The 144,179-nt window shown below is 45.6% G+C and overlaps 3 protein-coding genes across 5 annotated transcripts in view; 2 read left to right on the forward strand and 1 right to left on the reverse strand.

Moving 5' to 3' along the window:
- Positions 1-2,777, forward strand: part of LOC136582813 (Y+L amino acid transporter 2-like) — a 58,100-nt gene extending 55,323 nt beyond the window's left edge. Inside the window, 1 exon segment of the mRNA XM_066584068.1 lies at positions 1-2,777. This exon segment is cut by the window's left edge and continues 127 nt beyond it. The gene's annotated coding sequence lies outside the window, so the exon portion shown is untranslated.
- A 13,033-nt stretch (positions 2,778-15,810) lies between these two features.
- PRMT7 (protein arginine methyltransferase 7) lies at positions 15,811-101,101 on the forward strand. Of its 3 annotated transcripts, none has more exons than XM_066584072.1 (18): positions 15,811-15,828; positions 38,702-38,837; positions 40,345-40,381; positions 40,512-40,661; positions 44,521-44,629; positions 45,500-45,612; positions 46,774-47,003; positions 47,715-47,895; positions 50,113-50,240; positions 51,046-51,175; positions 52,195-52,278; positions 56,676-56,723; positions 69,618-69,707; positions 70,628-70,789; positions 75,769-75,843; positions 91,077-91,237; positions 94,476-94,572; positions 100,749-101,101. In XM_066584072.1, exons 2-18 carry the CDS (start codon positions 38,746-38,748, stop codon positions 100,911-100,913), a joined length of 2,052 nt encoding a protein of 683 aa, XP_066440169.1. In that variant the 5' UTR covers positions 15,811-15,828; positions 38,702-38,745; the 3' UTR covers positions 100,914-101,101. The 3 variants fall into 3 exon arrangements, with proteins under 3 accessions (XP_066440169.1, XP_066440171.1, XP_066440170.1); XM_066584074.1 differs by lacking the exon at positions 15,811-15,828 and adding an exon at positions 22,535-22,691 and having other exon boundaries at positions 38,716-38,837; XM_066584073.1 differs by lacking the exon at positions 15,811-15,828 and adding an exon at positions 35,938-35,969.
- Positions 22,093-35,904, reverse strand: SLC7A6OS (solute carrier family 7 member 6 opposite strand). The gene is made up of 5 exons (XM_066584075.1): positions 35,672-35,904; positions 32,256-32,603; positions 30,275-30,475; positions 29,040-29,166; positions 22,093-22,677 (listed from the first exon to the last, which is right to left on the reverse strand). The coding sequence occupies exons 1-5, from the start codon at positions 35,828-35,830 to the stop codon at positions 22,565-22,567; spliced, it is 948 nt and encodes a 315-aa protein (XP_066440172.1). The 5' UTR covers positions 35,831-35,904; the 3' UTR covers positions 22,093-22,564.
- Positions 101,102-144,179: the final 43,078 nt, after the last annotated feature.

A 144,179-nucleotide genomic window follows, 5' to 3' on the forward strand; every position in this document is an offset into this window, starting at 1 on the left:
GCTGAGTAGATCAGGAAGACGGTTTTCAATGGAAGCAGGAAACCTGTGCAATTCTGAGAGGCATGGTGGAGCGGTGGAAATGCGCATAACGCCTCCTTCACGTGGATGTATTTTGGTCAGTATTTGTACGCCAAAACTAGGAGTAGATCCAAAACGTGGAACTAGACGTTTTCCTCTGCTTTTGTCTTAGAAATACTGATGCAAAATATGGCCAAAATAGGCAAATGTGAATGAGGCCCAAGGTCGGGATCACGTGGATTGTGAGCGCATTTGGAATACAGGCGTCTCGCAGGTGACATTGCAACCGTATGAAATCAGGATTTCCTCAGTGTTTGATCTGTGATTCCCTCCTTATTTCCGGTCATTGCTTTTATTTTCTACTCTACAAACACTGGTCCGTATTTGCCCAATAAAAATATCAATGAATGCAAACCTGGGGCCAAAAATGGGTAAAAGTGGCGTATGGTGCGTTTTTAAAAAATACGGCCATGTAAATAGATGCATAGATTTGTATTGGCTTCATATTGAGGTCTGCAAAACACGTACACTAACTTCACATGGGCATGTGTGCTATCGGACTGTGAATCAGGGCCCGATATCGCGCTCGCCAACATGCGCTATCCCCGCAGAGCCGAGGTGTTTTCTATATCAAAACTTCCTTGCATCACTTTGGGAAGTAGCTATCCTCCGGCACGGTGGAGAATCGCAATGTGTCTCCCATTGTTTTCAATGGGGAGACCTTGTATCGCACTTGTGTGCCCCCAGCACGTGGTGCAATGCTGTCGGCCCCATTAAACACAATGGGTGATGCGTGGGCACGCCCAAAGACGGGACATGCTGCGATGCGGGGAAAAAAATTGCCCGTGTATATGACCCTATTCGAAAGAATTGGGTTCATATTCGTGTGACATTTGTGTATGTCGCAACGCACAAATCTTGCGTGATTTTCTCGGCCGTGTGACAAAGGCCCTACCCAAATACAAAGTAAGAATACACCCACCTGAAAGTGGCCTAAGGCAGAATGTTGTAGAAGTATTTGTAAGCCAGCATTGGGGGTGGAAGCTGCACATGAAAGGGGTGCAGAGCTTTCGGGTTCACTTTTCCTCTGTAGACTTTACTCCTGACTTTCTTACAAACACTGATGTGTGACGATGCCAGTAGGCGAGCGCATGTTGCAGACCTTCATACTGAGCTAACGTAACATTCATCTATTCATATGGTTGCATGCGTTACTTTTGCCTCCAAATGGCTATCGGTATTCTTTTCCGTTGGGCAAATAAAAATCAGTATTAACCCAGTAAAAGTAAAACCGATGACCGCAAATCTAGATGAAACAATGAGGAAATCCTGATGACCGAGGGTGCGATGTTACCTGTAACACCTCCTTATTCCAGACCTGCTACAATGCGCCCCTGTGAGACCGGCCTTATTGATGATCTGATAACATGGTGCCAGTACAAATGGTTATGGGTTAGATGCACTCCATTTTGTGTTAATTTTGTATATATATATTTTTTTTAGTCGGTTACCAAAAGCAGAATTCCAGATCAGGTGGAACGCTAACCTCTGGAGCTCCTCTTCAGGTTCTCTTCATACAGCTTTATAAAGGATGAAACCATTAATATATATTTTTTTAATAAGCTTCTATTATGAAGCTACTAAATAGAATGGAGAATGAAGCTAATGCTGACCTTGCATGTTTTGAGTTTGTGAATGAGGTATGGATGCTGACCAAATCCTAGGTTCTTGCTTCTGTTGCATAAAAGTCATGTTTAGCATTGGGCTTCCCAGGCTTTTTAATGGGGGTTATTATTTTAATGGGAGTAGCTTGAGTATTTTTGGCATGTCCAATGGATAGGCCATGAATTCCTAATATGAGAGGGTTCCTCTTCTGCAACTTAGATGTATCTAAAGAGATATTGCCCGTGGGCAGAACAGGCGGACCCGTGACCACCAGCCACACTGACTACTATTGGAATAAATAGTGAGGTGATGGTCATTGCAGAAATAGGTAAACACTACTTGGCTTTATGAGGGAATACCCTAAAGAGACGGGAGTCTTCTGGCGGGTGGGGCGTTACTAGTACAGGTTCTGTTGCTGTGTTAGTGTCTAAAACCCTTCTGAGGTGGTATGCCAGTGAACGTTGTTGGAGAGGCAATAATGTCATAACTTTTTTCATCAAAATTTGCTTAACGCTCATGGCTGTATGGGCAGGCATGCTTGAAGAACCAGTCACCTGGTTGCCGTAAAGAAGGGGGAGGAGCCTCAAAATGTAGCTGCCACTAGTGTGAGGGACTTGTTCCCACGCTTAGTGGCTTCACACAGGTGTATTTGCACGTGCAATGCGCAGAGAATGGAATCATTGATTCAATGGGTTAATTCTAATGTACTTTATTTGCGCGCAAACAAATGCAGCGTGCTCTACTTTTGTGCACATTTATGCACCATAGGTCCCCATAGAAGTCTATGGAGGGTGCCCAATGCACAACAGGATGTGCAATCCTGCGAGAAAAAGAACACATTTGGAACTCATTAGTCTATATAGACATTAAAATTGGGGCGTGTTTGTCTGTCGCGCGCAAATAAAAAGACCTCCTAGCGCAAATTAATTGCGCTGATTCACGCACAAGAATGCATACGCCCGTGTGAAGCTGCTCTTACTCCCTGCCTTCCATGAATAATCCGGGTTTATTGACTTTAACACAAGGGTGTAAATGCCTGTATGGAATATGAAGTATGTTCTCAATATTTATATAAAATGCTGTATTTGAAGAGATGTTGGGTGTCGAGTGACTGCTGTACATGCTGGTATCTGGGAACGGGATGCCGCTGTGCCCACAGTTTGCCACCTCTTGTCCACTGCTTTAGGTGATCATACGCCTTCAACAACTGTCAGAGGAGCGATTGATCATCTGACAACGCTTTTTCCCGGCTTTCCTATACAGCTAGCCCAGATATTTGTTTCTTTACAGGGTAAGGGCCCTTTTACATGGGCTGATGTATCATTGTGATTCCTGCATCTAACGATTATCATCAGCGTAAATGCTGCACCGACTAACGAGAATTCATTCGCCTCTCGTTAAGCTTCTGCATTTATAAAACTGCACGGGCTCATCTGTCGTTCAAACAGGCAGTCCTTCACTTCTGAACAGCGGCCTGTTTATTGGAGGTGGATGGGCTTGGACTATCTCTGCTTCGCCTCCATTCACTGAGCAATGCTCGTTCCTTTGTAAAAGCAGAGGACAGGACAACCTGGTGGACATCAGCGCCTGATAGGCTGTCCTGTGTAAAAGGGCCCTGAATCGACAGCGAGGCACCGCCGGCACCTGCTAATCTTTTGGGGAAGAAAAGGATTGGGTGTTGAAATTCCACATCCTCAATCGTTTTTTCCCACCTAATCATCTGCTGAGGAAAGTTAAAGGGGTTCTGTCATTAGAAAAAAAAAATTCTATACTTTCCTATTCCTCCCCCGTCAGTCTTCTTACCCCATCTTCACCTCACCTATCTTCTCCTGGCTGCTCCAGTCCCCCGGGTCATCTCACCTTCAGCCGGCCGGATCCTCTTCCTCCTGTGATGTTGCACACATTGCCGGCATTCGCCTTCCTGCAGGTCAGTGCATGCTACATCACTAGTGACACAGTGATCATGGCCTAGCAGGGAATGCCAAATCCTATGCAGGGCTACTGCCACGACTGCCAATGCATGCTGTCTTGCCGCAAGTATTCATATACTATTGTTCCCAGACAGCATGCATTCGCAGCCCCGGCATAGGATTCGGCATTCACTGCTTGGCCGTGAACACTGCGTCACTAGTGATGTAGCATGCACTGACCTGCAGGAAGGAGAATGCCAGCAATGTAGGTAACGTCACAGGAAGAGGGGGATCCGGCTGACTGGAGGTGAGGTGACCTGGGGGACTGGAAGAGCCAGGAGAAGATCTGGTAAGAAGACTGCCGGGGAAGGAATAGGTAAGCATAGCATTTTTCTCTAATGACAAAGCCCTTTTAAGCTGTCCCTTTAGACATTAGAAAGTCGTCCGGTTCTGTCATCGTCAGCGGATTCGATTGATTAAACTCTGTATGGGGGCCTTAAGATGTTGAATGGCAATCATAGGATCCCTATTGTCCTAGTTCGTAAGGTTCTTGGTGGCAAACCCCCACCAATGAGGCATCTGTGGCCTTTACTTTAAGTATGTGTGAAATGCTAGTGCCTTGGATGCCATAACTTTATCTCCCATCACGTCTAGTTCTTTCACCCACTCACAGGCTAATGATATAATTTCACAGCCTCGTCTTGCTCATTATCCACTACTTCCTTCTTGAGTAGTTGGATTTCAAGGGCCAAAAAAGTAACACTCTAGAAAAGTTTAGAAGATTTTACTTCTAGAGCTGCAGTGCAGTTTGGAAAAAACGGAGTCACTTGCTGCAACCATATTTTGCGCTGCTTGTCATGGAGTGCCTTATAGGATGGGATCCACAAAGACTGCAGTTTGATATACAGGGGTAAAAGTACAATTAGTAACATAAAACATGTACTACCGGTTTAGGAGAACCTCCCTGGATGAAAGGTAATAGAACTCTCCGTTTGGTGCTGAGCAGCTTTATCCCCTCCCGGGCATGTGTGTTAGAGCTGGCGATGGCTGATTGACCTGCAGTGTAGTCTGTGGCCTGTCCTCAGCTCTCGGTCAGTAAGGCTACGTGCACACAGGAAGCTCTGCCTGATATCGCACATGCCAATGTGGGTTTTATACGCGGATGTGAATCGGTTTTAATTCAAAAACTCCTTGCATCACTTCTGTCAAATTGCGTGAGTTTAATGCGCATCAGAGGATTGTAAGTGTTTCCTATTGATTTCAATGGGAAGCCTCACATCGCACGACATGCATTGTCATTAAAGGTCCATTGAATACCATGGGCGAGGTGTTCCGAGGGAATGCCAAAAGGTAGGACATGTGGCCATTTTTTATTTTTACCTTACAGCATCGCTGTAAGAATGGAGTTCATATTTGTGCGGGTTTTGGGCATCTTGCAGCGAACAATACTTGCATGAGATTTTCGCTCGTGTAGCCTAATCCTGGAAAAACCTGGCAGCAGTCGTAGCAACGTCTCTCTAGCATGTGCCTAGAGTTTGAGTCCTTTTCTTATGGAAGGTTGTCGTTCAGTGAATGGAGGTGGAGCGGGCCGGAGATCTCTTCTGCCCGCTCGCCTGCCCCCATTCACAGTAAACAGCCAGATGAACAGCTGCCTCTTTACACAACCCAATCGCCATTTGATTTCTATGCCGGCTCAAACTGAACGGCGAACAAATTATTTGCAGCGCTTACACTGAACGATTATAACGTTGGAATTTGCATGATGCAGCCAGAGTCTGAATGATAATGGTTTCATGTAAAAGGGCCTTAGAGCCCTGATCCCAACAATGAAACCTATGATTTATCTAAAATACACTAAAAGCGCTTGTTCAGAAAAAGCTACTTCTGTCTGCATCAGAGGCTCCGCCCAGTATTGGATTTGGATGGCTAGGGCCCACCAGTAAATGATGATATGGGGACACATTAACTACTTACATGCCTAAGATGCTGGACTCTTGCCTATTAGTATGTACTTCAATAGGTGTAGAGCGCTGTGCGACATTCATGTTGGGGGCGCACTCTTGGCTTAGGGCAATGGGATTCACCCGTTCCCCTGTGGACCAGTCTGAGCCTGGCTCCGCATGCTGCGCTATTTTGTCAGGGAAAATTCTGGGAACATGCTAGAAGCAGAAAAGACCCTGTTATAATCGGTGTAGTCCGTCCATTGTCATTGTGTACTTGCTGCATGCCACACGCGTGTCTCCCGCGGGCAGCACACAGCCAATTACGGCTTTCTGCGCCCGGCCTCAGACTATTTTCAATGTGATGGGTTCCCTTTTAATGTATTATTTAGAAAATAAAAGTTGTTACAAACTGTAAGAAAAAGAGATAAAGCAACCCGCCTGCTGCTGCCCGTAGGGACCTGATCCTTATCTGGTTCATGCTGTTAGAGGTTTTTACCAGTCCAGGGAACAATGGCTATGGAGCGCTGCTGCCTCGTGGTGGCTGGTAATTCTTGCTTTGCTTGCAGAGCCACTTTTGGAAGCTAGAATTCCGCTATTGTGGCTCAGCAGGTTTGCAGAGTTCTTACAGGTTCCTGCAGCTAACCTCCTTGAGAAGGGAAGACAACTGCATGTAGGCACTGCATATAGAATAGGGATGCATAGGCTGCACTGCGCCATTCGTGCGAGTCAAAGGCATTCTGTTAGCGCAGGTTCATGTTGCTGAACCCGGGACAGGTATGCACATTGCCCGGTGAATGTTTTATTCCGACACGCTGCAACGTTTCACAATAAACACACCTTTTGAAGTTCAACTTGGCTCCGAGTCACAGAGGTGAGGCGGGTCACATGGCCGCCTTCCTGCCCACTACATGTTGACTGGCGCTGTCTTCCATTTTGTGTGTAGGGAGAGAGCTGCCAGTCTGCATGATGCCGGCCAGGAGAAGGCTGCGCTGCCTGCCTATGTAATTTGGGGCTGAGTTCGGAGTCAAACTTCAAAGTGTGCTTATTCTGAAAGTCTGCAGCATCCTTTGAGGCAGTAGACATCCCTGTCCGGGGTTCATGCTGCTTATGGTTATGATAGGTGTAACTGTTCTCCAAGCACTGCTCCACTCTAATGTCCATGTCAGAGAGGAGTGGTTTAACAAGAATTAGGACATCATGCGGGAGCAGAGACAAGTAAAACTGTGTTCACAGCTGCGCTGGGGGCTCCATTCGAAACCTTCAGCGTGGATCGGGCACAAAGTGCAAGATGCAGAAGCCCTCCATACATGACTTAAGTGGTTAAGGAAGATGGAACAATACCTCCACAACGCCACCTATTGGATGGCAGCGTTCCTACAAATCAATGTCAGACCCTTTTCTACAAGTCTTAATAACAATGATTGGAAATTGACCAAAAGCCAGAAAACCATACACATGCCTTATAAGTCTTACTCCCCTCTATGCCAGACAGAATAACAGGAGTCAAAATAGACCCCATTATAGTTGTCTATCAGTTCGGCACCATTCGGTTCCATCATAGAATGAAAGGGTTTGGCCAGGGCAATCCATTTTTCTTCTCTTATAATGGAGCAGGAAGACAGAGTCCCCAACGCAGATGTGAACATGGCCTAGGTCCTTGCGCTGCTGGTACTCTTATGGGCGGGGGAAATATAGCCCAGTAAGAGTTGCAATCGAAGAAACTTAAAAGTAGAAGTGTAAAGGACCGCACCGGGTCAACTCCCCGCTGTGCATAACACTACAGAGCACCACCTCCAGGACATCCAACATACAGACAGAAGTCACAACATCACCAGGCAGACATCTAGGGATTCCATCAAACTGCTTTATCTAACAAGATCCAGTATAAGTACTGCTTCATTGTACTGGACCCTGATGACCTAGGTGTCCGTCTGCAGATGCCGTCACTTCTGTCTGTAACCCAGGAAAAACTGTCCAGTGTTATGCCCGGTGCCGGCACGGACTGATACTCTCCTCTCTGTTCTTATTATTACTGGGTCTCTATGAGGACCAGGCATAACCGAGCGCATCATGAGGGGCAGCCCACATGTGGCAAATGCCAGCAAGCAGCTCCTGCTACTCCACCTCGGATAGTAGTTGTTGGGATCAAAAGTGTGATTAATAAATGCTGGGGTATAAAGCTCTGTGAAGATGTCCAACACCACCTTTATGCATAGAGACCAACTGCTGATGCGTTTGGAGCTGCCCCGAGCATACTAGGTGTTGTGCATACACTACAATCGGTGAGTCCTGGGGGCGCAGGCTGCAGGCATACACAGTATTAACGCTCTTTAGATACCCTTTTATAATCACCCTTTCTTCTGCGGCAGCAGGTCTCATTCATAGCAGGAATGCTAAATATTCTACCTCTTTCAGATGCACTGAATCCTCTGCATGGCCATTAGGTGATTGCATACACTAATATATTCCCACATAGGGGAGATTAATGCAAGAAGCTGTTTATGTCTAAAGCATTCTGACTAGTCTAATTATAAAGAAACCCAAAGCCACGATAATACCTTTTAAAATACCATCAATGTTGGCTCTGGGACTGCTGTCCGTCCTGTAAGGTTGTGTGACATCGGGTGCTTGTGGAATTTCATGATGGTGATGTTTAACAAGTGCTATTTACTCCCAGCATAGACAGATCTGCTGCAGATTCCAGCCATATTATCAATTTTCTGCAAAGCTGCAGTATGTCCTATCTGAGGCAGAAATTAATTTGTCGTAACGCGTGTGATCTGTGATTTTTTTTTTCTTCTTTTTTTCTTTCTTTACATTGCTCAATGTGTGAACTCTGGCCACTTTCACACGGCAGTATGTTACTTCAGTATCTACGGGCCAAAATCAAGCCTACAGTAGTGTATAAGGCCGGTTTCACAGGGGCGATAAAATCGTGTGAGATTTGTGCATCTTGCCATGCACAAATCTCGCTCAAATATGAACCCCATTCATTTGAATGGGGTCATGCACGAGCGATGTTTTCCTGCATAGCACCACAGCATGCTCTATATTCCTGCGATATCGCCATTTGTTTTCAAGGGGGTTGGAGGCAGCAGCGCTGACCCCATTGAAAGCAATGGGAGAGCTCCGCAATCCTCTGCAACAGCAGCAATAGGGGATTCCTTCATAGCCGCGGGGAATCCCTTAAGAGGCGGCAGGGTGAAGGGATTCCCTGCCGTTGCTGTCAGGGGATCAGGGCGTACTCCCATTGCTTTCAATGGGGCCGGTGATGCTGGCACTCCATTGAAAGCAGTGGGATGAAGGAAACCCCTGGAGTGATGCGTGGCTGTTTTCACATGAAAACGCCTCACATCCACGGGGCTTTCATGTGGTAGAAAGTGTGATATCGGGCCGTGATTTATAGCCCAATATCGCCCTTGCCCATGTGAAACTAGCCTTCTACAAAGATGTTACAAATACTGACAAATACTGCGGTGTGAGGGAGGCCTAGGGGTGCGTTCACATGTGCAGGTTCTGTTCAGGTTTTTTTTATGTAGTTTTTGAAACAAAACCAGAAGTGATCCAAAAAAGATAAAGAGAAGTTGTGTCCGTGCTTTATTCTTTCTCTCCTTTTATGTCCCTCGCTTGGTTTTGGCTTTAAAAAAAAAAAAAAAAAATCAGCAAACCTGACCAAAACCTGCAGGAGTGACAGTGGCCTAATAGTGGAAGGAGGAATCCTGTAGACTTGAAATGACCAAGTGGATCTGAGTGATTGTTGTGCACCATGCAGACTGAAGGAATCTTCGTTTTTCAGCGCCATTTGTACAAGCCCGAGGGAGCAGGTCTCTTCCGTGTAATCCTATTCTTGTTCCTCAGACTTTCTACAGAAATGTTTTGGTGCTCGTGTCTTTTCCAACGTACAATTAAACACCCCGTGACTAATGACTGATGGTCTGTCCTCATTTTACAATAACCTGCATGCTGTATTTTTGTTCTCTTGCCCGTATAATAAGCAGCGATTTGTGTAACTTTGGGCTACATTAAATTAACTTGCGCACCACACATGATTGTGGAGACCAAGTAAAAGTCCACAGCAGGTGATCCCAGGCTGCTGCTGATCCACCAGAATGTAAGCAAGCGATTTAACCCCTTAGTGACCACCCATACGTGTTTACACATCCTGGGTGTCTTGGCTTTAATCCCTGGGGCCGTGAAAACACGCTCGCCCTGTAGAGAAAAGCTACAGTGTTTGTGTGTGCGTGACAACTGCTACCAGCTACCGGAGGTAGCCGGGAGCTGTCACAGGGGCTGCTGTGTGCATTCCCCAATCACGCGATCGCATAAAGGTAAAGAGTTAAAGTTTTATCATTGAGGAGAGCTGAAACTACTCACCTCCATTATGTCTTACAGCGTTCTGGTTCTGCAAGGACCTGACGCCATCTTCTGCACATGCATGCCAGACGTAGAATGTCGGGCGCATGTGCAGAAGGCTGGCGGGCCTGGGAAATTTAAAATCTGCTTGCTCAAGGCTGCCAAACATAGCCGAGAGCAGGGAGATACCATTAAGGGGTTGCATTATGTGGTCACTGGTCATGTGATAGTCGTTATCCAACGGATAACGGCGATCATGTAAAAGTGTAAAAAAATAAGTTTCACCTCCCGTCAAGGATCCGATCCATAAGAGGAGGTGAAATTACTTACCTAAGGCCTCTGGTGATGTTCCCCCATGGGATCTTTATCCGGGGACCTTGTCTCAGCTTCAGCACATGTGCCCATCGGCAAAATGGCGGACGCAAACTAAGAAGCTGGGGAGGGCCCGAGAAATTTAAAATCTCCTGGCTACCAATGGTGGCAGTGACCGGTAGCCTTGATGAGCGGTACCCGGGCACGTGATAAAAAGGTAGCGATCTACCTTAGGCCAATCTCACACTACTGGATAGAAATTGCAGATTCTGCATGCGTTTGATTTTGCGTGTATTTTGCAAAAAACTGTGTGATCAGAATGCTGCGTACATGCCTAGATAAATGGGATAAGGAGTCTATATTTCAAAACAGGGTCACTTGTGGGGGGGGGGCGTTCTATCGTTTTGGCAGTTTGGCTCTACAAGTGAGCAATGGGGCCTGGAATTCATTCAGTTGTGACCTCAAATCCAATGGGTGTTCCCTCCATTATAGACCTAGCCATGTGTCCTATAAGTAGATTGGGGCCACAATGGGTATATTTCTGAACACGGGACAAACGGGTATCCATTGTGGGGTGTAAGTCTTCATTCTCATGTTTGCTGTACCAAAAAAAACTGTTTAAAATTACACAATTGCCAAAAAAATGAAAATCGGAATTATTTCCCCCTGCTTTACTTAGATGCATTCAAAAGCGGTTGGGTCAAAATACACAGTACACCCCTAGATGAATTCATTAAGGGGTCTAGTTTTCAAAATGGGATCATTTGTTGGGGTTTTCTGTCGTTTTGGCTGCTCAAGGGCTCTACAAGTGGGCAATGGGGCCTAAAACGCCTTCATGCTAAATTTCTGTTCTGAAAGCCACCGGCTGCTGCTTTTTGTTTTGGGCCCCGTTGTGCATATGAACATAATATTAAAGCCACAATGTGTATGTTTCTGAACACGGGACAAACGGGTATCCATTTCGGGGTGCAAATCCTCATTTTCATGTGTACTATAGAAAAAAATCCTGTCTTTAAAATGACATTTGCGAAAAAATAATTGTTTTTTGTTTCTCCTCTAAATTGCATTAACTCCTAAAAAAACTGTGGGGTAAAAATACCATGACGCCCCTCAGTGAATACATTCAGGGCTCCTACCCACTTGCGTGTTTTTAACGCTGCATTTTTTAACGCAAATGTCAATGGGACTTTCTAATGTTAAAATGCATTGCACAAAAATCGCAAAGCACAAACTTGTGATGCGTTTTTGACATTATAAATTCCTATTGACATTCGTGTTAAAAAAAAACCCAGCTTTAAATGGAAGTGGGTAGGAGCCTTGAGGGGTATGTATATATTTTTTAATCGGTTAATTTGTGGGGATGTCTATCATTCTGATACCTACGAGCCTTTGCAATCTTAGCTTCGTGCAGGAAAACAAAATGTTCCTCAAAATGTTAATAATTAATACATAGTAACTTAGTATGTTAGGCTGAATGAAGACAATGTCCATCTAGTTCAGCCTGTTTCAATCCCTCCTGTGGGTCCAGAGGAAGGCAAATAAAAGAAAATTCCTTCCTGACTCCATAATGGCAGCCAGAGTAATCCCTGGTTCAACATTTGAGATCAACAACCCCGCAGGTCACCAAATGTCTATATCCTGTAATATCATAGCATTCTAGAAAGACAGCTAGTCCCCTTTTAAACTCCTCTATGTATTTTGCCATCACCACGTCCTCAGGCAGAGAGTTCCACAGTCTCACTGCTCTTACAGTAAAGAACCTCCTTCTATGTTGGTGTAGAAACCTGCTTTCTACTAGACGTAGAGGATGCCCTCTTATTACCGACGCAGTTTTGGGTATAAACAGATCATGGGAGAGATCTCTGTATTTTCCCCTCATGTATTTATACATAGTTATTGGGTCGCCCCTTAGCCGTCTTTTTTTCCAGGGTAAATAATCCCAATTTTGATAGCTGCTCTGTATATTCCAATCCTCCCATTCCGTTTATTAACTTAGCTGCCCTTCTTTGAACCCCCACAAGCGCTGCAACATCTTTCCTGAGCACCGCAGACCAGAACTGTACATAATATTCTCCCAATATATAAGACACTTGTCAGGCCCCACATGGAATAATGTTCCCGTCCTTCGCCCCGATACCTCTTTTAACGCACAACAAGACTTTATTTGCCTTTGCAGCAGCTGATGGGCATTGGTTACTCCAGTTTAGTCTATAATCCACTAGTACCCCCAGATCTTTTTCCATATCACTTTTCCCTAGCTGTACCCCATTTAGTGTATATTGGTGACATCCGTTTCTCCTGCCCATGTGCAGAACCTTACATTTATCAACATTGAACTTCATTTGCCATTTTTCTGCCCAAGCCCCAGGCTTATCCAGGTCCATTTGTAGCCGTACATTGTCCTCTGTTGCATTGATAATATTGTATAATTTTGTGTCATCTGTAAATATTGATATTTTACTGTGCAGCCCCTCTATCAGGTCGTTGATAAATATATTGAACAGAGTGGTGCCTAATACTGAACCCTGTGGCACCCCGCTAGTAACGGTGGCCCAATCAGAGTATGAACCATTTATTACCACCCTATGCTTTCTATCTCTGAGCCAATTCTTTACCCAATTACACACGTTTTCACCCAGTCCGAGCTGTCTCATTTTATATATCAGCCTATTATGCGGCACGGTGTCAAATGCTTTAGAGAAATCAAGATATATGAGATCAATAGACTCTCCCAGGTCCAGCCAAGAGATTACTTCATCGTAGAAGCTGATCTGATTGCCCTGACATGATCGACAGCCTCATGAACCCGTGCTGATGTGGGGTTATACTGTTGTTTTCTTTGAGGTATACTAGGATGGCGTCTCTAATTATTAAATAAATAAATCTTGGTATTTGTATAGCGCCAACTTATTCCGCAGCTGGGTTCTCATTTTACCGACCTCGGAAGGATGGCTGAGTCAACCTTGAGCCGGCTACCTGAATCATGCGGGGATCGAACTTGCAGCCTTCAGGTCGTAGGCGAGAGCTTACACTCTGCGCCACATGAGGCTCAGTAAAGTGAGACTTATCGGTCTGTAGTTACCAGGCTCTCTTCTGGATCCCTTTTTGTATATTGGAACCACATTGACAATGCGCCAATCTAGTGGTACAATAGATAGTTGGTTTCGATAGTGTCCATAAATATAAGAAATAGCGGTTTAGCTATCACGTCACTTAGTTTCCTTAGAACCCTTGGGTGTACTCCAATGTTAAAGTTGTACGTCTGCTAAATGGTTGGAAAAACTTTATTTTTTGTTTTGTTTTTTTCTAATGTGCTTCCAGAATATTGAATAAATCCTCCACAGTGCCACCTATTGAAAGGCAGCATTCCTTCGAGTCAAAGTGGGACTTTTTATACAAGTCTTGCTACAATGACTGGGAATCAAAAGCAAAGCCAGACTCCATGTACATACAGCTGTTTCCGGGTTATTGCCCATCATCAGTGTACAGTAGGAGTCTGGCTTTTGCTAGTGAGAGGCCTGGGACAGGGGTCAGAAACGCTCTTTTCTCCTTAGGGAGAGCAACTATATACTATAAACTAAGTGAGGAGACTCAAATGGCCACGCACGCTCCTCTGGGTAATATTCAATAGGTGGCACTGTGGAGGATTTATTCCATCTCCCTTATTTGCATATTACCCAGAGGAGCGTGCGTGGCCATTTGAGTCTCCTCACTTAGTTTATAGTATATAGTTGCTCTCCCTAAGGAGAAAAGAGCGTTTCTGACCCCTGTCCCAGGCCTCTCACTAGCAAAAGCCAGACTCCTACTGTACACTGATGATGGGCAATAACCCGGAAACAGCTGTATGTACATGGAGTCTGGCTTTGCTTTTGATTCCCAGTCATTGTAGCAAGACTTGTATAAAAAGTCCCACTTTGACTCGAAGGAATGCTGCCTTTCAATAGGTGGCACTGTGGAGGATTTATTCCATCTCCCTTATTTGCATATTACCCAGAGGAGCGTGCGTGGCCATTTGAGTCTCCTCACTTAGTTTATAGTATATAGTTGCTCTCCCTAAGGAGAAAAGAGCGTTTCTGACTCCAGAATATAGTAAACTGATGGAAATATATATATATATATATAATCAAAAATTTCTAGTCTGTTTGCACATATTTGACACATTGCAGTTAAATGTGTGAAAAAAGAAAAAAAAAATTAAAAATTTTGGAGCTTTTAATAAATATACACATTCCATCAGTCTATTAATATCATACATCCATAGTAAAGTGCGACTTTTCGGCAGAGAAGACCACCTTTTTAAAGCGTCTTTCTTTTCCAAAACATCGCACCTTACTTATGGATATACAGGAGGTGGACAAAATTATGGAAACACCATGCATTGAATTTACCCATTAGCCATGAGCCCTCTTGACCCCCCTTTTGCTTGGTGGAGAGCTTTCCTGCCAAATTTGTGTTTACTTCACCTCTTGCCCTGCTCTGGGTGTTTTTGGGAGCCAGCTGGTAACCGCAGCTGAGTGGCTCAAACCCCTGACCAATGGAACTTTCTTGCTATTTTTGCCCACCCCCTGTATGTTTATGAGTAAATGGCAACATTAAAAATCAAGGGCTTTCCATGATTATTTTTGGACCTTTCACACAGGAGAAAATTGTCCACAGCCCAGATGCAGATTTTGTCAATTCGGATACTATTGTGTCTTTAACTGCGCAACTTCTTGTGGAATTTGTTGCGTTTTTTCCGCAGACTTTAATAGCAGAATTACATTTGTTAGAAATCCATAACAATTCCACAAGACGTCCTTCACTCCATAGCAGAAAGCTTTTCCACTGTGGTTTTAAAGTAAATACGTACGGATTTTAACAGGTGCAGAATGCAGGCCCCATAGGGATAACATGGTGACACGGAGGGGTCCCTGTTACTGCCAGCACTTTATTGCTGAAGATCTGCAGGGAAGGGGATGTACTTTTGTAAAATTTGAAGAGAGAAGAATGGTAACGCCAAGGAACAATGCTGTGCTTGGGATTGTGATCTGGGACTTTCCAGCATGGCGAGTGCGCAATCAGACAGGGAGTCGTGTTGTAAAAGACAACATGGGTGTGACAGATCGTGGGAGGAGGAGGAGGACAGGACTGGAAGACAATCAGCACCAAATAGCCCTTTAAAGATCAGTCATAGCTCCAGAGGAACAAGGGCAAAGCTCAAGCCAGCAGAGAAACTCAAATAGTTAACCTCTGATTTAGGGAATTAAGAAGTACAAACATGGAGGTACTGAGGAAAGGGCTGTCACTTGTTCTCAGCTTTGATGCAACTACAATGCTTCAGATTTGGGTCAGGACACCTGTGATCAGGCCAGGACCCTCACCTGTGTTATAGAAGCATCAGTGCAGCCATCATCCACTGGTGTGTTACCAACCTAAGGCCTTGTTCACATGAGTGTATGTGTTTTCACGATACCTGAATCGCATAAATGAAGACTAGCTTAATTAGCGGTTTCTCCTCCATTCACATAGGCTTGTCGTGGGGAAATTACGCAGCAGCGCGGAAATTCTTCAGTTAGCAGAAATCCTCGGAATGACTTCCAATAGCTTAAATAACGACAGCTATCTTCTTTTCCGAGCGTTGGACGCAGGTAAACTCACTCCCCTCCTTTTTTTTAATCAGCTCCCATAGGAGCTTCCAGCGTTTTTCGGCAAACAATAGGTCAAGACCGATCTTTTCACGCAGCGAGAAAAGTCAGCGACCGAAAACGGTCATTTTCTCGCTTTGATGGCATGATTTTTTTTAAAAATGCAACTGAAAATCGCTCATGTGAATGAATGCATTGGAATTCAATGCTTCACACGGTCGCGATTTTCTCCTGATGTATTTATATGGCTAAATAGCTGAGTAAAAACACTTGTGTGAATGAGACCTAAAGCTGTTATTTGGAGCAGCTCTTAATATCCTCTGCAGGATAAACCATCAATAGTAGATGAGTGAGGGTCCACCTCCAAATCCTACCAGTCATCTGGTTTCCAGGCCAGAGTCCTCATCCACTGAGCTGATGTTTGCAGGTAGCAGACAGCTCTGTTTCCACTGCAGTGGCCAGGTTTGGCATTGCAGGTTAAGTTGCCATGGAAGTGCCTGTAATGGCGCTTTCCAGAGGCGTAACTTGAAGCTCCCGGGCCCCGATGCAAAACTTGTAACAGGGCCCCCAACTATAATGCTTTACTCATAGTACTGGGTTCCCTATATGGAAAAGAGAGGCCTTATGGGCCCCCTAAGGCTCCTGGGCCCGGGTGCAACCGCATCCCCTGCATCATCTATAGTTACGCCCCTGGCCCTTTCCCACAAATAATATCTTTATGTGAGTTTTATGCGATGCGTACAAAACTCACATGAATTCGAAATGCATTTTTTAAAAATGGATTAATTCACGTGAGCGTTTTTTTTCCTCTCCGCATCACTTTGCGGAAAGAAAATCGCAGCCTGTTGTATCTTTGGATGTTTCCTCAAAATGGGGGCTTTGAAAGACATCGCATGGCACTCACACACTGTGCACTGCTATGATTCCCATTGAAGGCAATGGGAAAAACTTGAGATCTTTTTTTGTACATGAAGATTAAAAATGCCATTGCTTCTGTGAAATTGCAATCAAAACCACTTGGATCACTGCGCAAATCACATGAGGGCGAGCGTTATATCAGGCAGAGTTTCTCGACCTTAGGGTGACTACCCACTACAGTTCTTTTTCACTGCAAAATTCGCAGCGTTTCTTTTTCTCCAGGGGTCTATGGGACTTGTTAATGTTAAAATCGCATCGCACAAAACCACAATTTTGCGGTAAATTGCGACTTTGCCGCAGCAAATTCGCAACTGCTAGTGGGTAGTCACCCTAATATCGCTCTCACTCTCTCGTGTGAATGTGGCCTGATGCCAACCCTGGTCACTGCAGGGGAAACACCGCCATCTGCTTCCTGCAGAAATCCATTCAATGCATAAAAAGAGCAGCCCAGCAAGGGTCCTGGGTGCGGGAACCCCAGCAATCTCCTGTTGATGACTTCTCTTATGGACAACCCCTAATAGTATAGCTTACTGGGAATGTCTTCTCAAAAAGTGAAAGTGCACTCAACAACTTTAAACATACTGAGTTTCCAAACTCCCCTACTTGGCAACCAGCCCTCAGGGTATGGCAAGTGGTATATTGGGTAGTGAAGAGGTGATAATTGGACCATGCCTACTGCATCATAATAAAATCCTGGAGCAGTGATCCCTACCTATCCATAAGGTTGTGCATGTGTAGAGCCACATGGTGCTAAGAAACAATTGCCAGCCGATGCTGCGTCCCAACACTTCAGTGGTAGCAGTAAAAGGATCGCTGGCAGCAAACTTACCCGTGCAAAACAACTGAAGGATCTGCCTAAGGATCGGAGAGCAGGCAGTGATCATACTTTGATTAAAGCAGTCAGTAACCACATCAGTGAAAATTTCAATTTTTAGCCCTGGTGTAGCTGGTGTACATGTGGGCAAGACTTCTTCCAGTAGTGCCCTCCCCTTCTGTCCAATGACGGATGGAAAGCTTGTGCTTTGCAGTCTTTCTTGGTACTTTTATGTGGTCAATATTGAAATAACTCACAGAGAAAGAAGCCTAACATGCATCACCCGATATGGCAGGTCACATCACCCTATACCCTAGTAGCATGCAGACAGCCAGATTGTAATATGAGGGAGCTAAATGTTCAGTGCAGACTCAAGTGCAGCCACTCAACTCAACCCAAGATTAAGGGAGGGATGACTGCAAACAGTCTACACATATGAACTGATACCAACCATAGATAAGTGTGCCACACCATACAGGTATTCAACCCCTACTGGCAAAGCAGTAGATTGCCCTGTATATCCACAGAGCGCCACACTGGCATGACATCCTGGGCTCCCCCAACATCTATAGCAAACAGCATGCAAAAACACAGATAAATATGGGTGTTAGTTTGCATTTTGGCCAAAACACGTAAGCTGACGGGTCGCAGGAAGGCCATAGCGCAAGTTTTGACGTATGCACGATCTCACGAATAGCTAATTAAAAAATAATGTACAAAGACATAACTTATAGAAAAGTCGCTTGCACAATACACTGTATTTATGTAGTGCAGTACACTATGCCTGCAGTACACTAACTGGACTCACATTAGATCTTGCCTCCACATGATCTAATACAATTCACTATATTGCAGACAAGACAACCTTTTATGATCATGTTGCAGGGAGTCAATGAGTGACAAAGGGAGCCTTGTACCTCTGTTAACTACTTAGATGTCGTGGTATAAGTGACCTGCAGCATTCAAAGAGTTAAACAGCCAAGGTCAGTGCTAGCTCCAATCTTGGGTGTTCTAGAGCAGAAGCAGAGGTTCTTTCCTGCACTGGACTCCAGTGACAGGCTAAACCCAATGCATCGTAAAAGGACTCCCTGGACGGTTTAGACCGTTAGCAACTGCCGTTAATAGTTGTGTAAACAACCTCTAATGTGTAAAGCCAGTTTCTTACAATTGTGTGTATATACAAGTGTGAAGGGCTGTCTTATAAAGAGTAAATGGAATTAAATAAAACCGCCCTAAACTGGTACAATGTGGAATATATAGAAGCATCTATTTTGAAAAGTCTCCATCGACTTCAATGGGCAGTTTCAATTTGGGAAATGAATGAAAGAAGCACGTGCTGAACAGATGTGGCGCTGTTTCTGGAGGAAAGCAAAAGGAGTTACCCTCTGTTGCTGGACAAAAAAAGAAGGCAGCATTTCTTCTCTGACTATTTGCTGCACAATGTGTATTGGTAGAGATCCCTAGTCTAAGATGCTACACCTGCTTTGATTAACCAGTGCTGCCCACATGAGCCATACTGGCCAGTCAGAGCAATAGTGTCTTACACACTGCATTAATATCGTTCGCTACAGAGGCTATAAAAATTGAGATTATTCACCCTAGAAAAAAAAAAAGACGCTTAAGGGCGACCAAATAACCATGTATAAGTACATGAGGGGACAATACAAGGATCTCTCCCATGATCTGCTTATACCCAGGACTGTGAAGGTAACAAGAGGACATCCTCTACGTCTAGAGGAACGAAGGTTTTATCACCAACATAGAAGAGGGTTATTTACTGTAAGAGCAGTGAGATTGTGGAACTCTGCCTGAAGGCTCTTTCCCACGGCCAGCCGTTATGCGCTGTGATCTGATGCATTGGATTCCAATACGTCAGATTACATGGGCAAATTTCTGAAATGTAAAAACGCCCGGCCAAGCCAATATAGGGCTGGGCCCAAAAGATAGTCCTGAAACTATCTTTTAGGTCAGAATACGTTGGCCGCTGCATGGGCTCCTATGCAAGCCCGTGGCAGTGGCTGTAGGTGAGAGGGAGTTTAGCAGCACGGCTGCTAAACTCCCTCCCTCCCTCTGTTCTCCCCACCCGCGTGCAGGCTCATCTCTCGTTCCTCCCTGCTCATTATGTGCAATAGGAGGGGGAACAGCTAAGCGCCAGTCTGCCTCCTCCCATTTATGGCTATGGACAAGGGGTGGGATGTGGGCGGAGATAAGCACCCACCCTCTCCCCACCCACCCCTTGTCTATAGCCATCAATGTGAGGAGGCGGGGCGGACGGGTGCTTAGCTCCGCTCCATTGTACAGAACAAGCGGGGAGGAACAAGAGGTGAGCCTGCAATGGAGAGGGAGGGGAAATGGGTGATGGCCTGGCAAGCTCGGCACATTTGCGCTGGGCTCTATAGGCCATCTGAACAGCCGCAGAAGCGTTTGATTTGTGCACCTGTTCACCAGATTTTCCTCTCCCAACGTAGCGTATATCGGCCGGCCATGAAAACTGCGGCCGATATGCACTCGTGGGAATAAAGCCAGAGGCCGTGGTGATAGCAAAATCACTAGAGGAGTTTTAGAGGGCCCTAGACATCTTTTTGGAACGCTACAACATTGCAGGATATAGACATTAAATAACCAGCGGGGTTGTTGATCCAGGTCTTGGAGCCAGGGAGAACCTTCCAAACATTGAGCCAGGGATTATCCTGACTGCCCCATTGGTTTTTTTTTTGGCCTTCCTCTGGATAAACGAGGGGGGGGGGGGGCGGAGTGGAAACAGGCTGAACATAGTATGTCAGGCTGAAAGAAGACTATGTTACTATGCTTGTCTATGAGGTGGTCAGAGAAGCGTGGTGGCCATCTACATTTGTCCAGGAGCGTAGAGTTGCTTCAACAGTGTAAAACAATGTGTATTCTTATTTCCGCTAAGGGATCATGTCAGTATAAGTAATAGTTATTTAAAGGGAACTTGTCGCCAGGTTTATGCTGCTCAAACCACGCGAAGAATGAACACGGGACAGATATGCACGTTGCTCCCGTATAACTGGAGTTCTGCATTGCTGCGGCGGATCAGAATTATTGCACTTTGAAGTTTACTTGTTTGCCTCAGGAATGGAGCTCTTGAGTCAGGGGCGGCGATGTCCTCTCTTCTCCTGCAGTAGGAAGACTGACAGCTCTCGTCTCCTGCAGAAAATGGCCATATACTTACTAAGCATGGCAGAGAGCTGCATCCCCCTCAGAATGTAGGTAGCAGACTACCAAATGAGGGAGCCAATTACACCGGTGAGGGACACCGATGAAACAGCCTCTTAATATAGAGGGGGTAGCTGATTGTATTCACTCTATGTGGGAGTATACACCAAAGTGGCAGACCATTCTGATGCATGTAGTCCACCATACGGACCAGCAACCTATTAATGACGCCATAATAGTTTGGCGGGTTGTCCTGCACCTCAATAGGTGAGCCACATTGGTACTGCCACCCTGGGCTCCCCATGGAGTTTTAAAGCCACACTGCATGTGAATAATAGATAATAAATGCAAGGCATTAGTTGGATTTTGGCTAAGATACATCAGCCCACTAACCGCATCAAGGTTCCTTGCATGTAGTGAGTCCCTATTCTACTATAAATTCATCACAGAAGGGGAAATTAAAAAACAAGAGAATCACAGAAAACGGCCATTTACTTACTGAATAAGGAGGGCAGATAGCTGCATCCTCTCATCATGCAGGTAGCAGACTACCAAATGAGGGAGCTAATTGCACCTGTGAGGGACACCGATGAGACAGCCACTTACACAGCCTCTTGATATAGGGGGGGGGGGGGGGGTAGCTGCTTGGTGTATAATCCCACACAGAGTGGATACAAAGTGGCAGACCTTCTGATACATGTAGTCTACCATGCAGACCAGCAACCTATTAAGGACGCCATAATAGTTTGCCGGGTTGCCCTGCACCTCAATAGGTGAGCCACATTGGTACTGCCACCCTAGGCTCCACCTGGAGTTTTAAAGCCACACTGCATGTGAATAATAGATAATAAATACAAGGCATTAATTGGACTTTTGCCAAGATACATCAGCTCACTAACCACGTCAAGGTTTCTTGCTTGTAGTGAGTCCCTATACTACTATAAATACGTCAAAGAAGGGGAAATAAAAACAAAAACAATCACAGAAAATGGCCATATACTCACTGACTAAGGAGGGCAGAGAACTGCATCCCCTCAACATGCAGGTAGCAGACTACCAAATGAGGGAGCCAATTACACCTGTGAGGGACAATGATGAGACAGCCTCTCCTTCAGCAGGAAGACTGACAGCTCGGGGTCTGCTAGTAAACAGGGAGCGAGCTGCAGGCTGACAGATTCTGCTGAGGCCCAGCTCTTGGACTTGCAAGTTTGGCACCCAAGTCAAACTTCCAAAGTGCATTAATTCTGAAACGCTGTAGTGTTCAGAAGACTTCCCAGACCAGAGAGGCACCGTACCTCCTTGGTTCTTGCAGCATGAAGCCAGTAACAGGTTCACTCTAATGACAAGTAAGATTGCGATTACAGTTTAAGTTTATTAACATCAGCATTGCTTACAGACACTTTTTACATGTGAGACGGAAGATGCACTGAAATAAACACAAACAGGAACAAAAACTAAATCTAGGAAGATCTGTATTAAGATTCTTCACATTGTACCCTCTGGAGCCCATGATGCCAATGTGTGATGTCTTCTGGGGAGAAAACTGGACAACGTATGGCTTCCATTTTTAAGTTTAACATAATAAAACAGCCAGGTTTTGCCCATTAGTGGGGGGGGGGGGGGGGGGGGGGGAGGAGTGAAGGAATTGAACCCAATGCCAGTGTGAACACTCTTAATACTGAAGGAGGCTGATGCACTTCAGAAAGAAAGAAAAGTCTTCTTACAAAAAGTTTTTAAAGTTTTTTAAAAAGTCCAATCTAGTAATCTTGCCCTTAAAACAGAACAGTGGTCTTATAATGCAGAGAGATTCCCTCCAATGTATCACATAAGTCAGTCAGAATCTTCCTCCTCTTCATCATATTCTCTTTGTGCTTTTTTCCAGTAAGCATCCCATGCGTCTCCTCTGCCGCGCTCCGGACCGTCATCGCTGTCTTCGTAATAACCTAAGGACATAACAGTGGGTGTTGCATTACATAACAGCTGCATACAGTTGGCACTTCCCTATCAGAATGTTCCCCATAACTTTTATTCTAGTGGGCTAAGCTGCTACCAACGTGCCAGTCACAGGCAGGAAACCAGCGTTCCACATGTACCCTGGTTTTAGGTGAATTCGCCCAACCACTCAGCAGCGATTGGGTCAAATTATATGCTTCCTTAAAACCCTGACTGCCAAATCTGGTTTATAGACTCCAAGGAGTTGTACAAAATTCAAAAACTCTGGGGGCTTTCTTCCAAAAACAGCACCACGCCTGTCCACAGGTTGTGGCTTTTACTGCATCGGCCCAATTCACTTCTATAGAACTGTACTACAATATCCAACACCAACCATGGAAAGGTAGGTCACAGTTTTTTGGAAGGAAGCAGCCTGGTTTTTCCAATCCCGTACAACCCTTCGAATGTTTGGGAGGGGTTACTCCTGGGATTTTGGGGTGACCATTTTGCAGATGCAATTATTTTGGCAATTTCAGCTCTGACCAATAAGATTAGAGCGGAAGGATAAAGCAGCAATGGCCAAACCTTATGGATTTCAAAGAATGGAGAATAGTGCAGATTAGAAATGACATTTAAAGGGGTTTCCCAGGAGTAAATTATTGCTGGCCTATCCTCAGGATATATTAGAACAAGTAGTCAGCACTTCCAACTAATTTAAATGTGAAGGTTATGGAAAAGGTCCATTTACACAGGATGAGCGGTGGGCCAAACGATGCCTGGCGTGTGTCCTAGTGGTGCTCGCTCCTGTGCTGTTACGCAGAATGCACATCGCTGGTATCACTCACTGTGCTGCCAGCTGGTGGCGGAGCGGCCTGGGAATGTTCTTCCCCCACCCGCCTCCAGTCAGGCAGAAGGGACTGACTCCTGTAAACACAGATTTACTGCATGCAGAAACAGAACAACTCTCGTTCCGTGTAAATGCATGCAGTCACTGGACGATCATACTGATTCCCACGGTAATTGGAACGATTGTGAATGATCATCCCATGGAGAAGGGCCGTAAGCCACGGCAGTGACAAATACCTGCCTCCGCACTCATACACATTTCCTACCTGAATAAACCTGCACAGGCGTTTACACCAACTACATGAGGGGGACGTTTAGGCATAATAAAAACGCTGTGGATTGTTCCACAGCGATAAACCCGCGCCAAAATTCACAATTTCTGCACCAATAGAAAAGGTGAAGTGTGCTGTGGATCCACGGCAAAATCCACACCATTGGTGCAGTTTTTAAAGTGGAGACCATGCAGATTTTCTGCTGTGGAAAATGTGCTGCACTTCTGCTACATGTAAACCGACCTTAAAAGGCACGGTTAAAAGGCATGGAACCCATCCACCACTTCCAGATGAACCCTAATCAGATGTTTTTTTTACACTCCATAAACCCCTCTTTGGGCCAGTAGTTGGGTTCCTAACTGTAAAAGACACCTCTCTTTGGGCCTAAAAGGCTCCAAATGAACCCGGGGGAAAGCAGGATAAGTGGCTATAAAAGCTCACTGAAGCACATGGGACAGATGGGTGATGGGAGAGGGAGAGATGGATGGATGTGTGCAAGGGGGGGGGGGGGTGTGCAGTGATGTGTGTGTGTTCGTGGTGTCTGGAGACCCGGCTGTCAGAAGTCCCGGGGGAAGGGGGGGGGGGGGGGGTGGAGAGGGAGAGACGGATGGATGGATGTGTGCAAGGGGGGGGGGGGGGGTGCAGTGATGTGTGTGTGTGCAGGGACCCGGCTGACAGAAGTCGGGGGGGGGGGGGGGGGGGGGGGTCGCTGTGGGAGGGGCACTATGAGGGCGTGTGTGTGGGGAAATGTTTTGTTTTACTTTACTTTAGCAGGGTGGGGGGGGGGGGGGGCAGTAGGTAGCCTTGCAGTGGGGGGCTGCAGGAGAGTTCTCTCTCGGCTCTCCCCCGCCCCTCTCCATTCACTATACACTCATGCCAGGATTTTATCCTGAACCATGAGTGTATAAGTGTCCCCTGGCTACAACCCCTCTGAGTATAGTATGCAGCAGGGGGCGGGGCCTGGGCGGAGAGAGACTGTAGAGCAGTTCAATAGAGGTGGGCGGAGCTAGGACGTGAGCTGAGGGAGGCCATGAAATCCTGCTTTTTCATGCCTCTTAGGCCGCCTGCAGACGAGCGGGTCGGATCCGGCAGCGAGAATTCTCGCCGCGCGATCCGACCCGAGCGCCTGCAGGGACGAGCGCGTACTCACCCGCGCCTGGCGGCCCCGGCTCTTTCTTCTGCCGGATGCCGCGCAGCCGGCGCATCCGCAGACCGGAGCCGGCGGCCGGGTGAGTGCGTGCCCCGCAGAAAATTAGGACATGCCGCGGTTTGTTTGCCGCGCGAGATTTCGCGCGGCCAAACCGCGGCCGTCTGCATAGGAGTGCGTATTTTAATGCACTCCTATGCAGACTTTCAGCTGCGGAAATCCCACGGGAAATCCCGCGGCGGGATTTCCGCTCGTGTGCAGGCGGCCTTACTGCCATCGGGAGCGCGCACACAGAAGAGGGAGAGCGCAGAGCATTGTGGGAAGACAGCACAGAGGCGCCATCTTTTAAAGCTGCAGTGAACATCAGATTCTAAGGTAATAAACTGACATTGCAGCTGATCTGCCGGCCGGTTTGAGCCCCTGTATGCTGTGTGTTACTATCCTTACTGAAAGGGAAGCAGCAGCATTATAAAAATTTTTACCCTGTGTGGCCGGACAACCCCTTTAAGAATATTTTTTCATTTTCTGAAGTTAGTATAAACAGTTTTGTAACTTTATTCAGATATGAAATATGCTGAGGCACGCGTTTGTTGTTATCCTCAGGATAGATCATCAATAGTAGATGGTGGAGGTCTGCCGCTTAGGGTCCCTGCTAAACAGGCCTATGAAATCACATTCAAGTTAATGGGATAAAGCTGCAGTACCAGGCATAGCCGCTATAAAACGTACAAAGCTGTGGCGGGTATGAACTGAAGTGACAGCGGCACTCATGTAAATCAGGGCTACACAGCAATCTTTGTTGTGGGACCCTGTTGTAGCCAAAAGTAATCACGTAGCCCTAGTCTTAGGCCTCATGTCCACGGCACGGAAGCCAGAACTGCCCGTGGCCAGTGAGCCCTGCTTACCTGCACTCCCCAGCAGTGGCGTCCATGCGCATCCCTCCACTTCCGGGTTCACTGTACTGTGCATAAGCTCACCATCGCACATGCGCAGTACCATTTTTTTTTTTTTTAAATCTCTTGCTTTCCCATGGATGCACAGCAAGTTTGCAGTGTCATCTGCGGGTGTGCCACGAATCAGACGGCTTCCATTGACTTCAATGGAAGCCGTGAGTGCGGGATCCGCATAAAAATGGACCAAAAGGTCCGAAAGTAAAAATTGGCATGTTTTAATCCATTTGCGAATGCCCATGCATCTCTATGGGTGGCTTGATTTGCGGATGCCCTGCGAATCAAATTTGCTTGTGGACATTGGGCTTAAATCATAACACAGAGGTGCCATCCCTGTCATTTCCGTAATCAGGTCCCTTCTGCTGGTGCTAGCGCACCCAACTTCCAAGGTCCTATCTGACTTAAGGGTGTAGTAGAAACATTTGCAGGAGAGGCTGGAGTCTTCTCTTTAAATACAAGATGTAGTTAGCACAGCAGAAATCTATTACTTAGCCTTCTTCCACGGCCAAATGCACACAAGTAACTTTTTATCTAGTTGTACTGAATATATATTGATTAATGCCAGAGGAATGTGCTTGAAAGGAGACATTTGTACTACGTACTTCACCATGTTGGCCTGAAGCAGAATTTCCAAGAACGGATTTGAGTACATAGCATTATATAATAACTCCAGAGGGCATCCTAGCTGCCACAGTAACCCACTGGCACTCCGTCGGGTACTGGGGGACTGATGCGGGGAGAGGGAGCTCCCTTATCCAATCACCTGGCAGGTCAGTAGAGACCACCACATGTAGGGCCACTTAAGTGCTCGCTAGTGGTCCCAACGCTGCTATACTATCACGCAAGAGTGATAGTCACTCACTGAATGGAGGCGGAGCGGGCCAGAGATCTCTTCTAGCCACCCACCTCCATGCAGAGTAAACAGGCAGCTGTCCATAGATGAGCCACTACCTGTTTACATGATTATCGGCAGGTTTTTCTGCCTGCATAACACACAGTACTAAAACTTTTTTTGTTTTGCATAAAATAAAGATGAATGAACGCATTATCATTCAGTTGTTCGCTGCGGTTACACTGATCGATCATCTTCAGTCCTATCCATTCCAACAATTGCCTGAACGATTAATCATTCCAAGTTCAAGAAGCTTAAAGGGTGAAACAGAAAAACAAAAGGAAGGGGGACAGGACAAAGTAAAAAAGGCACTACATAAGTTACTGTGTGTCATCTGTTGTGCTAGCACACAGCCAATCAGCAACACTCTGGTGGATCACATGATATGGCATGTGAATCAACAGAAAGTTTATGTACTTGGTGTTCTGTTTACCAGGAATGCAGTTTAATGAAAAACGTAGTAATGTGCCCTCAGGTAGCACAGACCATTATTACGTGTCAGGACATATCGCCATCTACTGGAGAAGGGTGGTAGCAACTAGTTAGCATTTATAGCATGTAAAAAGGCTCTATTAGCAGGCTGTAACCCCTTCACATCCACCATCTGTGTAAATCCGTCCTCACGTCTCATTGTATAGCGTTCTGCACTTCGGTTCTACCCTAATGAAGTGACATGAAGTTGTAATCAGCTCTCAGCAATGACAAGTGATGGACATAGCGATCACAGAGAGACGAGTTACCAGCTAATGACAGGAGATCCCATAAATAAATACGGGGACCATTGTTCCCAGGTATTCGAGTAATAAGTTAATCAGAGTACACATATTTGGCGTCACGTACAGGAGTGTAAAAAGGGGTTAATCTGTGCAAGCAAATAGAGAGGCTATGGATGTGGGCACATGATTATATCATATGACTACTCACACCTCGTATGGACAAGGTTTGCTCGTCTAATTTGTTTTAGTTATCCCTCTGGTGGCATACAAACAATACATATTGGCAAGTTACACATGGGCTTTAGGCCTAGAGGTACATGCACATGGACGGGATATTCTCAGATGCAACTTACATCCCATCAGTATGCTGTTCGATGTACGATGTCATGCACATGTGCTATTTTCACCCAAGTATCGGACATGCTACAATTTCTTTTTTACTTGGACTTTGGATTAAAAAAAAAAACAAAAAAAAACAAAGCCCATGTGCATACACCTCAATAAATGGGTGCTATTTCTGTCCAATTTTATGTTCCGAAAAATCAGACAAATACTGGGTGTGTATGTACCCTAGTATGTAGCTTCAAGGGTTCTATAGTAATATATATATATATATAGTACACAGGCAGAGCACATCCAGTGATACAACATCCTCCCGCACAATGAATGGTCACTTTACTAGAGAACCCTATAGAGTAGCCTGTCGGACCTCCTTTGGCCTTCAGAACTGCAGCGATTTCTTGTGGCAGATTCTACTTACAGTAGATGCTGAAATCATTTTGCAGGAATATCGGCCCCTGCGGACAGGAAGTTTTTTGTAAGTGGGAGAATAAATGGAGGGGCTGATATGTTCTAAACAGCCGACAGAAAAAGCTCATGTATTTATTCTGCTTGCACCAAATTCTGACCTCCCATCAGCACGGTGAAACAGAAATCTGCATTCAGCTGACCAGACGATGGTTTTCCACTGCTCAGTGATCCAATTCTTGCACACTGAAGTCTCGCCTTTCTGGTACACAATGGAACTGGTCGCCTGCAGTTATAGCCCATCCGTGCTAAACGATGAGTCGCACAGTCAGACATTGTATTCAGCTGCAAGTTGCTTGACTCTGCAAATCAGCACAATTCTTGGCATCCTCCTCTGACCCCTTTCGTTAATGAGTCATGTCCACAGGATGCCCTTTCACCAGATGCTTCCCTTGATCACACCGTTCTTGGTATATTCTCCACACGGTTGTACCAGAAAACCCCACAAGGTTGGCAATACTGGCCCCAGCTAGTCAAGGACCAATGACCAGGTTTCTTTTGAAGTTGCTCAGATTGTTCGATTTTGCCATTCTAATGTAGATTCACACTGAAACTGATCCACGGAAAGCTCGTTCACCTGATTTTATGCTGCACTCACGTGGGCTAATATTCATACAGGGAAGCTCCAATCATGAGAGGGCCGGGGTCTCGGATAAAGTGGCCATTCAGTGCACAAACATTACCGCATCGCAGTGTGACTAGTCCAAAGGACTCTAGAAAACACTAGGACAGATTGAAATTACCCATATATCTCTCCTCCTGATCACTGCCGCCCTCCTCCTCCTCATCAGGATAGTCATTCCTCCAGTTGTTTTCTTCATTCTCATCATCCTCATCTTCGTACACCTCTTCTGGCTCATCCGCAGCCACCTGTATGAGGAAAGAAATCAGTTCACAAAACTAGCGATTGATATAAAAGAAAGTTATAATGTGGAATCCCTTTATTGAACCCCTTTACCCCAAAAGCATATACAGTTACATCCCCCGGGGGAAGGATTTGTGTGGAGCGGGAAGGGGAGCCGATCTTGCTCCATACACGGCCGGTGCCGGGTTTGTCCGAGACAGCCAACACCCACCCAAAACAGCTGCACCCAGGTCTCCCACTGGTCGCAGCTGTTAACCTTTCAAATGCCGCTGACAAGTGTGACAGACTGCCTGTCAGTATGGGGAATCAATACTATGGTATTGCATTATACTGTATGAGTGATCAAACAATCGCAAGTTCCCTTAGTTGATTATAGTAAAAGAAGAAAAAACACCACCTTTCCTCATATTAAAAAAAAAAGAAAAAAATTTGGTATGGCCGAGTCCACAAAAGTCCAGCCTATTAAAAGAATGCATTATTTGTCCCAATGGGTGAACGTCATAAGAACATTTGTCTAAGAAAAAGACGTAATAAAAAGTGATCAAAAAGGGTTATGTATTCCAAAGTGCTTCCAATAGAAACCACAGGTCAGCCCGCACTCACACAGCACCATTGGTGGGAAAATAAGAAGGTTATGGCGGTCAGAAGATTAATATTAAAGATTTTAAAAAAGATTTTTTTTTTAAATAGTACAGCAAAAAAAATAAAATGACAATGTTTACTGGCTGCAGCAGCTGGTGTGTAGGATGTGACTGGCTGCTGCAGCTGATGGCAGATCCCAACGCTTGTACCCCCGCGGTCTGTGACTGGCGGCAGCAGCCTGTTGACGCAGACCCGGTGCTGAAGAAGGAGCTGTGGCACAGGAGATGTGGGAGGCCACACTTCATTATTTTCTATCATGGGTACCCATTTTTCTAGATTATGTCGGACAACCCCTTTAAAGTCGAGTTGACATGGGTGAGCACAGAGCAGCTCTCGGAACTGGAGGACCTAGAAATAGGGCAGCAATATTTATGTCCTGGGTGACACACAATATGGCTGGCATTACAGTCCCCATAGGCATTCTAGGCAGGATCATCGGGAGCCCTAATAGTGCCCTATTGGTTGTCCTACCAGCTCCGGCTCGCAGTAGTACGGCTGAACGGAGAGAATGTCCTGGATCCAGTGCTGCGCAGACGATTCTGCATAATAAATGTCATATACGAACTCCTCCGGGTTCTCTCTGTGCTCGGAGCCTTGTCCTTCCTGGGACACGGTCAGTCGTTCCCGAATCATGGTCACAGAGTTACACATGATGGTTTCTGGGTCACAGGCCTTCCGAAAAAAAGAAAAAGGAACATTTCAAACCCTTTATGCTACAAAGTTAAACAGAAAATAATCTTGTGTGCAGGGATAATCAGCAATATGCCAAGTGTAGAAGATCCCCGAATGTACATTCATCCCTTGTCCAGCTTTTCTATCTTAATGTTCAGTGAGCGGGGGCCGTCGAGGTGTTGGTGGTGCTCCCCCCCTCTTCATTCAATGGGAGCTCTGGCTGCATTACCAAACCGGGTCACTGCAATGTTGTCAGCAGCATCTGCTTCCAGGACAACCATAGTGACAGCAGCATCGGGAAGGGATCGGCAGGGATCCCGAGTGCTAAAAAATGTCACAGACAACCCCTGTAAGAGGTTCTCAAAACGCCGCGGCTCAGCTAATCAGAGCCAGCGCTCACTGAACGAATCACAGTCAGCACTTCCTGGAGGTGGGGATTTTGAACCTCCAAGCCAGGAAGCGCCAAGGGAAAACTACAAGCAAGTCTGGCGAACCTGTCAGAGGCTTATAGGTGATTATTTTATTTTTTATTTTTTTTAACACTTGGAGTAGGGCGTATTTTTGGAGTAGGGCTTATATTTCAACACCCCCCTCCCCCAAAAATCATGGCAAAGAGTGCTACTTAGTCACGCAACTTTGCAGCGACACAAAACCGCCGCAAGAAAATGCAGCGATATCGCACAGAACACGGATGCGATATGGCTGCGATTTTCTTGTGGTGATATCTATGTCGCCCGTGTGAAAGAGGCCTAAAGGGTTTTGGCCAGGTCTGTTTTTCTAGTAATAGCGCCACATATGTTCACAGGCCATGGCTGGTACTGCCTTTCAGATCCGTTGACTTGAACAGGAATGAGATGCAACACCAGACAGCCCTCGGACAGACGTGATTTGGTTTCTGGAAAAACTGCAAACTTTTTTTCCTAACTCCAGACAAACCAGTTTAACCTCTTCACAACCGCATAATAAAGATACAGCATGCTGTCGTAGAGAGTGTATACAGAGGGCTCGGCAATACACACCCATCAGATATCACCTGTCAACAGCTGATAGCCGCCAGCAACAACCATGACTAAGGCCAAGCTCCAGTCACAGCCATTTAACTACTTAGATGCTAAGGTCAATCCTGACATTAATGAGGGGGGAGTGGGAGGACAACCCTGGTCACCCCTTTGGCCCCACAACTAGATTATGGGGTGCTATGGCAATCTGAGGCCTAGTGAATGCTCCCAGGACTACCACTAATAGATGCCTATTAAGCCCTGCCTTGCAGAAGAAGCAGAAACAGTGATAGCAAGTTCAAATTCCCGAGTTAGGACTAACGAGAGGAAAAAAAAAAAAAAAAAAGCTGTATATACCCAATAAAAAAAAAAACTGCAGCTCACCTGCAAAAAGCCCTCATTTAGCTGCATAGACGGAAAAATAAAGTTATGGTTCGCAGAATATAGTGACAGGAAGACTTTTAAAGTAGCAAAAGATTTTAAAAACCCATATAAATTTGGTATCACCATAACCGTACTAACCTGCAAAACAAAATGAACACGCTGTTTTTACTACACCGTGAATGTTATGAAAATGAAACCCCCAACATGTCACAATAAGTTGGGTTTTTTTTTTCATTCCACTTAAAAACTTTTTCCGTACATTTTCAGTTCCATAAAAAAACAAACAAAAAAAAAAACAGAAAACGTGTCCCTCAAAAACCAACCCTCTCTGCTCTTGAAAGTTTTAAGTGATTGGAGGAGCACTTTTGCGCATACAAGGGTCTCTAGCTCACACACACCTTTGGATCAGCAGTGTCCTCCTCCGTCTCCTCCTGCACTACATCAAACACTTGGATCGCCTCATCTTTCTCGCCTTTGGCAGCGATTTCGTCCTTTGCGGAGGCTTCCGATGTTTCTGGCACGTCTGGCTGTTCTTCCACAGGGCTGGCAGGTTGGCTGTTATCAGACTCGTCACATTTTGGCCGCAGGCTCGACACTAAGCGGTAGCGACTCTCCTGGCGTTCAGCATCTTTCAGGGCCCTCAGATCTTTCTGGATCTGCTGTACGCTCCCGATGGGGGGACGGTGCACCTGGGAAGTGCGGTCCCGGGATATGGCGTCCTGCACGTACTGCTGCACCGGCTCATGCTAACAGGAGACACAACACACGGATGAGAGTAAGAGAACTGAATGTAGCATCGTGGAGGATGAAGATCTAGAAATACTGATTACTAGAACTTTACTAAGGGAGCTGTGACAAGATGGCGCCTGCTATCAAAGGGGTATCGCGATCCCGGCTTTTCATGTCCGAGATAGGAAAACCTGGAAGATCTGTAAAAAAATCCAATTAACAGACCAGCTGGATAAAGTCAGCCTGATCAAACAACACAGAATAGCGCCTGAGACGTGCGGCCGCACCGGCGTAATAAGACGTTCCAACAGACGTGAGCCTTGTAATACACGCCGATCTCACCGACTGCTCTTTTGCACATTCACTGGTGCAAGGTTTGCCCTTTTAATAACGTGGGCAAGTTAGAATTACCATTAAACCCTTAGCCAACTATGACGTACCTGTAGGGAAGGGGTGTATGAAGCAGGCCTCATGGCCGAGCCCACCCCATGCTCAGCAGATGCTGGTCATTAGACCTCCGGCACACTTGTGTGCTATCCGTGTTATTTCCTGGAAGGCATACAGCCCCATCATAGTCTATACACAAGGACTCGTGGTCGGCATGAAAGAACTCATGGCACGTCCTATTCCTGTGTATATGGAACATGGGAAGAATCCAATGGCTGGATGTTCTTAAGGACAGAAATGCCCAAGAAGGCTGGGAAATATTGAGAAAGGAGATTCTCAAAGCACAATCATTAACAATCCCTAAAAGAAGGAACGGAAGCATTTAACCCCTTTAGTGGCACGCCTGGAAAATCTCTGGGGCTTGCTGCACTGACCATACTGTTAAACCTTGGAAGATTTCCATGGACAGCTCTAGTGCTGAAATGTGCAGAGCACTGAGCTGTCATCTGAAATCCTCCAGGGTTTTTACTGCTGCACAGTGCAGCAAGCCCCGGAGGTTTCCCTGCCAGAATACCAACTGTCACAGTAGTACAGTGACTGTGTCCTGGCCGCGGGAGAACTGTGTAATAGCTTTATTAGTTGAAAGACAGTGCAGTGCTGAAATGTGTGGGGCACTAGCGCTGTCAGTCAACTAATAAAGTTATTCTATGTTTTCCTGCCAGCCAGGACACACAGCCACTTGGAATTAACTCAGGAAAATCTCCGGGGCTTGCTGCGCTGACATGGTAATAATAAACCTGCCACTGAAGGGGTTAAAGAGACCAGGATGGATCAACACAGAACTTGCAGACATGGTAAAAAGGAAGAAAAATGTGTTTACCAGATGGAAAGAGGGGGAATATCTAAAGAAGAATATAATGCGGTCTGCAGAAACTGTAGGGCAAATGTCAGAAAAGCTAAAGCTGATAATGAATTGAGGCTTGTAACAGAGGCCAAAAGCAATAAAAAGGGATTTTGGGGTTATGTCAGAAGAAAAGTCAAAGATGCTATTGGATGCTTACAGGATGAAAATGGTGAATTGGTTAAGATGATGTTGAGAAGGCTGAACTTTTAAATTCCTATTTTGTATCTATCTGTTTTCTCTCAGAAAGTAGATGCAACATCAACTGATCTTCCCTGTGCTATTGAGGGAATAAAAGAATGCATGCTATCTGTAAGCAGAGAGATGGTGAGGGAACACTTAGCTAACTTACAGGAATTCAAGTCTCAAGGTCCAAGAATAGTGCTACCAGCTGCCCCATCAGTATAAGGGCTCATGCACAGGACCGTGTTCTCACCGCGTTCTCTCCGGCAACTGACTTTCACTGGTCCGTGCACATGTGTGTAAACACCGTGTAGATTTGTACAAGAAGTTGCAGCACGTATCATGCAGCGTGAACCCGATACACTTGTATGACTGCGTATGCAAGGCTGTACGTATGCAACACACTGTGTATGCGCAGCACTCTCATGTGCATTCCCGCTGTGAAACAGAGCCAGAAATTAAAAGAAGTCACACTGTCCATGTGATACATAGGCATGTGCGGTACAACCGCTGCCCATATACAGTGTCCGCCAGCTCTCTGCCAGCGCGGTGTGTGGTTACAAGATGGGTAAAGTGCCACGGGGAGCAGCGTTGTATGCCGACGGCCTGAGGAAGGTGTGCGAGTGGTTGCCATCAGCACCTGTGGAGTGCTCCCCCATACAGCAGTCTGCATGCTGGGGGTTGTGGTGCTTCTACCTGCCCTCCTGTATCAGAAAGTATATGGCCTGTATCAGAAACTTAAAGGGGTTGTCCCGCGCCGAAACGGTTTTTTTTTTTTTTTTCAATAGCCCCCCCCCCCGTTCGGCGCGGGACAAACCCGATGCAGGGGTTTAAAAAAAAAAAAAAACGGATAGTACTTACCCGAATCCCCGCGCTCTGGTGACTTCTTACTTACCTTGCGAAGATGGACGCCGGGATCTTCACCCACGGTGGACCGCAGGTCTTCTGTGCGGTCCATTGCCGATTCCAGCCTCCTGATTGGCTGGAATCGGCACACGTGACGGGGCGGAGCTACGAGGAGCAGCTCTCCAGCACGAGCGGCCCCATTCAGAAGGGAGAAGACCGGACTGCGCAAGCACGTCTAATCGGGCGATTAGACGCTGAAGATTAGACGGCACCATGGAGACGGGGACGCCAGCAACGGAACAGGTAAGTGAATAACTTCTGTATGGCTCATAATTAATGCACAATGTACATTACAAAGTGCATTAATATGGCCATACAGAAGTGTATACCCCAACTTTGTTTCGCGGGACACCCCCTTTAATAGCTGTCTACAAATATCTGAAGGGCTGTCACAGTGCAGAGGGATCAGCCCTATTGTCATTTGCACAAGGGAAGACTAGAAGCAATGGGATGAAACTGAAAGGGAAGAGACACAGATTATACAGTGAGGGTGATCACTGAGTGGAACAGGATACCGCGGGAGGTGCTGAGTTCTCCTTCAATGGAAGTGTTCAAACAGAGGCTGGACAACTGTCAGGGTTGTCATCCAGCAACCAATCACAGCTCAGCTTTCATTCTATATTCTCCTTTGGAGCGATGAAAGCTGCGCTCCGATTGGACAACAGGCAGCCGCTCCTCTGAGAATGCTGGGAGTTGTAGTTCTCTCACCTGGGAGGTGACGGTGGCCGCTAGCTTGAACACCTGGGTGGTGACGGCGGCCGGCGCGCTCTCCTCCTTCTCCACCCGCGGCTTCTTACAGCTGATGATCAGCGCCTCCGCCGGCTCCGCTCCCCGCTTCCGCCTCACACGCAGCACCGCAGCCTCCATGCTCGCACGTCACTGTTATAGCACAGGTTCTTCATCCACGGCAGCCATGTTTTGTGTGGCAGGCTTGGCACATGACATGTGTTTCCGGTATGTTGCATTGTGGGAAGATGGCGGCCCCCAGTGCAGCATCCTTGTGAGTGTAAGTGCCGCTGCTGCCCGGTTTATAGCAGTTCTCTCTAATAATTAGTGATGTGACATCTTGTTCTTGCTTGTAGACGAGAAATTGTAGATTAAACCAGAGATGGTGGGACTACAAGTATCAGCACTCCCCAGTGATGTGGAGGAGCTGCTCTCTGGGCCTGAGGGACATGACAGCTGAGATAAAGGGGATTATAGGAAGCCGGCACTACTGAGTATACTGGCTGACGGCCGCCAATATCAAGTACGTATTGGTACCGTTACGTTGTGTCTGCGCCAATGTGCAGGTATCGGACCTGAACTGCTCCGTGCGCTGTATGCAGATTACTGATGACCGTCCAATGGGCAGGCACCTCAGCCTGATGTCTCCAGCAGGTGGCGCTAGGGACGCTGCGAGGTACAGAATGGGCAAGTTTTTTTCTTCAATGGGCAAGGAAGGAACCAGACCGCGGGCAGAGGTGACCGCCTTTCGGACGCCTTTCTGCTAATTTGCATATAGTGTGCAGCGCAATTCAGGACTGATCTCTGGAGATTGAAGGAGCAGAGGCACAAAGTATAGGCACCAAATACTTCATATTGGCGGACAGCAGGCAGGATATTCAGGAGATAACTGAAAAATAGCGCAGGCTTCCTTTAAATGTGTAACATAATACCCAGCTGCCACTAGGGGGAGTGTGAGAGCTCACTGCACACAATGATCCGGTTCTGCGGCAGCTGTATACATCCATGAACAGTGTGCTCCCCCTAGTGGTGACTGCAAGCAGCCAGTATTTTATCACTCAGCTCTATGCGCTATAAATGACATGACTTCTTTTCAGTTCTCCACCAATCATACACGGCTGCAGTAGACCCTGTGTGGATGAAGGTGTCATAGCCATCTTTATCCACAGCCGGCAGTTCCTCCATGCGCATGATATGATTAAGACAGTCTGCACATTCTGCTCTAGAAGGACAGAAATCAATTTCCAATATCTCGGGAACAAGATACGAGCCGCCCCCATAAAGTGGTGGAGAAGCCCCTTGTCCTGGTAAGAGGGATAGTATCGCTATCTCGGTGACCTGCCACAGACAGCATTAGATTGTAAGACCGCCTTCCAGAAAGGTTGCAGAACTGCACCATCCCACCATATGTGTCTACAGGGACCGCAGCGGCAGGAATCCGGGTCCGTGGGGAACCTCTTGTGAAGGGCAACAGAACATCTACGCCAAAATGTTACAGTTCCTCTCTTGTCATCTGCCAGATATTGTGGGTTAAAAGGGATATTTAACATTTTTCTTCGGAGAAGTTCCTTTCGAGATGAGCTTCCTATTTGTAGACAAAGGTCCCTTATGGATAAGGTCGTCTGCACCCGCCCGTAGCAGTGCATTAACCCAAGGAGCTGTGTGTGGAGGAGGTGAGGATTAAAGACACACCTGAGTGTGGTGGCGCATGAGATTTCACCTGGGGGTTAGAGTAGAAATAAAATGTTGAAGATGGGTTTGTAGAAGCCAATTTTGGGGTACACACGACTGTTTTGATCACTTATTTAGGATGCTAAGTAAAAAAATGTATATTTGGGTTTTTTTGAAAAAAAGAAATGATCTACTACTTGCCATGTGGGATGAACAGTGTGTGTAATTTTAAAGTAGTATTGTGACAATACCAAGCATGTCATGTTTGTTTGTTTTTGGCAGAAAACCCCTGTATAGTGAGCAAAAAAGTGGATATTTTTTAGCTGTTTTTAACCTTTTTTATGTCCCTGTAGGAACCTTGTACCTGTGATCATGTGAGCTCTCAGATTATACACTGCAGAACCTCTGTACTGCAGGGTATTATCTCTTTTCTTTCAGGAAATTAGGCTATTGTTTGGCATCCATCAGCTTTCTGTGATTGAATGGCGAAGGGCTGCTAACGTCACAGAAGGAGCTCACTCCCTCATGTTAACTGCTTACATGCCACAGGAAGCACTGATTGGAGGATGTGAGGGGTTAATGGCAGGGATCAGAGTTCTGTGTGAAGCCGGCTGCTGGATGTCAGTGACCGCTGTCTCGTGCTGCGAATGGTGCAGGCTCAGCTCTTGAGCCCATACCATCTACACGCTGTGCAAGTACAGCATTTCGCACAGACCTCCTCCCCTCCCATTACGTACATATATGTCATGGGGCAGGAAGCGGCTGAAGTATATTCCCACAACTCACGCCCCATTGTACCAAGTTTAAAAGTCATTAAATTGTATATGCAATATTTAATGAACAGAAATGAAAGTGTCAGAAAACATCAACCAAGTCACCGATTCTATTGGTTTGTTTTGCCCTGTTGCCCGTGGTTATGTCCTGGGTCAGTTGTTGTTACCCGGCACGGTTGGGTTATGTTCACACTTGTCATATCCGCTGCAGGTTGTCCACAGCAGGCAAATCTGCACCAAATGGAGTGGATTTTGGTGTGAATTCGCCATAGATTTGAGCGGGTGACATCTGTGGTGAAAATCTGCAGTATAACTTGAATCGTGACGCGCTGCAGGTTTGAAACGTAATGCATGTTGCAGATTTTTTTTCGCAGCGTAGTTTCTGATGGCCACATGATCCTGCGTACTGGGCTACTGCACTCACCGCTTCTTGGATATGTGGGTTGCTGTTATCTATGGTACTGTGAGTGGTAATGGCGCGGTCATTACTGGTCATGTAGGCAAGCGGCCCTCTACAGATGTAAAGTACATTAGAATCTATGGTGCTAAAACGTTTCCTACATTCCAGCTTTGTGTCTCCAGCGCCCCCCAGCGTTCCCACGGATTGTGAGGATGGTGTTCTGCGGTCGGGTGAACCCCATTACTGGGGCGTTGGACTGGATAGAAGAGGATGAGAACTACGATTATCACCAGGAGATCGCCCGGTCAGTGCTGTAGATAATGACGTACAGGAGCAGAATCCACCTATACGCAGTACACTACACGCTGCTTAGAATGAAGCCCAGACGGATTCTGCTGCTTCGCCTGACAGTCCGGCAGCGGGATAAACATGTTGCGTCCGTTTTGCTGTCAAAAAACTGTATTTATAACATTGGGTCAATTTTGTTTTTAATTCCACCATGTGGATTTTAGTGCAGGTGTTGACTGCCAAATGGATGCACAGCGCTGTGCGCACACCGGGCAGGAAATCACGTGCTGAACACGTGAAGCGTTCATTCGCTGTGTGTGTGTGTGTGTGTCTGTTGACCATATTTGCAATGGAAATTTTGCTGTAGATTTTCCACTGCGGAAAATATGTTGCTGCCTGGCTCACACGAGCGGAATTTAATTCCATACTACATGCGCCTAATAGGCGGTGAATGGAGTCAGTGAAAGTACATTGATCTTCATTGATCCACTCACACCAACGTATATACATTGCATATATTACGCCCGTAGAAAAGCACGCAGCATCTTACCCCTTGTTACGCATGTACAGCCCTATTGTTCTCTATGGGTGCGTACGAAAATGCTGTATATAGGCATATATGTGGCGTTTTTATACACCACTGCTAAGAGACAATAGAAGAATAGTCGTTTTTTTTTGTTTTTTTTTAAAGAGGAAACCGGGGCGTGACCGTGGCGGTACGCAGGTGATACTCAGCTCCACACACTGGTTAAATTGCTGTGCCTTTTCTGCAGCGTTTTACCATACGGTCGTGTGAGCCCCGCCTTTTATGGATGTACAAGGATGCATCCACACGGCGTGTATTTCCGTAGTGGAAAAATCCACACCGAATTTGTCGCTGAATGCCATGGGTTAAATATTGTTCCTATTCGGACTGCCGATGAACCTCTACCTGTTTGTTAACACAAATTTCCTATACAAATGAATACATTTAAAAGGATAAGGCTAACTACACACAGGTGAGCGCAATACCGGGCTGAGAAGCTCTGCCTGATATCGCGCTCATCAACCTGCGTTTTACCCGTGGGTGCGATGCAATTTTTTAGGCAAAATCTCCTTACATGCGTTTGGTGAAATTTTTATTATCTTGCGCGATTGAGGATCGGATGAGTTTCCCATTGCTTTCAGTGGGCAAACCTTGCATCGCACTCTCATGCAATGTATTTAAGGTCCCATCAAAAAAAATACTACATGCCAGGATTTTTTCGCTCGCCACATCACAGTGAGGGAAAACATGGCTCATGTGTAAGACTCCATTCACATGTATGCGTCTCACAACGCACAAAACTCCCGCGACATTCTCGACCGTGTGAAATCATCAGGGCGTGTTTGCAATAAATGAGCATGGGTCTGCAGATCTATCCCTGTGCCGGACTGGACAACCAGGAAAAGCAAATGTCGTCTCAGCAATAAGTGTGTGCAGCAGATAAACAGCCTTCCTGAATTCTCCCATTTCTAACGTTATTTGCCTTTAACTCCCGCAGGTCGTCCTATGCTGACATGTTACATGACAAGGACCGTGTAAGTGGGGACAGAACTTGTTCTTTACTAGAACCCAACAGTGAAATGCATCCTTCTAGCTTTCCATAGCTCTTTACTATAATGTCGCTGTATTGGATGTGATTGCTGACCTTTTGCTTGTGTTGTGCAGAATAAGAAGTATTACCAGGGAATCCGCGCTGCGGTGAAGAGGGTGAAGGACAGAGGAGAAGAAGCCGTAGTCTTAGACATTGGGACTGGGACGGGACTCCTCTCCATGATGGCTCTTACAGCTGGGGCAGACTACTGCTATGCCGTTGAGGTGACCTTCCAATCCGCAGTTCATTTCCATGAAGTATTATAGAGACAGGGTGTAATGGAATAGCGCTGACTGCGCCACAGTACGGAGGTTCAGTGTGTTGTTTAAGTGATCAGGTAGTACATCCTCTACTGGAACATAAAAAAGTTTAGAAGTATTTAAAAAAAAATATATATATTAAAGCTTCAATCCTCATTTATTCCAATTCATCACATAAAAAGATATGTGCCAGCACCGAGTCTGTAGAAGTCTGAACATTTAAAGCATCACTTTATTTATCTCACACCATGAACAGTGTAGGAAAAATAGAGGACACCAGAACTGCAGTTTTTTGGTCAACTAGCCTAGATTAAAAAATGATCAAAAAGTCATATGTGAATTTTTAATCACCCAAAGTAGTGCCAATTAACCCAACGTCATTCCTCATTTCGATAACTAGGTACTAGAGATGAGCGAGCATACTCGCTAAGGACAATTACTTGAGTGAGTATTGTCCTTAGCGAGTACCTGCCCGCTCGGAAGAAAAGATTCGGGTGCCGGCGGGGAGCGGTGGAGGAGAGCAGGGGAGGAACGGAGGGGAAATCTCCCGCAACACAGCGCTCTCCCACTCCGACACCCGAATATTTTCTTCTGAGTGGGCAGGTACTCGCTAAGGACAATACTCACTCAAGTAATTGTCCTTAGCGAGTATGCTCGCTCATCTCTACTAGGTACCAAAGGGTTCCCATGGCAGCTGGGTGCCTGACAAAGGTCTCTGTGTCTACCATGTAACTCGGCGTACCACCCCGACTCTATCAGGGACTGATAAGTTGCCATCATAGGCTTAGTAGAATGCACTACAGAAGTAATGCAGTGTACTATCCCAGCAACTGAATGATCACATCTTCAAGTGCCCTTGAAGAAGAAGAAAATTGTGTCAAAAAAAGTTCAATCAAGTTGAATTGAAAAATAATACAAAGGCTTCCCAACAAAAGCCCTCTATTTATTTAAATAGATAAAATACAAAAGTTTGTTTAAAAATCACACATAATGATGGGTGTCACCGCGTTCGTTACGACCCAAATAATGAAAATATTTTGTTTATTTCGCACCGTGAATGCTGTAAAAATAACTTCAACAAGTAATGGCAGAATTGATTTTTTTTCTTTCCATTCGCCTACAAAATAATGCAATAAAAAGAAATCCAAAAATCATATATCTCTTAAAATGAAAACTACCAAATCGTCTCGCAAAAAACAAGCCCTCACATAGCTCTGTTGTCAGAAAAATAACAATGCTGTGGGTATCGGCGCGCGCAGATGTAGAGTCAACAGTTTGTTTTACTTTAAAAAAGAAAACGGGTCGTTATTGTGCAAAAGTAGAAAAAAAAATTCTATAAACCTGGTATGGTGATAATCGGGCGCAGCCATACAAGTTATTATGTCATTTTTACCAAATGGTGACTGCTGTTAAAAACAAAACAAAAAAAGGCAGAATTTATAGTGGTTCCCCCCACCCCCCACACACCTCCCCCCTCACACACATCAAAAAAACAAAGATGTAAGAAATCTTCTACAACACATTATATGTGCCCCAGAGTGATGCCATTAAAAAAATACAACTCACTCCAAAATCAAGAAGCCCCCGTACGGCTTTCATGTGACAGTGAAAATCACTTGGTCCTTAAAGGGGTTGTCCCGCGAAATCAAGTGGGGTTCAGCACTTCTGTATGGCCATATTAATGCACTTTGTAATATACATCGTGCATTAAATATGAGCCATACAGAAGTTATTCACTTACCTGCTCCGTTGCTAGCGTCCCCGTCGCCATGGCTCCGTCTAATTTCGGTGTCTTCTGGCGTTTTTAGACACGCTTGCGCAGTCCGTGCTTCTGCCTGGTGAATGGGGCCGCTCGCGCTGGAGAGCTGGTCTGGGCGTCCTCATTGTAGCTCCACCCCGTCACGTGGTGCCAATCAGCCAATTAGGTGGCTGTATCGGCAGTGGACCGCAAGGAAGGGGAAGACAATCCATGGTGCACCATGGGAGAAGACCCGCAGTGCACCATGGGAGAAAACCGCGGTGCATCATTGGGAAAGGACCGGCGGCCATCTTTAAAAGAAGAAAAGAAGATGCTGCGCGAACGGGGATGCAGGTAAGTGATTTTTAAAAAAAAATAACTAACAGAATTGATTTTAACAGGGCAGAATGCGGGGGTAAGTAACAAAAAAAATTTGGATTTCGCCGCGGGACAACCCCTTTAAGGCAAAAAAATAGTCTTGTTACTTAGAAGTTAAAAAGTTTTGACATTTTTTTTCAACACATCACATGGTACATTAAATGGTGCTTTTAAAAAGTACAACTTGTCTCAAAGAAGAAGCCCTCACATGGCCATGTGTATGCGCAAATACAAGACGGTATGGCTCATGAAAGGAAAGGAATGATAAAGCAAGAAACTCCACTGCCCAAAATATGGCTGTGACAGAAAGGGGTTGTTATTAGAGATTAGCGAGCCTGCTTGGGTAAGGCAGTTACTCGAGGGAGCCTCGCTCTTCTTGAGTAACTGCATTCTCGTCTGAGCAGGCTCGGGGGGGAAAGAGAGAGAGATCTCTCTCACTCTCCCACCCGCTCCGCCCCCCCCCCCCCGAGCCTGCTCGGACGAGAATGCAGTTACTCGAGAAGAGCGAGGCTCCCTCGAGTAACCGCCTTATCCGAGTGTGCTCACTCATGTCTAGTTAATATCTCCTCCATGCTTTAGGGGGGTTTCTGTTTTGGGGGGAATGCACCTTCCTATTATTTTCAGTGCCTGGTGACTATTACTATTACCAGGGTGACTGTTTCCTGGTCTCTTACGCTATTAGTGGTTCGTGGGATCTGTGTTTTTATTCTTCCTGTGGTGGGAATGTAAATCTCTCTAATAAAGCTTATATTTCAGTGGCACACTATATTTGGCCAGCATTGCCTTTAGGCAGTTGTGTTTTCTTAATTTTTTTATTTTGATTACAATACACAGCAGTTTTGGTGCAGCACCCCCTTTAGGTTGGTTTCACACAGCAAGTGCAATATTGGAAGGGTATCCTATTGATTTCAATGGAAAACCTCACATTGCGAGTGCCGTGGGATGTATTTAATGTTTCATTGAAATCAATGGGCGATGCGTTCTGAGGAGCGCCATAAAATAGGACATAAATGAAATAAAAGAGAAAAAAACCTCAGCGCTCGCACCGTAGAATAAATGAAAATGGAATGTACTGAAGTTGTCACTTACTTCCAGGAGGCGCCTTTAGGGTAGGCGCCTCCTAATCCAAATAGGCGTATCAGAAATGGCACCGATCAACAATGATGAACAGGTTCCACGATTTTAATAAAATAATATATAATACACAACGCGTTTCGGCCGCGAAATAGGACATGGCACCATTTTTTTCCCTTATAGCATCGCTCATCTATACGACTCCATTCAAAAGAATGGAGTTCATATTTGTGCGACTCGCGATGCTCACAATATGCAGAAGATTTATGAAAATGGCCTCATTGAGTATTGTTTAAAACGTATCGCATTACCAGGATTGCCCTCCTGTTAGTTGGTGACGTCAGACTTGATATACAGCCTGACGACACCCTTTGAGAGTGAGCGGTGGGCACCACCCACTAGACACATAGCTGGTGCCAGGACCCAGACCTGAGAAGAGCTCGCCCGGGGAGGTTAGAATAAAAGCAAAATTAGAGTTAGTCAGCCCGAGCCCTTTTGACTTTAGCGTAGGACAGATCCTGTTTAAAAATGGTCAAAAATGTCTTCCTGTCGCCTCCTGTCCGTCTGTCTGAGACTGTGTGACAACCTCTCGGTGCTCAGCTGGCCCTTACCTGTGTCTTACTCTTTTGTCAGGTCTTCAAGCCTATGGCAGATGCAGCGACACAAATAGTGAAAGTAAATGGCTTTGGTGACAAAATCAAAGTCATCAACAAGCATTCAACAGAGGTGACGGTGGGCGCCGGTAAGAGCGGGATGGTTTTTTTTTAAAACAAATGTTTTTTTGGAAAGGTTGTTGTAAATTTGTGTTGACCTCAATGAGATATTTCCACATGTGGCTCGCTTGTTTCTGCTTATGAAATTGAATCTATTGTTTAGGTTCTCTTTACTAAGCAGCCACCAGGTCCAGATGTTCTACACCCCCAGGTGCTTAAGGAATGATGGACCATTAGTTCTGATATTTAGAGGGACCCCATCACCAGGTTCATGCTGCCAAACCAGAGGCCGCATGGACCCAGCTCGGGAATGTATAGTGCGGGCGCGTTTGTAGTGTTTCAGAATAAGATCCAGTCCGAACGGAGCTCAGAGACTTGGAGGTGGGGGTGTGTTGGCCTGCTGACATTATCTAAATTGGCAGCTCTCTCCCTATACACAAACGGGAAGAGAGCTGTCCCTCTAGGCTATGTACAGCCGCTCTATTCATTTCAATGGGCATGCTGGAGATTATTAAGTACTCTCAGGGGTTGCCCCCCCAAACAATCATAAAGTTATAGGGAATAACTTTGTTTCAGTACAACCACTTTAACTAGCCCTGGAATCTAAGCATTCACCACTGCTAGCATTGACAGCATTCATCTATATCCAATAGTTATTTTATTGTATGATGTTTAGGTCTCTTTCTCGTGGGCTAGAAAATCATCACTACAAAATGCCTGTATGTGAAGCCCAGGGTTTCCAATGGGTTCTTTTAGGCTACAAAACGTCTCATGTGAAAGAACCCATTGGAAACCCTGAGCTTCACATACAGGCGCTTTATAGTGATGTTGCATCGCTACAAAATCGTGCGAATTTGTAGCCCGTGTGAAGCAGACCTTAAATGTATTTTGTACTGCAGATGGAGACATGACGCGGCGAGCCAATATACTAATCACAGAATTGTTTGATACGGAGCTCATCGGGGAGGGCGCTCTGCCAAGTTATGAACATGCGCAGCATAATCTTATGCAGGTAAGTGGACAAAATAATACACTTTATGCCTTTCAGACAATTCTGCTTTACATCCAAAATTCGGATTAGTTTTACTATATCTTTATTATTGTCAGAGCTTCGACTTTCTAATATACCACTCAAAATTCTCTGCTTACATATAGATTCAAAATATCAACTGGCTGGCTGTCTACAGCCAGTCACTAGAGGGCGCTCAGGAGCTTGCAGACTATGGGATACAGTAAGATAAAACAAATAACACATTATGCCTTAAGCTCCTCGAAGTGTGAGTGCAAATACTGGAGCTGGATCGTTAATCTTTTAAAACCATTTCTATGCAGGGGATTCAGAGCCACATATCAAAAAACTGACCTCTGACCACTATAAAGATTAAGACATACATTGGAACAGAATTGTTAACCTGGTTACAAAAAAGTTATTCACAGATGGGCATTTACTTTAAAGGGGTTTTCTTTGAACAATACTTTTATGTTATTAGTATCCCCCAGTGTTGGGCTGATTACTGTGTGCTATTCTGTTGGGAGCCATAGTGACCAGCTACATTGGGAAATCAATCAGCAAGTGGTTAGATTCCCTGCAGCTCCCCCACAGGACAAAAGAAGTATTACAACATTCCCTTTATAATCAGTGACCCGTAAGGCATGTATGTCCTGCGTGATGCAGAGAAAGACAGACGTTGTGAATCAAGACCTGCAGTGACAATAAAGCTAATAAGATGTCATAGTGAGACCCAAGACTCCCATCCAATGCTACGTGTATATACTAGACCAGGTTAAAGGTTATAATCATTGGTTCCAACCATTAAATTATGGGGCATGTTACTATGTGCAAGGCAAAAAACGATGTCTACAGGGTAAATCTATGGTAAATTCACATCTATGCAGTGATTACATGGCCTGTGCATGACATTTCTGGCTTGCATTTCAAGTCTTCCTACTTGTGTTGAATGTACCTTGAGATCTGCTACACTGTATCAGCCTCCTATGTAAATTTGTGTTATGTGAATATATACTGTACCTATTTTTAAGAATTGCCCATTAATATTCAGATTCTAAGACACCCGATCATTCGTCCTGTTCTACAGTTTCTTACTTTCCTTCTACTTTATCACATTGCTGTACAGTTATGAAATAATCAGTGCCAACAATCCTCTCTCACCAGGAGCGTTGGGAAGCTGTCCCGCACAGAGCCACTATTTATGCCCAAGTGGTAGAATCCCATAAGCTGTGGAGTTGGAACAAGCTCTTACCCATGCAGCTGGAGTCTGGAAACCTCGAGCCACCATATGAAATGCAAAGCTGCCCCGGAGCCCCCTCAGTGTGCGATGTCCAACTGAGCCAGCTAAACCCACGTGACTTCAGACCACTTAGTGACATCCTCGTTGTCTTCAGGTAGAGTCTTATAAAATCCACTGCTATAGTCCTTATGTGGAGACCTCCCTTGCTCCAGCTGTATATACCTTAGCGACTAGGTCAGTAATCATATAAGTATGTGAGCCACAGCCCAACGAGGAAGCAGTAACTTTTCTTAAAAGGAGTTGTCCGGGGGGGCCGAACTCCTTACCTTGATCTGTGGTGTTGGATCCTCCAAGTTCATGCCGCTTCTGACACCGGGTCATGTGGTATTAACCCTCTTTGTGCCCATCATGTCATTGCAGGAGGCTAGCTGGCTGTTCAGCTAAGTTTAATAACTAAGCCAGCCGCCTTCTGCCTCCATCGTCCGTGACAAAGAAGGGGGCTTAGTTGTAAGGATGAGGGGAATAGCCAGCCCCCTGCCATGACATGATGGGCATAGAGAGGGTTCATGCCATGTGATCTGGTGTCAGAACAGGGCTGGAAGTGGCGGTTTTGACACCCCAGGTCTGAGTAAGGATTTAGTCTGCCTGGACAACCGCTTTTAACTAACGAGTAATAATTACATGGGGCCCACTTACATCATCATGTCCCTCAGACAGAGGCTGTTTGAAGCTATTAGTGGGGGTCGGTGGGGTCCCAGTCTTGATTTGCTAGTTGAGCTCCGTCTATAGATCATCTCCTATATGGAACAAACATATCAGCATTTTCCTTGTAAATCACCAGTTGATTGTTTCTTTATTCTGTAAGAGTGGACTTCAGCAAGCAAGTCAGCAGTTCTCCGGCTTCTCATATTGTGAACTTCACATCTTTGGCCGATGGATCAGCGCAGGTGGTATTATCATGGTGGGACATTGACATGGACCCTGAAGCTACAATCATCTGCAGCATGAAGCCAAGCTGGTTATATCCTGCGCTGCATGCTGCGCCGGTAAGGAACTATATTGGGGTTGGGTTCTCCTTAGATAAGAGGGAGGCAATGAAACGTTGGGTAGAGGGTTTTCTCTTCCCCTGGTAAATATGACTAACATACCTTACCAGAATTCTCCTGAGTATCAGACAAAACACTTGTTTTCTGATCATTAATCATGATGCAGGATCATTCGGATTTGACCAGCTCCAGAGGAAAGGTGGATGTTGCCGTTAACAGGGCGCTAGTTCCCTTTAAATCGTAAGCCTGACTTGTTGAAATTAGGATCATTGGTCTATAATGGTGTTAATTATCCTGAGAGGCAGCGGTGGTGCCGGGATGCCACAGGTCTGTCTGTTGAGATTAATCCCATTGCTTTACATGCGTGTCAATCAACAAGAAGTATCTCTGTGGGTCTGCAATACCACATATGTGCACTTATGTCACGTTACACATGTCCAGAGCAACTAATTTAATTGGTTCATGCGGATATCAGTCATCCTTAAGTATAGCGGCAGTTTCACGCATACGCACCCATTAGAAACCATCGCATTGTTTAGCAACAGTGTCCATCAGCTAAAGATCTGCTCCCATCATGCCACGCATGCGCACAAAACCTTCAAAAAGCTGGGGCTGGTATATCTTGCAGCAATGAGCATAATGCGTATATCTGTTCTACTAGTAAAGTGCTCGTATCTAGATAAGATGATCGTCCACGACTGTATGTAGGGGCAGAGGATAAGAAGTAGTCCACAAACACACATGCCTTTTAAGAAAAGAGTAATGATACAAATTTGCCACCATGGACCTAAATACATAATAGGATGCCAGTAAAGATGGATACATTTATCTAACAATAATATATCCTTATGCAACACCTTGTTGGAAGACGTTTCACTGCAAACAAGAAGGTGAGGAGAAAATATTGCAAGCATGTTTCAATGGTTGGCATACTTATTTATATGTAGTCCTCCCAAAATAAATACTGCACACAGCTACCATAGAACTCAACAGGAGCTGCGCTTGCAAAACCAACCCGAGCTGATGCACAATGGTCAGTGCTTCCAGTGCGGACCGCAGCGACAGCGGCCCTGGAATCCGGGCGGAGGGTTCCCGATGATCTGTCTGTGCACACTGCTTTTCAGCGCTACATTTGGTACACATCAAGTATTTCATAGGGCTCCTTCCACCTGTCCTTTTGGCCTCCATTGAAGTGATCTATATCTGTATACCCTATTGTAACTGTATAGGAATGTACAGCAGAGTGCACTTACACCGGGCCGCGCAAAATTATATACCGCTCAGTATATGTATTTTTTAACATTCTGGCCAATGGATGACTATGGTTATGCAATGACATATATCAGAGGTATATATTAGAAAATCTTTGATAATTATCTGTATAAAGGTCCGGCATACTCCGCAGCACTTTACAAATTAGAGGGTACATGTACAGAATCAGACATTACATACAGTAGTAAAGTAATACTGGTCCAGGGTGCAGAGGAGGAGCCCAGAACCACTGACTATGCCACATTCGGCACTGTAGTCACAGATCACAGCTCTGTCCTCATGCAGCTGAGCTATAAAGGAGCAAGAGGAAAAATAGCTCATCACCCCCTTATATGTAAAATTTTGAGCGGTTGACTGAAGGGTCGCTTTAAAGAAAAATCTATTGCCATCTATTTGCATCCTTCTCTGGGGACAGCATTGGGTAGTGACCGACTCGCTGATTACAATGATATGTCTGCTGAATGGATCTGTGCAGTAGTTTGGGAGAAACTTGCATTTATCAGTAGCAGTACATAACTAAAGGACTACTTGAAGTAGTCCTGGATATTCATGAGCTGCAGCTTGCCCAGCCCACCCTCCAGCCATTGATTAACCGCTCTGTCTACGCACAGGAATAGGCCAACAGCTGTCATTGGCTGGTGGGCATGGCTAGCTGCAGCGCATAGGTATCAAAGACTGGTCCGCAGTGTTTGGCTGCTACTAATAAAATACAAGTTTCTCCCAAACTGCTGCACACATCCATGCAGCAGACGTATTGGTGTAATCAGTGGGACAGGCACCACCCTATGGCGCTCTCCGAGAGGGCTGCAGAGGCATGGAGACGGATTCCTTTTAAGTTTTACGCTGACTTTTAGATTTGTTATATCCGTGTAATCTATTCCGTAATCTTGCCATCCCTCCTTTTTTTTTTTTTTTTTTTTTTTTTTAAATCTAAATGTGTTTTAGTGGAGGGACCACTGGATGCAGTGCGTGTACTTCCTGCCAGAAGAAAAAAAGGTGACGCAAGGGGAGGAGATTTGTCTCATTGCTAACCAGGATGACTACTGTGTATGGTACAACATGACAAACTCAAGGTAACAGCGCATGCTCCAAATACTAAACTTGAATGCAAATTCTTCCACATTAACTATATTGTTAGGTGCATTAAAGGGGCTGTCCGGGTACAGGACAACATGACCACCCCCACCCCACCCCCTGCGTTAACTCAAGAAAAAGTGCTGTACCTTCCCCTCCTCTGCCGCCATGATGCAGCACTACAGCCCTGCCGTGGTCTCATTATTTGTTATGGCAGATTGTGTTACTGGAAGTCAGGTGCTTGCTGCACCCAAGCTGAACTGGCATCATGGTGACCAGGATGTGGGCACTTATGCCAGGAGAACCAGGAGCGATGCTACAGCCTCTGATTGGCTGCAGTGGTCACCTGACTTCCAGTGACTATATCTGCCACAAGAAACACTGGGAACACAGCGGGACTGCAGCAGTGGATCGTGGTGGCAGACAAGGGGTACTGATCAGTCTTGGTTTTTTTAACAGTTACAGCTACTGGGGGAATATTAGTGTCTAATGGCACACTGTTCATTTCTGTCAGGAAGTGTGTGATGTTTGGCTCTGCTTCTTCCCCCTCTCTGGTCTAGAAATTAGGATTCAGTCCATCCTAATTACTATTCTGTTATTTGTGGGTTTATGTTTTCTGTGCTCTTTTGGTCTGGTAGGCTGATGGGTAGTTAAAATGCATATCTTCAATTAAATTTGTGTACAAAAATAGCCCTACTGTTTGTGCCTGATCCCCCTGGTGTAACACCTTCCTGTACCTGCTGCTTCTGGATGCAGTAATGGAATCATATGATCACCTGGATTCTGTCTCTAATAACATTACAGGACAGCAGATGGGAGTTTAACGGACAGTCCTGCCTGTCGCTGTGGCGCTCACATCACTTGGAACCGAGCACGATTTGGGGAATTAAATGATCAAAAAAGGATGGACAAGTACAAAGAAGCCTTAAAGACGGTGAGCTATTAACCCCTTCCTGACACATACAGCTATATATGTCTTTACTGCATATGCCCCTTGCAGTTAGAACATATATAGACGTCCACTGTATGTGCTGTGTATGCAGCAGGATTGAGAGCCAGGCCCGCTCCATACATGACAGGTATCAGCTAACTTTGACAGTCGACACTCACCTGCACCAGATGATGTTAACCCTTCAAATGCTGCTGTTAATTTTGACTGCAGTATTTAAATACCTTGAGTGCCCTCTTCCTACTCCCTCACCCAGGCTACATGTTAAAATACAGTATAATGCAATACCATAGTGTTGCATTATACCATATAAGCGATCGAATAATCTCAAGTTCAAGACCCATAAGGGAAAGAGAAAAAAGCTACAATCGGTAAAATAAAGACTTTAATTATTACTATTATTTTTTTAATTATTAAAATAAAAAAAGAACACACTCTCCCAGTCAACATATTCCAAAAATAAAAAAAATGTAAAAATTGATATCTAAGGTTCCAATTTATTAAAATATCACATTATTACGGTAATCCTGCATGATGAACACAGAATAACGCAATACCAGAATTGAGCTTTTTTGGTCACACTGTCTCCAAGACCTAATTCAATGAAAAACAATCAAAATGTCTTATATACCTCAGAAAGGTACTAATGAAAACTACAGGTCATCTAGCAAAAAACAAGCCCTCATACAGCTACATCAATAGAACATTTTTTTTAAAATTTATGATTTTTTTGAATATGGGAATGGCAGAATGACACCTGGACAGAGGAGCATCAATGACCATTGTTCATGAAAGTGTTAAGGAATTTTGTGTATATCTCTTCATAAATTTTGTGCTAACGGATTTCTGTTTAAGACTGGCATATGAACCACCAGTCCTAATAAATCTCCTTTCGTAAGTACAGCAGTTCTGATGTTATATTAGGTTTTTCTTTTCATTTAATTTACTGAAGAGCAAGAAGGGTTTTTTTGTTTTTCACATATGTGTATTAAATTCCTCTACAGATCTTGATGCCGAGCTCGGTGTGTTTGTGTGTGAGCGATAGCAGCCTATTGCCCATCCTGGCACATTCTGTTGGGGCTGCTCAGGTAATATTATTGTTTATTAGCTGAATGTATTTGATTTGTTAATCATTTTATAATCAACAGTCTGCCATCTAGATATACATTCTTGTTTGTCATGTTTTTAACAGTAAACCTACAAAATATATTTGGTAATACATTTTTTTAGCAGAGATCAAACAATGTTTCACTGATATGCGGTCTTGGTTGCCCCCTTAAAGAAAATGTACCATCAGGAAATACCTATTGTATAAATAAAGTATATTTCTTCGCCATGTCATTAGGGGACACAGCTGAAGACTGTGGGTAAAGCTACTGCCACTCGGAGGCAGACACTAAGCCAAAAAGTGTTAGCTCCTCCTACCATCTATATTCCTCCTGCAGGCACTAAGCTAATCAGTTTTAGCTTGGTGTCCTTAGGAGACAGATCTCTTCATTCTTCAGTCTTCAACTGTGACCTTCCGGTCTCTGGGAATACCAGGCTTGCACTAGACCTATTAACGCAGCGAGGAGGGTGAACAGAATGGGGTCACGCACTCTGTTGTTGGACCTACCCTTAGAAGGCAAGGAGGCATGGTCAATTATTAGTTTGACCTTGGCCTATCAGCCATAGTGGCCCACCATATCTTCTTCAAGCACAGGTGTGCTCCCTTTAAACTTGGAAAACTATGACCGTTCGTCACTGCATGAGCGTTCTGGGGCTGATGGTCTCCCCCTTCGAGGCGATTCTTTTTGGCCAATTTTACATGTGGCCTCTCCGGTGGGCAATCCTCTCTCTGTCGGACAAAACTGCAGACTCTAGATCAAGAAATCCACCTACCTCGTTAGCCTCAACGCTCTTTCCTTTGGTGGTTGGAATCTCCTCAGATCCATCTGGGGCATTCCTTTCTGAATATACTATACACTGGCAGGTGCTCCTCATTGACGTCGCCTCTTTGGCTGGGGGAAGGTGAAGTACACTGGAGAAATTAAAAGAACAAGGCACCTGGACCTTAAGGGATTCTGCTCTCCTGATCAACATCTTGGAACTTCAGACCATTTTCCTGTCACTTCAACACTTCGCACAACTAAAAGCTTTTGGGTCCAAACAGAAAATGTGATGGCCATCACGTACATAACTCATCAGGGCGGGACCTAGGGACCTGAAGCACAGCAATCATAGCAGAAACAGCGAAGATCTTAACATAAGCCAATGCTCATTTTCCAGCGCTTTTGGCAGTCCACATACCATGGGTGGTCAAGTGGATACCAGACTTTCTAAGCAGGGAAACATTTGACCCAGGAAAATGAGAGCTACATCCGGATGTCTTTCAAACTCCTTGTCAAAGATGGTCATTGAAGCTGAGAGCCTGAGGATTTGCGGAATCTGTTGTTCGGATAATGATGAAGGCTAGAAAACCATCCTCCTCGCGAGTTTACCATTGCATCTGGAAAACCTTTTTTCTCTGGTGCGACGAATGCGAATTTAATCCCAATATGTATTTCTCTCTATCCCTCCTCCAGGAGGGTCTGAACATGGGCTTGGGCATCAGCTCCCTAAAAAGTTCAGATGTCGACTCTGTCCTTACTTTTCCAACACCCCCAGGATTCCAAGTCAGCTGTCTGTACCATTTGGCAGAGGGTCTCTCATTCTGCACCCCATCCCCAAATACCATTGCCCTTTAGGACCTAAATCTGGTACTGCATGTACTACAATCTCACCCCTGCGCAACATCACAAGTTTCTTTTCTCTTCGGAAGGGGCCTTTCTAGTGACGATCACCTCCATCAGTTGGGTTTATGAACTAGCAGCCTTGTCTGCGAAACCTACACTCAGCCTTCCGTCAAGATAGGGTTATCCTGCGTCCCGTGCCCTCCTTCCTGCCTAAGGTGATGTCAGCCCTCCACATCAATGAAGACATAATTTTAACCTTCATTCCCAGTTCGATTCTAAGAACTTTTTGATAGCTCCCTCCTTGTTGGAGCATTCTCCTCGGAGTCACACATGGTTGTACTCTGTGTTATGGTTTAATGTTTTACACTGACTGTTTTGCCTTTTCATATCCTACTGTTTCCATACAAACTGATTAGCTTGGTGCCTGCAGGAGGGATAGAGCTGGTAGGAGGAGCTAACCCATTTAGGCTGAATGTCCACCTCCTAGTGGCAGTAGCTATACCCACGGTCCTTTAGGAAATTTTGGTGATTCAAATTTTTTTTTCATTTTAAATGTCACTATTAGGGATGAGCGAGCGTACTCGGATAAGCACTACTCGCTCGAGTAATTGGCATTATCCGAGTATCGCTGTGCTCGGGGCTAAAGATTCGGGTGCCGGCACGGAGCGGGGAGCTGCAGGGGAGAGCGGGGAGGAACGGAGGTAAGATCTTTCTCTCCTTCTCTCCCGCCCGCTCTCCCCTGCTCCCCGCTGCGACTCACCTGTCAGCCGCAGCGGCACCCGAATCTTTAGCCCCGAGCACAGCGATACTCGGATAAAGCAAATTACTCGAGCGAGTAGTGCTTATCCGAGTACGCTCGCTCATCTCTAGTCACTATATATATTTTAAAATCTTGCAGTTTTCATACTGACAACTAAGCCTAGTAATAGTCTGCCACTTCCTGTTCTGTAGAAAACTTTTCAGCAGTAATGTCATTATCATCTCAGGCCGGATTGCAGTGAGAGATAACACTTTTATAAATATAACACAGGATGCACCATTCACAATAGGTGATGGTCACAGCTTGCCACCTCCTCCCCATTCCTGCACAAAGACCTCTGCATAAGTCATGGAACATGTCTACAACACTGCCTGTAGAAGTCAATGTGTTACCTGCTGTCCTCGAGGCTGCTGTAAAGCATATCTTTTGTTAACTGCAGCTCAGGCAAGATGGCCTCCCCCATAGGCATGTACGGAAAATGTAATAAAGAAATTTACAATCTGAAAATAAACTGATTATAAAAATGGAGCATTTTTCGCTATCTGGTTTTGATTAGTAAACCATTTACAGGTAATACATTCCATTTAACAGCAACCCTTATAAGTGCAGTCTTGCTACCTATAACAAAAGTCTATAGTTTTAACCCCTTAGTGACCAGGCTTTTTTGCTTTTTTCCATTTTTGTTTTTTCCTACTCCCATTTAAAAAATCGTAGCTCCTTTATTTATCCATCGACGTCGCTGTATGAGGGCTTGTTTTTTTGCGGGACAAGTTGTATTTTTCAATGGCACTATTTATTGTACCATATAATGTACTGAAAAACTTTTAAAAAATTCTTAGCGGAGAGACATGGGAAAAAAAACCACATTCCACCATCTTTCGGTGCGTCCTGTTTCTACGGCGCACAAACTGCAACAAAAATGACCTGATATTTTTATTCTATGGGTCAGTATGATTACTACGATACCAAACTTATATATATTTTTTTTTTGTTGTTGTTGTAGTTGTATTTTTTTTTTAAAGATATTTATTTTTTTTCTATTATTTTCTGCGGTCATTTTGTGCACGCAATAACTTTTTTATTTTTCTGTCGACGTAGTTGTGCAAGGGCTCAATTTTTGCGGGATGTCCTGTAGTTTCCGATAGTATCAATTTGGAATACATACGACTTTTTGATCGCTTTTTATTGCATTTTTTCTGGAAGACAGGGTAACTAAAAAAGTGTATTTCTGGCATTCTTTTTTTTTTTTTCGTTCACCGTGCAGGAAAAATAATGCACTACTTTGATAGATCGGACTTTTACGGACGCGGCGATACCAAATACATATTTTTATTTTATGATTTAGATTTTTTAGTAATTGATATGGCAAAAGGGGGGTGATTTAAACTTTTATAACTTTTTTTTTTTTTTTACAATTTAAAAAACTTTATTGATTTTTTTTTTAACTTTACTTTGAAGTCCCCCTGGGGGACTTTAACATGCGATGCTTTGATCGCTCCTGCAGTATGACGTAATGCTATAGCATTACGTCATACTGCTTTTTTACATGCAGTCTATCAAGCCACCCTGTGTTATGGATAGCTTGATAGGCAGTCTGCTAAGGCAGCCCTGGGGCCATTCATTAGGCCCCGGCTGCCATGACACCTGCATGGATCCCCCGATCTCACTGCGGGGGGGGCCGTGCGGGGCCCCCAAACAGCGTTTGGGGGATTTAATTCTGACAGCGCCATTTAAAGGGTTAATAGCCGCAATCGGCCGAACGGCCGAGCACGGCTATTGCCCGCGGGTGTCAGCTGTAATAAACAGCTGACGCCCGCGCTGTATGGAGGGAGATAGCGGCGCTACCTCCCTCCATACACGTCCTGCAACAGCAGGACGTAAAAACACTATAGGGTGGTCACTAAGGGGTTAAAGTAAATCTGAAGTTTAGGAGTCTAGCAATAAATACTTTATACATGTAAAAAATGTAGCATTGCTGCATATCTTACATTACTGACATCTTTCTTTCCAGGTATTCACATTAGAACCTTCTTCTTTGGCTCATCAGCTCATGGACAAGGTGAGTTACAGGCATAGTGCATCACATATTGAATGTATGTAGGTGATTATATCCATTTCTCAGAGCTCATTTGTGGAATCCTATAACAGAAAGATAAAGTTGCACTATTAATCAATTAAGAAAACAATTAAACTGATGGGATTAGGCGCACATTACAAATCCAAGCCCTAACCCTAAATGGGATTACAGCGTTGGTGAAGATTGAAATGCAACATCATAACCATAAATGTGTTCTATGTGCTACATCTAAAGTGTCAGGAATCTATTTCCATCCAAATACATTGTTTCTGTTATTGTTTGCTAAGTTACCATCAATTTATTTGTGCCACAGATTAAGACTATAGGATTTAATAGTTTTGCCCAAGTAAAGTTTGGTAAACGTGAAACAAATTCTAAATATTCTTGGCTTTAAAATGAGTCCAGAACCTCCACTCTAATCCTGTTGTAGCTGGAGCTAGAGCCAGCTGAAGTGAGAGCTGCATGTACTGAATTTGTAGCTTTCACTTCAGCCTGTGTGAGGAGGAGAAGCGGCAGCAGGGCGAGAAGGACAGTGATGTGTGATTCTCCTGTGCCAGTGGATGGGTAACAGACTTGCTCGTCCGTATCATTGGGGGCCACAGCCTAGACCATGGGATATAGCCACTGCCCTAGGAGGCGACACTAAGCAAAAAAGTGTTAGCTCCTCCCCCCTGGCTATATCCCCCCAGCAGGCACTCAGCTAATTAGTCTTTTAGCTTAGTGTCTGCTAGGAGGCAGACGTCGCTATACACGGGAATCCGGGGAGTCGGGGCTTTTCCCTGACTCTACCGGCCTCCCGGGGGAGACGTAGGCAGGGGGTGTCTCCACCACTTCTGCGGCGTCTCACCCAGAGAAGAAAAAGGGGCCTGACCCTGCAATGCGCATAGGCGTCGGTTACCCGCCAGCCATAGGGCTCCCCCTCCCTGGAGTGGCGCACTTTCTGACCAGTGACGCATAGGGGAAAGCACTGCTGGAAACAGGCCGACGTGTGGACAGGCTGTGGCTTCCCTGACAGGACCAAGGTACCTTAGGAAGCGGACGTCCTTAATCGAGCAGAACGGGCAGCATCACAATGGCAGCGGCAGCAGCAGCTCTCCCAGCAGCAGGTGTAGGGGCACGGCATGCTAGCAGGACGCCGGGGCGCTGGCTGGGCAGGTCACTTCCGGGCGCGGCGCTCCGGGAGGCAGGGCGCCGACACTGGGCCGGAAAACGTCACTTCCGGGTCGCGGGCGGACTTCCGGGGCAAGCCACGCCCCCCTCCGACCACGGCAGACTTAAAAGAAGCAGCCAGGCAGAGGAATGGCCGCTCTCAGCAGCAAGACAGTCCCTTTGTCTAGCGCTACTGAGCCCAGCACTGTGCGCATCTCTCAGCACGCTGCATCCAGCGCTTACACGGCCCTGCAGACTTTTGGCTACAGAGTGAGCACCTGGACAGCAGCAGCACCTTCTGTAACGGGCACCAGCAGCTGTAGCAGCACCGCAGCAGTTCCTGCCACACACCTGCCAGTTCACCAACGCTACTATTTCCGTGAGGTGGACCCACCTCGACACCTGACGGTCTTCAAGCTTCAGGACCAGAGGCTCCAGCTGGATCAGGGGAACCGCTTAAACAGCTGCTAGACCGGGTAAGCCCTGCCAAGGCAGCACTTCGCGGTGTCTCCCCTCCCCTGTCCCCCCTGCAGGTACTCCTGTGGCAGTACATAGCATTCCCTCTCTCCTGAGGTTTTCTGTTTTGCCATGTCTGACCCTAGATCAGAGGGTTCCAGCCCGGCCAAGGGGAGAGTGAAGCATTACGCTTGCACATCTTGCAACGTTAAGTTTGCCTGCGGTCAAGTCGACCCCCGCTGCGCGAAGTGTACCACGGCACGCGCGGTTCCAGGGATCCCGGTGGCCCCCGCCGCCCCTGTGGAGCCAGGGCCCGAACCCCAATGGGCGAGGTCCTTGGCTGCTGCCGTTTCCGGCTTGGCCACATCTTCTGCGGCGATTTTACGCCGGTTAGAATCCAACTCGGAAGCTTCCTCTTCGGAATATGCGCGCGGGAGGGCACGCAAAAGAAGGAGGTCTCGCAGCAGCGAGGACGCCTCCTATAAATCTCGCCATACCAGGAGGTCGTCTAGACCTTCCAAGTCCAGGCGGTCCAGGGACTCTCATGGCTCCCATGAGTCCAGGGAGTCCGTCAATACTTATCACAGATCGAGGCATTCTTCGCGGTCCTGGTACTCTGCAAGACCAGCCCGGGCCCGCCATGACTTCCCCCGGGCATCGTGCTCACGGGCTTCTCAGGATACGGCCCAAACAGCGGGCGAGAGCAGTGGATCAGAAGACGACGAGCGCTCCTCAGTCTCGTCTGCGTCTTATCTGGATGACGAACAGGTTTCGCGGTTGGCGAGCCTAATGGACAGCCTAGTAATAGCTGTAAGAGAAACCCTCCAGGTAACGGAGGAACCAGCAGAGGCGATTCCTTCCACGGTGTCGTTTAGACAGCAGAGAAGATCGCGACAGGTCTTTCCAGACCATCAGGACTTTGCGGACGTCCTTAATAAAGAATGGCAGAACCCTGACAAAAAATTTAGGCAACCCGGGAAAACTTGGGAAGTTACATACCCATTCCCAGGGAGTCTGAAAAAGGGTTGGGCGGTACCCCCAGTAGTTGATCCGCCGGTGTCACGGCTATCTAGAGGCACAGCGTTGCCAACAGCCGAAGTGGCAACTCTGGCTAATCCTCAAGACAGAAAACTGGATACATTGACGAAATCAGTGTTTCAGGCTACGGGCACTGCCCTGCAGCCGATCTTCGCGGCCGCATGGGTCAGTAAAGCGTCGATAGCCTGGGCCAAACAGCTGCGGAAAGACATTCTGGCAGGCGCTCCACCTAGTGAACCACTTGAAGCAACAGACAGTATCATACAAGCGAACAAATTCGTATGCGCAGCAGAGCTAGATGCAGCTAAATTCGTGGCTCGAGCATCCGCCGCATCTGTCGCGGCAAGGCGAACCCTCTGGCTAAAGAGCTGGTCAGCCGATTCAGCGTCCAAAATGGTCCTAACAAAGTTACCCTTTGAGGGAAATAGACTTTTTGGACCCAAGTTAGATGACTTAATAAAGGACGCCACAGGCGGCAAAAGCACGTCATTGCCACAAATACCAACAAGAAAGGAAAAGGTTCCATTGAAGAGTAAACCGTTTTTTAGGTCCTTTCGGCGTTTTTCGTCCCGCCCTGGGTCAGGGCAGTGGTCCCAATCTAGGAGGGCCCCGACAGACGCAAGGAAGGGTCCAACCTTCAAGACGAGACAAGCATGGCGGTCTCGACCTGGAACATCTAAGGCGGCGAGATCAAAGAACGCGGCATGAGTCTCCGCCCCCACCCAGTGTCACCAGGGTGGTGCGTCAGAAACACTCTTTTCTCCTTAGGGAGAGCAACTATATACTATAAACTAAGTGAGGAGACTCAAATGGCCACGCACGCTCCTCTGGGTAATATGCAAATAAGGGAGATGGAATAACTCCTCCACAGTGCCACCTATTGAAAGGCAGCATTCCTTCAAGTCAAAGTCAGACTTTTTATACAAGTCTTGTTACAATGACTAGGAATTAAAAGCAAAGCCAGGGTGGGGGGCAGACTCTCTCAATTTCGGGAGACATGGTGGAGTCGCGTTAAAGACAAGTGGGTGCAGGAGATTGTGGCCTCCGGGTACGCAATTGAATTCGCGACTACCGCAGGATTCGTTTTGCAAGTCCAGAGTACCTGCCACCCCGGAAGGAGTAGCCAATCTACAATTGGCAGTGGAAAATATTCTGGCACAGGGGGTTGTAAAACCAGTGCGAGGGGCGCAAGAGAAGCAAGGGTTCTACTCAAATCTTTTTCTAGTGCCCAAAAAAGACGGCAGAGTCAGGCCAGTACTGGATTTAAGGAGACTAAATCAATTCATCAAAACAAAGCATTTCCGGATGGAGTCGATCACATCTGTGATAGCCTCCATGCAGCCGAGGGAATTTTTGTCCTCCATAGACATCAAGGACGCATACCTCCATATTCCGATTCGCGAAGCACACCAAAAATTCCTTCGTTTCGAGACGCAGGGAAGGCATTTTCAATTCACGGCTCTGCCATTCGGCCTGTCAACTTCCCCAAGGGTATTTACGAAAGTACTAGCAGCAGTGATGGCACTACTCCATGCAAAGGGTATAGCGGCCATACCATACCTGGACGATGTGCTAGTAAAAGCACCGTCACGGGACGGCAACATCAGGAGTTTACGCGTCACGATGGAAACTTTTGAAGAATTTGGCTGGATAATAAACCGCGACAAATCATGCCTAATACCAGCACAACGGCTGGAGTTCTTAGGCATGATATTCGACACCAGCCAGCACCGAGTTCTACTACCTCAAACAACAGTAGACAAGCTTCTTCACGGTGTTCGGTCTCTAATGCAGAAGAGAACGTTAACCATCAGACACTGTATGAGTATTCTGGGCCAGATGGTAGCAGCCTTCGAGGCGGTCCCCTTTGCCCAGTTCCGGTCAAGGATGCTTCAAGATCTGATATTGTCCCGCTGGAACAGGTCCACACTGACCCTGGAGCAACGAATCCGGATAACCCCTCAAGTTCAGGATGCGTTGAAGTGGTGGTTGAAACCTGGGAGGCTTCAGGTAGGACGGTCTTTGGGCCCAAAACGATGGGTAGTATGAACGACGGATGCCAGCCGCTTAGGCTGGGGCGGAACACTGAGGGGCCAGTCTGTTCAGGGAGTTTGGTCTCAGAGAGAAACAATGTTACACATCAACATCCTAGAATTACGGGCCATTTACCTGACTCTTCGGCACTTCGGGTACAGTCTCAAGAAGAAGGATGTGCGCATCCAGACGGACAACACCACAGCTGTGGCCTATGTCAGCCATCAAGGGGGCACACGGAGCACGTCGGTAATGGACGAGGTAGCTCGCATACTGACGTGGGCGGAGAATCATCTGAACTCAATATCAGCAGTCTACATTCCCGGAGTAGACAACTGCATGGCAGATTACCTAAGTTGGGAAACGGTGGATCCCGGCGAATGGACGTTACACCCAGAGGTATTCCGGACGATATGTCAAAAATGGGGCACGCCAGATGTGGACCTCATGGCGTCCAGACTGAATTACAAAATTCTTCCATTTGTGGCCCGAGCACGGGATCCGCAAGCATCGGCAACAGACGCACTGACCATCCCGTGGGGGGGATACAAACTCCTGTACGTGTTTCCACCAATCCCTCTCATTCCAAGAATCTTAGGAAGATCAAACAGGAAGGGCGACCAGCGATATTAATAGCGCCAGATTGGCCAAGAAGAAGCTGGTACGCGAGTATCATAGAAATGTTGACCGACGCACCATGGCACCTACCGGATTGAAGAGACCTGCTATCCCAAGGGCCTTTGCTACACCCAGATTCCAGGTCTCTACATTTGACAGCCTGGCCGTTGAGACCGAGGTGTTAAGAAGGAAAGGTTACTCGGAGAAGGTGATGCAAACAATTATACGGGCCAGGAAACCGGCCTCGTTGGCTATTTATTACAGAGTCTGGAAGCGTTTCTTCACCTGGTGTGAGGAGCGGCGAATGCAACCGATGCAATTCTCGGTGGCCAGAATACTGGCATTTCTACAATCGGGTCTCGAAATAGGATTAAGGGTAGGCTCGCTAAGGGGGCTGGTATCAGCACTGACGGTGTTGTTTCAGAGACCAATCGCAAGCAGAATGGCTGTGCGAACATTCCTGCAGGGAGTCGCCCATACGACACCCCCGTTGAAGCCACCGGTCCAAGCGTGGGATCTTAATCTCGTATTGGAGGCTATGACAGACCAACCGTTTGAACCGCTGAAAGAGATTCCTATGCGGCGACTGACCTGGAAGGTAATATTCCTGGTCGCTATTACCTCTATTCGTAGGGTCTCGAAACTGGCGGCCTTGTCTATACAGACCCCCTATATGACTTTCCACCAAGATAAAGTGGTACTGAGACCATCACCAGAATTTCTATCAAAAGTAGTCTCGGATTTCCACATCAATGAAGATATTGTCTTGCCTTCCTTCTGTCCAACGCCAGTACACAAGAGGGAAAAAACACTGCACCGCCTGGACTTGGTGAGGGCACTGAAAATTTATGTAAAAAGAACCAAAGAATTCCGTAAAACTGACACCCTCTTCGTGATTCCGGAGGGGCTCGGCAGCCTCAAAAGTCACCATATCTAAGTGGATAAGGTCCTTGATAACAGAGGCGTATCGCACCTCAGGATGCACGCCACCATTTCGGGTTACGGCCCACTCCAAACGGGTGGTAGGGGCCTCCTGGGCGGTCCGTCGCGGAGCCTCGGCGCTTCAGGTATGTAAGGCGGCCACCTGGACTTCCTTACATACGTTTTCAAAGTTTTATAAGGTCCACATATCTGCATCATCGGACGCTGCTCTCGGCCGGAAGATTTTGCAGGCGGCGGTCCATTGACCACACGGTCAAACTTGTAAATGCCCACCCAATATATATATTTTCGGGACTGCTTGTGGACGTCCCATGGTCTAGGCTGTGGCCCCCAATGATACGGACGAGAAACAGATATTTTTGGTATAACTTACCGTAAAATCTCTTTCTCGTCACGTTCATTGGAGGCCACAGCACCCACCCCTTGTTTATTTAAGCGGTTGCTGGAACTTTCTGGTCTTTGGTCACTGTTTGGTAGAAAATTATGCCAAAACATGGTATTTTGGTATGTATAAAACATAATATGTATAATCGTACTCCCACTGGCTTCCTACTGCTTGCAGACAGACTAATTAGCTGAGTGCCTGCAGGGGGGATATAGCCAGGGGGGAGGAGCTAACACTTTTTTGCTTAGTGTCGCCTCCTAGGGCAGTGGCTATATCCCATGGTCTAGGCTGTGGCCCCCAATGAACGTGACGAGAAAGAGATTTTACGGTAAGTTATACCAAAAATATCTGTTTTGTCCATGTTATCATCCCCTTATCAATCAGAGATCATACTTGCTCTTTGATAGTCACTGAAACTGTTCATACGCATTCAGCAACTATTGAACAAACAATAGTTTGCCTGGCAGCTGTTTTCCCCAGGTGCCCCCATATACATGAATGTTCATGTATTTAAGGAGGTAAGCTACAGCCAGAGAACACTGGCAGTGACATATTGCTGGGGAAACAATAGGATCAGGTGTGAACACTGTAAAAATAAATCCCATAAAACAAGGATAAAATTGCTGTCTTTTTTTGTGTCCACCCCCTCCCAAAACAAATCTATAAAAATATCCAACACCTCATGTACCCCAAACTGGTTCCTATAAAAACTAAAATTCCTTCATCAAAAACAAGGCCTCCATACAACTACTTTGAATTAAAAAAAAAAAAGATATAACCACTGAAATACAGAAAGTGAAAAGACTTTTACTGGTCCTTGAGGCTAAAATTACTTATGTCACTAAGGGGTTAAGATGTACTCCGCAGCTGAGTTACAGCTCTACTCTTGCCCATGAACTGGGGCTTCTCTTGTAATTTGGCTCCATGTATTTGAATACTAGAGACAGTGCATGGGCTAGTCAATAGGGAAGAGAGCTGCTGTTCCTGGAAGTAAGCATTTGTCTAACCTCCTAAAGGAGATTAGACAGGCGATTTTATTTATTTTCCTGCGTTTTCTGTCCGATTTTGAGATGGAAAAAATTCACACGAGAGAAGAGCACATTTATTTGATAGTTTGATTAAGAAAAATTACTGCCAGTCTTATTTTAGTGCGATTCTTCTTCAAGAATTGCTATTATTTTTTGTGGGAGCATTTAAAAAAAAAAAAAAAAAAAAGCATCACAAGTGCATGCCGTGTGATTTGCATGCCATGTGATTTGCATGCGTCCTTAATGCATGCTGCTATGGAGATCCCATAAAACTAGGACGTGCAGAGCAGTCAACACTTCGCTTGAAAAATGGGTGTAAACCAGATGCAATAAGTGAAAATCGTAAAAACGCAATACAAACGCATGAAAGTTGCACGGAAAATAGTCAGTTTTGCACTGACCAAAATCACACTGACTGGTGAATATAGCCTTAGGGCTTGTTCATTTCAGCATATTTGTGGCACGTATTATGTGCGTAGTTTTGATGCGTTTAATAAGCAGTGAATAGAACTCCTTGTTTTCAATGCGTTCGTTCACACGAGTGTTTTTTTTTTTTTTTTCATGCGATGTGCGGTCATGTGAAAATATACGTGCCATGACTTATTTTGGTGTGTACTACACACCATAGAAACCCATTGAAATCAATGGCCGTGCAGAGAACCTGCGTATGCACTGTGTATTAACGCACACAGCCAAAGCGATTTCGTGCTTTCTGTTTTTAAGCACATAAATACGCAGCGTATTTACATGATTGAAATTGGCTTACACCTGTGTGAAGCGGCACTTATGGAGTCAGGTGATCGGCGTTGGAGAAATGCTCCTTTAGCCCCTTGCTGACCACGCTGTACGTACGGCCCAGTGGGCTAGTAGTTATATGTACGGCGCTGATTACCAGGGGGCTCAAAAGCTGAGTCCCCAGAACTTAGAGCTGGATCATAGCAGTAAGTTACAGCTGCGGTCCTGCTGCAACCACTGGATGAAGCTTTACTCTGGTATCAATGATTTAATCCTTTAGATGCCACTGCCTATGCAGACAGTGGCATTAAGAGTCCTTCACCCCATTCACACTTCCGTGATCTGATCACGGGGTGCCGGTGGTTACCATGGAAATTGGAGGCCAAATTATACTGCTATGCCATGCACGGTGGCCTGTGAGGGTCAGTATTCAGCACTGACAGTATCAGGCTGCACTGTGGGTGATGAAAGAGATAATAAACTGTGCTACATAAGTACTGCAGTGTATTATATGTGATCAAACTATCACATCTTCAAGTGCCCCTGTGGTTCGAACAGATGTGGTAAAAAAAAATAACTCTCCCGCAAAATAATAAATCCGAAAAGCGCATGTTTTGCAATAAAACAATTTATTGTCCCAAAGTAGTAAGATCTAAGAATAAACCATATCAATTTGATATCCCCAGAAAAAAAATGGAATAAAGCAATGTCAGAACTGTGGATTATGTACACCTCAGCTCCAAAACATGTCATACAAAATCAGATCAAAATCGGCTGACACTGTATGGATTCTGGTGTTTGGGTTTCAATTGCGAGCCATTGCTATAAGGCTTGTATAGAGTCTAACATTGGCTTGTAGAAATGCGGCCTTCCAATAGGTGGCGCTGCAGAGGTATTGTTCCATCTTCCTTATTTGCATATCTCCCATAAGAGCATGCACGGCCTAATAAGTCTCCCTCACCTTCTAGGTGCTCTCCTTAAGGAGATATGATACCCCTCCCATTCAGTAAGCCTGCCTGTCAGCTCTCTTATCATATATACTTCACATTCTGATCAGACTGTCCTTTTGACATCACATACATGCGGTCACAAGACCACATTGTCCACGGACGTTATTACACAGGATTCTGCAGTTCATACATCAATCCCAGTGTGCTTTCTGTTCAGCTGATTGAACTCCACAGGTGTCTTACTTATTTTTGGACACTAGGGGGAGACATTGTAATTTGTCACAATTTGCTTTTTGCACTTCAAGGATGCTTTAGATCAACCTGTTATATCCAAGTCCTATTATTACATACAGGAGACTTCTGAGATTGGTGGCTTTTAGGCTTTTCTATCATGTCTTTGTATCAAATCACACACGGAAGCCTCAAAGCTGATAATATAGACGTCACTGCAAAAATCCATTTAGAATTGGTTTATAAACCCATCCACAACTATCAGAGTTGTCTCGTTACTTTATAGAATCCTCTCGCCTGTGGCTGATAAGTTACCCTATATGCAGCAGTTGGAGGGTGACACAGGGAGGCTCATGGATCTGGACCATTGGGGGCATTTGATGGACAGTTTAGTTGTGGTTTGGACCAGTCTGTCGCTGGTAAAAGCCAGATGGAAAGTTTTTTTTTTTTTTTGGCTTCTGCATTATTTGGTCCAGCTAGACTATTGGGTATATATCCTGGGGTCTCACCGTTATGCTTCAGACAGGGCACAATGTACCGTGTATGACGAGAATGCCCAATCACTTGTTGGCTTTGGATACGTATTTATCACATGATCTCCTCTGCCATGCATGTTACTCTTAAGAAGGATCCAACAAGTCTCGCTGAATGCTGCTATTCCTGACAGTCTGAAAACCCCCAGAAAGTTCATGTATTACATCTTCCTGGAAAACTAGCTCCATCCCCTTAGAGCTGGGGAAGCATAAACTGAGTTGGATAATGATGGTCAGTGATCGGCTCACCAGCAGGGTGCAGAACACTTTAGCTGGGTGTGAGGCAGTCTGATCCCCATGGGTATCCTACACCAGGAAATCCTTAGACAACTGCTGATTGGGAGGAAGGTTCCTTGAAAAGGCGGCAGCCTTTGCACCCTCTATTGTCTTTTCTCTCGCCCCCTGTATGCCCCGTCTCTCCCTTATGTGTCTAATATTGACTCATTAAGGGTGACTACCCACTACAGTTTTTTTCACTGCGAAATTCGCAGCGTTTTTTTTTCTGCAGGGGTCTGCGGGACTTGTAATGTGAAAATCATGATCGTGCAAAATTGCGATTTTGCGCGATCGCGTTTTTAACATTACAAGTCCCCTAGACCCCTGCAGAAAAAAAACGCTGCGAATTTTGCAGTGAAAAAAAATTTAGTGGGTAGTCACCCTTAGACTTGTTGTAGACTTTGCATAATGCCTCTCACCACAGTGATATTGGAATCTGCCGTGTTGATGTGCTGTTCGCTATTTCTCATTTAAATTTCTGTTACTAACATTATATGTTTTGTATTCTTTAAAATCATTAAAAATCATGGAAAGTAAGAAGTACCACAAAAATACGTTGTTCGTAATGAGTTGTTCCACGGCAAGTTTTCAATTTCCCTGTACTAACATAGGGACATTTAACCCTTTCCAATCCACTGTCTGACGTCTGAAGACATTATGATTTAAGGCTTTACAGCTCTGATGTTAGAAGACATCCGTCGGGGTTCTCTTACTGTATATTGCTAGCCTTTCTGTTGTCGGAGTCTATCCAACGTGTCACCTCATACAGTACTGGCTTTAGCCAGCAGATAGCGCCGTTGTATAACGACAGAAAAAGAGTAAGCCCCCTAGGAAGACCAGGATACAAATTGGATTGGAAAGGGTTAAAGGGGTATTCCAGGTATTTACCACCTTGCGGTATTGATGACGTATCCTCAGGATAAGCCATCAATAGTTGATGTACATCACTCACTGCAGAGGGGCTAGATGGCAGCATTGGGGTCGGAGCTAAAAGTGTAAGAGGAGGCTTTGCTTCCATTAAAGTGAATGAGAGCTATACCTTCTATTGCACTTCCAGCTCTGATCCCAAAGCGAACAAAACTGTCAGCACCCAGCCTGCTGCAGTGAGTAGGGGGGCTCAGATCAGCTGATCATCTGGGGTCCTGAGTGGCAGACCCCCACCCATTAACTATTGATGACCTCTTCTGAGGGGTTAAAGAGCATCTCTCTGGAGGCATGTCTGGGTATTACACGGAGAACCCATTGATTTCAGTAGGCACCTTGTTATGCTTAAAGGGTATTCCGTGTATTTAAAGGGAAACTGTCACCTTTTAGCCCTGTAAGTTAAACTTATGGGTGAAAGTAGGTGACCCGTGAAGTCCTGGGATGTAAGTGTTCTATATACCTCCCCTGTCATTCCTCCATTGTCAGTGCTGAAAGCTGCTGCTCAGTTCATTGAGCGGCATACTAAGTAGTACGCTAAATTTTATAATTGCTTTCTTCCACACCCACAGGTGTTACCTCTTCTTCCTAGAGCCTAAATGCCTTTCTACCACCCTCTGCAGGCCATTCTGTGTACTGCACTCCTACTATATATGTGTAATAGATACAGTAGGTGGACAAAAAGTGAAAAAAGATATAAAAAATAGCCCTATATGTCATGGGGAGAAACATTCTGCAAAAAACATTTTGGTAGCTGGAGAAAAAAGAGTAAAACCACCACATGGTAAAATCCCTAAAGTGTCTGGTCCTGTAGGACCCCGATCCTCGAGGGGTTTACGTCTGCCGTACATCTTAGGAGATAAGTTAAAGGCGTTTTCCTACTAATGATATTCTTATAGGATAGCTGATAAATGTCTGATTGCTGGGGGTCTGGCTGCTGAGGCCCTCAGTGATTGTAGGTCTGCATGTGCTGCATCCTTCATGTGAATGGAGTGGAGGTGCACATACATGATCATCACTCCATTCATTTCTGTGAGACAGGAGAAGAACGATGCGCACAACAATCTTCCTCTATCCTATAGAAGTGAACCTTCAGCAATCAAACATTTACCCCCTATCCGACCACTTATACACTGTAATGCAATACTGTGGTATTGCATTATACTGCATTTTAACAGGCTGCCTATTAAAGACCGGCCATAGGACTGTTGGGCAAACTATCATGGCAGTCCTGGGGACTTTCAAAAGACTCAGGCTGCCATGATATGTGGACGGCACCCCTCCGGGGGAAAGGGGAGGGCATTCAGGGTATTTTAAATCCTGATCCAGTATATTTAAATGCCACTGTCAACTCTCTCTGATGGCGGCTGTTGGCTGTCAAAACCAGTTGATACCCACCTCATATGGACTGGGTTCGGCTTCCAGGCCTGCTCCATACACAGCGTGTGCTGTGGACTACTGTTTTGTCTAATATTTGAGGGTTCCCATCTATAATCTGTTATTTTTCTAAAAGTCTAATTAAATTTGGGGTTCTCGCAGTACAAGATCGTTTTCTAATCCTGGCACTTTTATTTTTACAGATTTTGCAAACCAACAACCTCAAGAACAAAATTCACATTTTACAGAAATCTCCAGATAAAGTTACGGCTGCTGACCTCGGGGAAAGGAAGGTAATGTTACTTACTACGTATTGTGAGATAGAACCCAGTATAGACAATTGATTTATCATGTCCATTTTAGAAATGTTGTGAGGGTCTGTATTATGCCTGTTGTAGAAAGTTCTACATTGTCCCCCTGCCCAGGACCATGAGAAGTACTAAGTACCCCCCCCCCCCTTTAAAGTCTATGGTTTTATGTATCAGGATATCATTTAAGTGTAAAAATTTTCATCTGGTTCTTCAGAAAGTCTTACAATTGGTTAGATACAACCAGATGGACAGCAACTCATGACAAATCATACCGGGCCATTATTTAACAAAAACAGAGTTTTTCTCAAGACTGCATGCTGGTAGAAGCACAAGACATCAGGGGGTTAGCTCAACTTAGACCAGCAGAAAATAAAACAGAAGTTGAGTCAATGTCTAAGACCCAATGCTTTACTATATTGACCGACAGAATCATATAAACGTCCTTCTTGAACGTTGAGATGTGATTTGGGTTGGCTGCACCTATTTATAAAAAAAAAAAAAAGACTCCATTGGGGTAAACCAAAAAACGCCTTCCCTTGTATAGTCAGTGATACTACTGTAGGTTACTCTGTTTGGAGATTTCCGATAATGAGTATTTTTTTAGTAATGCTAAGGTTTACTCTCTCGGAGTCTGTGTGGGTCTTGGTTTGCAGGTCCGTATCTGTGGGATCTGTGTAATTGGCAGATGCCTCCATTCGCCTGGCGACGCTGATCTGTGTAGTGACATAACACAGACCTGACATTCTATTATTTTTACTCTCGACGTTAACTTAGCAAATGTACATTATCATCCCTTATGCTTTCTTTTCTGATCCTTTAAAACTGGAAGTGCGATGCCAATGCGAGCGGAGCATCCATGATCTCTGCAGACGTTGTATAACCTTCAGACTTCTGCTTTTTAGGTAACTGCTCTGATTGGAGAGCCTTTCTTCACTACCAGCCTCTTACCATGGCACAACTTGTGCTTTTGGTACTCCCGTATGGCTCTATCCGAACATTTGGCTAAAGACTGCACTGTGCTCCCCATGTCTGCCTCTTTGTATGTGCTAGCTGTTGAATTTAAGGTAAGTGGAAGCTTCCAAGTCAAATAAAAAATAGGTCATCAGTCTTCAGAGTTAAACCACCTCATTATGTGGCACAAGGCAATGCAAGAATAATGGGGTTGGCGGTGCAATTCCTACTGTGTGTTGGAAGGATGGCGACACTGTGTGTGTTGAGTCTTGCATGCGCCGTAGCTTCTCATTCGACCACTTTTCTCCTGGGCAGTAAGGAGGTAAGACTGTTCCTGGGCATGCACAATCACCTGAAAGCTCCCAGCCTGCCCATCCCTCTCCCCTTTGTAAAAGGAAAAAAGCCATCCAAATCAGTATATGACTGCCAAAACTTCTTGGAGCACATCTGCATGTGCCGACCCACATTGGTTTCTGCTGCTCTATTTATCATGATGTGGATTTCGAATCCCATTGAACACAACAGAAGGCAGAATACAACGTTTTTTTCATGCAGATTTTTGCATGGCATATGCACCAAAATCCAACGTGTGAACATGTCCTCAGATCATGCCGACTGCGCCGGTTACTCTGAAGCACTGTTTTCACTATGTGTGAATCTAAAGTTATCCCGGTGGAGGTTGCAGCGCGCACATGTCCTATTATATTGTGCACAACACGGTAAAAAAGAGTTAAATAAAGACTATTGCCCTCTTTGTTATCCACCAGTAGGGCCACATTACTACTAGCTGATAGAGATGGCAGCTGCTTGTGTGAATCCCCAGCAAGTGTAACCAGGAGCTGCGCAGTCGGCAGGGAAGGTCCAGAGAGTTACACCAAAACTTTCTGCAACACAGCAAAGTGTCAACTACTGGGGAGGGGTCAAAATTTCAAATAAACACCCGCACAAGAGCCGTACTCCCCCTAACTAGTAGACAAGCGATATCTCAGCCATCATAAATGCTCCCAAGAATTCTTTCAGCAATCACAAAGTTGAACAAGTGAAAAAAAATCGCTCTTTGTAAAATCACACAAACCGCAGTCATTCATTCGCACGCTTTAGCGACTACTTTGAGCTATTGTTTAAACCATAATTATTCAGTATAAAGCCACTCTTAGAACACGGCCACAGCTACTGGATAATATCAGGAGCTCCCTGCAGCGAAGATGGGAATATCTCTTTAACATAAACCGGCTTTTTATATATTTGGGTCTTTATTTTTAATGCTGATTGTAACATACACACTGTCACAACACATGACTCGGGTATAACCACCAGGGGTCGGTCTATCTCAGCCACTCAATCTCAGGCACACCTTCCTCTCGGGTTGCCAGTGGAGCATAGATCACACCCTAACACAGTCTATACACCCCAAAGTCTAGCTGCGACCACGTTGAAGAAGGCCAAGGTACCCACACTGCTCTCCAGTAATCAAAGGGTTAACACCACCCAAGGCTTAGGGTCAGAGCCACAAAGACCTCGCTTATCAATGTTTTTAGACTTTATAGAACTTTTGACAACCCCTTCGGCATACATTAAAATAGGAAATAGTGATCTACTCCTTTCTCCCTCTGTGTCCTGCAACGGTGCTCGGTCCCCTGCTTTTAGGTCTCTGTTGACAGCTGCATACCCCGCCCAGTCTATGGCACATCACAGGGGCTGCAGCCAATAGCGGAGCTCTGTGATCACCAAGCTCTGTTATTGGCTGCTGCCTTTGTGATGTGCCGTAAACTGGACGCGATTGTAGCTGTCAACAGTGACTGAAGTGGGGGAAGGAGCACCGGTGCAGGGGGAGAGTGAGGCGAGTATATCTCTATTTGTATCTTTAATGCATGGGGAAGGGATTATCCAGAGTTCTTACAACTTGGACAAACCCCTTTAAGCAACTCCTTGTAATAGATGTTGGCCAGTGTGAAGAGCTTACCAATACGGAGTTAACCTTGTGGCATCCAATCTATACATCCATACATATATATATCAGTCACCCCATATTGTCATCACCACGCTCTCCTCTTTATAGACGTTCCTCTCCTTATGCTCTACTAGAGGTAAAGAGTTGAATAATTAACTGGCTGTAGTAAATGCTTCTCCAGCAGAATAGTACAACCCGGGTCGGGTCGTGAGATTCTGCAGACGACAGATAATGGATTGTGTCTTTGTTCTGAAGAGACGTGACTTGTCCTCTATAGAGCGGCTGCTCCTGTTATCTTGAGTTGTTTAATAAAATGCACAGTTTATCTTGTTTCTTCATGATTCTGTCCCAGCGCATTGGAGTCACGCATCATATACCTCCAATTGCTCCATCCTCAGCTTATTACCAGCTCACCTCAAGGTTGTGTATATTCAGATTGGGTTGTGCTCGCTACATCTTTCCAGTACACTGACAATCGCTCAGCTGTTTAAAGACATGGGGAAGATCACTATACAATTTATCAATGGCAATCACCTTGGAGGCAGAATAAAGGCCCATTTACACGTAATGATGATTGCTGGTGACTGAAAATGAGCAATAATTGTTACATGTAAACGCGGGCATCGTGCACTCTTCATTTGAACGATGATTTCAAGGTGAACTGGAAATCCTTGGTTCAGACACCGAGAGATAAAGTGTCTCTCAATAGACTCCACGCTGTTATCCCCATGGGAGCAGAGCAGTGCAGCTGTGTGCACAGCTGAGTGTGTGAATAATCACACACTGGGCTCTGCAAACAGCTCTTGGAGGCCCTTTTGCATGCAAATCAAGATGATAAAGTGTTAATGGACATTAACCCTTTATGCAAATAGATCGCAAAATCTTTCAGTTGTTTGGAAGAATATTTTTGTGTGTAAATGGGGCTTAAGAAATTAAATATGTAAAAAGAGGGAAGATGTAGTCCATCGTTTGCTGGAACTGTAAGTATAAGAGGTTTCTACAATCAATCTAATTAGATCTAGAGCTCAAGTTGATCTGTCATGCAAATAAGCTATTAACACTTATACGTTTTTTTTCTTGTTTTAAAGGGATTTCCAAGAGTAGTCAAACATGGCTGTTTTCTTCCAAAGCCAGTGTCGAACTTGTCCATGGGTTGTGTATGGTATTGCAGCTCATTCACTGTAGGAATGCAGAGCTGCAATATGAGAAACAGTCTATTGGTAGGTGTGGAGCTGTATCTGGAAGAAAGTGGCCATGTTGTTCTAGTCCTGGATGTCCCATTTAAAGGCACTAGGGTATTGATGACTTTTCTTTAGTATAGGTCATTATATCACATCAGTGGGGATTTCCTGTTTAGGACCCTCACCAATCAGCTGTTTGAAGAGGCTGCATCCCAGGCACCGTGCTGTTCATTGTGTAGCTGTGCTGTGCGTGGTGTAGCAGATCATGCAACAAAAATCAAAGACAGCACTTCCAACAAATAAATTAAAAGTGCATGTAAGCCATAACTGAGACAAATAGTAACAAACCAATAAGGAAGATGGAACAATACCTCTGCAGCGCCACCTATTGGATGGCAGCATTCCCTCAAATCAATGCTTGACTCTTTATACAGGTCTTTATAACAATGATTGGGAATTGAAAACCAAGACAGGATCCATACACATACAGCTGTTTCAGGGTTTTTGCCCCTCATCAGGGTTCAGTAGGATCCTGGCTTAGCTAGTGAGAGGCCTGTGACATGGGTAACAAATAAGGGAGATGGAATAAAACCTCCACAGTGCCACCTATTAGAAGGCAGCATTCCTTCAAGCCAAAGTCAGACTTTTTATACAAGCCTTGTAGCTATGACTGGGAATTAAAAGCAAAACCAGACTCCATGTACAGACAGCTGTTTCAGGGTTTTTGCCCTTCATCAGTGTACAGTGAGAGTCTGGCTTTGTAGTAAGAGCCCTGGGATGGGGGTCAGAAGCGCTATCTTTTTTCCTTAGGGAGAGCACATAGACAGTGAGTGAGGAGACTCACAACTGTTTATACTAACCACATAAAAATGCAAGGTTCTTGGCGCGCATTTTGATCAAAACGTGTGCCCATCTGCTACGTCTAGCCGAACCTTATTAGATGGGTTCCTAACTCTAAAAGATATGTTCCTTAGAGCCAATGAACTCATACAGAGTTAGGAGCTCTTCCAGTAAAGTTTGTCTCGATGTGGCATATGGGCCCACGGTTTATCAAAATATGCATAAGAACTTTACATCTTCTTGCGGTTGGAATAAAGAACAGTCGTGCAATTTTTATTCAAATATTGAATGTGTATTGGATAGCCGCTCAGTCCCATTCACTTGAATAGGTCTGAGCTGCACTTAGGCCACATAACGAATGACTGTGACGTCACTGGGCAGAGAAGTGATCGACAGTTGTCCCCGGCAGTGGACCTCCCAGAATTTGATATTCGTGACCTGTCCTAAGGATATATGCGGCTGAGATAACCTCTTAAAGGCTTTCATAACCAGATCAGGTATTCAACTTTTTCAAGAGAAACAAGTTCTAAAGCCTGACTTTCATGTGCAGTGCAATACAATCTATTATTCCCAGTTATGGGCCATTTTGGGCGGATTGTAGTCTATTTCTATGGGATTACTGATAGACCAGAAAATCCATATTCTGCCCGCTAGCTATGATCACTGCTTTATCCCTCATATATCTACTTCTATAGACTCCGTTACATACTAGCAGCTACTGTAACATTAGCACTTCTTGTTTAACACCCCAACTTTAGAGATTGCTTAGTGCACCGGATAAAAGGCGCTAAACCCAAAGTGGACAACCTAGAAAAGAAATCCTGCTTAAAAGAGTTTGTAATTTCTTTTGCACACTTGGGGTTCTGACGCCTGGAGGAGGCATGTGAGATAAAGCAGTGATCCTGGGGGCTGACATTTTCCGGATTTCTTATCAGTAATCCCATTGAAGTGCATTGCATCTGCCTCTCTCCAGCCTGCAATGGCTGCATACTGAGAAGGACAGATTGCATCTGACTGCAAGCACCTTTCAGATTCAGTCTAGTTACAGAAGTCTTGCAGATGTTGTTTTCCTGTTATTGATTTACATTTTGTTTCTTTTCCCTAATTGCTTCTCCTTCAGGATCTTTGGAGGACCAGAAGTCCATGCGGAAATTGTGAAGGGTTTGATGTCAGTATTATGGATGAAATGATAAAGGTTTGACATTTTCTTTACTGACTTATTCTAGTTGAATTGTATCAATATCTGCATTCTTGGTGTATAGTGTTCATGTGGCGTTGGGCATAAATTAAAGGGGTTGTCTCTCGAAAGCAAGTGGGGTTAAGCACTTCTGTATGGCCATATTAATGCACTTTGTAATATACATCGTGCATTAAATATGAGCCATACAGAAGTTATTCACTTACCTTCCCTGCGCTGGCGTCCCCGTCTCCATGGCTCCGTCTAACTTCAGCGTCTAATCGCCTGATTAGACGCGCTTGCGCAGAAGGGCCTTCTGCCTTCGGCTCGGTCTGGCACGAGTGGCGTTCTGGCTCCGCCCCCTTCTGTGCGTCATCGCGTAGCTCCGCCCCGTCACGTGTGCCGATTCCAGCCAATCAGGAGGCTGGAATCGGCACACGTGATGGGGCGGAGCTACGCAATGACTCGTAGAAGGGGGCGGAGCCAGAACGCCGCTGCTGCCGGACAGACCCGAAGGCAGAAGACCCTTCTGCGCAAGCGCGTCTAATCGGGTGATTAGACGCTGAAGTTAGACGGAGCCATGGAGACGGGGACGCCAGCGCAGGGAAGGTAAGTGAATAACTTCTGTATGGCTCATATTTAATGCACGATGTATATTACAAAGTGCATTAATATGGCCATACAGAAGTGCTTAACCCCACTTGCTTTCGCGAGACAACCCCTTTAATGGAATCGTTGGATCATATCTTGGCATTGCCTAACATGTATATTATCATTGCAGTATTCAATGGCTGAGAAACCTTTTAAAGCATGAAGAATGTACTGTGTCTTCCGAGATATAGACCTAAAAAAGATGTTGGCTCGTCATGACAACCCATTTTTTAACTTTAATCCAGTTTGACGACTTCTTTAACAGAGCTGTGCCTGATTTAAAGGGAACATGTCATCAGACAATGAGCTGTTGTTTAAATCAAGCTTTGATGTTAAACAAAAAGAACCAAAACTAATTCTCAATCATTTTTAAGTTTCTTATGGATTTATAGCGTGTATCTACATTTCCAATCCTGAAATCTTGCAGTTTTCTCACTGACCTCTGAGCCACATAATAGGTTGTCACTTTCTGTTCTGTAAAGATCACTTCTCAGCTATCCATTCATTATGGCAATAAAAGTAGAGGCCTCTATTATAAAACTGGCGGCAGATAACAAAGGATCCACAGTTTCCTTTACACAGGTTACAGAACTGTCTGGAACATTCTCACATGGAGCTCAATGGGTCTCCTCTAGAGATGAGCGAGCGTACTCGCTAAGGCAAACTACTCAAGCGAGTAGTGCCTTATGCGAGTACCTGCCCTCTCGTCTCAAAAGATTTGGGTGCCGGCGGGGGAGAGCAGGGAGGAACGGGGTGGGGAGATCTTTCCCCCCGCTCCCCCCTGCTCACTCCCGCAACTCTCCGCTCTCCCCCGCCGGCAGCCGAATCTTTTGAGACGAGCAGGCAGGTACTCGCATAAGGCACTACTCGCTCGAGTAGTTTGCCTTAGCGAGTACGCTCGCTCATCCCTAGTCCCCTCCTGTCCATTGTGTGAATGTCCCATAAGGCTGCCGTAAAGTATCTCAAATCCTGTTAATGGTAGCTCGGTAAAACTAGTCATTTACAGAATGAGAACATTAAAAAACAAATTAGGAAAAAAGCAGATCAGTCACTTTAACCCATTAATGACACAGCCCTTTTTTGGCCTTTCCTCCCCACATTCCAAAAATCATAACTTTTATTTATGTATCGACTTAGCTGTCTGAAGGCTTGTTTTTTTGTGGGATAATATGTATTTTTCAATCGTTCAATATAAAACCCTATATAATATACTGAAAAGCTTTAAAAAATTTATAAGTGAAGTCAAATGGGAAAAAAGCAATTCCGCCATCTTTTGGGGGTAGGTGAAGGGTCCTGTCTTTACGGCATATGCACTGCGGCAAAAATGACATGATAACTTTATTCTATGGTTGGTATGGTTACCGCAGTGCCAAATTTTATAGAGTTATTTTTGTTTTTGCTGTATTACTTTTTTTTTTTAAACTGTTTTTATTGATTAAATCAGGACAAGCTTTGACATTGCAGTGTTGTTTGCTGTTTTAACATCATGAGTGTGTAAGTCATCCTGATTCAATTTTGCATAACATTTTTATATAACTGGGAGAGTTAGGGAGGGGAATGAGGGGGGAGGGGAAGTGGGGCGAGGGCAGGGGGGGAAAGAAAGGAAAAAAAAAAGAGGGGGGGGGGGATCCCTCCCACATTGTGGGGGGGGGAGGTGTCAGATAGGCAGGAGGGGGTCGGGGAGGGGGACAACTGTATTAAACCAAATTTTTGACCCATTTTGATATTTGCATGTTTAGTCTGTTGAACTTCCTGCTGGAGATCTTCAGAAAATGTGGAGGCCCCGCACGGCCACGGCACGACCAGTGATTCACCCTATATTGGTATATCCCCTACTGCGGCTCGCTCCTGAAACCAATAGGTGTGGTGAAAGCAATATTTAAGTTTTTCTTTTACTCTCTGTGGCATTAGTTGGATGAAACTTCCCCATGTTTCGAAGAAAGCTTGTACCATTTTCTCCTTGAATAATGATGTTTCCGCCCAGTCCATTTGGAATAAGAATGCAAGTTTTTCCAAGAACAATCTGAAAGGGGGACCTGTTGGTTGCACCCAAGTCTGTAGGATGGCTTTCAATCTCGCTGCTGCTATAAAGTGTAGTAACTTTCTTACTCCTCTGGCACAGTGGTATGTCTTGGGGTCTAGGTACCCAAATATTGCCCAGGCTGGTTCTTGTGGGCAAAAGTTTGTCAGGTGTGTTATAATGTATTCGCGTATTTGGGACCAGAAATTTTTTTATCAGAGGACATGTCCACAAGCTGTGGTATAGGTTAGTGTTTGGTTCCTGGCATTTAAAGCAGTTTGGGGTATCATAGATTCCCATGTAAAATCCCTTGATTGGGGTGAGGTATGATCTGTGGACTATCTGTAGCCTCATCTCCAGAAACCTGGCCGATGGCAGATATTTATGAGCTGACACTAGAGATTCCTTAATTAGTGTGGATGTGAGGTCTGGGTTGTCCAGAGACCATTTCTCGACCCCTGGGTCAATGTCCTCTTCCTCCCTCATGTTCCTAATTGCTCTGTATAGTTTAGATATCATTCCCCGTGTTCCCGTTTTCTTAGTGATCCAAGTGTCTCCTGTCTGTGTCCAGTCATGTTCTTGGAACTGTGGTATAAGTCCTGTAATATAATGTCTGGCCTGCAGGTATGAGAATAGTGGAATAGGGAGCTCGGGGTGTTTTTGTTTTATTTCTGCGTGGGTTAAAATTCTTCTTTCCCTTTTGTGCAGTAATTTGCCTATTGAGTCCAACCCATGTGTCTTCCATTCAAAAAAGATGTTTTGTGGGGTTTTCCGTCCTGGAAGTTAGGGTTGTTTATAAATGACAAGTATGGGGATGTGTGGTGACGTTTTAACTGTCTTTGCGTAGTTTGTTCCATGCTTTCCATGCTGACAGTATCAAAGGGTTGTGTTTGATTTTTCTTGGCAATTCTGAGTATGGTTGGTGAAGTATGTTTTGTAGTTGTGTTGGCTTAGCCATTATTTGCTCGAGTGGTGTATTTGTGAAGTGTGACTTGGAGTAAATCCAGTCATGGATAATTCGCGCTTGTGCTGCTAAATTATAGTCCCGTATATTTGGTAGATTAGCGCCGCTGTTGTCTTTGTGTTTATGTAAAGTTTTAAGAGCAATGCGTGGTCGTCCCGCCCCCCTCCCCCCCCCCAGATAAAGTTTCTGTATAGGTAGTGGATCTTCTTTATGTCTTTTGGTTTTAAGAATATGGGGAGTGAGTGCAGGATGTATAGTAATCGTGGGAATTCTACCATTTTTAAGAGGTTGATTCTCCCCAAAAAGGAGACCGTGAAGTTCTTCCATACATCTGGGGTCGTTTCTAGTTTTTTGATGTGTGGTTCAATATTTGTGTTGTAGAGTGCGGAAGGGTTTTTTGTGATTTGAATTCCCAGGTATTGTATGGAATGTTTTTCCCATTTGAATGGGTATTGGTTTGCCCATGTGGGTTTAGCTGGCCCTCTAAGTAGCAGTGCTTCTGTTTTATCCAAATTCAGGGTGTAACCAGGGTGTAACCCCCCCCCCCCGCTGCTGTCGCCATTACTCCCCGGACCTCCTCCTCTCGTATGTCGGCGTTCAGTAATGTTTTTTGTTCCTCTGTGAGTCTAGGTAGACTTATTGTTTCTAAGAAATTGTGAATCTCTTGTATATTAGCTGGCTCTGCTCGGTATAGATTTTCAAAGTATTCGTATAATATTTGGGTTATCTCTCCCTGCTTCGTCGTGAAGGTGTTGTTGTTAGTGTGCCTTAGGGTTAGTATTGGTTTGTGTGGCTTTCTTTGTTTAGCTAAATTTGCTAACAGTCGCCCCGTCTTATTGCCCCACCTATAAAATTTGTTTTTTGTTAATTGTGTTTGCCAGTGTGCATGTGTGTGTACGAATTCGTTCAGCGGGTGTTTTGCTGTGAGAAATATTTGATATGAGTTATCATCTTGGGCGTCTATGTGTTCTTTTTGTGCTGCCAAAAGGGAGTTATGTAAGGCCTCAAATTCTGTTTGAAATTTTTTCCTTTTGTGGGACACGTAGCTTATGATGTGGCCTCTCATCACTGCCTTTGAGGCTTGCCAGAAAAGTGTTATGTTGTCTATGTGTTCTCTGTTATCATCTGCGTAGTTGTTCCAGTGTAGTTTTATGTACTCTCCGAAGTCTTCCGATTCCCGTAGATATGAGGGGAAACGCCATAACCTTGACAGCTTCCGAGAAGGGACCATTTGTAGTGTTGTTGCGATCGGTACGTGATCGCTTAGGGATATCGGATGAATTATAGATTGCTGGTGGCAATCAAATATTTTATTTGATATTAAAAAGAAGTCTATTCGAGAGAACGAGTGATGGGCATTGGAGCAGCATGTATATTCTCTGCTAGTTGGGTTTGAGAGTCGCCACGGATCGCACACGCGGATTTGGTTAATGTAATTAGCGCATGTGTGGTTGAGGTTGGTTGAGTGGAGGGTCCTGTTCTGTCTAATGAGTCGTCTTGTATGCCATTAAAGTCTCCCCCCAAAATTATGTGGTCGTTTAGGTAGGGTTGTAGTTGTTCTGTTAATGTAGCATAGAATTTTGGTTGGTCTGTGTTAGGGGCGTATATATTCACCAAACAGTATATCTGTGAGTCTATACCGACCCTCAACGCCAGGTATCTCCCTTGTGGGTCTGCTATAATTTGCTTCGTCGTGTATGGTATGTTTTTCCTGATTAGGATGGCTACTCCTCGGGATGCTGATGTATGCGAGGCTGTGTAGCATGCATCTATCCACGGTGCTCTCAGCTCGCCCCTCCCCTCTTTTTTCCAGTGTGTTTCCTGCAGAAACACAATATCTGGCTTGTGTCGTTTCAAGTGTGTTAGTACTTTTTTTCGTTTAATAGGTGTGTTAAGTCCATCTACGTTCCAGGATAGAATTTGTAGTATTTTGGGTGTTTGGTATTCTATTGTCTCTGAGTCTGTAGGCATGTTGATGTGTGTGTTCAGGTTATATTTACCGCTATGTTTGCCTTTTTGTTGTTGTCGCGTCCCCCGGTCCCAGCGAGCCGTGGGTGCAACTGAATGGTGGTCGTGCCGTGTCGGCGGGGCCCTCCAGTCCTCTTGTTAGGTTTTTTCCTAGAAATCAAATGGGTCATAATGGAAAACATAAAAAAAAACATGTAAACCTAAAACATGAACATAGTCTTTTCTTTTGCATTAGTGCTGCCACATCCGCATTATTTGGACCAGGGTCGTGTTGGGGATCAGGAATCTAGTTCCCTCTTTCTTTCTGTCTCATCCTTGTCCATCTTCTTCTTCCAGTCGTAGGTGTCTTCTTGCGTCTTCCGGAGTGTTAAACATCAGGGATCTGTTGCCTTCTTGGATCCGGAGTTTAGCAGGATATAGCAATTGGAAACGTGTGTTTCGTTCATGCAGGGCTTGACAGATTGGAGTGAATAGTTTGCGTTTTTGAGAAACTGCAACTGAGAAGTCCTGAAATATAAGGATTTTTGTTCCTTGGATTATTAGTTCTTCTCGTCGTCTGTAAGCCTGTAGGATACTTTCTTTCATTGCCCAATGCATGTACTTGGCTATCACTGGGCGAGGTCGGGTTCTGTTGTTGCGTCCGTCTCCTGGCGGGCCAACTCTGTGGGCCCTTTCAATTATTAAGGGGTCATTTGGCATGTTGAGTTGAAGGGCTTGTGGCAGGTCTGTGGTTAGATATGTTAGGAGTTGGGCGTTGGATATTGATTCCGGAATTCCCACAAAGCGTAGATTATTACGTCTGTGTCTGCTCTCTAGGTCGTCTATTTTTTCCAGGAGTGCTTCGGTTTCTTGTCGGCTTCTTTGTAACGAGGCTTCTAAGGTGGCTATGGAGTGATCTGTATTTTGGGTCTTTGCTTCTAGCTCTGTCAGTCTTTGGGTGTTGTCCGTGATTTGCGACAGAGCTGAGTTTATGGATTTGTGCAGTGTCTCTAGTCTGTTATCAAATAGTGGTAGTAGTATTTTTGAGACCTCTTGCGCCACCATTGTGGCCTGCGTCATTTCTGCGCTGTTGTCCATCGATGATTCAGTGGTTTGCGGAGGTGGGGTTTCCGGGTTTTGGTCCGATGTTATTGTAGCTCGGGGTGGGGTATTTTTGGGGGAGGGTATGGGTTGTTGTATGTTCTTGCTCTCTTTTTCTTTTGTACTTTTGATTGGCCTGTTTTTCTGCCTTCCTCCTATATTTGTTTTGTCTGTGTCTATCTGGCGCGTTGCTCGTGTTGAGGTATTTGCGTTACGTTCGTTTAGGTATTTGTCCATATTTTAGTTTTCTCAGTTCTGATGGATATGCAGACTATGTGTACAAGGAACTGCTTTTTCCCTGTATCCAAGATCTCTTTTGCTTTGTTGCTGTTTTTTTTAGTGCAGATGTGGCTTCTCGTTTAGTTATTATTCTTGCATTTTTGCTTGTGGGATTTTATCGGGTTTTTTGGTAATTGCTGTTCCTGTTATGTTTGCTTCTGCCCCTTTCTCACCTCCACTCTATTCCGAGGGGTTGGGGGTTTATGTTTTGTGGGTGTTTTCTCCTCCAGTTCGTTTTCTTCCCCTTTTCTTCCCTTTTTCCTCCTTAGGGTACTTTGTTTTTAGCTGTGTTATCCTTCTGTGCTCCTCTCTCCTTCCCCTCCCCCCCAGGCCTTGTTTGTATTTTTGTTGTTTTGTTGGGGTCCCGCCCAAGGCTGTGGCCAGTTGGGGTTTGTTTACTGTTCCTTTGTGTAATTATGGGGGCTTTTGTGTGATGTGCCTGTTTCTTTCCCTGTGCTGCTTTCCCTGTGGTCTCTTTTTGGGGTGAAGTGTGGGTGGGGGTCTCCCAGTCCTCTGGGGGGATTTCTGTGCCCTTCCCCTTACTTACAGGATCACGCTGCAGGTCTCACCAGCGCCACCACCAGGGTCTGCTGTATTACTTTTAAAGGATAGTTTTATTTTTTCCGAAGTAATACTTTTCTACCGCCATCTTTTGACAGCCATAACTTTTTTATTTTTCCATTGATATAATTGTGTGAGGGCTGGTTTTTGGCAAGACATCCTGTAGTTTCTATAGGTACCATTTTGGAGTTTATATGATTTTCTGATCTCTTTTTATTACATTTTTTTTTCTCGCTTGTCTCATTGGGGTACACAGCAAAGACCGTGGGATATAGCTTCTGCCACTAGGAGGCGACACTAAGCACAAAAAGTTAGCTCCGCCCTCTGGCTATATCCCTCCTGCCGACAGCAGGCTAATTAGTTTTTAGCTTAGTGTCTCGTAGGAGGACGGTCGTGCCTGTTAGGGCTAGTTTTAAGGGCCAGGGTTAGACGGAGAGGCAGGACGCTCCCCATCAAACTTGAACGGAGAGGAGGGCGAACAACCAGTTTGTCCAGGTTGCTTCTTGCCTGGCCCGCCTCAGAAGAAAAGGTGGCACATCCGGATCATATATATCTGCATGTGGCCCGCCAGCGAGAGCCCCCCGTTTGGTGCAAAGGTCCACATCCCCTACCCGTTGGGCAGGCGATGTTACTGGGGTAGGCTGCTGGAACTGGGGAGCCGCTATTTCCACCAGCAAGGACGCAAGAGGTGAGTATGCGCTGGCGACCTTCCCTTTCCCCCTTCCTTGGCTCTCCCCATATGTCGCGCTCTGTGCAGCCCTGGGCATCGGGCAGCATGGCGTAGGGTAAGCACTAGCGTGCCCATATTATAGTGCAGCGGCTGGCAGGTTAATCTCTCCCTCTGCTCCCTTTGAGCTCTCTTACCCGGGGGTGTTCTGGTGCTGTTATCAGGGTACGAGCACGCTGAGTGGGCATGGCTACACGCGGTGGTGTCCCGACGAGGCACCTTATTAGCACAGCGCGTTGACATAGTGCCGCCCGGGTCTTGGGCCCCTTGCAATTGGGGGCACTCTTGCAGCATATGGGGCACAATAGGGGGCCTCTGTGCAGCAACACTCGGGGAAGGGGCGTGGCTTAGTGACGGACGTGGCTTTGCGGCACCGAGCGTGGGGGCGTGGCCTCACATAGCAGGGGGCGTGGCCTCACGGCGCAGGGGCGTGGCCTCATTGCGGCGCCCCTTCCTCCCTCCCTCCCTCTCTTAGGATTGTGAGGAGGGATGATGTAGTGAAGCAGCATATCGGGAGACAGCACGCCAAAGATTGAGACCGCCCTGCGCCTCCACTCCTTGCTGCTGCTGTGCTTGCTGCTGTGCTTGCTCAGGCTCGTGTGCAGTACAAGTCAAAGCTCCAGGAGGCCTGTTCAGCATCTGCAGGCTCTCGACCCAGCGGCTCCCCGGACCTCTTCGGACCTCGACAAGGACCCAGGGTAAGCTGCCTGGCGGCTATCTCCCTCCTCTTGCTGCTCATCCCTCCTGCCGGCGGTTGGCATAGAGGAGGATAGTTTGCAGCTTTTTGCCAGGTCGAAATCCTAGCACCATGTCCGGCCCCAGAGTTCTGGAGGCTGGACCAGAGACAGCAACAGTAACGCACTTTGGTTGCTCACGCTGTAACCTAGAGTTCGCATGCGGACAGGCTGAGCTATTTCGTAGAGACTGTTCCCCAGCGAAACAAGTGACAGTGCAAAGCACCCCTCCCCCGTTCAGCCCCCATTTATGGCCGAGCTGGAGTGGGCCCGCTCCTTGTCCCTTGCAGGGTCGATCCTCACTCGGGCGTCTGGTGCGATTTTGGAGAAGTTGGCACAGGACGCTTCCGGTTCACGTGAGAGAAACAGAGATGGCTCGCAGCGCGGCCGCCGGCGAAGACGGGAAAGGCCCCCGGTCTCCATCCTCCTCGTCGTTTTTGTGCTCCTCAGGTACGAGGTCGCGTCGATCGTCGGCAGAGAAGGTCTGTTCGGACGAGGATTGGTCTGAATCCTCCTCAGACTTAGATTTTCGGCGATGGTGGAGAGCTTAGGGGATACGTTTCAGCTCACTGAGCAAGAGCCACAGACGTCTGGGATATCTTTTTCTTTTAGGCAGCCCAGACGCTTCCCGAAGAACTTTCCTGCCCATGAGGCCTTTGACAAGGTCCTATCTAAGGAGTGGAAGGCATCGGGATAAGCTTTTTTTTCCAAGTTGGATTACTTGGACGGGAAATACCTCTTCTCGCAAGAATTAGGAGAAGTGGTCGATCCCACCGCTAGTTGATCCGCCTATCTCACGCCTGGCTAAGCCTATTATGCTGCCTACGGCGGAGTCCTCCTATCTCGGATTCCATGGATCGAGGGGTCGAGGCGTTGGCGAAGACTGTTTTCGAGGCGGCTAGGTCGGCTCTTAAGCCTGTGTTTGCCTCTTCCCGGGTCAGTAAGGCTATTACTGACTGGGCAAAACGGTTACGAGGGGGAGTCCTTGAAGGGGCTTCTCCCGGGAATTTGCCAGGCACAGCACAGCAGATGCAGCCAAACGGGTGGCTCGGGCCTCTACGGCATCAATGGCAACTCGCCGGAGCCTATGGTTAAAATCGTGGGATGCAGATGCTTCTTCAAAGGGGTCGTTAATCAATATGCCCTTTGGAGGATCTCGCCTTTTTGGCGCCGAGCTAGTCGGGCTCATCTCAGAGGGTCAACGGGCATTCTAAGCTGTGAATGTTCCTGCTCTCGTCAGATGGCAGCCCCCAGCCAGCATGTCCGCCTGGGAAGCCCAGGTCCCGTTGACTTCTACGGGTGAAAAGAGCTCGCTTTTGCCTCAGAATCGTCCAAAGCGGTCATCCCCGCAGCAGAGACGTTCGCTCCTGTCGCCGGACGAGTTCTCGCAGGATGGAGAGGAAAGGTCCACAGGAGCGGGAATAAAGGAAGAGGCCTCCCTTTAAACCAAGGTCTCTTGGCGTGGGCCTCAGCCTACGAAGAGTTCCAAAAGCCCTCCGCATGAGCGACTGCCCCCACCTGTTTTCAGATAGGGTGGGGGGTCGGCTTCTCCAGTTCAGCCAGGTCTGGTCGACTCATGTCTCAGATACCTGGGTGCAGGAGGTCGTGTCCAGGGGCTATGCGATAGAGTTCCTGACGCAATCACACGTCCGCCCCTTTTTTCGGTCCAGAACCCCGGGGGACCCAGGGAAAGCAGCAGCTTTCCTCAAGGCGGTCCACACTCTCTATTTTGCAGGGGGTGGTGCAAGCTCTCCCCGAGCATCACTTCGCGGGGTTCTACACTAATCCTTTGGTGGTCCTCGAAAACAGTGGCTGTCTGTCCGATTGTGGATCTAAAGAAGTTGAACAAGTTGGTGGCGGTTCGTCATTTCCGCATGGAATCTGTACGACCGGTCATCGCATCCTTGGAGGCAGGGGAGTTCCTTTCCTCGATAGATATCCAGGTTGCATATTTACAAATTCCCATTCATCAGGCGCACCAGCGCTTCCTCCGATTCGGGTACAGGGGGAGCATTTCCAGTTCTCGGCGTTGCTTTTCAGGCTGGCAACAGCTCCCAGGGTGTTTACAAGAGTCTTAGCGGCAGTAATGGCATTTGTGCATTCCAGGGGGGTCGTTGCCATGCCATATCTGGACGACATCCTGGTAAAGCCCCCACCCAGCGGGACAACCTGGAGAGCCTGCAGATTGCCTTGGACACTCTTCCAGGTTTGGCTGGCTGATCTATTATAAGAGGTCATCTCTTGTGCCAGCACAATGCATGGTGTACCTGGGGATGTGCTTCGACACAATTCTGGGTCGAGTGGCTCACCCGGAGGCAAAACGCCAGCTGCTGCAGAAGCAAGTACTGTCCCTTCTATCACGGCGACCGGTGGCGATCCGCCATGCAATGAAGGTCTTGGGCCTAATGGTCTCGTTTTCTGAGGCGGTTTCATTTGCCCAGTTTGGGTTGGCATGATCCCTCGATCGGATGATAAGGATTCCGCCAGGGGTTCAGCAGTCACTCCAGTGATGGTTGGATTTGCCACGCATTCAGCAGGGCAGGTCGTTCCTGCGCCTGCAGTGGCAGGTGCTGGCTACAGACGCCAGCATGTCAGGCTGGGGGTGCGCGCTGGGGGATCCGGTGGCACAGGAAACTGGTCCAGGCAGGAATCCAGTCTCCATATAAATGTATTGGAGCTGCAAGCAGTATTTCAGACCTTGCAGTTCTTTGCACATCGGCTGGAGGGAATGCCAGTGCGACCGCGGTGGCTTACATAAGCCATCAGGGCTGGACCTGCAGCAGAGGAGTCACTGGGTTGGATGGCATCCCGCTTCAAACAGAAGCTTCCAGCCTAGCTGGCCAGGTCAAGGGATCCCAGAGCACTAGCAGCTGTGCTAATGGCTCCCCGGACGGTTGTCATTACCCCTAGGTCTTCCCACAAACTCCTCATTTCCCGGATGCTCAGGAGAATCAGGAAGGAGGGCTACCTGTGATTCTCTTAGTCCCAGATTGACCGTGAGGAACATGGTATGCGGAACTCATGGACCTGGTAGCAGTCGCGCCCTGGTGGTTACTCCTGCAAAAAGATCTTCTCTGTCAGGGTCCCTTCTACCTCTACCACCAGAATTTGGCTACGCTGCATTGGACGGCGTGGCGGTTGAGGCCACGGGTTTCTCAGACCCAATTATTCAAACAATGATTAGGGCTAGAAAGCCGTCGTCATTGAGAGTATATCACCGGGTAATTCCAAAGAACAAACACTAGAATATGGTGTGCTGTGCTGTCAGCTTGCTCACTTCACTACCACTGACGAGGGCAGCCAATACGTGTCTGGTTAGTGATGGGTACACCTGGCAATTTTAAATATGACTAAATGGAGAGGATTACAAATTTTGCTCTGCAGGCAAGCGTGGATTACACTTTTTCCTGCATGGAATTTTTTGCTATATCATCGGGTGTGGAAAACATTCCTTCGCTGGTGCGAGCAGAGGGGGGCACACCCGAGGCATTTCTCGTTGACTCGCCTCCTGTCTTTTCTCCAGGACGGGTTGGACTTGGGCCTGAGCCTCAGCTCCCTTAAGGGATAGGTTCCGGCCTTTTCGGTCTCCGTTGCCACCCTGGGACCTAAAACTGGTTCTGGATGCCATACAGGCCCATCCATTTGAACCATTAGCGGAGATACCACGGCGGCTGATGTCCTGGGAGGTTGCTTTCCTGGTGGCGGTTACCTCTTTTCGCAGGGTGTCGGAGATTGCGGCGCTGTCGGCAAAACCACCTTTTACAGTTTTTCACCAGGATAGGGTGGTGCTGCGACCGGTGCGGTCTTTTCTCCCAAAGGTGGTGTCAACCTTCCACATTAATGAAGACATTGTACTACCATTGCGTCCAGAGGCTGTTAACCCTAGGGGACGGGCTCTGCATACCTTACACCTAGTCCGCGCCTGAAGACGTATTTTGACCAGACCGCGTCCTTCCGGCGCTCGGGTTCCCTGTTTGTGATACCGGATGGTCCGAGACGTCTTGCAGCATCAAAGGTGACAGTTGCTCACTGGTTTCGTTCGGCAGTGGTGGAGGCCTACCGGGTTAGGGGTTAGACACCGCCGTTTCCGGTGACGGCACACTCCGCCAGGGCAGTGGGGGCTTCATGGGCGGTAAATCACGGGGCCTCAGTGTCACAAGTGTGTAGGGCGGCTTCCTGGGTATCCCTGCACGCCTTTTTCTAAGTTTTATCAGATGCATACGTTTGCATCAGCCGACGCTTCGTTGGGTCGAAAGGTTTTACAGACGGCTGTAAACTGACCGCATGCGTTTATGATTTATTTGTACCCACCCTCGGGGATGGCTGTGGGACGTCCCACGGTCTTTGCTGTGTACCCCAATGACACGAGCGAGAAAAGAGGATTTTTTACTCACCGTAAAATCTCTTTCTCGTCTCGTCATTGGGGGACACAGCACCCACCCCTCTTTCTGTATATGACACGGTGGTGGTCCTGGTCGGACTCCGGATTCTGTAAGTCGCACATGGTGCTGCGTGTTTTTCATTACAGTTAAATTTTGTTGATGTGTCATATGACTAACTATTGTTGTCTCACTGTTCCCGCATGGCTACTCCAACTGCTGGCATGACAAACTAATTAGCCTGCTGTCGGCAGGAGGGATATAGCCAGAGGGCGGAGCTAACTTTTTGTGCTTAGTGTCGCCTCCTAGTGGCAGAAGCTATATCCCACGGTCTTTGCTGTGTCCCCTAATGAGGAGACGAGAAAGAGATTTTACGGTGAGTAAAAAATCCTTTTTTTTTTTTGCATTCACCGTGCATGATAAGTAATACATTACCTGGATAGATCAGACTTTTACGGACGCAGTGAAACCAAATTTGTTTTTGGGTTTCTTTGCTTATACATTATTATAAATATGGAAAGTGGGTTTTTTTCCAATCATCTGTTCGTTCATATAGTATAAGGCAATGCCATAGTATTGCATTATACTGCATTCTGACAGGCACTCTGTCAAGCAGCTGTTAACCCTTGAAATGCCTGTGGCATGAATTAATAGGCAGTCAGTCATGGCAGCGTTGGGGTTTTAAGAAGGCCCTGGATTGCCATGGCTACTGAACAGTACCTCACGATTTCATCGCTGGGGGATGTTCAGGACCCCCCGAACACCAATCAGGGCATTTGAATGTTGCTGACAGCGGAGACCTACCATGTATGGAGCAGGATCGGCTCCTGATCCTGCTCCTGCTCCTTATAAATCTTGCACCCCCAGGATGTAACTGTGTGCTCTGGGGCATGGAGGGGGGTTAAAGCACAACCCCTCAAGGTCAACAACACTAAGTTGTCTTTCTATAATTGTACTTCTGAGGGTAACAGACTAGGGGTGACTTCTTAAACTTGTTTTTGGCTGTACATATGACTACCTGATCAGCACATATGTAGTTTCTGAAACCTCCAGTGATCAGGTGTTCTCACCAGCAGTAACTGCATCAAGTGAGTGGTCGACCATGTAATGGTAATGACCAAGGATTTTCTGGCTCATTGGCTGATTGGGGACATATTCACATGGCCCAATGATTGGACAAACAAACATTCCTATGAATGTTTGCTCCTGATTGTCGGGCCATGTACAGGGGGCTTAAGTTGAAATAAGTTAAATGGGTCCTGTAGGGGCCGTTTGCACCTTTTAAACTGCACTCATTTGCCAATCACTAGAAAAAATCCAAACCTGCAAAGGGGAATGGGGCTCTAAATGTAAGTTTTTAAAATAATTGTGCCATGATTTAAGTATTAAAAGCATTAATCCAAACATTGCTGATTAAAGTAATATGTGAAATCAGTGGGCAGCTATTAAAGGGGTTGTACCAGAAAACCCATTTATCTCCCATCCATAGGATAGGTAATAAGAGTGTGATCAGTGGTGGTCTCATTGCTGATACCCCCACCAACACAGAGAATAGGGATCTCACGTCCTCCTCATCTACACTGTGGACTTACTGCCTGCCCCACAATGAGGAGGAGATTGAATGGGGTGGCAGTCGCATACAGGTGGTGCCACCACATTCATTTTCAGTGGGACTGCTGGAGATGGCTGAGTGCTTGTACTTGGCTATTTCCGTAAGCCCCATTGAAACAGCGGTGAGAACCCACACCAATCACACTTTTATCATGTATCCTATGGATAAGCGAGAAAAGTGTCTTCTGGTACAACCCCTTTGAAATATCTGAATATCATTCTGTAGTATTTAACTGTTGTGGTGTTGTGTTTTTTTTTTTTTTCCTCCATTCTCCAGAAATCTTTAGATTTTCGTGAATCTCAGGAGGCGGAGCCCCATCCACTTTGGGAATACCCATGCAGAGCCCTTTCTGATCCAACAAAACTTCTAACATTTGATTTCCGAAAGAAAATCCCTACTGAAGAAATGAAAGCAGAGGGTTCTCTGAGCCTCGTGAGGTGAGGGTCACAAGATGTGGAATTCATTGGGTATCAACCACATTTGGCCACTTCTGTTCAATCTTTCACTGTATGCCACAAATGTAAAGCTTGATTCACCAGGACTAAAGGTTAATCAGGATGTAAAGGGTCCTCTGCTAGATGGTCCAAGCCCTATACGGTAGAGTCAGAATAGGATGTAGCTTTCCCGGCCCTTTTTCGGTGCAGCGGTCATGGAGGTGGAAGGGCATAGGACCATTGTGTGCCATTTCCAAAGCACACCCAGCAGACGTTTTGGACCCAACTACCTGTCTGTACTGTATTTTTCACACTATAAGATGCATCCAGGTTAAGACAATAGAAAATGGTAAAAAAAACTATTTTATACTAAATTTCCTTAGTTTCTGAGATGTCACTAACTTTGGTGTGAGGCAGATGCTGCACCTTCTTACAAACTATGGTCCATCCTTGGGGAATAATCACTTGAGGAACAAATACTGGATGGCAACGCTGCCCCAAAATGGTCATGTGACTTGAGTTGCATGACTTTTCCACAGTTGAAGTTCTGAATCTTTCTTTTTGTGTCAGATTTCAGGAGTCCATGTAGGAGTCAAAGATATACTATGACTGTTGGAGTGCTCTGGGTGGAACTAGTATATTACCTTCCCTCTTCCTCAATATAGCAGACAAAACATGTACACAGGGTACAGAGGGGGATCCAATGTTCAAATCTCAGTGGGTGCGGGCAGGATAGCAGGAGCTGGTGCATTAAAGGATGCCACGCCGGCTTTACAGCAAGCAGAGGCCTCAAGTTGGGCATCCACTGCTGCTTCTCTCTAGGGTCTACCAAATCCCCCCCCCCCTCCACTAAGCCTAAGTGCTATTCTGACTCCAGCAAGAGGATGCTGTGGAGAGGTTGTATGGCAAGCAAGTGCCCTGTGTTTGAGATGCACTGCTTCCTTCTCTTACTGACTTGGGCAAAGGGAGGGGGTAGAACCAGAGTGCCGCCCCAACTCCAGACTACAAGATGCAGGGACATTTTAGCAAGATATTTTCTTGCTAAAAAACGTGTCTTGTAAGGCTAAAAAATATGGTATGTAACTTGAAAAAAACATGAAATAACTCAAAATTGGTACCATTTAGGATATGCTCATACAGCGGAATTCGCAGCAGAATTCTCATCAGCGCAGATCTGTACATGGATTTTGCCCTGTCAATGGAAGCAAAATGCACATGCAGAATTCTGATGCGGAAATACTTGTTTCCACGTCAGGACGTGACCGGGCAAAATCTGCATGTAGATCCACCCCTGAAACCATGACAGAATGTTACAGATTTTGATGCAGTTTTCGGAGGTGAAATTCGCCACGGAAAACTCAGTTGTGTGATTTATTGTAAGGGTGTGTTCAAACTATATACGAATTTCTTCAACTTTTTATAATCGAGCTAAAAATAGGTTGTGGACCAAGGAAATAAATGCAAGAAATTGATGAAACGCTTCACGAGGGGGATGGAATTGGCAATTATCAACTCCCTCAATCCTGGATTACTTCTCACACCGCTTAATTGAAGGACCAATCGAGTCAGTATGAGATATAATCCACCAGGTTCATTCACTGCTAAGCAGGATAATAAAAGTATAGGAAGAAACGTGTTGACACTGATGTACATCTGAAGTTTTGGCTTATTTTCTTGGTCCACTAGCTGAGCGCTACCCATTTTTTGTCCTTATTAATTCATGAGCAATCGTGTCTGAACCGGTTTATCGGAATGTGGTACAGAGGCCTCCGTTTGGATATATTTTGAGTGCCTTCCTGGCTTTTCAGGGGACAGCGGTTCAATTTCCTTGTCTGCCTGTTCATTTTGGGTGAGAGCATCATCACTTTTTTTTTTTTTTTGGGAGCGCTGTCCTGTTTTTTTTGTTTTTTTCTTAATTCTACCTATTGTCAACTTTTTAGAAGATATGCAGAAATTGAGTAATGGTGAAATGTTCTTCAAATTGGAATATTGCCTCAAAGTAGAGTGAAGTGATGAGAAATCCTCCGAGTACCATATTGCCTGGATTTTGCAACATAGTCAAATTGCCTCTAATAAAACACTTTTCCTTAGAAGAGGCAAGTTCCATTACCATAAAATAAGACACAGTTGATGATCGTTGTGTCTTTTCTCTGCAGTTTCACTTGGGTTTCAGTAGGCTGCCCAAATCTATTTGCTGCCATTTACAATCTGGAAATCAGTACCGTTACCTTTAGTTCATGGATTTCAGGGGGAGTCTATTGCATGAAAGTCTCTAAACAGCGAGGGAGATGGTTCTGTAGAGGGCACAGCGGCCCCTTCATTTTGGGATGTGTGAGGCTCTAGTTCTTATATCCACATTTATATCATCCACCAGCATATTTAGGTGGACTTTTCCTTTAATATTAATTAAAGAGAACCTGTCATGCGATAATCAGAGGGGCTGGCTGCATAGCTCTGCTGAGGCACTGTTCACACAACCTTTTTCACTACACACTGGGATTTCATCAGGGGGTTCTGTCACAGGTGCGGAAAACGGCATTGTGACGAACCCCCTGAAGGGAAACTAACGGAACCATTCACTGTCATTGGGTGCATTCTACATGGGTTCCATTCATGTACATTATATTTGGAGTATAGAGTAGCGTAGCCGGCTACGATGCTCTATACTCCAAAACAATGAAAAAGAATGGAAACCCTATTAATTGAGCATCAAAGTGGTGTCTTTTCACTAATGACAGTGAATGGTTCCATTAATTTCTGTTTAAGGGTTCTGTCACAATACTGTGTACTACACCCGTGACAGAACCCCCAGACGGAATCACACAGTATAGTGAAAAACACTGGGATCACCGCCTGGTTCCATCCTCCCTTTTTTTCCCCCATACTTTCCTCCCTTTGCCCAGGTAGGCTCTTCTGAGATCCAGCTGTCAGTGTGTCAAGTGGGTGGTCCCCACCGCTCATTGTTCATGGGTCACCTCAGGTTGCTTGACAGTCTAACGCACAGCCCAACTGACACATTGACTGTGCCAGGTGACGGACCTAAAGAAAGCCGGTCAGAGCAAAGGGAAGTGAGTGTGGAGGTGGGCAGAAGATGAGGATGGGGTCAGGGAGGGCTGCAGCTATAAAGTCATGCAGCATGTCCCGTTTGATGTTTATCCAGGTTTTCTTTTTAGTGAAGGAATGGCTGCCTCTACGGTGTGTCTTCACCAAATAGTTCATCTAATATTCATCCATTTCACAGGTCGGGTGTGTGTCATGGTGTAGTGCTCTGGATGGAGTACCAACTCACAGAAGATATTTCTATCAGCACGGGACTGCTACAGCTGTCTGATGAGACGGTAAGTGACTAGGAAGTGTTCCCTGCTGGAGTCTCTTAGCAGATTTCACTACTTCTTTAAGCATCATATTTAATTACACAATTTCATGGATTGTCAGACTCTACAGTAGTCCATCGAATGTAGCTATGGCATCAGCCACTATCAATTCAAAGGGTGAAATCTACTGCAGATCCGTGTCACAAAACACACAAAAGGTTTTGATGTGGATATGCACCAGAATTCGCATCGCAGATATGCTGAAACTTTTTTTGCGAATGTGCACCAAAATCTGCTACTTGTGAACAGACCCTTAACCCCTTAGTGACGGGGCTATCGTAAAACTACGTGCTATCTCTCTCCATACAGCGCGGGCGTCAGCTGTTCATTACAGCTGACACCCGCGGGCAATAGCCGCGATCGGCCGATCGCGGCTATTAACCCTTTAAATGCCGCTGTCAATTCTGACAGCGGCATTTAAATCCCCCGAACGCTGTTCGGGGGTCCCGTGCAGGTATCGCGGTGAGATTGGGGGAGCCGTGCAAGTATCATGGCAGCCGGGGGCCTAATGAATGGCCCCAGTCCTGCCTTAACAGACTGCCTATCAAGCCATCCACACAGGGTGGCTTGATAGACTGCCTGTGAAAAAGCAGTATGACATAATGCTATAGCATTACGTCATACTGCAGGAGCGATCTAAGCATCGCATGTTAAAGTCCCCTAGGGGGACTTCAAAGTAAAGTAAAAAAAAAAAATCAATAAAGTTTTTTTAATTGTTAAAAAAAAAATGTTATAAAAGTTTAAATCACCCCCCTTTTGCCATATCTATTATTAAAAAATCTAAATCATAAAATAAAAATATGTATTTGATATCGCCGCGTCCGTAAAAGTCCGATCTATCAAAGTAGTGCATTATTTTTCCTGCACGGTGAGCGTTGTCCAAAACAAAAAAGTAAAGAACGCCGGAAAGACACTTTTAGTTACCCTGTCTCCTAGAAAAAACGCAATAAAAAGCAAACAAAAAGTCGTATGTATTCCAAATTGATACTATCGGAAACTACAGGACATCCGGCAAAAAATGAGCCCTCGCTAAACTACGTCGACGAAAAAATAAAAAAGTTATTGCGCGCAGAAAATGACCACAGAAAATAATTGAAAAAAATTAAATATCTTAAAAAAAAATACAAGTACTACAGCAAAAACAATACTATACAAGTTTGGTATCGTAGTAATCGTACTGACCCATAGAATAAAAATATCAGGTCGTTTTTGTTGCAGTTTGTGCGCCGTAGAAACAGGACGCACCGAAAGATGGTGGAATATCGTTTTTTTTCCATTTCTCGGCGCTTAGAATTTTTAAAAAGTTTTTCAGTAAATTATATGGTACAATAAATAGTGCCATTAAAAAATGCAACTCATCCCGCAAAAAACAAGCCCTCATACAGCGACTTCGATGGATAAATAAAGGAGCTACGATTTTTTTAAAAGGAAAAAAACTAAAATGGGAAAAAAGCAAAAAAGCTCCGTCACTAAGGGGTTAAGGAGTAACTGTACTTAAAGAAAAAAAAAAGTTAGACAATAAGTCAAAAGTAATGATCAGCGAGATCTCCATTGATTGCTGAAATAAAGAGGCTGAAGTGCTCAACTCAAGCGCTGTGCCCCTTTTAGCCTTCTTCCACTAGACCAACACCATTAGCCCTACACCGCTAAATAAGAGTATATTAGGAAATGCCTTTCAACCACTAAACCAACCTAGACCACCAATGATATAAAATATTGAAGCGTATCTATCCTAGACCAACCTGGATAATAGTTATCAATATTCACTGCTAAACCATCTAAAAATATGCAAAGTAGTACATGTAGAAAGATGGTATGGTGAGCAATAATAAGGGATAAAAGGTGAAGGAGGAAGGTTTTACAGTACTTGGAACACCCTCCTTCCCATTTATAAACCCGGAATTTGCCCCTAGTTTACAAAAGGGTCTGGATATCATGAAAATCTAAGGAAAAAGCTCTTAGCAGCAGATATATCTGTTACCAGCCGGTGCTATTTCCCACACCCTGACAAATGTATCTGCCATGAACTTTAGTTGTTGCTGTTTGCAAACACACAATGACAGGACTGTAACAACAACTGATCACCACAGCAAGCAGTCTGGGGACCAATCAATTGCTGTGAATGATTAGTCAAATCTCACTGATTAATCACAGCAACAGAAGGCTTGGCGGATGATCCAAAAGCAGAAACACAGCTCTGATCTCCTGATCCGGCCAGTGAGTGAGGTGAATGAGCTGTGAAGCCGTGTGCCCTGTCAGTGTGCCCACCAGTTTATGGGTGTTAGTGCAATGGAGCGCTACAGGTATATTCTTGTGTTCCAAATTAAGGGTTAAAATACGAGCTGCTCGAAGACTCATTGACTCGTCACACAGAACTTGTGTAATCAAGACAATTTCTAGTTTATTTGTTAACAAGCAGAAGTTTTTAGACAGACGTTGGAAACTAGGCTAGAAGATGCCTTTACTTACAGGTATGCATGGCTTATTATAATTGGTTATTAAAACTCGGCACAAGCAGGAATGTCCCCCAGGTCATATACCCTGTTAGCTGGTTACTCTAGGGTCGTGAATTGATTAAAATATATGTTTATACACACAAACACTTCATATAAGTCTTAACAGACTAATGATGGCCAAACACGACCAATATGTTTTTGAAGGATATAAAGTGGTTTTTTTTTCCATATATAAATAAAGATACATTCGCCTATGTGTTATATAGAGGCATTTGTGTGTGTGTGTATGTGTATATATATATATATATATATATATAATATATACCGTATATTCCGGCGTATAAGGCGACGGGGCGTATAAGACGACCCCCCAACTGTCACCTTATACGCTGGGAATACAGCGGAGCAAAAAAAAAAAAATCATTACTCACCTTCCCCGGCGTTCTGCGGCGCTGCTGCAGGCTGTCGCTCCCTCCTGGTCCCTGACAGAGCATTGCTTTCTGGACGCAGAGCCGTCAGCCAATCACAGCCATTCAATGACATCATTGAATGGCTGTGATTGGCTAAAACACACGTGCCTTCAGCCAATCACAGTCATTCAATGATGTCATTGAATGGCTGTGATTGGCTGACAGCGTGTGTTAGCCAATCACAGTATTAGCTTTCTGGAGGTGGGGATTTCAAGCCCTGCGTCCAGAAAGCAATGCTCTGCCGGGGACCAGGAGGGAGCGACAGCCTGCAGCAGTGCCGCAGAACGCCGGGGGAGGTGAGTAATGATTTTTTTTTTTACACTTTCTTTTTTTTTTTGTATTACCGGCGTATTAGACGACCCCCGACTTCAGAGCAGATTTTTCGGGGTTCAAAAGTCGTCTTATACGCTGGTATATACGGTATGTGTATATACCGTATTTTCCGACATATAAGAGGATTTTTTAACTCAGGAAATTCTTCTCCAAAGTCAGTCATTTTATACGCCGGGAATACGCTGTAGAAAAAAATCAATACTCACTTCCTGTGGCCTGTTGCAGGCTGTCGATAGCTCCTCCACGCCTTAAATGAAGTCCAGTTTCTGCTCCCTCATTCTTCACCCCCCACCCGTCCCTGGGGGTATGGGGGTTGGTTCAGCTGCAGTTCAGCCTTGTGTGGGCAGTTAATTGCAGCTCCTATCTGTGGTCTTGTTGGAGACCATGAATTTCTCTGATTGCTCTCTTTGTTAGCCAGCACATCTGAATGTAAGCTTAAAGAGGTACTGGAAACAAAACTCATAACAAGACTAAGACAAGATGGTGTATAAGAGAATATTATGGCCTCTCTCACAGGGGAACCTGTAACCATCATCTCATCCCTAAAGCTGACTTTGCTGTCCGGCAGGGGATGATTAATCAGTCACATCTAGTGCCCTGTTTCTGTTCCTGAGAAGTCCACGTCCCTCTGTAACTAAGTTCCAAGTTATCCTGTGACATATGCAAATCAGCAGAGAAGAGTCATATGGCCATTGTACCCCTCGTTACACAGAAAAACCCTATTAAGAGGGGGCGTGGTTAGCTTCGTATCACATGAATTAGTGTGACTCTTCTCAGCAAGATGACTCTTCTCCGTTGATTTGCATATGGTGCAAGATAACTCATTAAGAAAAGAGAGGGCATTACAAGTGATTGATTTTCATAACCTGCCACCCAGTGAAGTCTGTTTTAGGGGTGAGATGGTGGGGGCAGGTTCCCTTTTAAAAACGCACCTTTTTCATATTTGACACCCCAGTATCCAAAACATCTCCTTCCACCTCTCTGTGTAATTTTTTTTTGGTTTAAAATTGAAAATCTGCAAGAAACAAAGTTAAGTTTTTATATTTCACCACCACAATACATCAATTCTTGTGAAACCCCTGAAAAGTTAATAAACTTCCTAAATGCCGTTTTTGAATACTTTGAAGCATTTTTTAAAAATGGAATGATTTACGGAGGGTTTTTAACATATGGGCCCCTCCAGAGCTACTTCAGAACTCAATTGGTCCTTGAAAAAAGTTTGAAAATTGCTTATTTTTCCAAATGTTGTGTTTATTACTGGTAAAAAAATCCTAAAATTTACAGAAGGTATTGATCAAAATTAACCACTAACGTAAAGTACAGTATGTCATGAAAAACCATCTCAGAATCACTTAGATAAGTAAAAGCCTTCACAACTTGTTACTACATGAGGTGACACGGCAGGTTTGAAAAGGGAAGCTGTGTGCTGAAGGCCAAAATAGGCCACGTCCTTAAATGGGTTTAACGGGCAAAAACTGTTAATAGTTCCCATCCGAGCCTCACGTAAGGATGAGGCTCTCGCAAAGCTGGACCTGCTGCTAGAAACGTGTGCCATTCGGGTTTATGTATTCTCAGAGTTACTTAATTACTAGAAGTCTGAAAACTAAGCTGTTAAATCTTTGACCTAGCTGGGTTTGTTAGTTGACACTCAGTAAATAGCTAGGTGTAGATATTTAAGGAATACTGAGTTTATTAACCCTCATGTGTTTCGTAGCAGTGTAATAACTAAACAAAGCTGATGGCAGAGAAGAGTAATCTTAAAGGAACTCAAAACGAACTAAGACAACACAGAACTAGGTCAACGAGGAGAACATCAACTTAGATTTTCATCATTAGACGAGTTGAAGCGTCACTGTAGGAGGATTTCAATGGACTAATTTATATGATTTGGTCATTTAGATATGTTGTCCATGGTGACCAGATTTCAAGGAGCTTAACTCTCGAACCAGACTCCCATCGTCCAGTTACTCAAATCGCTGGGGACGCTCTAATCAAAATCTCTGGTAATGCTCCAATCACTCAGCCCGCTGTCAGTGCGTTAGGGCTAGGCATTATCATAGGGAATGGCAGCGAAAGTGCCGTATTTGGCTTCACTCCCGTTGAAATCAACGGAAGTTGAAGTAGTTTTTACACTTCTGTCCTACCCCAGTGTCGGAGGCAAAAGTGCTGGAAGTGTAATAGCCGTTTTTGCTCCTATTGATTTTATAGGGGTTAAGCCAGCTATGGCACTTCTGCTGCTGTCCCCTATGAGGACGTCTGGCCCTACCTCACTGACAGCAGGCTGGGTGATCGGCGCATCGTTGGGGATTTTCAAGTGACGGGTCACTGGTGATTAACTATTAATGATCTATCTTGATGATGGATCACTAATAATTTTTGCCCAGAAAATCCCTTTAAGTGGTTAACTTAATAATTTGCATCCAATTGTACACACTGTTCTTTGCCCTCTTGTTGGGTGGTGCAGCAGATCTAGCTTGAAAAAAACCCTTTGTTGCAGGAATCCCCTGGTTTTATGTTGACCCCCTTAGTGATCAATCGAATGGCTGATGCATCTATGCATGTTATCTAATGATACTGATCAGGGGCATCCAGGGTGGGCTCTAAATTCATTCCTGATTAGGGGTTGGCGAGAGTTAATCTCTAACACAATTTCTGTGTTATACCTTCACCATGATTCATGGACATTACTGACTTTGTAGAGTGGTATACAGTTGTGGAACTGGCCGTGGAGCTGTTAACCTGACTCCTACTGATTGTTTGAGCTGTCACTGTGATGTTTAAGAAAAGTATTTTATTTTATTTTGGTTCTCTCCCTTTTAATGTGTAAATCTTATTCTAAAACTAAATATTAATGCTCATCTTCTTCCTGTGTGTATTGCAGGGCAGCTGTCAGTGGTATCCGCACAGGAAACAGGGAGTTTACTTCTTCAACTATCTTTGGAACTTGGGACTGGCCCCAACGGACTGCCACAGCTCGGTCACTTACAATTTGATGTTTAATCCCCAGCAGGGGGACATACGCATGAGTTTCATCCCTAAATCTTAGCATTCAAGATCTCAGTAAAAATGACATGCTGTACACGGATTTCTGTATTTGTCCTGAGATGGACCTCTGTGGTTGTTAATACAGGGTGTTAGCTTTTGGTTACATACTTGTAACATACATGCTTTGGTTGGTTAGCCTACTTGTACAATGTTTCAAATGTCACTATAAAGTAAAATAATATTCTATTCCTTCTGAGTCATGATGGTGGCATTGACTGGAGAGTTCACATTATCACTCTGCTTCTCATCTGACATTTCATTTTCCCTGTGAATACATTGGAGAAAAAAAACTATTTATTAGATTTGCTTCCTCCTCATCACTCTTTACAATTTTTCCTATATTATTTATTAAAGGGTCAACACTCAGTATTGATCTTTTTACAATTTATATAGTTGAAGAACAGTTTGGGGTTAGTTTTACTCTCATTGGCAATGAGCTTCTCTGTCTCCATCTTTGCTGCTTTTATCTATATTTTACATAATTTATTTTTATCCTTATAGATTTTTAGATCCTTCTTCTTTTTGCTGTTTATTGCCCCCTTTACGTATTTTTGGAGCCACATTGATTTGCTCTTATTCCTCATTCCTTTATTCCTGTAAGGTATGAACCTCTCACAGTAAATATTTAAGATGTTTTTAGGCATTTCCCATTTATTGTCTGTACTCTTATTTCTGAGGACATTGTCCCAGTCAATAAACTTAAGGGCATCACTAAGCTGATTGAACGTTGCCTTCCTACAGTTTAGTATCTTTGTAGCTCCCCTACATGGCCACTATTTCCCAGGTTTCCTCACCATTCTAGCCATCTTTATCTTGAGCATAGCCGCACCCTCCTCATTGAGATGCAGGCCTTCCCTACAGTAGAACCTGTAGCCAACAGCAAAGTCAGTCCAGTTCTTCAGGAACCCAAACCCATCCTTTCTACACCAACTCTTGAACCACTTGTTTACCTCCCTAATCTCCTGCTACCTTTCTGGTGTGGCGTGTGGTACAGGTAGTGTTTCAGAAAATATTAATTTGGAGGTCCTTACTCCTCCAAGCTTAAATCCTAGCTCTCTGTAAAAGTTTTTAAGGACCTTCCACCTACCTCTAACTTTGTCATTGGTGCCAATGTGTTTTATGACCACTTGATCCTCCCCAGTCCCTCCTAGTAATCTGTCAACCTGATACGTGAGGTATTGAACTTGAGTGGCAGGAAGACAACACACCGTTTGCCGATCTTGGTCTTTGTGGCAGAGTTCCCTGTCTGCACCCCTATTAATTGAGTCTCTCACTACCAGGACCTGTCTAGCCTGCCCTGCGCTCCTATTCAGCTTCTTACTGGAGAAGACGTCCCTCTAGCGCATTGCCCTAGTAGCTTATGCACAAAATGTAAACTTGGCATCCAGACCGTATCCTTGAATGGCCTGTAACTTCTCCGTCTACCTTTAGTGAAACAGGTGGATGGTATGTGATGGAGTGGTGGTGACAGATGGAGGTGGAGGCAATTTGTTTTTTCAAAAATAAACCTTACTATACAGAAATGGCATTTGCATAATCACTGCATAAAAAAGATTCAGTACACTGAAACGTTGCATCACAGCAATACTTATCGTTCCAAAGTGTACTTCACAACATACGGCACGACACATCAGCTGGCGTAGATCATGTCAAGGGGTACACCAAATCGGCAGCAGATAGGCACATGCGGCTGCAGGCCTTCAACAAATATGTCTGATCTATACAAAATTTGGAATTTCAATACCAAATGGTTCTGATTCACATACATGCGGCATTCCCACCATTCTTTCCAGACTTTCAGTTATCCTGGCAGCTACTGGGATTCCTCATCCAGCTCCATTCTCCCCGGTCATGTGGAAGCTTGCTAGCTACTCACATTTGGCGCACAAGATACATACCACATACATGGGTTTTACTCATCCCTGACAGCATTTGATCACATTAAATGCCTGCTACATTAGCACTAACTTCATGATCTAAGTTTTGGTTTCCATAATAGCTGGAGGAGAGCCACAGGTTGAAGAACACTAGAGGACAGCATAGAGCACTGGACTGTATTCTCCCGGGTCCCCAGCATAGACGCGCCTCCCATGTCTATTCTACCCAGCCTGGCTAACTTGTTTTCCTCTAAATAATGCCTCCATGCTCAACAGGTAGTGGCAGCCTGTGCCGCAGTTTATGGGGTGGACTGAGCTCTGCTCACATACAGCATATCTATTACACATGGAACATAGCATCTCCTGTTGTTCAGTAAGGGGTTATTCACACGAATGCCTTTGTGCTGTGTATTATGTGTGCAAAATTTGCTCGTGCAATACACAGTGAATAGAACCTATTGATTTCCATGGGTTCAGTCACATGCATTTTTTGTGCACGCAACTCTGTTGCGCTAACACCCTACCCTGCAGTATGTTCTATTTTCGCGTGTATTGCGCACAAAAATAGCACATATTAAACTTCATTGCCCATTAACCCCTTCATGACGCGGCCCTTTTTTTCCATTTTCATTTTTTCCTCCCCCCTTTAAAAAAATCATAACTCCTTTAATTATCCATCGACGTCACTGTATGAGGGCTTGTGGAGTAAAATGAAGAAAAAACGACATTCCGCCATCTTTCAGTGCGTCTTGTTTTTACGGCGCAGAAACTGCAACAAAAACGACATGATTAATAATAACTTTATTCTGTGGGTCAGTACGATTACTACGATACTAAACTTATATAGTTTTTTTTTACTGTACTACTCTTTAATTTTTGCGGGATGTCCTGTATTTTCCGTTTGTAGTAATTCGGGATACATACGACTTTTTGATCACTTTTTATTGCGTTTTTTTTTTCCTGGCAGACAGGGCAACTGAAAAATTACATTCTTTTTTTTTTTCGGACAACGGTCACCGTGCGGGCTAAATAATGTGCTACTTTGATAGATTGGACTTTTACGGACGCGGCGATACCAAATATGTATATTTACTTTATGATTTAGATTTTTTAATTACAGATATGGCAAAGGGGCGTGATTTAAACTTTTTTTCCTTTTTTTTTTTTTTACAATTAAAAAAACTTTATTGATCTTTTTTTAACTTTATTTTCAAGTACAATATGCGATGCTTTGATTGCTCCTGCAGTATGACGTAATGCTATAGCATTACGTCATACTGCATTCTCACAGGCAGCCTATCAAGCCAGCCCACGGGTATGGCTTGATAGGCAGTCTCCCAAGGCAGCCCTGGGGCTTTTCAGAAGGCTCCTGGCTGCCATGACACCTGCACGGCTCCCCCAATCTCACCGCGGGGGGGCAGTACGGGACCCCCGAACATCATTCGGGGAATTTAAATGCCGCTGCCAGAATTGACAGCGGCATTTAAAGGGTTACTAGCCGCGAACGGCCGATAGCAGCTCTTGCCCGTGGGTGTCAGCTGTAGTACCTCTCTTCATACATACCCCGGCGCTCCAGGACGTAAATGTACGTCCTGGAGCGGGAAGGGGTTAAAATCCATAGGAGTATGTTTTGTGGGTTTTTTTGTGCACGCGAATACGCAGGGCATGTGCGTGCAAGAAATGCAGTAAAAAAACATACTCCTATGGATTTTAACCCCCTGAGCACATAATTATGCTTACGCTCGTGTGAAGCAGGTAGCACATTGTTCTCCTGTGCTGTATTCCGAGGTTGCTCTGAAGAAGGAAGCAAGAAAAGGGATACAAAGCTTCCTCTCCTCCTCTGGCTCTGTCCTGTCTTCTGCTAAGTCTTCCCTGTCCCTAACTGCCTTATATTTCATGGGGCACGGCCGTGCAGAAAAGGGTCAAATAAGTGATATATGTGGCTTCTACAATGGGGTCCCAGCAAAATTCCTGTTCCAAATAGGTGGTCATTGGTCAGAATTGGAGGTGGTCTTTTGACAGAAGCCAACTGTACTGTTGCAAGTCAGTCCTGGAAAAATATGGTCTTTATGGGAGAAGTCGTCTCAAAAAGGTAATGGTCTCATGGCGCCCGTGTGATTCATTGCTTAGGTTACACGTGGTACACCATATTACTGGAAGCCCAGACAACGATACTGTAGGTGTTCTGTAATCTCTGGAAGAATCTGTGAACCTTTCTATATTTCTGTGTTTTTGCACAGGATTCTGCAGAAAGATTTTGTCACTTAGATATTTGGATAAGTTCCTCCTGCGAGCGGCCATCTGGACCCCGCACTATCAATAACAAGGCAGGGGAACGGACGGATTTTAATATTCAACACTCGTCACCCACACAGCCCATCTGTTTGACAACATTCCGGGAGCTGGAGGTTTGACACACAGGAGATCTCCAGAACAGGAGGAAAACAAGGCTGAGATTAGCTAAATCATCTGTTATCAGAGTCGTGGGATTTAACACCTGCACTACTGCGGGCTTCTGCACCATACAGGAAGGCATATGGTGCGCACTTGTTGCTGGCGGAGTCTAGGCCTTCACTGTTGCTCCCGCCACCAAATTTTATTGCTTTGTGATGTGCAAACATGGCCTATCTATTGGAAGGTTGTAGGCGATGGAAGTATAGCAATGGGGGAGGGGAGAACGGCACCGAGCAAAGCAATCATTTACATGGCCCAGCCTGCAGGAATATACTTTCTCTGGGGTGTCGCTGTAAGTCAAATGTATGGCTAGATGAGAACACGTGATTGCTATGGGTCGGAGGAGCAGCACCATCATGGATTTCAACAATTACTTGAAGGGGTAAAACTCTGTAGCATAAATGAATATGCGATGGATTTACAATCCGAAGAGCAGGTCTCTTTACACTGCAGGTTGTTTTGGGCAGATTGTGATTGGGATTTCTTGGAATCTCATCCACATTGCTTGTACTGTAAAATGCTGCCGATTTTCTACAGCCAATTCCGCTGCGGAAAATTCACCGTATTTCCACAACGTCTGAACAGACCCTCAAAGACGATTTGCATATGTAAAGCACAAGCAGAAAAGTAAAGGCTGATTTAGACACAATGATTTTCGCTCAAAAATCACTCAGACATCTTTTGAGCGATACTGTAGCTATTGTGCAAACAGCAGCATACGCAGAACAGAAGATCGCCTGGTGTTCTTCAACCGTATTCCAAGGCAAGGAGGGAAATGCACAGCCCGATCTCGGGTCTGGATCACGACCCCACCAAAAGTCCAGAAAAGAAATATACGATCTAGGCAGCATCAGATGTATAAAAAAACAACCTCTTTATTCCTCTATTAAATAACTGTCGACGTTTCGACCTATCCAAAAGGTCTTTATCAAGCGATCTTTTGAGCGATAATCGTTGTGTCTAACTGCACTAATAGCATGCTGAAAGATCAGTTATCAGGAATTCACTGCGGGATACTGCTGATACCCTGATGACAGGCGGGGTATGAAGAACACCGTGGTCCAGCTGTGTTCTTCATCTCCTGCTTGGAGTACTCGGATGTATAACAGCTAGGCGCTCCAAGTGGAGAACAGCTGGATCCAAAAGACAAGTGGGGCCACCCAGCTTGTCTTCTGCATCCTCCGCTTGGAGCGCAAGGTGATCGATCAAAAGATTTTTTGAGCGATAATCGTTGTGTCTAAACCAGGCTTAACTGAGAGGAGCTGTATGTAACCCAGCAGACATCACTTCTCTCCCCAATGGGGCTTGGTGTAAATCCAGTCCGCCTACATTGGCCACAATGTAATCAAGAATGAGTGTTCTCACCAGAGGCCTTGGACTTGTTCTGGTACCGCACATCTAATATTTGCCTTTTCTTTGCTTCTTTTACTTATGTAGCTACTAGAATATTTCAGCCCGTACTTCACATTGCTATGCAGGAAAATTGCAAATGAATGAATACCTGGAAATCAATAAAAAGAATAGTGAAAAACTCCCAGCATGCATTATGCTTCAAATCAATGTTTTTACATTTTAACACAAATTTAGAAAATAACCATTTGCTCTGTGCATGTTGTCCTGCTACATGTCATCCTGTATGTGACTGACCTAACTAAATGAGCCAATGCCCTAGTTATTCAAATCTGACTTGTCACTTTATGTAGGAATAACTTCAATGTTCTTACTTATCCAATTGATTCTGAGACTGTTTTTGAAGGTTCCTGCTTTATAGGGGTTATCCAAGGTGTAACATCTCCGCACAATCCCTTCCCCCTGCAGTAAAATAACAAATAGCTATATACTCTCCTCCCGCAGGGGATTGGCTGCAGCCCCTGTGACGTCCCATAAACTTGGACAACCCCTTTAAAACACAAGGGGTTGTCCAAGTTTATGTTGTGTTGTCCAAGTAAATGCTATCTAACTACACAAAGTAGTTTGATAACATTTACCATGTGACTACTTTATTTTGGCAGGGTTGTGTAAACTTTCTTTTTATTTCTTTTTTTGGACTGTTCAGCAGAAAGTTTTAACATACTCAAGGACATTTCCATTATCTTTTTAGAAACCGAATGGTCTATTCAATAAAACCCCCTCCGTGAACCACCTCATTTTATACACTGCACCTCATCAAAAGTATTCAAAACAACATTCAGGATTTTTTTTAACCCTTTACATGCTTAAGAGGAATTTTAAAAATCTTATTTTTTTTCAGATATTCAATTTTAAAGGGGTTGTCTAAGACCAAAGTTAAATGTCATGAATAAGTCCACAATTTTATAGTAAATCCATCTACTACCTCTTTATCCTCAGCTCTCCTTTCCATGTTGACGAATCCACTGTGTACTTCCTGTTCATAGAAATCTGATGCTGCTCCTACTAGATTTCCCATAACCCCGTGAGCTGCACATCATTCAGTTGAGAATCCCCCTACACCGCATGAATGCTGAACCCCACCCACTACACCCATGATAGTCCTCTTTCTCTTTTGTTTGACTTTGCTTTTGGGAAAATTTTATTCTAGTCTGCTTAGAATATTTTCGGTCGCTAATAGATTGATTGCAGCATTTACTCCACCTAATTTAAATATGACATATCTGGCTGATCCTCTCGAGCTTCAGGGACATAAGCAGGCGGGTAGACATACTGTGCAGGCATCAAGAAAGAATAGTGGCACACGTGGATAGACGGCTCACTAAGAGTGACACCCATAGAGAGCCACAGTTGCTGTTTATGTGGAATCAGTGGAAGCTCTATGGATTTCACTGCGGATCAGGTGCAGAATTTAGATACACATTTAGCAATTAAGGTTCCACAACAAATCTGCCATGCGTAAACACACCCAAAGAGCGGATGATGGTGGCACAGAAGTTATCCACACATTGGTGGTAACTCTGGTCTAACAGTGAATGCACCAAATCAAGCACCATTTTTCCTTCGGAAACCTGAAGCCTGTCCATGTATCCTGAGTTACTCTCGTACTACCTATATATTTTAACACCATATCCTTTTACTGGGCAGGTACTGTATTTATGGCATTGAAGCCATCCTTTAAAATGGATCAAGAACTTGTCTATCAAAATGTAATGCCATAACGTCCATCCTGACAGCACACATGGAGGTTGCCCCGCCTCTGTTCGCTGGGACAGGAAGGAGGAGAGTTCTTTTTAAGGCCACCTCCCACCGACTATCTCCAGTGTTCTTCCTGGCCAAACGGACACAGAGGGGAGTCCTCTGTGCTGTGGATGGAGGCTGCTGCAGGACCGGAGTATGCTACTCACCGGGGTGCAGGGAGCCGGCCAAGTCTGTGCAGTCGGGCTACGGCACCATCCGGGAGCGGCACCAGCGATAGAGGGGGACTAGCGGCAGGTGAGACTGTGCTCTGCGTTCCAGTCCCGGCGTCTAGCGGCAGCCGGCTTCCTCTGATTTAGCGGCGCCGCATCGGCGGCGTTTTCTGCATAAAGGCGGCAGATTCAAACCCTTGGAGCACCTCTAGGTCTACAGATTCCATTTTTACCCTGCAGGTGCCATGGATAGCGCAAATGGGGATAAGGGGATTGTGCCAATAGTAAGTTGTCCACTTGGACAAAATTTTCAGCATGCCTAAAAATGTTTTATCTGGTGTTGGGAATGGCTTCTCACATTCTAGAGGAAGCATTAAAAACCAACCGGATACAAAAAGGATTAAAAGGTGTGTATTATGCTCCAAGAGATTTGATGATAATGTAAAGAGACCTATTTGCCCGGAGTGTACTTCTAAGATTGTGAAAGACGAGCAACAAAATCTCTTGCAAGGAATCCGGGATATGGTGCGGGAGGAGGTGCAGGTTTTGAGGGAACAGCCTTCGGACTCCCAGCCAGGGCCCTCTAGGAAAAGGGGCCGTAATCGGGAATATGAAGTCTCATCACCCGAACTTTGTGAGTTAGAAGAATCGGATGATTCATCAGATTTCTCAGCTCCTGTTCCTGGCAATGACGAGAAGAAATATTATTTCTCAAATGGGGACTTGGACGAGCTAATTACAGCTGTGTGGAACACTATGGAAGTTATTGATGTGCGGCAGTCTAGATCAGTGCCGGACGAAATGTTGAAGCCAACATAGCCGCCACATCAGTGGCAAGATCTATGTACCAGTGGCTTGACCAGTTAGAATCCCATTTGCAATTAAAAACATCTAGAGAAGAAAGTCTTCCACTGATTAAAAAAGCTACGGCTTTTTGGGCTGACGCATCAGGAGAATCTGTTGGATTGGCTGCAAGAAGCGCAGGACTAGGGAACTCCGCCAGGAGAGCCCTGTGGCTCAGATCGTGGGCGGGGTACTCAATGTCCAAAAACAAGTTGTGCACAATCCCCTTCCAGGACGAGTATCACTTTGGCCCAATTTTTGATAAAATTCTGGAGAAAGCTGCAGACAAAAGAATGGGTTTTGCAGCAGATTCTCTTCCGAGGAAAACGTCATCCTTCAGAAAAGAATCATATCAGCCAAGAGGGAGTAACAAAGGGAAGTCAGGTAGGTGGTCTTACCTGAAAGGGGGCAGCGGGAAAAGCTCAGGCTTTCTTTCCAAACTTGATCCCAGATAGAAGAGTATATCGTGGGGGGTAGACTTCTTCGGTATTCTTCAGGGAATTGAAATCAGATTACTGAAAATCCCTGGGTATTGAGGGTGGTCTCGTCAGGTTACAAAGTAGAATTATCATCTTGGCCCCCCCAAAAATCTTCTGTAACGCTTATGCAGTCTCCCTGCCTCCAAGAGAGATTGAAGGAGGGTGTTCTTTGTTTAATTAAAATAGAAGCTATTGTACCTGTCCCTGTGTATGAACAGGGCCAGGGTTATTATACATCTTTAATTTTAGTCCCCAAATCAAACGGATCCTTTAGAGTTATACTGAACTTAAAATCACTAAATAATAATGTGAATAATTCTACATTTAAGATGGATACGATACGTTCCACGGTTCCATTGATAGGTCCTACTCACGTCATGTGAATCACAGGGGCAGAGCTTTGTCTGACTAAATCAAATTGGAGCCCTTCACAGTGACAGACAGACTAAAATATAACTTTTATTCAAGACTAACATAAAATAATGACTTGGGCTAAGAACAAGACAAACATAAAGACAGAGAATATTACAGATAGGTGGGTAAATGGAGTTATTAGAATCACCCCACCTAGGCTATGGTAAAGACGAGACTGAAGAGTCGCTAGTGATGCATCAGATAGTCCGTAATTTAATGAGTAGAATTACGGGTATCAGATATAAGTCTAGGAACACTTTGGTACTGGAGCAAAATTGCTCAAAAAACCTATGGAGATCGCACTGGTTTAGTCGTCACTTGCGATTAATCAATCCAATGGTCACTAAAGTGGGGCCCCAGTACCTATAAACTATAAGAAAAGTGTCACGCATCAGTGTAGCGACCGTCTGTAACAAAGTGGTCACATTCGGATAGGTTAATGATCACAGGATTTGATAGTTACTTAGCCAATAATATGATTTGAGGAAACCATAAAAGTACCTCAAGTATTTGGCTCAGAGTAGTATCAGTCCATATCATTTGGAAAGAACGGTAAGCTCTCTTTAGTATAAGTATAGCTCAATATACAACTCATATAACTCAAGAGAGAAGAATGGATGACCTCTCTTTATGTGAAAGGGTGATTACTGCTCAAGAATAATTACTGCTCGTAGAAATATGATTACTTGCTCAGGAATAGTTACTGCTCAACGCGTTTCCCTACTAGGATTGTTGGTAGTTCATCAGGAGCAATTGTATGAGTTATGCCATACGATATGACAGGTTCATTGAGTTGAAAACTCAAGAGAAAGAGAGAGAAAGTACCACAATCGTGTTTTGAGACACGAAGGGTTAAATACTTTCTGTCAAATTTTGAGAAAGTGCCACAATCTTGTTTTGGGACACAAAGAGTTAAGAGAAAGTGCCACAATCGTGTTTTGGGACACGAAGGGTAAAATACTTTGTCAGATTTTGAGAAAGTACCACAATCGTGTTTTGGGACACGAAGGGTTAATTACTTTCTGCCAGATTTTGAGAAAGTACCACAATCGTGTATTGGGACATAGAGGGTTATATAATCTCTGTCAGATTTTTGTTGGTGTGGTCATGCAGGCTAGTTAGGAGATGTGCAGGAGATATACTGATTTATAGAGAAATACTGCACATCAACTAACCTCAAAGAATTGAAATGGGATCAGAACTAGAAAGTAAGGGATTATTCAAGACCCATACTTAGTTCATCATCCAATAATCTTTGAACAAGGTCGCTAAATAGCGAAATAATAGCGGTCTGCAACTTGTTCATATAATAAGCTCTATAGATATATAGTAGCCTGGGACTAGTCTATCAAAAAAGAGATAGAGTTCTAGGCTACATAGAGCTTTTTTCAGATCCCTTTCATTCTATCAAGGTCTCTAGGCAGCGCATAGTAGCATAAGCAGAGCGGTGTCTTTGCTGCCTAGATATGAGACCTACATCCAACACACACACATTCAGATAAAATAACAAAAGTGGTAGAGCCTGGAGCTCTGATGGTGAGCTCAGGCATTATGCAATGCAATTGCTCCTCATGAACTACCAACAATCCTAGTAGGGAAACGCGTTGAGCAGTAACTATTCCTGAGCAAGTAATCATATTTCTACGAGCAGTAATTATTCTTGAGCAGTAATCACCCTTTCACATAAAGAGAGGTCATCCATTCTTCTCTCTTGAGTTATATGAGTTGTATATTGAGCTATACTTATACTAAAGAGAGCTTACCGTTCTTTCCAAATGATATGGACTGATACTACTCTGAGCCAAATACTTGAGGTACTTTTATGGTTTCCTCAAATCATATTATTGGCTAAGTAACTATCAAATCCTGTGATCATCTACCTATCCGAATGTGACCACTTTGTTACAGACGGTCGCTACACTGATGCGTGACACTTTTCTTATAGTTTATAGGTACTGGGGCCCCACTTTAGTGACCATTGGATTGATTAATCGCAAGTGACGACTAAACCAGTGCGATCTCCATAGGTTTTTTGAGCAATTTTGCTCCAGTACCAAAGTGTTCCTAGACTTATATCTGATACCCGTAATTCTACTCATTAAATTACGGACTATCTGATGCATCACTAGCGACTCTTCAGTCTCGTCTTTACCATAGCCTAGGTGGGGTGATTCTAATAACTCCATTTACCCACCTATCTGTAATATTCTCTGTCTTTATGTTTGTCTTGTTCTTAGCCCAAGTCATTATTTTATGTTAGTCTTGAATAAAAGTTATATTTTAGTCTGTCTGTCACTGTGAACTACTCACGTCATGTGCACAATAGACTTGAGGGCCGCGTATTATCACATCCCTATTCATACAGCATCTCAGAGGTTTTTTAGATTTGCTGTCCGAGTAGGGGGTGTCATTTCTCATTTTCAGTTCACCTGTTTACCTTTTGGCGTTTCCTCAGCCTCCAGAATATTTACGAAAGTAATGATAGAGCCGGTTAGGTTCTTACGGGAAAGAAACATCAGGATCATTTCATATTTGGATGACCTTTTGTTGATTGCGAATGATACAATTACTATGCAGTCTCATTTAGAGCAGACGTTGAATCTCCTCAGGGATTTGGGTTGGATTGTCAACTTGGATAAATCCAGTCTTATTCCTGAGACTAGGAAAATATTTTTGGGAGTCCTTCTGGACTCTGAAAAATGTCATTTGTTTCTTCCGGAATCTGAAATCTCCTATACTACTCTTGTAATTCTGAATTTTAAAAAGAAAAGTGTCAGTAAGGGAGGTGATGTGCATCTTAGGCCAGATGACAGCTTGCTTACCTACAGTACCGTGGGCTCAATTTCATTCTAGGCCCCTACAGGAAAAACTTTTATTGACATGGGATCGTACTCAGAATTCCCTGGATACGAAATTTAAGTTACCGCAGTGGGTAAAGAAATCTTTAAACTGGTGGCTCTTACCCTCAAATCTTAGGAGGGGGTTCAGTGGTCCTTATCTCCTTGTGTCACGGTTCCTACAGATGTCAGCAGTTCCGGGTGGGGAGCCCAGGTAGCAGGCGAGGCCTTACAAGGTTCTTGGTCAAAATTCGCCAGTACCCGTTCCTCTAAATTTAGAGAGCTGAGGGCTGTCTGGAAAGCCCTAATTAGGTCTGGAGATTTGCTACGAGGAAAACACGTGAAAGTGTTATTGGATAACGTAACAGCAGTATCTTTTCTCCGCCACCAGGGAGGCACCCGGCACCCCCACTTACAGCATATGGTGCAAAGAATCCTGTCATGGGCAGAAAGCAACACTGCATCATTATCGGCAGTCCACCTAAAAGGATCATTAAACCGCGTAGCGGACTTCTTGAGCAGAGAGAGGTTGGATCCCGAAAAATGGGTTCTCAACATGGAAGTATTTTACCATCTCATGGACCAATCGGGCCAACCTCAGATAGACTTATTCACGACCAGAAGAAACTCCAAGTGCCGGACTTCTTCTCGCTAGATCCTACAGACCACTTGGTAGGACTAGATGCCCTATCCCAGGAATGGGAGATGTCTCTGGTGTACGCTTTCCCCCCACTCCCGCTAATATCCAGGTGTCTGCAGAAAATACAAAACAGTCGTGTTATGGTGATCTTCATCGCTCCGGCTTTGCCAAAGAGACCTTAGTATCCAGTGCTAAACTCTTTGGCGATACAACCCCCTATAGAGCTACCTTCCAGGGAAGATCTGTTATCCCAGGACCCAGTGTTTTTTCAGAAAATCCACTGGTTAACACTCATGGCCTGGCTGCTGAAAGCCAGAGACTGAGAAAACAAGGGCTCTCCCATAAGGTGATTGATACTCTATTTAAAAGTCGGAAAGATGTTACCTTAAAGATCTATTCCAAAGTATGGAGGAATTTATTGCATGGTATAAGCCAGGTATTTCGGAAACAGATAACCCGGACTATGTTAAGATCTTAGATTTTCTTCAGGCAGGGCTAGATAAGGGCCTTAGCCCTAGGACTTTAAGGGTGCAGATGGCAGCCCTCAGCGCCCTGTTTGATGTCAGGCTGATAGAAAATAGATGGATAAAAAGCTTTTTAAAAGGAGCGGATAGGATAAAACCATTTGTAAGGGGGTTTGCACCAATGTGGGATCTTAATGTGGTACTGGAGGGCCTTTGTGATCCTCCTTTCGAACCCATTTAACAAATTTCCTTGAGAAATCTATCCATTAAAGTCACTTTTTTGATTGCCATTACATCTGCAAGAAGAATCAGTGAGTTGCAGTCGCTATCTTGCATAGAGCTTTACCTAAGAATTTTAGAAGACCATGTGATCTTTAGAACCACTCCTGATTTCTTACCAAAAGTTGTGTCTTCTTTCCACATGGGTCAAGAAATAGTGTTACCTTCTTTCTGTCAAAATTTTAGAAATAAGAAAGAGCAGCGGCTGCATAATTTGGATGTGCATAGAGCGGTCAAGGTCTACATACAAGCCTCTCAGTCCTTTCGTAAATCAGAGAAATTTTTTCTTCAGTTCCAGGGTTGCAGCAGAGGCCGATCAGCCTCTAAAGATACAATAGCTAGATGAATCAAGTTAGAGATCCAGGAAACTTACAGAGCCGGAGGTCTGTTGGCTCCTGAGGGGAAGAGGGCCCACTCCACCAGGGCCCTCGCCACCTGTTGGGCTGAACGCAGTGGGCCTCCGTAGAACAAATTTGCAGGGCAGCGACTTGGGCGAATGTTCATACCTTTTCAAAACACTACAGACTAGACCTTCATTTTAGTAGGGAACTGGCTTTCGGGCGGATAGCCCTCCAGGCAGTAGGACCCCCCCTAGGAATGGGTGATTTGGTATACCTCCATGTGTGCAATCAGTAGGGACACTATGGAAAGACTAGAATTATTCTTTATCGATAATTCCTTTTCAACAAGTCCATCATGACAGCACATAGTTTCCCACCCTTGTATAGTTTATAATACATATATATGTAACCTTTTTTTGATGTTTTTCAGCATTAATAAAGGTTTTGGGCCATGTATCCGTTGTGATGATTTGGAAGTCACTTGACATAGTCGGTGGGAGGTGGCCTTAAAAAGAACTCTCCTTCTTCCTGTCCCAGCGAACACAGGCGGGACAACCTCGATCTGTGCTGTCATGATGGACTCATGGAAAAGGAATTATCGGTAAGAAATAATTCTAGTCTTTCTCATATGTGTCTTAGCAAACCTGGTGCTAATATAATCAAAAACTGGCCTGACCGAACAGACGGGGTCATCTTGTTGCAAGTACTCCTATCAGCACATAAAAACTTTAAGAACGTTTCAAAGGGAGTCCAGGTGATGGCCATGCAGAATATGTGGCAAGCTGCACAAAGGGAGAGTGAAGAGATGCCACACTGAACAGATGGAGAGCATGACAAGTGGTAAACCTGCCACACAATCGTTGGCCTAAAACACTGGATATCGCCACAAAATTACAGATCAGGTACAATATAACGGAGAATACACCATCTCTGCTCACCGCTCCTGACTTGAGTAATTTGCGCAGTGCAAAAAACGTTATTTTTAAAATGACCATTGAAGATGTGATTAGTCAATCTGTGTAGACCATCCAATCACAGCTCTCACCAAGGTGGGACCACTGCCTAGTTTCCCTCAGCACTTGGTAGTCACTGGTGTTGTTCTAAACAGCAGTCATCATTATCAGTCAGTGTCATTAGACTCAGTGCAGTACCAAAGCGGAATCAGTATCTTTTTATTTTTACCTAAAGAATGAGAAAATAATACTAATAAAATGTAAGCCCCCCTGCCACCATTTCTAATGTATTACGATACAAAACATGTACTTTGTCCTTGAGAATCATAGTGATGATACATATTAGACAAAGGTCTCAATTTTCTTCTAGTTTGTCTCCCGCCATTTGGTGACATATAGGATATGTAAATTGGAGTACAGGCACCCATGTACAGAAATCTTTATTGTAAGTATAAGAGCAGAAAATATGTCTCACCCTGGATCAGTGGTTAGCACTGTTGCCCTGCAGTGCTGGGGTCTTTGGTTGAAAACTGATTAAGGACTATATTTGTATGGAGTATGTATGTTCTGCTGCTTGTGTGGGTTTCCACTGGGTACTTCATGTTTCTCTCACACCCTCCAAAAATATACTGTTAACGTGTTAGGGAAATAATAATAAAGTTGCTTAAAATAAAATGTATACTACTTCATTTGTTGTTATTTATGCCTTAAAGAAGTTTAGTTCAGATACATAGAAACGCATTTATGAGAAACAGTTGGAATGCTCTGCAAAGAATATACACATCAGACATAAGACAACGGCATGTTACTAAGAATATAGTTTTGTCTTGGTTCCTTATCTAAGAAGAGCAGAAACAATTTTTAATGTAAAGAAGAAATACACCATCTTGGAAAAAGAATCAGTTCAAACCAGCTCTATAGTGATGATGGAAAACACTGTAATACACATGCCTATTAACATAACACTGACACCATAAACAGATGTCAGATAACATGGGAGCCTTGAGCTGAAATATTTGCTGAGGACAAACAAACAGCATGTGCATGGGTTAATGTTAATTGGTTATATGCCAAAAGGTTACATTCTAAATAGATTAATACGCATACAAGTTGCTACTGGTTGTATGTTATCACAAAGCTTGCTATTCTTGTGAGTGGCCCTTTGTAGGGTGTTGTTTCTCCTCAAAATATAAACTGCTGAAAAATAGAATAATGGCAGGGACGGGTTATGGAACATCTATCATGATGTGTTAAGTGTGTTGATTTCTCTGAACTCGTAACAGTAACAACCACACCGAATTTGGCACCCACAGTATATCTGACTCCATATAGATTGGGGAATGAGCTCCTATATGGCAGCCACTGACTTTCCTGCACTGCAACTCCTCACATAACTAGAAATTCTGTGCTGCATTTTAAGTCCTTAATATGAGAAAAGTGTGCTCTTCAGTGATGGGCTACTGAGGTCTGTGCTTGACTGCAGCATCCCCTGAATGCAGCCTGTAAACAGAGGGCCGGACAGAGGTGTGCCGCTGGAGTTGCAGGGATATGGAATGGTTGAGCATAGCCTCTTATTATTTTTCAGCATGCACAGCTTGAAAAAATAAAAATCATTAGCTTGGAAAAATCCTTCAATAAGTCCACTGTTAAAGGGGTTGTCTGGTTAATAACCAACGTGCCCACTTCAGTGCCCCCCTGTGCTAAAATAAGAAGAGCAATACTTACCTGTTCCCTGCCACCATGATCCAGTGCTGCAGTCCCGCCATGGTCCCGAGATTTTGTTGCTGCTGCTGTCACCAGAAGTCAAATTACTGCTGCAGCTTCATGTTCCCTAACTCCTGGCATTACGGGGCTCAGAATGTTAGCACTGATGCCAGGAGAATGAGCAGTGATACTGCAGCCTCTGATTGGCAGGCAAATAGCATTATGGGGTGCATCAAAAGACATATAGGGGTGCATGACAAGAACGTTGTTCTTCCTCTTTAGGCCGCCTGCAGACGGCCAGGTCGGATCCGGCTACGAGAATTGTCGCAGCGGGACCCGACCCGAGCTACTGCAGAGAGCAGCATGACACTCACCGGTTCCCGCGACCCCGGCTCTTTCATGTGCCGCCTGCCGGGCAGCCGGCGAATGCGCAGAGCGGAGCCGGCGGCCGGTGAGTGACGTTTATTTGTGGGGCTCTGTGAGCCCCACACAGAAATAGAGCATGCCGCAATTTGTTTGCCACGCGAGATTTTGCGAGGCCGTCTGCATAGGATTGCGTTTGTTAACGCAATCCTATGGCAGCTTCCAGGGGCAGAAATTCCGCAGGATTGGGTTCAAAGGCGAGTTTCTTGGTCTGCTATCATTCGCCTGTGTGAATGTAGTCTTACCTTTATTTCGGCCAATTTATAATCTAGAAAAAAAAAAAGTAGTGTATTCTTCTCTTAGGAAACTATCCTACCTATCTCGACTCTAATGCTAGTGCATGTGAGCCGGGACGGTCAAGGGGCAGGGATGGACTTAGCACTGTTGCTGGTAGGAATCCTCTAGTTACTTATAAGTCTGGTCCCCTTATGGAATCACACAGAAGGTTTGTGATTGAACAAGTAACTTTCATTTTCTTACAATAGTAGAATGACAATTTTCTAAGCAGTCCTCAATCGCACACAGTGATATACTCCAACAGGTCGACCAGAATGGGGTTGCATCCAAAGTGAGTATCATCGTTCGCCTGTTGCATATGAAACCACCTGGATTTCTCCATTGAGAAATCTCCATATTAATAAAATGTCATCTGATTGTTATCTAAGTCAAAATTATATACAAACACAATCAAACTAATAACGCACAAATAGCTGTGTTTTATGGAACACATTGAGAAAACATCTACTGCACGGGGAGAAAAAGTGAACCCTTTAGGGCTCCCACACACTTGCGTTTTTTTAACGCAAATATCAATGGGACTTTCTAATGTTAACATTAGAAAGTCCTATTGACATTTGTGTTAAAGAAACGCAAGTGTGTGGGAGCCCTTAGTGTGAATGACTTCTCCAAGAGCTAACTGGGGGCTACAAACCACTATCCACAACTCGCAGCTATGAACATATATGTTGCACAGTACTATATGAAGTTGGAGTGCAAACCTGGACCAAAGGATGGTCAACAGCATGTCAGTTCAAGATCAATAATGGGTACCATTCTGTAAAGGAATTATTACACAAAATATATCATCTATAGGTAAATCCCTAATAATAAATATTGTTTTTGTATTTACACTTATTAAAAAATGTTTCTATACCCAGATATTTTAGGACTATTGTTAGAATAGTGACACCTGATATTTCTATTGAAAAACCTTTCCATGTCCAGTCCACTGAAGTTAATTTTCTGAGGTGGTCACGCCTATTCAGTCTTGCTTCTCTGCAGTAATGGCCCACGAGATAATTATTCTTCAGATTTTGCATGCAGAAAACTTAAGGACGTGCCAACGTGAAATCAATGGGAGCCGTGCCTGCAGTTACAAGCGCCGGCCCCTACATAGGAGTCGGCGCAGAGAGCGGAAATTGCGCTGACAGCATGCACCTGCTCAGCTGATCAGTCGGGGTCCCAGCCGATCAACTATTATTGACCTATTCTGATGATAGGCCATCAATAATATTTTCCTGTAAAACCCCTTTAATGCCGTCTCACTCTTCTTATCACTTGCTCAGCATTTCTTCTGATATCAGATAAGTCCTTTCAGAACCAGCTGCTCACCACACTAGGGATCTCTCGGCATAGCCAGTGGAACATAGAGAACAAAGACTGAGTAGATGGAACAATTACTGAGTTAGACATAGAATAAAAACAGCAGATGGCGCTATTCTAACACTAGTCCTGGAATACAAAAATATTTATTATTATGAGCTGCAGTGAATTATAAACAATATTTTTCATGAGGCATCTCCAGAAGGGCTCCTTCAACGTATTTGAGTATGGTGGGCTACTGGTGGACATTTATTAATACTGATATGTGAACCCTGATGATGATTTTGCTACAGGCTTAAAAGAACACCAGGTCAGACCTAACGTTATTAGGGTGGCTTTACACTGGATGACAATCGCTCCTGTGCTATCACAGAAGAGCAGTAGTTGATCAAAGAATGGAGGTGGAACACATCAGAGATCTCTTCTGGACGCCCGCCTCCATTCACAGTGAACATGTTAGTGCAAAGGAATGCAAGACTCCCCAGCCCTTGTCTTGTAAGCCCATAAACTTTGTGGTGCTTACAGGTGATAACAGGTTCTCTATAATTCTTTAAAATAAATACTAAATATACTCTTAAAGGAATTTTTCAAAATTTAACACAGAATGGATAACTGTATAATAGTATATAAGAAATAAAAGACTATTGCTCCCCTTTTAAATATCCTTCAGCTCCAGTGTCACCATGCTGGTCCCTGCCACTTAGGTCTCAGAAGCTCCTGCAGTTGTTTCATACCATTCATCATTCATGTGACTACTGCAGCCAATCACTGATCTCATTGGTCATGTGTGCATGAATGCCACATGACTTCTGAGGCCACAGATTGGCTCCAGCAGTCACGTGAATGATGGACATCATGAATAATTACTCTATTAATGGTGTTTCCATGCTGGAACCATTTTCTTTTAATTTGTTTAATTGAACAAGGTAGCAACAACTATAATTAATAACCATACATAGCAAATAAGCAACCGTGAAAGAAAAACATTTCCATAATTTGCTAGTAAAATGTACATGAGTTTATCACTATATATTAACTGAGTTTACTAGAAATGCACATTAGAACAGTTTCAACACAGCTGGCCGAGATCCCAGAGCGCACACAGTCCGAATCTATTACTTAGGAATTGAGATTCTGCAGTGAACTTCACCCCAAATGTAAATACATTTATCAGAACATTTGGAGTTTTAATAAACAATTTTTTCATATGAAACAGCTTGACTGACCAAAGATTTCCATTAGCGCAGTTGCGGTGGTTGTGGATTAATCCAGTGTAGAGCAATGGCTTTGCACGCGAAAGACGTTTCCCTTATGAATATGCAATGATAGTGTTGCCATTGCTCAACATCAATGACCCCAAAGAAACTAGTTATTCGGTCTAATGGGACCAATAGTTAGAGAATGTGTGAAATAGGCATCAATACCTATCCCCAGAAGTAATTTAATGACGGACAGCCCTATACCATATGCCAGAAATTGGCACGCACATAACCTTGGGCATGAAGAGGTTGGACTTCTGCCCATTTTATAGAGGCCACTGGAGTCAAATAAGCCTGATAGATAATATACAGTTGAGTAATCTTGTTTTTAGCAGCAGGGGAGACAAGTGTGTGACTCCACGATCTCCGGCCAACTCTCATTCGTAATGGTATCACACTCAGCTGGCTGGAATGTATAGAAGGAGGGCTAAATATCAAACTGGTATAAAGAAAGTAGGTATGAATGGTGGAAACTAAAACCACGGGGCCCTTGAGAACTAAGGACTCGTACTGGAACCTTACCCTAGATAGCCCTATTGGAAGCCAAATACAGGGAGCAAGCTGGCAAATGAATGTAACAACTAATCTGAGATTGAACAGTTTTATGTCTAGTCACTGCAACCCGACCATGCAACCAACACAGATGAGATAACCTACAGTAGTAAACCAATCATCAAGCCTTTCCGATATGGTGGGAATTTAGTCTTCTATCGGAAGCATTATTTATCTATGTGGAAGCATCATATGTAAAATTCTCACTGATTGGTTTACTACTGTAGGTTATTCCATCGGTGTTGGATACACTGTTGGGTAGTACTAATGACTAGACTTAGAACTGTACAATCTCAAATCAGTTGAATTAGCCTGCTTGCTTCCTGCATTTGGCTTCCAATAGGGCTATCTATGGCCTCTAGGGTAAGGTTCCAGCACAGGGTTGCCCTTTCCAGGGTAATTATTCTGGCTAGACCTAGGGTGGAAGCAAGGCATAATAGGATCACTGCTTTAGATGAACCCCTTGCATTTGTGAATGGCGCTTTTTTGGTCACCCTGTCTCCAAGAAACAAATGAAATAAAAAGCGATCAAAAAGTCGTATGTATTTCAAAACAGTACCAACGCAAACTAAAGGACGTCCCGCAAAAAATGAGTCCTCTTACAACCATGTAGACGGAAAAGTAAAAAAGCTATAGTGCTCAGAAGATGGTGGCAGAAAATAATTGAGAAAAATTAAATATCTTTGAAAAAAAATACAAGTAGCACAGGAAAAAAAAATGGAACTTTGGTATTGTAACAGTCGTACTGACTAGAGATGAGCGAACGTACTCGTCCGAGCTTGATACTCGTTCGAGTATTAGCGTGTTCGTGATGCTCGTTATTCGAAACGAGCACCACGCGTTGTTCGAGTTACTTTCACTTTCATCTCTGAGACGTTAGCGCGCTTTTCTGGCCAATTGAAAGACAGGTAAGGCATTACAACTTCCCCCTGCGACGTTCAAGCCCTATACCACCCCCCTGCAGTGAGTGGCTGGCGAGATCAGGTGTCACCCGAGTATATAAATCGGCCCCTCCCGCGGCTCGCCACAGATGCGTTCTGACAGAGATCAGGAAAAGTGCTGTCTTGCTGGAGTTGCTATAGGGAGAGTGTTAGGAGTATTTTAGGCTTCAAGAACATCAAACGGTCCTTCTTAGGGCCACATCTAACCGTGTGCAGTAGTGTGGAGGCTGCTTTTTGCAGTGTTGCACATTTTTTTTTTTTGGTATATCGGCCGTGCAGAGCATTGCGCCCTGCAGTAATTATACATAGTCCAGGGCCAGTAGTGGTGGTGAGGCAGGGACAGAAGACATATATTTATTGAATATAGGCAGTGGGCCTTTCCAAAAACATTTGGGAAAAAAAAATCTATTTGGGCTGCCCGTGACCGTCCTCAGTGTACTGGGTCTGTGCTGGGGGCAGTTGTCCTAATTCATACGCAGCCAGCTAAGTGTTACAGCAGGCTTGCGCAAAATTATTTCCTGGCTCTGTGTTGGCTGTTACATCACCGCTGTATTCCAGTCCACAGTGCAACAGTCTGCAGTTATTTTACATACTCCAGGGCCAGTAGTGGTGAGGCAGGAACAGAAGACATATTTATTGAATATAGGCAGTGGGCCTTTCCAAAAACATTTGGGAAAAAAAATCTATTTGGGCTTCCTGCGACCGTCCTCAGTGTACTGGGTCTGTGCTGGGGGTAGTTGTCCTAATTCATACGCAGCCAGCTAAGTGTTATAGCAGGCTTGCGCAAAATTATTTCCTGGCTCTGTGTTGGCTGTTACATCACCGCTGTATTCCAGTCCACAGTGCAACAGTCTGCAGTTATTTTACATACTCCAGGGCCAGTAGTGGTGACGCAGAGACAGAAGACATATACAGTGTATATAGGCAGTGGGCCTTTCCAAAAACATTTGGGAAAAAAAATCTATTTGGGCTGCCTGTGACCGTCCTCAGTGTACTGGGTCTGTGCTGGGGGTAGTTGTCCTAATTCATACGCAGCCAGCTAAGTGTTACAGCAGGCTTGCGCAAAATTCTTTCCTGGCTCTGCTGTGCTTTCCGTAAGCGAAGTCAGCCTCCAACCACAGGCCAATAAGTGGCACATTTAATTACAGCGTTCTGTTTCTGCACTACTGGTAATACAGCATGCTGAGAGGTAGGGGTAGGCCTAGAGGACGTGGACGCGGGTGAGGACGCGGAGGCCCAAGTCAGGGTGTGGGCACAGGCCGAGCCAGTGCGGTGGCCAGGGGTAAAGGCAGGGCCAGACCGAATAATCCACCAACTGTTTCCCAAAGCGCCCCCTCGCGCCATGCCACCCTGCAGAGGTGAAGGTGCTCTACGGTGTGGCAGTTTTTCACAGAGACGCCTGACGACCGACGAACAGTGGTGTGCAACCTTTGTCGCGCCAAGATCAGCTGGGGAGCCACCACCACCAGCATGCGCAGGCATATGATGGCCAAGCACCCCACAAGGTGGGACGAAGGCCGTTCACCGCCTCCGGTTTCACCACTGCCTCTCCCCCTGTGCCCCAACCTGCCACTGAGATCCAACCCCCCTCTGAGGACACAGGCACTACCGTCTCCTGGCCTGCACCCACACCCTCACCTCCGCTGTCCTCGGCCCCATCCAGCAATGTCTCTCAGCGCAGCGTCCAGACGTCGCTAGCGCCACTGTTGAGCGCAAGCGCAAGTACGCCGCCACGCACCCGCACGCTCAAGCGTTAAACGTGCACATTGCCAAATTGATCAGCCTGGAGATGCTGCCGTATAGGCTTGTGGAAACGGAGGCTTTCAAAAGCATGATGGCGGCGGCGGCCCTGCACTACTCGGTTCCCAGTTGCCACTACTTTTCCCGATGTGCCGTCCCAGCCCTGCACGACCATGTCTCCCGCAACATTGTACGCGCCCTCACCAACGCGGTTACTGCCAAGGTCCACTAACAACAGACACGTGGACAAGCACAGGCGGGCAGGGCCACTATATCTCCCTGACGGCACATTGGGTGAATTTAGTGGAGGCTGGGACCGAGTCAGAGCCTGGGACCGCTCACGTCCTTCCCACCCCCAGAATTGCGGGCCCCAGCTCGGTGCTGGTATCTGCGGCGGTGTATGCTTCCTCCACTAAAGCACCCTCCTCCTCCTCCTCCTCCAACGCAACCTCTGTCTCGCAATCAAGATGTGTCAGCAGCAGCACGTCGCCAGCAGTCGGTGTCGCACGGCGTGGCAGCACAGCGGTGGGCAAGCGTCAGCAGGCCGTGCTGAAACTACTCAGCTTAGGAGAGAAGAGGCACACGGCCCACGAACTGCTGCAGGGTCTGACAGAGCAGACCGACGCTTTCGCCGCTGAGCCTCCAACCGGGCATGGTCGTGTGTGACAACGGCCGTAACCTGGTGGCGGCTCTGCAGCTCGGCAGCCTCACGCACGTGCCATGCCTGGCCCATGTCTTTAATTTGGTGGTTCAGCGCTTTCTGAAAAGCTACCCACACTTGTCATACCTGCTCGGAAAGGTGCGCCGGGTCAGCGCACATTTCCGCAACTCCAAGACGGATGCTGCCACCCTGCGGACCCTGCAACATCGGTTCAATCTGCCAGTGCACCGACTGCTGTGCGACGTGCCCACACGGTGGAACTCTACGCCCCACATGTTGGCCAGACTCTATGAGCAGCGTAGAGCTATAGTGGAATACCAACTCCAACATGGGCGGCGTAGTGGGAGTCAGCCTCCTCAATTCTCCACAGAAGAGTGGGCCTGGTTGGCAGACATCTGCCAGGTCCTTGGAAACTTTGAGGAGTCTACCCAGATGGTGAGCGGGGATGCTGCAATCATTAGCGTCACCATTCCTCTGCTATGCCTCTTGAGAAGTTCCCTGCAAAGCATAAAGGCAGACGCTTTGCACTCGGAAACGGAGGCGGGGGAAGACAGTATGTCGCTGGATAGTCAGAGCACCCTCATGTCTATATCTCAGCGCGTTGAGGAGGAGGAGGGGGAGGAGCATGAGGAGGAGGGGGAAGAGACAGCTTGTCCCACTGCTGAGGGTACCCATGCTGCTTGCCTGTCATCCTTTCAGCGTGTATGGCCGGAGGAGGAGGAGGATCCTGAAAATGATCTTCCTAGTGAGGATAGCCATGTGTTGCATACAGGTACCCTGGCACACATGGCTGACTTCATGTTAGGATGCCTTTCTCGTGACCCTCGCGTTACACGCATTCTGGCCACTACGGATTACTGGGTGTACACACTGCTCGACCCACGGTATAAGGAGAACCTTTCCACTCTCATTCCCGAAGAGGAAAGGGGTTCGAGAATGATGCTATACCACAGGGCCCTGGTGGACAAACTGATGGTAAACTTCCCATCCGACAGCGCTAGTGGCATACTTTTATACCTATATGCAAGTTTTATTCAATTCCAAATGAGAAAAAACTTATATGTCGCCTTACATCAGATATTTCAAGGCTTTAGAAGGCTGAGAGAGATGTTCTAGAAATTCAGAGAAGATACGGAACCAGACACAAGGCCGCGTGTACTTGGCTGTTTTCCCAGAAGCGCTGGAACAAGATATCAAGATGTTCAAATGTACATAACTTTCACTGTCTTAGGCCAGAAATCAAGACTTCCCATATATGGAGAATGCATGTTTGGCCGTTTTCTTAGAATTGAGTGGGTGATTCTTTGCACTGGAGTTAATTGAATACGTGATTTTCTGTACATAAGCCAGAGGCGCCAGTATCAAGATAATGACTGTTGTATGATTTTCACTGTCTCAGTCCGCAAATCTGGACTGCCCATATATGGTTATGAGCCCATCACCCCCTGATGGTGAGGGGACAAAGGGTATAAGATCTCATGTAATCTGTAATAAAGCACAGCTGAGAGCCATGTCCCGTGTGAGGAATTATACCAGACCTCTGTGTGTGTGGTGTTTTCTTCTTACCGCCGGCAGCGGGCAAGTGGGGTGGGCCTGATTGGTGCTGTACTTAGAATATTTTATTACCCTGAAAAATGGCGCCCAACGTGGGGCGACAAAGCTGGAGCTTACAACGCATTCCACCCGGATCCACGCCGCAGAGATGCCGTCCTGCTGCAATCCGAGCCTTATGCTGTGTTTTACACTGCGAAGACTTGCAGCAGGACTGACTATCTGTGGTTTGTGACCGGACGGGTTGGTTTAAGAGTTCTACACGGTAACTCGTGTGGGCTCCGGGTTTGCCGTCATGGACCACTGACCGTGATATGCGCACCAATCGGTCACCCGGAAACTAGTCTGTAGTTTATTTGTACTTTGAAGTTTTTAACGTTTTAATAATAGTGGAGATTGTTCTATCTGCAGAAGTTTTTTTTTTCTCTTTATTTTCATTTAATCTCACAAGAGAAGGGACCCTCAGTTTAGTTTAGTTAGTTGTAGAGATGAGCGAACGTGTTCTTCCGAGCTTGATATTCGTGCGAATATTAGGGTGTTCGGGATGTTCGTTATTCGTAACGAACACCATGCGGTGTTCTGGTTACTTTCACTTCCTTCCCTGAGACGTTAGCGCGCTTTTTTTGGCCAATTGAAAGACAGGGAAGGCATTACAACTTCCCCCTGTGACGTTCAAGCCCTATACCACCCCCCTGCTGTGAGTGGCTGGGAAGATCAGGTGTCACCCGAACATAAAAGTCGGCCTCTCCCGCGGTTCGCCTCAGATGCCGTTTGAGTTAGATGAGGGACAGTGCTGTTTGTACCGGAGCTGCTGTAGGGAAAGAATTGGTAGTTAGTGTAGGCTTCAAGACCCCCCAAAGGTCCTTATTAGGGCCACTGATAGCTGTGTGTTGGCTGCTGTTAGCAGTGGCAATTTTTTTTTTCTCAAAATCGGCTCTGCAGAGCGTTGCACCCTGCATTAGGGACAGAAGTGCTGCATAGGCAGGGAGAGTGTTAGGAGTGAGTGTAGCCTTCAAGAACCTCAACGGTCCTTTCTAGGGCCATATTTATCCGTGTGCAGTACTGTCCAGGCTGCTGTTAGCTGTGCTGCATTTTTTTTTTGCTTCTCAAAATCGCCTCTGCAGAGCATTGCACCCTCCATTGATACTGCAGGGAAAGAATTGTATAGGCAGGGCCACAACACAGTTATTATTCATTGAATATACGCAGTGCTGCCTTTTGCTTGTAAAACAAGTGAAAATAATTCTATTTGTCCTGCCTCTGTCCGTCCTAAGGGCGGTGGACACGTGTCGGCTGCGTGTGCAACCTGTAAAAATCAGACGCACCCAGCTACGTTTTACTCCTGGCTTCGCCATTTGCTTTCCTTAATTGGGAAAAAAAATACCTGCTCTGCCACAGTTAATAACTCTGCTACCCTCACGTTCTGTGACACATTAGCAGGAAAACAGCACAGTTATTAAACTTCTCATGTTCATAGAATATACGCAGTGCTGCCTTTTGGTGCAAAAAAACGGAAAATAATTCTATTTGTCCTGCCTCTGTCCGTCCTAAGGGCGGTGGACACGTGTCGGCTGCGTGTGCAACCTGTAAAAATCAGACGCATCCAGCTACGTTTTACTCCTGGCTTCGCCATTTGCTTTCCTTAATTGGGAAAAAAAATACCTGCTCTGCCACAGTTAATAACTCTGCTACCCTCACGTTCTGTGACACATTAGCAGGAAAACAGCACAGTTATTAAACTTCTCATGTTCATAGAATATACGCAGTGCTGCCTTTTGGTGCAAAAAAACGGAAAATAATTCTATTTGTCCTGCCTCTGTCCGTCCTAAGGGCAGTGGACACGTGTCAGCTGCGTGTGCAACCTGTAAAAATCAGACGCACCCAGCTACGTTTTACTCCTGGCTTCGCCATTTGCTTTCCTTAATTGGGAAAAAAAATACCTGCTCTGCCACAGTTAATAACTCTGCTACCCTCACGTTCTGTGACACATTAGCAGGAAAACAGCACAGTTATTAAACTTAGATTATTCATTCACTAGAGGCAGTGGGGCCTTTCGTTTTCAAAAAAGGGAAAAAATTATATTTGGCCTGCAGTCTTGCGCCAATTTATTAGCTGCCTGTGAAATCAAATCACTGGTAATACAGCATGCTGAGGGGTAAGGGTAGGCCTAGAGGACGTGGACGTGGCCGAGGACGCGGAGGGCCAAGTCAGGGTGTGGGCACAGGCCAAGCTCCTGATCCAGGTGTGTCGCAGCCGACTGCTGCGCGATTAGGAGAGAGGCACGTTTCTGGTGTCCCCACATTCATCACCCAATTAATGGGTCCACGCGGGAGACGGTTATTAGAAAATGAGCAGTGTGAGCAGGTCCTGTCCTGGATGGCAGAAAGTGCTTCGAGCAACCTATCGTCTACCCGCAGTTCTGCGCCGTCCACTGCTGCCAATCCGAATCCTCTGTCTGCTGCTCCTCCTTCCTCCCAGCCTCCTCACTCCACTACAATAACACCTGCTCAGGAGCGGGAACACTCCCAGGAACTGTTCTCGGGCCCCTGCTTAGATTGGGCAGCAGCGGTTCCTCTCCCACCAGAGGAGTTTATCGTCACTGATGCCCAACCATTCGAAAGTTCCCGGGGTCCGGGGGAAGAGGCTGGGGACTTCCGCCAACTGTCTCAACAACTTTCTGTGGGTGAGGAGGACGATGACGATCAGACACAGTTGTCTTGCAGTGAGGTAGTAGTAAGGGCAGTAAATCCGAGGGAGCAGCGCACAGAGGATTCGGAGGAAGAGCAGCAGGACGATGAGGTGACTGACCCCACCTGGTGTGCAACGCTTACTCAGGAGGACAGGTCTTCAGAGGGGGAGTCAAGGGCATCAGCAGGGCAGGTTGCAAGAGGCAGTGCGGTGGCCAGGGGTAGAGGCAGGGCCAGACCGAATAATCCACCAAGTGTTTCCCAAAGCGCCCCCTCGCGCCATGCCACCCTGCAGAGGCCGAGGTGCTCTAAGGTCTGGCAGTTTTTCACAGAGACGCCTGACGACCGACGAACAGTGGTGTGCAACCTTTGTCGCGCAAAGCTCAGCCGGGGAGCCAACACCAACAGCCTCACCACCACCACCATGCGCAGACATATGATGGCCAAGCACCCCGCAAGGTGGGACGAAGGCCGTTCAGCGCCTCCGGTTTGCACCCCTGCCTCTCCCCCTGTGCCCCAACCTGCCACTGAGATGCAACCCCCCTCTCAGGACACAGGCACTACCGTCTCCTGGCCTGCACCCACACCCTCACCTCCGCTGTCCTCGGCCCCATCCAGCAGTGTAGTTCAGCGCACCGTCCAGCCGTCGCTTGCGCAACTGTTGGAGCGCAAGTACGCCGCCACGCACCCGCACGCTCAAACGTTAACCGTCCGCATAGCAAAATTCATCAGCCTTGAGATGCTGCCGTATAGGGTTGTGGAAACGGAGTCCTTCAAAAGTATCATGGAGGCGGCGGCCCCGCGCTACTCAGTTCCCAGTCGCCACTACTTTTCCCGATGTGCCGTCCCAGCCCTGCACGACCACGTCTCCCGCAACATTGTACGCGCCCTCACCAACGCGGTTACTGCCACGGTCCACTTAACTACGGACACGTGGACAAGCACAGGCGGGCAGGGCCACTACATCTCCCTGACGGCACATTGGGTGAATTTAGTGGAGGCTGGGACAGAGTCAGAGCCTGGGACCGCTCACGTCCTACCCACCCTCAGAATTGCGGGCCCCAGCTCGGTGGTGGTATCTGCGGAGGTGTATGCTTCCTCCACTAAAGCACCCTCCTCCTCCTCTGTCTCGCAATCAAGATGTGTTAGCAGCAGCATGTCGCCAGCAGTCGGTGTCGCGCGGTGTGGCAGCACAGCGGTGGGCAAGCGTCAGCAGGCCGTGCTGAAACTACTCAGCTTAGGCGATAAGAGGCACACGGCCCACGAACTGCTGCAGGGTCTGACACAGCAGACCGACCGCTGGCTTGCGCCGCTGAGCCTCCAACCGGGCATGGTCGTGTGTGACAACGGCCGTAACCTGGTGGCGGCTCTGCAGCTCGGCAGCCTCACGCACGTGCCATGCCTGGCCCACGTCTTTAATTTGGTGGTTCAGCGCTTTCTGAAAAGCTACCCACGCTTGTCAGACCTGCTCGTAAAGGCGCGCCGGCTCTGCGCACATTTTCGCAAGTCCCACACGGACGCTGCCACCCTGCGCACCCTGCAACATCACTTTAAGCTGCCAGTGCACCGACTGCTGTGCGACGTGCCCACACGGTGGAACTCTACGCTCCACATGTTGGCCAGGCTCTATGAACAGCGTAGAGCTATAGTCGAATACCAACTCCAACATGGGCGGCGCAGTGGGAGTCAGCCTCCTCAATTCCTTTCAGAAGAGTGGGCCTGGTTGGCAGACATCTGCCATGTCCTTGGTAATTTTGAGGAGTCTACCCAGGTGGTGAGCGGCGATGCTACAATCATTAGCGTCACCATTCCTCTGCTATGCATCTTGAGAAATTCCCTGCAAACCATAAAAGCAGCTGCTTTGCGCTCGGAAACGGGGGTGGGGGAAGACAGTATGCCGCTGGATAGTCAGGGCACCCTCCTGTCTATTTCTCAGCGCGTACAGGAGGAGGAGGAGGAGCATGAGGAGGATGAGGAGGAGGGGGAAGAGACAGCTTGGGCCGCTGCTGACGGTACACCGGCTGATTGCCTGTCATCCTTTCAGCGTGTATGGCCTGAGGAGGAGGAGGAGGAGGAGGAGGAGGAGGAGGAGGATCCTGAAAGTGATCTTCCTAGTGAAGACAGCCATGTGTTGCGTACAGGTACCCTGGCACACATGGCTGACTTCATGTTAGGATGCCTTTCTCGTGACCCTCGCGTTGCACGCATTCTGGCCACGACGGATTACTGGGTGTACACACTGCTCGATCCACGGTATAAGGAGAACCTGCCCACTCTGATTCCCGAAGAGGAAAGGGGTTCGAGAGTGTTGCTATACCACAGGACCCTTGCGGACAAGCTGATGGTAAAATTCCCAGCCGACAGCGCTAGTGGCAGAAGGCGCAGTACCGAGGGCAAGGTAGCAGGGGATGTGCGTAGATCGAGCAGCATGTACATCCCAGGCAGTGCAACAGTCTTTAAGGGCCTGGCCAGCTTTATGGCTCCCCACCAAGACTGTGTCACCGCTCCCCAGTCACGGCTGAGTCGGCGGGAGCACTGTAAAAGGATGGTGAGGGAGTACGTAGCGGATCGCACGACCATCCTTGGTGACGCCTCTGCCCCTTACAACTACTGGGTGTCGAAGCTGGACACGTGGCCTGAACTAGTGCTGTATGCCCTGGAGGTGCTTGCTTGTCCTGCGGCTAGCGTCTTGTCGGAGAGGGTGTTTAGTGCGGCTGGGGGAATCATCACAGATAAGCATAGCCGCTTGTCAACCGACAGTGCCGACAGGCTAACACTCATCAAGATGAACAAAGGCTGGATTTCCCCAGACTTCTGTTCTCCACCAGCGGACAGCAGCGATACGTAAGCAATACGTAGGCTGCACCCGCGGATGGAAGCTACGTTCTCTCTCACCATCCAAAACGGGGACATTTCTGCTTCATCAATCTGTGTCTAATATTCCTCCTCCTCCTCCTGCTCCTCCTCCTGCTCCTCCTCCTGAAACCTCACGTAATCACGCTGAACGGGCAATTTTTCTTAGGGCCACAAGGCTCACTCAAATAATTTTTCTGAACAATTTTTATAAGTTTCAATGCGCTTAAAAGCGTTGGAACTGTAACTTGAACTAATTTTTCGTTACACTGGGCTGCCTCCAGGCCTAGTTACCACTTAAGCCACATTAACCAAAGCGATTAATGGGTTTCACCTGCCCTCTTGGCTGGCCATGGCCAATTTTTGGGATGTACATTAGTACTGTTGATACAGCAATTTTTGTGGGCCCTCTCCTACAGTGTAATCAAATTAATTTTTAGCCCACTTGCATTCCAGCTGACGTTACCTCAGCTGTGTTGGGCAATGCAATGGGATATTTTTGTGTACCGCCAGTGGGTTCCAGGGAGCCACCCATGCTGTAGGTGCACACGGAGTTTTTAATACATCTGTACACTTCTAAAGAACCCCAGTCTGACTGGGGCATGCAGTGTGGGCCGAAGCCCACCTGTGTTACGCACAACATTACTACCTCAGCTGTGTTGGGCAATGCAATGGGATATTTCTATGTACCGCCGGTGGCTTCCTGGCACCCACCCAGGCAGTGGGTCCACAGGGAGTTTAACCTACATGTGTCCACTTCTAAAGAACCCCAGTCTGACTGGGGCATGCAGTGTGGGCCGAAGCCCACCTGCATTATGCACGACATTACTACCTCAGCTGTGTTGGGCAATGCAATGGGATATTTTTGTGTACCGCCGGTGGGTTCCAGGGAGCCACCCATGCTGTAGGTGCACACAGAGTTTTTAATACATCTGTACACTTCTAAAGAACCCCAGTCTGACTGGGGCATGCAGTGTGGGCCGAAGCCCACCTGTATTACACACAACATTACTACCTCAGCTGTGTTGGGCAATGCAATGGGATATTTCTATGTACCGCCGGTGGCTTCCTGGCACCCACCCAGGCAGTGGGTCCACAGGGAGTTTAACCTACATGTGTCCACTTCTAAAGAACCCCAGTCTGACTGGGGCATGCAGTGTGGGCCGAAGCCCACCTGCATTATGCACGACATTACTACCTCAGCTGTGTTGGGCAATGCAATGGGATATTTTTGTGTACCGCCGGTGGGTTCCAGGGAGCTACCCATGCTGTAGGTGCACACAGAGTTTTTAATACATCTGTACACTTGTAAAGAACCCCAGTCTGACTGGGGTATGCAGTGTGGGCCGAAGCCCACCTGTATTACGCACGACATTACTACCTCAGCTGTGTTGGGCAATGCAATGGGATATTTCTATGTACCGCCGGTGGCTTCCTGGCACCCACCCATGCTGTCGGTCCACAGGGACTTCACAATAGGAAGTTGTACCTGCCTGTGTCTATGAATTAAAAAGCCCGGTCTAACTGGGGCATGCAGACACCTTGACAGAATGAATAGTGTGTGGCACATAGGTTCCCCATTGCTATGCCTACGTGTGCAGCTCCTGATGGCGGTGGCACAGGATTCTATTTCTCATTGCTTCTGTACAGCATTGTGGGCTATCGCCCCGCCACTTTTAAAGAGGGTCGCTGCCTAGCCGTGCCAACCCTCTGCAGTGTGTGCCTGCGGTTCCTCCTCATGGCAGACGCACTTCTAAATAGAAATGAGTGTGGCGTGGCATGAGGGCAGCTGAAGGCTGCGCAGGGACACTTTGGTGTGCGCTGTGGGGGGGAGGGGGGGCGGTTGGTCAGCATGTAACCCAGGAGAAGTGGCAGCGGAGTGTCATCCAGGCAGTGATTGTGCTTTGTTGTAGCTAGTGTGGTGCTTAGCAAAGGTATGCCATGCTAATGAGGGCTTTTCAGAAGTAAAAGTTGTTGGGAGGGGGGGGGGGGCCCACTCTTGCCGGTATTGTGGCTTAATAGTGGGACCTGTGAACTTGAGATGCAGCCCAACATGTAGCCCCTCGCCTGCCCTATCCGTTTCTGTGTCATTCCCATCACTTTCTTGAATTGCCCAGATTTTCACACATGAAAACCTTAGCGAGCATCGGCGAAATACAAAAATGCTCTGGTCGCCCATTGACTGCAATGGGGTTCGTTGTTCGAAACGAACCCTCGAGCATCGCGGGAAGTTCGTTCCGAATAACGAGCACCCGAACATTTTGGTGTTCGCTCATCTCTAGTTAGTTGTTAATGGTTTAGCAGAGAGGGATGCATTTTGTGAGATAGGCTTCATAAGAGAAGGGACTCTCGGTCGTTTTGCCTTATATATGGGGCTAACGATCTGATTTCAGAGAGATGCATTTTATGGGGCTGGTTCCATAAGGAGAAGGGACCCTCGGTTGTTCTGCCGGTATATAAGGGGCTGACAATTTGAAAATTAAGAGGGATGCATTCTATGGAGCGTGTTATTATTATTGTTGTTGTTGTTGTAATATGCGTAAGATCTTATTAAAGAAGACAGAGCCCCTCAAGGGCTGCCGCCGTGTGGATGAATTTGTAGAATGTAAGAAAACTCTAATGAAAATGTGTGACACCGACCCGCACGGCAGATTACAAAATGGTGTCTGGGAGGAGGTCTTTAGGACCGAGAGGCGCCTTGAAAGACCAAGGTTTGCTAGGAGAGAGAGAGAGACAGTCAGAGAAAGTTACGTATGTACACATTATTTGTTTAAGAAAGTATCCGTAAGTGAAATGTTGAAAAGTACAGTAAGTGATCAAGAGGGCGTCAGGAGAGTGTCTATTGAAGGTTATATTGGCAGTTAGGTAGGGAGAAAGTGCTGAAGAAGCAGGCAAGTCGATAAGAAAGTTACAATGCATGTGATTTGTTGGTAGAAAGAAAGAAGAAAATGTGTATAATACAAGATAGATAATAGATATGGATATATATGTGTATATATGTATATACTGTATGTGCAAATAGTTAACTGAGCTTGCTTTTAGATGAGAAAGATTGTTGACATGTAGCTGCGAGCTTGTGTTCAGTCTGTCTAGTTTTCAAGGTCGGAAGATAACAGCGAGAGAGAAAATGCAATAACAACCTTGGTTAATATCTCTGCTTGCTGTAAAGGAATGAAGAATTGAAATGAATTTAATTAATTATACTGTCTTAGTAGGCAGGAAATATAGCAATTTCTAAAACATATATTCTTACTTATACAGGGGTTGAAAATGAATGTTGCAAGGTCCCAGCATATGTGTTAATTATGATTTCAAAATGCAGGCAATAGTTTAAGCTGAAACAATTCAGTCTGTGTTTCATAATCGCGGAGAGATAACAATTTGTTTTGAAAAGGTGGGGGCTTTCAGACTTCACTTTTTGTTCAGGGTCAAATACAGAGAAATACAGAGAAAGAATGGCAGGGGGGTTGAAAAATACCCAGAGATTCTAAAATACTTCAGCGTTTAATACAGCATATAATAGCTTCAGTAAATAAGAAATATAGAATATTTCAGTCACTCAGCAAACTTTTTCACATAATTTGTCAAAAATAGCGCTCATTCACAATCTCATCTCAATAGAATCATGTACTTTATAAAATTATAGCACTCACCTCGGTGTTTTTCAGCTGATGATGTATGTTTGTCAAACTTTTTTTTTTGTCCGTGCATCTGTATGTACTGGTACACCTCCAAGGGGGGTGACGGAGCAGACTTGAGAGCATGGATGGATGAGAGTTAGTGACCCGTGTTCAAGCTGTGGTGGAATGTGTGATGCAGATAATTGACTGGGGATAAAAGTCCTCCCCATGCATGGGACTTTGCTTGGTTGTGATGTGAATGCTTGGACTGTTAAGCTGAAATAAGCTGAGAAGACGGACGCAATGTGCCAATATCGAAGGGGTGGAGCTAGATGATGTAATAGTACGTAGTAATGTTTCATCCTTCTTGTCCAAGGGAGGGGGTGAGGAGCTTGAGCAGCTAGTAAAAGTTTTTTGTTTTGTTTTTTTTCTCCTGTCTGAGATTTGATAAGAAATTGCAGGCAGGAACAGACTAATAATGAATTCACTTAAAGGGATATCACATTTCAAATATTAGTAGATGTTTTGTAGATTATTCTGCCCCGATGTAACTCATGTCTGTTATTGGTGCTAACTTCTTACAGGCCTTATCTGCTTCCATCAAATCTTTTTACAATGTTGTACTAACTTAAACCCGGCTACTATTGTTCCAATTGAGTACCCTGATAAACCCCCTATTGAAGAGGGGGGAGGAGAAGGCATAGGTGATCTAGGTATTGCAAGTCAGCCATTTTTAATTTTTTTTGCAAGTCATTTTTACATTTTTTAAATTTTTTGCAACAAGATTCTGATCTTTTTCAAATAGAATACCAGCATGATTGTCTAGCAGTGATGCAACAAGAAAATTTAAGTTTTAAAAAGTCACTGAAAGCCCTTGTTAATAATGCATATTTTGAGTTGTTTTTTATAGATGGTACCCAGGGTGATTGACGACTCCACACTGGATATGCAGTGGTCGCACAACAAGATGTCCTAAAAGCAGAATGCCTCCGCATGTCGCAGTACAAGAAGCGGAACTAAAAGCCCTCGCTGAGGCGTGAAGAGTGGAGGAAGGTAAGACGGCAACCATTTACACTGACTCCCGGTATGCATTTGGCATAGCTCATGATTAAGGCCCAACATGGAAGGCCAGACAGTTTTTTACCTCAGCAGGACAGCCAATTAAGAATGATGCAGCGGTGCAGTCTCATGGAGACCCTACTTCTACCTGACAAGGTGGAAAGCTCACACCAATTCCTACACCGGAGAAACGAGAGGCAACGCCATCACAGGCCACACAGCAAAAGCAGCGGCCCTCAAGCCGTGGAAGAAAAGAAGAAAAGAAGAATTTGATAATAACTTTGGACTTTGACTACACTTGGACTTTGATATGAACTTGGACTTTGATTTGAACTTGGACTTTGATAAAAATTTGAACTTTGATATGCTAAAGACTTTACAGTTAAGAAAAAGACAAATGGACTAAAAAGGGACGGCGTATGGTGAACAGTCAACAGCACTTGCCCACCATAGTCCCTGTGCCCCATGATGGCCCAGCTGACGCAACCGAAAGACGCACCTCTCAAAGCAGCAATGATGTCGATGCTTGAACAAGGACGGGTGGCTCCTTGGTTTTCTGTAGCTGCTGCATCATTTGTCCAATTTTGCATGATCTTTGCCGTAAAGCAACAGGGCAGAAGTAAAATTTGCCACATCACACTTGCCTAGACCACTCTACCCATTTCAGGGATTGCAAATTGGCTACACTCAGCTCCTACTTGTTGGGAAGCATGAATATGTGCTTGTTGTTGTTGATGTCTTTTCAGGTTGGAGACCTACTCTGTTACCAAAGTAAATAAGCAGGTAACCGCACAGAAGCTCATGAATGAGGTAATCCGCAGATACGGGGCACCGGAAGTGATTGAGTCAAACAAAGGTACAAATGTCACAGGTGAAATAATGCAACACATCATGTCTGCTCTGGGTATATTCCAGGCTTTTCACACACCCTACCATCCGCAGAGTAGGGGGAAAGTAGATACAAAAGGCAATAGAGAAAATGGTCAAATTTTGAATTGAGTGTCTTTCATTAGTTTTTCTTTTTCTCCGGAGGGTACATGCCACAGTAGCTGAATTTGGGGAATGATTTTCTTGTTAATGTTGTCATAGGTCTCTCCAAGGAATTGTCAATAATGCATTCTGCAGTCTCTGCTTTTCTCCCAGGTCCGACAGATGAGTGTCACAATCTAAAACCAGGTGACAGGGTCTATGTGGAAAAGTTTGAGAGAGAAACCCGGTTTAAAGGTCCTTACCAGATGTTGCTTACCACCCCAACTGCAGTCAAGCTCGAAGGAAAACCCACTTGGATCCACACTTCGCACTGAAAAAACTAATGATCCTGTATATCCTTTACATGCTATAATGTGGTACAATTCCTCTAACACACACCTTTGACTACTGTACACTAGCCCCCTGTTTCAGAACAAATTAATACAAGCAAATGTGCAATAAGACTACACTGAGGGTAAGAATCCAACACTGCATCGTGCTAAGAGAGACGTTGACGCTCCAGGTGGTAACTTTGATCCACATGTATACATAGATACAATAGGAGTGCCAAGGGGGGTGCCAGATGAATTTAATTCTAGAGATCAGGTTAAAGCAGGTTTTGAGTCCTTATTTGCTTTTGTCACTGTTAATAATGTAGATTGGATGATTTATATCTATTACAATCAGCAGAGGTTTGTAAACTACACCAGAGATGCTTTGCAAGGGTTAGCTGACCAGTTAGGGCCCACTGCATCCATGGTGTTCCAAAATAGAGTGGCCCTGGATATGATTTTAGCAGAAAGAGGTGGGGTATGTAACTTCCTGTATGTGTATTTTCCCTTTGATCAAAAAGAGTATGAGTAAGGGACTGGATAATGTGACCAATGTTTACCTTGTTTGAAAAAGATGAAGAGCCAGTTCCGATAATGACAACCAGATACGTTACCAGAAGAATGGAGAAATGTACTAGTACTGCGCCGCTTCGGTCTCATAAGATGGACTGTCAGTGGACTTCCCATTTGCCTAGGGAAAGTGCAGAAGACCTTAGGTTCCGGCGAGGGCACACCCTGCGGGGTGTTAACTCGTACAGATAGAGGGTATGGAGGCCCGGAAATAAGCCCAGGGAATCCATGGCCTCCTTCTGAGGTGAGGTAGGGATCCCTCCCTTTTAGGAGTAGGGACTTACGGGCAGTGGAGAAACCCTGACGCAAGGGAGAGACGACCGAGGAAGAGTGCAAAGTCTGATGCTTGATCTCCATATTAAGTTTTTTAGGGGGGTTTGTGAGGGTATATATATATATATATTGCCATATGTTTTTTATACTTTTATACCTATATGCAAGTTTTATTCAATTCCAAATGAGAAAAAACTTATATGTCGCCTTACATCAGATATTCCAAGGCTTTAGAAGGCTGAGAGAGATGTTCTAGAAATTCAGAGAAGATACGGAACCAGACACAAGGCCGCGTGTACTTGGCTGTTTTCCCAGAAGCGCTGGAACAAGATATCAAGATGTTCAAATGTACATAACTTTCACTGTCTTAGGCCAGAAATCCGGACTTCCCATATATGGAGAATGCATGTTTGGCCGTTTTCTTAGAATTGAGTGGGTGATTCTTTGCACTGGAGTTAATTGAATACGTGATTTTCTGTACATAAGCCAGAGGCGCCAGTATCAAGATAATGACTGTTGTATGATTATCACTGTCTCAGTCCGCAAATCCGGACTGCCCATATATGGTTATGAGCCCATCACCCCCTGATGGTGAGGGGACAAAGGGTATAAGATCTCATGTAATCTGTAATAAAGCACAGCTGAGAGCCATGTCCCGTGTGAGGAATTATACCAGACCTCTGTGTGTGTGGTGTTTTCTTCTTACCGCCGGCAGCGGGCAAGTGGGGTGGGCCTGATTGGTGCTGTACTTAGAATATTTTATTACCCTGAAAGGCAGAAGGCGCAGTTCCGAGGGCCAGGTAGCAGGGGAGGTGCAGAGATCAGGCAGCATGTACAGTGCAGGCAGGGGAACATTCTCCAAGGCCTTTGCCAGCTTTATGGCTCCCCAGCAAGACTGTGTCACCGCTCCCCAGTCAAGGCTGAGTTGGCGGGAACACTGTAAAAGGATGGTGAGGGAGTACGTAGCCGATCGCACGACCGTCCTCGGTGACGCCTCTTCCCCCTACAACTACTGGGTGTCAAAGCTGGACACGTGGCCTGAACTCGCGCTGTATGCCCTGGAGGTGCTTGCTTGTCCTGCGGCTAGCGTCTTGTCAGAGAGGGTGTTTAGTGCGGCTGGGGGAATCATCACGGATAAGCGTACCCGCCTGTCAACCGACAGTGCCGACAGGCTTACACTCATCAAGATGAACAAAGCCTGGATTTCCCCAGACTTCTCTTCTTCACCAGTGGACAGCAGCGATACCTAAGCAATATGTAGGCTGCACCCGCGGATGGAAGCATCGTTCTCTATCACCATCAAAAATGGGGACATTTTTGCTTCATCAATCTGTGTATAATATTCCTCCTCCTCCTCCTGAAACCTCACGTAATCACGCCGAACAGGCAATTTTTCTTAGGCCCATAAGGCTCAGTCATATAATTTTTCTAAACAATTTTTATACGTTTGAATGCTCATTAAAGCGTTGAAACTTGCACCTGAACCAATTTTTATTTTAACTGGGCTGCCTCCAGGCCTAGTTACCAATTAAGCCACATTAACCAAAGCGATTAATGGGTTTCACCTGCCCTCTTGGTTGGGCATGGGCAATTTTTCTGAGGTACATTAGTACTGTTGGTACACCAATTTTTTAGGCCCTCGCCTACAGTGTAATCCAATTAATTTTTTGCCCACCTGCATTAAAGCTGACGTTACATCAGCTGTGCTGGGCACAGCAATGGGATATATTTATGTACCGCCGGTGGGTTTCAGGGAGCCACCCATGCTGTCGGTCCACACGGAGTTGTAACTGCATGTGTCCACTTCTAGAGAACCCCAGTCTGACTGGGGCATGCAGTGTGGGCCGAAGCCCACCTGCATTAAACATGACATTACCTCAGCTGTGATGGGCAATGCTATGGGATATATTTATGTGCCGCCGGTGGCTTCCTGGCACCCACCCATGCTGTCGGTCCACAGGGACTTCACAATAGGAAGTTGTACCTGCCTATGTCTATGAATTAAAAAGCCCGGTCAGGTTGGGGCATGCAGTGTGGGCCGAAGCCCACCTGCATTTAATCTGACGTTAGCTCTGCTGTCCAGGGCACTGCAATGGGATACATTTATGTACAGCCGGTGGGTTCCAGGGAGCCACCAATGCTATGGGTGCACACGGAATTCCCATTGCGGAGTTGGGGATTCCCAGTTGTACCTGCCTGTGACTATTTATAAAAAAGCGCGGTCTGACTGGGGCATGCAGACACCTTCACAGAATGAATAGTGTGTGGCACATATGTTCCCCATTGCTATGCCCACGTGTGCAGCTCCTGATGGCGGTGGCACAGGATTATATTTCTCATTGCTTCTGTACAGCATTGTGGGCTATCGCCCCGCCCCTTTTAAAGAGGGTCGCTGCCTAGCCGTGCCAACCCCCTGCAGTGTGTGCCTGCGGTTCCTCCTCATGGCAGACGCACTTATAAATAGACATGAGTGTGGCGTGGCATGAGGGTAGCTGAAGGCTGGGCAGGGGCAGTTTGGTGTGCGCTGTGGACACTGGGTCGTGCGGGGGGGTTGGGCAGCATGTAACCCAGGAGAAGTGGCAGCGGAGTGTCATGCAGGCAGTGATTATGCTTTGTTGGAGGAGTGTGGTGCTTAGCTAAGGTATGCATTGCTAATGAGGGCTTTTCAGAAGTAAAAATTGTTGGGAGGGGGGGGGCACTCTTGCCGCTATTGTGGCTTAATAGTGGGACCTGGGAACTTGAGATGCAGCCCAAAATGTAGCCCCTCGCCTGCCCTATCCGTTGCTGTGTCGTTCCCATCACTTTCTTGAATTGCCCAGATTTTCACAAATGGAAACCTTAGCGAGCATCGGCGATATACAAAAATGCTCTGGTCGCCCATTGACTTCAATGGGGTTCGTTGTTCGAAACGAACCCTCGAGCATCGCGAAATTTTCGTCCCGAGTAACGAGCACCCGAGCATTTTGGTGCTCGCTCATCTCTAGTGCTGACCCATAGAATAAAGTTATCATGTTATTTTTTATTGCAGTTTGTGCGCCGTAGAAACAAGACGCACCAAAAGATGGCGGAATTTTTTTTTTTTCCATTTCTCTCCACTTAGAATCTTTAAAAAGTTTTTCAGTACATTATATGGTACATTAAATAGTACGATTGAAAAATACAACTTGTCCTGCAAAAAACAAGCCATCAGACAGCTATGCCGATCGATAAATAAAGGAGTTACGATTTTTTCAAAGGGGGGAGGAAAAAACAAAAATGGAAAAAGCTTGGTCACTAAGGGCTTAAAATCAATTAAAATCCTAATCCTGTTAGAAAAAGACACATGTGCAGTGCCTAATTAAATGAATGTAAACTGACGGCCCAAAAGTATGTGTTCTTTAGACTGTTACAGCTCTATATCCCACTATATTGTTTTCCAAGTATTCAGTGCCCATGTAAGAAATATTAATATCATGACTTGTATGAAACCATAATGCATTTACTTTGGAGGTCAGCATCTCTAGTGTAGAAATGAATGCAAGTTGTAAAATGCGTTATGTGCTGCTCATAGTGAGGAGATTGTGGACCAAAAGGACTAAATCATTGTATGATTCCTGATAAAGACCTTGATGTTCAGAAAAAAAGTAATGATCTATGAAAATATCTAGTAAGCTATTTAATGTATACTTTGATGGTGAGGGACCTGTGCCAGAAGATGGTGAGCACAGTGGCGTCCCATAGTAATGCTGTATACAGAAATAGTATCCCTTGTTAAATGGGTTTTCTGGGTCGAATAAACAGCCTTTATATTTTCTCTGTGGTTTTTTTTTGCCTTGCTTTTCCTATGGATCCCATTAAGGTATTATCGAACCTGGTTAGGTCTCTGGTTATTGAAGTTGCAGAGATAAAGCAACAATGTCTAGGCAGGAGTAGCTCTATTGGGAGCGTAAACTAGACTTGCCAGATCAGTTTTCTGGTAAAAGGCAGAAGTTCATTGCTTTCCGGGAATCCTGCAAGTTATACTTTAAATTGCGCCACATCTTCTCGGGGGATGAGTCTCATGGGGTGGGGATTGTTATCTCTAGGTTGCAGGGAGACCCTCAGGTCTGGGCCTTTTCCTTGTCACCCACTTTTGAGGCTTTATCATCCATGGGGATTTTTTTTTTTGATTTGGGGTTATGATGACACTGAAAGGATATCTCTGGCTGAGAGTAAAGTTAGAGGTTTGCAACTGGAAAATTCGGCCATTGAGGGTTTTTGCGCTGAGTTTTGTTGGTGGCATCCGAGACTCAATGGAATGACCCAGCACTACGGAGGCAATTTTGTTTTTAATTATGGGATGATAAGATTAATTATCTGATGGTTTTGTATTGCAACCCCTAGAAGTGTGGATGAAGCTATGTTATTAGCCATATGTATCGGTCGGCGAATTAGAGAGCGGACTAGTGAGCAATTTTTGGACACATCCGTGGAGTCCACTGTTTTAGAAGAACCTATGCAATTGGGCTCATTGTCCGGTGGAGCTGAAAGAAGGGGAAAATGAGGGGGCAGAGGTCGCTGCTTCATCTGCGGCTGAACTGGACATTTCATTCAGGTGTGTCCTCTCCAGGGATCTCAGTCGAGAAACTAGTTGGCCTGAAGTTTAAGGGGAAGTTTCTTCTAGGCCCGCAAATCGCCTGGATGTTATCCTCCAGGCTGGTCCTTCTTGCTAAAACTCTCCTTACTATCCGTAATTTTCACATTACATTTTTTTTAGATAGTGGAGCCAGAATAAATTTAATTCACCATGAGGTGGCCAAACATTTGGGAATGTGTGTTAAAAACCTTGAACTGTTCGATACCCATGTCTGCCTTTGATTCTGCCCCTCTGTCTCAAATGTTTGTTTAAAAATGGGAAATTTTTTCATATGGAAAAGATAATTGTGCTTGCCATAAAGTCTCCCCCTACAAAGGTGGTATTGGGATTGCCATGATTGAGGTTGCACAACCCGGTGGTGGATTGGGAAAAAGGGGACATTGTTAAGTGGGATACTTCTTGTAGGCATAACTGCATGTCAATAAATATTTCCACAGTGCAAGTGGTAGCATTGCCAGAGTATATCAGGAAGCTTGCTGATGTGTTCTCTAACGAAATAGCAGATAAGTTACCACTTCATAGAGAAAGGGATTGTACTATGGATCTAATGCAAGAGTGGAAGTTACTTAAGAGTCATATGTATAACTTGTCTGGTCCGGTCCAGAAAAACTGTCCCTCAAGGATTATGTTGCCAACAGCCTAAAGAAGGGCCACATACGTCTATCTAGTTCCTAAACGGCTGACGTTTTCTTCTTAGTAAAGAAGAAAGATGGGGGTCTTCGACTGTGTCTTGATTTTAGAGAACTTAATAAGATCACTAACAGCAACCCCTATGCGTTACCACTCATTCCCAATCTATTTTACCAGATAATTGGTGCCAGCTGATTCTCCAAGTAGGATTTGCATGGGGCATACAACTTAAAGGGGTTGTCCCGCGCCGAAACGGGTTTTTTTTTTTTTCAACCCCCCCCTTCCCGTTCGGCGCGAGACAACCCCGATGCAGGGACTTAAAAAA

The sequence above is a fragment of the Eleutherodactylus coqui genome, chromosome 11, assembly GCF_035609145.1.
Source record: "Eleutherodactylus coqui strain aEleCoq1 chromosome 11, aEleCoq1.hap1, whole genome shotgun sequence".
In the NCBI taxonomy this organism is placed as follows: domain Eukaryota; kingdom Metazoa; phylum Chordata; class Amphibia; order Anura; family Eleutherodactylidae; genus Eleutherodactylus; species Eleutherodactylus coqui.

Excerpts from the sequence above, each read along its gene's own strand:
- SLC7A6OS (XM_066584075.1), bottom strand. The coding sequence starts at position 35,830 with ATGGAGGCTGCGGTGCTGCGTGTGAGGCGGAAGCGGGGAGCGGAGCCG. Across the intron at positions 29,167-30,274 it reads ACTACTGCGAGCCGGAGCTG|GTGGCTGCGGATGAGCCAGA; the intron begins GTAGGACAACCA and ends TTCCTCATACAG. Across the intron at positions 22,678-29,039 it reads TCAGGAGGAGAGATATATGG|GTTATTACGAAGACAGCGAT; the intron begins GTAATTTCAATC and ends TTATGTCCTTAG.
- PRMT7 (XM_066584072.1), top strand. The coding sequence starts at position 38,746 with ATGGTGTTCTGCGGTCGGGTGAACCCCATTACTGGGGCGTTGGACTGG. Across the intron at positions 50,241-51,045 it reads TACAACATGACAAACTCAAG|GACAGCAGATGGGAGTTTAA; the intron begins GTAACAGCGCAT and ends ATAACATTACAG. Across the intron at positions 75,844-91,076 it reads TTATGGATGAAATGATAAAG|AAATCTTTAGATTTTCGTGA; the intron begins GTTTGACATTTT and ends TCCATTCTCCAG.